We start from the raw sequence: 142,670 nt of genomic DNA, 5'->3' as shown, positions 1-142,670 counted from the left end.
TCACTGTCTGCAGTAGACAGGCTTTTGGAGAGATTCAGGTCTGACTGCCAAACCGAGACACAGCAAAACTACTGAGTGGAGATAATAGAAGTGCTGATCGTCAGTGCTGCCCGTGTAAAGCCTCCCCCTCCATCCATCCTGTAGCTCTGCCCCCCTCCTGTGGATTTCCAGCAATGCTACCTTGTTGTTTCATAGTGCAGCAGGCCATCAGCAGTTCACATTCCTCTGCTCCTCCGCTCCTCCGCTCGGCGCACTGATCCGACAGGGGAAGACCGGAAGTGACGGCTAACTAGTCTGTCACTCAAACCCATAGCATTGTAAACCTATGGGCGCCGGGAGGATGCAGATCGGCATTTGTACTTGCGCCACAAGGCGGGTTAAAACCCCGCAAATGAAGCGCCGCGTCTGCAATCTTGTGATTGCGTTGACGTGGCGTCTTCACATAGTGCACTGTGTCCAGCGCTGCACTGTATCCGGCGCTCGTACACAGTGCAATTAAGGACTTTTTTTCATTTTTTTTTTTTAAAGGGCCATTTCCCAAAAAAAAAAAATTTTTTTTTTCAATTTTTTTTTTTTTTTTTGTGACTGCCTGGAGGGGGGGCGGCGCCCGGGCGCCCCCTATGGACGGGCCGCCACTGCTCTCTACCCCTTCTTGCCTCTCTCTCACCCTTCCTACCAGTGGCGGCCCGTCCATAGGGGGCACCCGGGCGCCGCCCCCCCTCCAGGCAGTCACAAAAAAAAAAAAAAAAAATTGAAAAAAAAAATATTTTTTTTTTTGGAAATGGCCCTTTAAAAAAAAAAAAATGAAAAAAAGTCCTTAATTGCACTGTGTACGAGCGCCGGATACAGTGCAGCGCTGGACACAGTGCACTATGTGAAGACGCCACGTCAACGCAATCACAAGATTGCAGACGCGGCGCTTCATTTGCGGGGTTTTAACCCGCCTTGTGGCGCAAGTACAAATGCCGATCTGCATCCTCCCGGCGCCCATAGGTTTACAATGCTATGGGTTTGAGTGACAGACTAGTTAGCCGTCACTTCCGGTCTTCCCCTGTCGGATCAGTGCGCCGAGCGGAGGAGCGGAGGAGCAGAGGAATGTGAACTGCTGATGGCCTGCTGCACTATGAAACAACAAGGTAGCATTGCTGGAAATCCACAGGAGGGGGGCAGAGCTACAGGATGGATGGAGGGGGAGGCTTTACACGGGCAGCACTGACGATCAGCACTTCTATTATCTCCACTCAGTAGTTTTGCTGTGTCTCGGTTTGGCAGTCAGACCTGAATCTCTCCAAAAGCCTGTCTACTGCAGACAGTGACATCTAGTAACACTAACACTCCTTCCAGTGTTTTACCCCCCCCCCCCCCCCCCCAACACCCCAGGATAACATTACCTTTAGCAAAAGTTCCCCACTGCTTCACTAAAATATACTCATCAAACCCTGACAGAGTGACAGTGTATTGCATCTGAATGTGAATGCCTAGGTCCCGCTGCTATGTCTGCATGGTTGTGGTTGCTGTTCAGCTTTACCTCCTGTAGCTGTGGTTTCAATAGAAGCCTTTTTAGTAGTTGCCAAATATTCTCCGCATCGTGCTTGCATTCTGTGTATCATCTGACGACTTCTGTCCCTTTAGTATGTAGTAGTAAATCTTTATCGATATGTAATATTGAAGATTTGCTCACTGCCTTTGATTTTTTTGTGAGCTTTAAGCCAATTTCTCCTGCCTTTAAACCTAAAGAACAATTTGTATGCCAGTTCAAAATGTTTAGCCTTTTAATGTAGTCTATACCAGTGGAGGCTCTTGTGAAACACACAGCCCATATGAAGCCTCCCCCCACCCACCCATCCCTCTGTCCCTGATTCATCCCAACCACCATCTCTCTGTCCCTGATCCCTGATCCATCCCACCCACCATCCCTCTGTCCCTGATTCATCCCACCCACCAGCTCTCTGTCCCTGATCCCTGATCCATCCCACCCACCCACCATCCCTCTGTCCCTGATTCATTCCACCCACCAGCTCTCTGTCCCTGATCCCTGATCCATCCCACCCACCATCCCTCTGTCCCTGATTCATCCCACCCACCAGCTCTCTGTCCCTGATCCCTGATCCATCCCACCCACCCACCATCCCTCTGTCCCTGATTCATCCCACCCACCAGCTCTCTGTCCCTGATCCCTGATCCATCCCACCCACCATCCCTCTGTCCCTGATTCATCCCACCCACCAGCTCTCTGTCCCTGATCCATCCCACCGTCCTTCTGTCCCTGATCCGTCCCACCGTCCTTCTTCTCTCCCTGATCCATCCCACCCACCATCTCTCTGTCCCTGATCCATCCCACCGTCCTTCTGTCCCTGATCCATCACACCTACCATCTCTCTGTCCCTGGTCCATCCCACCCACCATCTCTCTGTCCCTGATCCACCCCTCTGTCCCTGATCCACCCCTCTGTCCCTGATCCACCCCTCTGTCCCTGATCCACCCCTCTGTCCCTGATCCACCCCTCTGTCCCTGATCCATCCCTCTGTCCCTGATCCATCCCTCTGTCCCTGATCCATCCCTCTGATCCCATCCCACCCACCACTGATCCAACTCCCCACCCCACCTCCATCCTTCTGTCTCTGATCATCACCATCCCTCTGATCCCACCACTAAAGGAAAACATGTAAGATATTGCATTATTGCAGTCACTAAATGTGATGACTGTATTTGTTTTATTTTATTAGGCTTTCTTGTACTTCATTGTCTGCGGTGACCTCTGCCTATTGCTGTTTCCCGAGCACCTTTTTTGTGTTTCCTGATTTTTTTTCTCTGGTGAACGAGGAGTGTGGCTGGGCTGTCAGACATATTGATGTGTCATTAGAACCTGGTGTATAATGTAGAGCCTGGTATATGATGTACAGAGCCCTGTCTATAATGTAGAGCCTGGTATATGATGTACAGAGCCCTGTCTATAATGTAGAGCCTGGTATATGAAGTATAGGGCCCTGTGTATAATGTAGAGCCTTGTATATGATGTACTACAGGGGACGGAGTTGGTGGATTCTATAATGGGTGGGGCTTATGAGAAGTGGGATGGGTCAAAAGGGTGGGCGTGGTCTAGCGCCCCCCCATCTTAAAACTTCACCAGCCGCCACTGCTTCCTACTGTTCTCTTTTACCTTCTTTCTCTGTATTCCACACTATAAGATGTTGCCTTTTATTGACCTACGTGGTATTGAGCTGTGGTGGTGCGTTAGGCTTCCTGTGGGCTGGCTGGCCCTGCGGCCACTTTGTTTGGCTGACGGGGGGAATCCCTCTGTCCGGAGGGGTCCATGCTGGGATGTCCCTCCTGGGCGGGGGGGTTGCTGTGGGCCTGTCCTACCCCCGGGGGACGCTCGGGAGAGGTTGCTGGAGGTGATTGTGCCCCCCTCTCCTGGGCGGCCCCTGGGGGTGGTCCCATGCCTCCCCGGCCTTTTGTATGACGGGAGGTGGGGGACTGGGCTCCGGCCCGTCCTCTCCTTTCCGCTCAGAGGCACCTTGGAGCGGGGCCCTAGCCCACGGAGGCCGGACTTGATGTGTATGAGCTAGAAGACACTCCAGACGTTCATCTCCACCCGTTTGCCTAATTCATGTGTCTGGTTTGAGCCGCCAACTCTTGGCCACTGGGTCAGTTTTTATGGGTGTCATTGTTTCCTACAGTTTATTTGTTCTTTGTTTGGTCCTGACACACCTGTCTAATGTATACTTAAGTGTGTTTCAATGTCAAAATATCTCAAAATAAAGATTTTACAAAAAAAAAAAAGCCTCCTTTTCCATGACTGGCACTGTAGTGCAACTTACAGTCGCAGCTGTGGGGTTGTGTCAGTTCCTCAAGGAACAGGTTAAGCAGATGCTTGGCCTCCTTCCCAGTGAGGAAGTGGAGAATTATGCAGAAATACCTCAAATTCTGTGTTTCCTGATTTATGCGATTTTGGATTCTGTCCAACAAGCATCTCGTTTGTCTCTCCTGTTGGTACACATGCGAAGGGCCCTATGGCTAAAGAATTGGGCAAGCTGAGCTATCATGCAAGAAGCATTTGATTGGGTTCCCGTTTAAAGGGGAACGTTTGTTTGTAGAAGAATTAGACAAATTAGTCCAAAAAATTTCAGGGGGTAAATCTACTCTCCTTTCAGTCAAAAGGAGCAAACGTCCATCATTTAGGCGTTCTCTCTCTCCCGGAGCATCAAGCTCTAAGCAGTGGAGACGGCCTTCTCAACCCCCCTCTACAGGAAAGGCTCAAGGCCGGGCCCAGGGGCAGAAGAAATCCTGAGGGCGAAAGCCTGCCAAGCAGAGCCCGAAAGCTTCCTTGTGAAGGAGCGCCCCCGCTCGGCCAAGTGGGGGGAAGGCTCCTGCAGTTTGCAGAAGCCTGGCGGGAAGAGATCCGGGATGAGTGGGTGGTCTCTTCGGTATCTCTGGGCTACAAGCTGGAGTTTCAGGAGATTCCACCTTCTCGCTTTCTAAGGTCAAGGATCCCCAGGGACCCAGTAAAGCAAAGACCGCTATTTCTGGCCTTAGATCACTTACTATCCCAGGGGGTGATAGTAGAAGTGGACCCAAAAGAACAGGGTTCAGGGTTTTACTCGAATCTCTTCACCGTTCCAAAGCCAAATGGAAGTGTCAGACCTATCCTGGATCTGAAGGATCTGAACCGTTTTTTACGCATCCGGTCCTTCTGAATACAGTCAATTCGCACTGTGGTCTCCTCCCTGCAAGGGGGAGAGTTTATGGCATCAATAGACATCAAGGATGCATATCTCCATGTGCCAATTTTTCCCGCACACCAAAAGAATCTAAGGTTTGCGGTAGAGCGGCGCCATTTTCAATTTGTGGCCTTGCCGTTCGGGCTAGCTACGGCCCCTCGAGTCTTCACAAAGATTCTGGACCCTCTCTTGGCAAACCTAAGAGCTCAGGGTATAGCCGTCATGGCTTATCTAGACGATTTGCTTCTCATAGAGAAAACAGTAGCGCTCCTGAACCACAGTGTTACCAGAACGCTAGAACAGCTGGAACGCCTAGGTTGGATTATAAACCTAGAAAAGTCGTCCCTACAGCCTGCTACCAGGTTGGAATACCTGGGTATGGTTATCGACACTGCTCAGGGCAAGGTGTTTCTACCAAGGCCAAAAGCCTTGGCCATTGGGGATCTGGTGCGTCTAATTCTGGGCAGAAGATCTTCCCCCATTCGGTTGTGCATGAGACTTTTTGGGAAAATGGTCGCCTCCTTCGAGGCCGTTCCATTCGCCCAGTTCCACTCAAGGCCTCTGCAAAGATTCATCCTTGCGGCTTGGAACAGGAAGCCCCAGTCCTTGGATCTTCTTATGCGTCTATCCCCAGGGACACGCAAGAGTCTCGTCTAACGAGTCTAAGAGTCTTGTTACAAACCGAGAATTTGCTGAAAGGCAAAACTTTTCTTCCTCTTCCATGGAAGATTATTATGACAAATGGCAGCCTGACAGGCTGGGGAGCAGTGTTGGAGGAGACGTGCTCGCAGTGGAAATGGTCTGCGATCGAGAAGCTATTGCCCATAAATGTCTTGGAGATCCGGGCAGTTTATATGGCTCTCATAAACTGGTCTTTCAGACCTGTTCGGGTTCAGTCCGACAATGCCACAGCAGTGGCCTATATCAATCACCAGGGCGGTACCAGAAGTCTGGTTGCGCAAAAAGAGGTGAATCGTATACTTGTCTGGGCAGAAAGGCATGTTCCATGCCTTTCTGCAGTCTTCATTCCAGGAGTGGAAAATTGGCAGACAGATTTTCTGCGCCGCCAGCAGTTGTGCCTAGGAGAATGGGCTCAGCACCCCGACGTGTTTTGGAACATATGTCGCAGGTGGGGTACTCCAGACGTAGATCTGTTTGCGTCCAGGTTCAACAGAAAACTGGACAAATTTGTGTCAAGGACAAGAGATACACTCGCTCAGGGGTCGGATGCTCTGACAGTTCCCTGGGATCAGTACAATTTGATTTATGCCTTCCCCCCGTGCCCACTTCTGTCGCGGTTCCTGGGAAGAATCTAGAGGGAAACAAAGTCGCTTCTTTTGGAAGCCCCGGCTTGGCCCAGGCGACCGTGGTACGCAGAGATCATGAAGTTGGCAGTAGGCAGGCCGTGGATCCTCCCTCTCCGGCCAGATCTGCTCTCACAGGGTCCAATTTACCATGCTGCTTTACACAGTCTGAATTTGACGGTTTGGCTGCTGAGACCCACATTCTGAGAGACCGTGGGCTTTCGGGGCCAGTCCTTTCTACTCTGGTCAATGCCAGAAAGCTGGCCTCCAGGCTTATTTACTACAAAATCTGGAGGGCATATGTTTCCTGTTGTGAACTCAGGGAATGTCATCCTAGAAAGTATGTCATTAGCAGGATCTTGGCCTTCCTCCAGTCAGGCCTAGAAATGAATTTGGCCGTAAGCACTATCAAGGTGCATATTTCGGCCTTGTCAGTGTTTTTTCAGAAACCACTTGCATCACATTCCCTGGTGCGGGCTTTCATCCAGGGGGCTATGCGGATAAGGCCGCCAGTCAAACCTCCGGTATGCCCATGGGATCTGAATTTGGTTCTCTCAGCTTTGCAGGGGCAACCTTTTGAACCTTTGCATCAGGCTTCGTTAGTTCTTTTGACTAAAAAATTGGTTTTCTTGGTAGCCATATCCACGGCTAGAAGAGTGTCAGAACTAGCAGCTCTCTCCAGTAAAGAACCATATCTAATTATTCATAAGGACCTGGTGGTAATGCGTCCCAACAGGTCCTTTCTGCCTAAGGTGGTTTCAGGATTCCATTTGAATCAAGATGTAAGCCTACCATCCTTTTTTCCGGACCCACAGTCCGCAGAAGAAGAATCTTTGCACACTTTGGATGTGGTAAGGGCAATCAGTATCTATCTTCAGGCAACTGCTCAGATAAGGAAAACTGGTTTCTTATTTATTTTGCCGAAAGGCCCTAGGAAGGGCCAGGCGGCATCAAAATCCACTCTCTCAAGGTGGATTAGACAGATTATTTCTCAGGCCTATAGTGTTAAAGGGAAGATCCCTCCTTTTCAAGTGAGAGCGCACTCAACTAGGGCTGTAAGTGCTTCTTGGGCAGTGCATCACCAGGCCTCCCTGGCTCAGATCTGTAAGGCTGCAACTTGGTCATCAGTCCACACATTCACCAGATTCTATCAGGTGGATGTCAGAGGGCAAGAGGATATCGCCTTTGGGCGCAGTGTACTGCAGGCTGCAGTTTAGGTCCTCCGGTCCTTGGCGGTCTATATATTATGATCTGTGTCTCCCTCCCCTCAATCTGAGCATTGCTTTGGGTCATCCCACTATGTAATGAAACTCCTGTGTCCCGTGATGTATGATCAAGAAAATAGGATTTTTATATACAGCTTACCTGTAAAATCCTTTTCTTGAGAGTACATCACGGGACACAGAGCTCCCACCCCTCTTGGGTTTTACGTGGTTTCCTATTGCTTTGCTACAAAACTGAGGTGCCCCCCATATGGGAGGGGTTATATAGGGGAGGAATTGTCCTTAATTTGGGGTTAACCAGTGTCCAATCACCAGAGGTGCCTATATAACCCACTATGTAATGAAGCGCCTGTGTCCCGTGATGTACTCTCAAGAAAAGGAATTTACAGGTAAGCTGTATATAAAAATCCTATTTTTTATGTTGTTGGCGTTGACCTGTTTTTTTTCGCTTGTTTCCCAAGATGACCATCTTGGCGTTTGTCAAGAGGGTGAGAGTGCCCAAAGAAAGTGCCTACGGCCAAATCACCCTGAAAGTGCCCGATCTTGTCTGATCTCGGAGGCTAAGCATTGTCGGGCCTGATTAGTAACTGAAAGGGAGACCGACTGGGAATAGCAGGTGCCGTAGGCTTCTTTTTATGTTGTTGGCGTTGACATGTTTTTTTTTTCCGCTTGTTTCCCAAGGTGACCATCTTGGCATTTGTCAAGAGGGCTGAGAGAGCCCAAAGAAATCTCCTACGGCCACATCACCCTGAAAGCGCCCGATCTTATCTGATCTCAGAGGCTAAGCAGGGTCCGGCCTGGATAGTACCTAATTACAGGTGCCGTAGGAATCTTTTTATATTGTTGGCTTTGACCTGTTTTTTTTCCGCTTGTTTCCCAAGGTGACTATTTTAGCATCTGTCAAGAGTTTTGAGTATGTCCCGAAGCGTTCGCCTAAGGCCCCATCACCCTGAAAGCGCCCGATCTCAGAGGCTAAGCAGGGTCAGGGTCAGATGGGAGACCGCCAGGGTCTATGTTGTTGGCGTTGACCTGTTTTTTTTCACTTTTTTCCCAAGATGACCATCTTGGCATTTGTTAAGAGGGGTGAGAGTGTCTGAATAGAACACCTATGGCCACATCACCCTGAAAGCGCACAATCTCATCTGATCTCAGAGGCCTAGCAGTGTACGGCCTGGTTAATACCTGTATGGGAGACCATCTGTGAATACCAGGTGCCGTAGGCTTCTTTTTATGTTGTTGGTGTTGACCTGTTTATTTTTGCTTGTTTCCCAAGGTGACCATCTTGGCGTTTAACAAGAGAGTGCCCAAAGAGATCACCTACGGCCCCATCACCCTGAAAGCACCCGATCTTGTCTGATCTCGGAGGCTAAGCAGTGTCAGGCCTGGTTAATACCAGGATGGGAGAACGTCTGGGAATAACAGGTGCCGTAGGCTTCTTTTTATGTTATTGGCCTTGACCTGGTTTTTTTTTTCACTTGTTTCCCAAGGTGACCATCTTGGCATTTGTCAAGAGGGTTGAGAGTGCCCAAAGAGATCACCTACGGCCCCATCACCCTGAAAGCGCCCAATCTTGTCTGATCTCGGAGGCTAAACAGTGTCGGGCCTGGTTAGTACCTGGATGGGAGACCGCCTGGGAATACCAGGTGCCATAGGCTTCTATTTATGTTGTTGGCTTTGACCTGTTTTTTTCACTTGTTTCTCAAGGCGACCATCTTGGCGTTTGTCAAGAGGGTTGGAGAGAACGCTTACGGCCACATCACCCTGAAAGCACCCGATCTCATCTGATTTCAGAGGCTAAGCAGTGTCAGGCCTGGTTAGTACCTGGATGGGAGACTGCCTGGAAAGACCAGATGCCATAGAAGGATCTGGCCTGGTTAGTGTCTTGATTGGGAGATCACCTGGGAATACCGGATACCGTAGGCTTCTTTTTATGTTGTTGGCTTTGACCTGTTTTTTTTAGCTTGTTTCCCAAGGTGAGCATCTTGGCCTTTGTCAAGAGGCTTCAGAGTGCCCAAAGAGAGTGCCTACGGCCAAATCACCCTGAGAGAGCCCAATCTCATCTGATCTCGTGGGCTAAGCAGCGATGGGCCTGGTTAGTACCTGGATGGGAGACAGCCTGGGAATACCAGGTGCTGTAGGCTTCTCATTATGTTGTCGGCGTTGACCTGTTTTTTTTCCATTTTTTCCCAAGGTGACCATCTTGGCATTTGTCAAGAGGGTTGAGAGTGCACAAAGAAATTGCCTACGGGCACAACACCCTGTGAAAGCGCCCAATCTCTTCTGGTCTCAGAGGCTATGCAGGGTTGGGCCTGGTTTGTACCTGGATGGGAGACCACCTGGGTTTTCCAGATGCCGCAGGCTTCTTTTTATGTTGTTGGTGTTGACCTGTTTTTTTTCGCTTGTTTCCCAAAGTGATCACCTTGGCATTTGTCAAGAGGGTTGAGAGTGCCTAAATAGATCGCTTACAGCAGCATCACCCTGAAAGCACCCTATCTCTTCTGATCTCGGAGGCTAAGAAGGGTTGGGCCTAGTTTGTACTTGAATGGGAGACGGCCTTGGAATACCAGGTGCCGTATTCTTCTTTTCATGTTAGTGGCGTTAACCTGTTTTTTTCCGCTTGTTTCCCAGGGTGACTATCTTGGCATTTTTCAAGAGGGATGAGAGTGCCCAAAGAGATTGCCTATGAGCACATCACCCTGAAAGCACCCAATCTCCTCTGATCTCAGAGGCTAGAAAGGGTCGCGCTTGGTAATACCTGGATGGGAGACCGCCTGGGAATACTAGGTGCTGTAGGCTTCTTTTTATGTTGTTGGTGTTGACTTGATTTTTTGTTTGCTTCCCAAGGTGACCATCTTGGCGTTTGTCAAGAGGGATGAACGTGCCTGAAAAAAATCTACTATGGCTGCATCACCCTGAAAGAGCCCAATCTCATTTGATCTCAGAGGCTAAGCAGGGTTGGGACCTTGTTAGTACCTGGATGGGAGACCGCCTGGGATTTCTCAATGCCATAGGCTTTTTTTTTAAGTTGTTGGCATTGACTTCATTTTTTTTTGCTTGTTTCCCAAGGTGACCATCTTGGCGTTTGTCAAGAGGGTTGAAAGTGCCTGAAGGGATTGCCTACGGGCACATCACCCTGAAAGCACCTGATCTCGTTTGATGTTGGAGGCTAAGAAGAGTCTGGCCTTGTTAGTACGTGGATGGGAGACCGCCTGGGAATACCATACCAATACCCAATACCTGGTAATACCCAATACCTGGGCTTCTTTTTATGTTGTTGGCTTTGACCTGTTTTTTTCACTTGTTTCTCAAGGCGACCATCTTGGCGTTTGTCAAGAGGGTTGAGAGTGCCCAAAGAGATCGCTTACAGCAGCATCACCCTGAAAGAGCCCTATCTCTTCTCATCTCTGAGGCTAAGAAGTGTTGGGCCTAGTTAGTACCTGTATGGGAGATGGCGTTGGAATACCAGGTGCCGTATTCTTCTTTTTATGTTGTTGACATTGACCTGTCTTTTTTTCGCAAGGTTGGGCCTTGCTAGTACCTGGATTGGAGACCACCTGGGAATACTAGGTGCTGTAGGCTTCTTTTTATGTTGTTGGCGTTGACTTGTTTTTGTTTTGTTTGTTTACCAAGGTGACCATCTTGGTGTTTGTCAAGAGGGTTGAGAGTGCCTGAAGAGCTTGCCTATGGCCACATAACCCTGAAAGCACCAGATCTCGTCTGATCTCAGAGACTAAACAGGGTCGGGCCTTGTTAATACCTGGATGGGAGACCACCTGGGAATACTAGGTGCTGTAGACTTCTTCTTATGTTGTTGGCGTTAACTTGTTTTTTTTTGTTTGTTTCCCAAAGTGACCATCTTGGCGTTAGTCAAGAGGGTTGAGAGTGCCTGAAGAAATCTCATACGGCCACATCACCCTGAAAGAGCCCAATCTCATCTGATCTCAGAGGCTAAGCAGGGTTGGGACCAGTTTAATCCCTGGATGGGAGACCGCCTGGGATTTCCAGATGCTGTAGGCTTCTTGTTATGTTGTTATGTTGTTGCCGTTGACCTATTTTTTTCCGCTGGTTCCCAAGGTGACCATCTTGGCATTTGTCAAGAGAGTTGAGAGTGCCTGAAGATATTGGCTACGGCCACATCACCCTGAATCTGTTCCATCTCATCTGATCTTGGAGGCTAAGCAGGGTCGGGCCTGGTTAATGCCTGGATGGGAGACCGCCTGGGAATACCAGGTGTCGTAGGCTTCTTTTTTTTTTTCTCCAAACAGGGGAAGACGGTCCCCCGAGTACATAATGCAACAGAGAAATACAGAGCAAAAAGCAGCTGAACAATACTTGATACAGGTATATTTCGCAAATGTGAGTCTGCCTTCCATCAATCATAATGATTCAAGGCACGGATAAAGTACAAGAATTTTTGTGTTATGCATCGGATCTCTGTCCAGAAGTCCACCAAGCTGGGGCAGGACCAAAAAATGTGGAGCAACGTGCCCTCTTCTTCTCCACACCTCCAGCATATGTTCGAGGAAGAGGGGAATTATTTATGCAGCTTTGATGGTGTCAAATACCACCTGGTGAGAAGTTTAAAATTTGTCTCCTGTATCTTCGTGCACAGCGAGGTTTTGAGAGACAAAGTGATAATGCGTTGTCTCTGTGCTGGGGAAAACGAGCAATTAAGGTCCTTTTCCCAGTTGGACAGACAGGTTAAGTGTGGGTGATCTGTTTGAGAGAGAATGTGGATCAAAGGGCCTTCGCTCCTGCATAGGGTCTCAAACTCCGTCTGAGGGTGGGCGAAAGTTTGAGTATTGGGGATGGAATGGAGAAAATGATGTTGTTGCGCCGCTCTCCAAAACGGCAGTTGGAAAAGCCCTGTCAGATCTGTTAGGGTTGAGAAAGAAGGCCATTTTCCATCAATGACGAATTTAGACGCATTGTCTAGGTTGGAATTTCTAAGTGGGTCCCCGGTTCAAAGTTCGGATGGTCACGTATAGGGAATAGGGGGGAAGTCAAAGACGTGAGTGTGTTTTGGGTAGCGATCAGGTGACTGACTTTCAATGAAGCCCCTATAGTGGGATGTGACGTCAATTCTGTGGGTAAATCCTTATAGCACCACATGGCGCTTCTTAGCGGAATTCGGGAGTGAGATTGTCCTAGTTGCACCCAGAGCTTAGAAAGCTTGTTTCCATTCCAGTCCAATACACGCCCCAGATGGGAGGCCAGGTAGTAGCATCGCAAGTCAGGGAGAACCAACCCTCCCTGTTGTTTAGACAATGTCAGCTGTGACCACTTAAGTCTGGGATTTTTGTGGGCCCAGTTAAATTAAGTGAGCAGGGATTGAGCTTGCTTAAAAAACGGGACTGGACTTTGGATCAGGAGAGCTTGGAAAAGATAGGTACATTTAGGGAGTATGTTCATTTTAATGAGATTGCATCTCCTGAACCAGGAATGGAGGCCAGAATGCCACCCGTGAAGCAAACTGCAGATCTTAGTGACAAGGGGTGGGGGGAAGTTCAACATAAACGTACGCGCGATGTCCGGTGGAATGTAAGTACCTAAGTACTTAAGGGCTGTATGGGTCCATTTAAATCGAAAATTGGACTGCAAGTCTAGTAACGTTTGCGGGGGGACTGCGACCCCCATGGCCTCTGATTTCAAGAAGTATCCCGTATATCTGGAATTCCCGAAGGAGATTTGGCAAGGAAACTCTGGGATTCTTCAACGAGAACAGCATGTCATCCACGTAGGCAGATATCTTGCACTCAATAGTACCCATTTGGAGTCCCGTTATGTCTGAGTTTTGTCGAATTGTGGAGAAAAAGGGTTCCAATGACAGTGCGAATAATAGGGGCGACAGGGGGCAACCCTGTCTGGTCCCATTCCCGATGTCATGGGGAGATGAAAGCACCCCATTCGCTTTGAGTTGAGCTGAAGGGCGTGAGTATATCTTACTTATCCATGCCAGCATCCGTTCACTCAGACCTATATGGCGAAGGACCGAGAACATGAATGTCCATTTGACCCGATCAAAAGCCTTCTCGGCATCAGTACTCACGAAAAGACAAGGGGTCCCAGATGGCTTTGCTTTATGGACCAGGGTAAGCACCTTAATGGTGTTGTCCCTATCTTCCCTGGTGGGAATAAAACCTAACTGGTTAATATGTATAAGGGACTGCAAGTGCTGTGCCAATCACGTGGCGAGGATTTTAGAGAATCGTTTTAGGACCGAATTTAGGAGGGAAATGGGTCTGTAGCTCCCACATAGGCCCGGGTCTTTGCCCTCCTTAGGTATCAACGAGATGTGGGCTCTAAGGGTATCCTCAGGAAAATCCCCATTCGAACTCAGAGTATTAAATAAATTCACCAAGCGCAGGCCGAGAATAGGGAGGAAGGTCATATAGTATTGTGCGGTATATCCGTCAGGGCCCGGAGCCTTACCCACATTCGGAGGTCCCGGGACTTCTTCCAGTGTGATCGGGTCCTCCAAGTACTCCTGTGATTCTGATGAGAGGGTTGGTAGACCAGAACCGGTTACATATCTGTCTATATTGTCCTGTCCGGACCCTGAATCGGGCAGGTTGTAGAGATCAGAGTAAAATTTTTCAAAGACTTTGGCTATTTGGGTTGGGGTAGAGGCCCTCTGGCCATTCTCATCTATCAACTGTGGTATGTAAGAGGCAGATTTCAACTCCTTTACCGACCTGGCTATGATTTTTCCGCATTTGTCCCCTGACTCCTACGTCAGTTTACGACAAAACTGGAGTGCCGCTTTCGCTTTATAATGAAGTAGGTCAGTAATCTGGGTACGGAGTGTCCCCAATTCAATCTCTAAGGTCCGTGAGGGGGCATGTTTATGTTTTGCTTCCACAGAGGCAAGTTCACAAAACAGATTAGCAAGCTGGTCCTTCCGTGTTTGTTTGATGCGTGCCCCGTGCCTGATAAGTACCCTGCAGAGTACTGATTTGTGAGCCTCCCAAATTATCCCCAGGTCGCAGTCCTGCGTTTAGTTTTCTTGAAAATAAAGGTCCAATTCCCTGGTCACATCTGCTAAAACTTCCGGTATCTGGAGGAGGCTCTCATTAAGGTGCCAGAATAGAGACCTAGGTGAGGGGTTCCTAGAGAGGGTGTAGGTAAGGGCTACAGGAGCGTGGTCGGACCAAGTAATATGGCCGATGGAGGAAGAGCTCACCAAGTGCAGTTGGTCATGTGGAATCAAGAAGAAGTCTATCCTCAAGTATGATTTGTGAGGGGAAGAGCAAAAAGAGTAGTCCCTTTATCCGGAGTGTTGCAGACACCAGACATCAACTTATTGGTCATTCAGTAAACACTTAGTAATCCGCGTTCTAGAGGAAATGAGGAGCGAGGAGCAAGAGGCAGAAGTGTCAACCGATGGCGAAAGGGGACATTAAAGTCCCCACCTAATATCAACTGGCTCTCCCGAAAGTCACATAATCTGTGCAGGGTAGTTCTGAGGAATGTGTCTTGGTGATCATTGGGAGCATACACAGTGGCAAATGTAAAAAGGAGCTCTCCAATGTAGCCCCTAAGAAAAAGATATCGGCCCCCAGGGTCCACCAGAGAATCCTGGAGAACCGAGGGGAGCCTGCTAGAGATCAGAATGGAGATTCCCTTGGTCTTTGAGGAGGGGTTAGTAGAGTGGTAGACCTTAGCGAAGGATCTTGACCGTGGAAAGGGGAGGCTAGTAGTTTTTAAAATGTGTTTCTTGTATAAAGGCCACATCAGTACAGGAAGTCTTCAGTTCTCACAGGAGGATCCACCGTTTTTCAGAGGAGTTCAGTCCCTTAACGTTTAGAGAGGTGACCTTGACTGAGTCTGCCATCGCTCCTCGGGGAGGGGAAGGGGGACGTCAGAGAAAAGCAAAGAAAGTTGAACCAATGTAGGTATTGGGTAGGTAATGGATGGCGGGAACTAAGGGGGAGAAAGGAAGGGCAAATGGAAGGAAAGGTAAGGGGAAAAAGAGGCCGGGCACCTCAACCCCAGGGGGAGAGGGAAATTAAGGGTTGTCCGCACTCAATAGTACAGGAATTGTATACTAAAACAGCACAATTATGCTATAGCGTTTACCAGATGTACACTGGGTTTAAAGCGCCGTCCTACTTGGGTTGGTGGGTAGACAGGTCGGAGAGGGAGCCCCCGGATCCCAGTCCCCCCAGTCCCGGCAGTGGTAAATGTCACGTCTGATAGCGGAATGCAAATAAAAGACAATCAGTAACATCATAGAACCAAAAAACAATAGTATAATCAAAACAGAGGTAGAGCATAGAACTGTCAGCACTGAGGGGTCTCCTCAGCTCGCCCTAAACGTAGGCATGCACGAGGGAGCCCGTCACAACAGAAAAGGCATCACAGAATGGGATCCACCACCCCCCGTCCAATACCCGAAAAGCACATGCAGCCCCCGAACAAATGTATATCTCCCTTTGGCAGATTGTCCTCTCCTTACCCCCTCTCCTCCGTCCACGCCCCGGGGGAAAAGGGGGAGGGAAGGGGGGAAAATAGGGGGGTAAGGGGAGAAAGGGGGAGTGAAAGGGGGGAGGGAAGGGGGGAGGGAAGGGAAGGAGGTAAGGGAGGGAAGGGGGGAGGGAAGGGGGGGCAGCAAGGGAGAGGGGACAAACATGCGGAAATGTCAAGTCCTTTAGCGCACTCACACCAGCAACCACCCGGACCCCATAAGTTTCAACTCCTCCCCTCCATGGTCACCACATCAAGATGAAAGAGGAGCAGCCCTGGTCGGTACATGGAGAATCCAGCAGGCAAGGGGCTGGGGCCACCATCCCTCCATCCAACGGGAGACTTCACCCGACCAGCAGTTCTGGGGCCCACCAATTAGTGTCTCTCCTGCATCGACATCGGGGGCTGTGTAGAGCATCCAGAGGGAGGCTGGGACCGCCCAAACAGTAAGGGGTAAATCCTCCAGGGGGGTCCAGAGTCAAACTGGAGGGAAGCAGTGTCTCGTACCAATAGGCTCAATAAATAAGTCATCCAGGGTGTCCCCGAAAGCTGCAGAAGGCAATGTCGGCAAAGAGTAGGTGGGGGCCAGAGGGTGGGGGACGAGGGGCGCAACTAGGGAGAGGGGACACATATGCGGGAATGTCAAGCCCTTCCAGTACAGAGCACTAGGTATCACTCAGACCCCCCCCAAAGTGCAACTCCCCCCTCTAAGGTCAAGACTCCAGAAGGGAAGATGAGCCGCCCTGGTCTGTACATGAAAGAACCTGCTGCCAAGGGGTTGGGGCCATCATCCCTTCCTCCAATGGGAGATGCCACCGGCATGACAGCCCCGTGTCCTGTCAAGTGTTGCCCCTCTGACAATGTTGTCGGGGTATATGTGGAGCATCAAGGGGGAGGCAGAGACCACCCAAACAGTGAGGGGTAAAGCCTCCAAGGGGACCGGTGCCAGACAGGAGGATAGCAGTGTCTTTTACAAGTTGGTTAATTAGACAAGTCATCCAGTGTGTTCCTGTGAGCAGCGGAAGGAAAGGTTGGTAAGGATTATGAATGGGTGGTGGCCAGGGAAGTGCTGTATGGGTCCATTTAAATCGAGAATTGGACTGCAAGTCTAGTAACATTTGCGGGGGGACTACGACCCCCATGGCCTCCGATTTCAAGAAGTATCCCGTATATCTGGAATTCCCGAAGGAGATTTGGCAAGGAAACTCTGGGATTCGTCAGCGAGAACAGCATGTCATCCACGTAGGCAGATATTTTGCACTCAATAGTACCCATTTGGAGACCCGTTATGTCTGAGTTTTGTCGAATTGTGGAGAGAAAGGGCTCCAATGACAGTGCGAATAATAGGGGCGACAGGGGGCAACCCTGTCTGGTCACATTTCCGATGTCAAGGGGAGATGAGAGAACCCCATTCGCTTTGAGTTGAGCTGAAGGGCGTGAGTATATCTTACTTATCCATGCCAGCATCCGTTCACTCAGACCTATATGGCGAAGGACCGAGAACATGAATGTCCATTTGACCCGATCAAAAGCCTTCTCGGCATCAGTACTCACGAAAAGACAAGGGGTCCCAGATGACTTTGCTTTATGGACCAGGGTAAGCACCTTAATGGTGTTGTCCCTATCTTCCCTGGTGGGAATAAAACCTAACTGGTCAATATGTATAAGGGACTGCAAGTGCTGTGCCAATCACGTGGCGAGGATTTTAGAGAATACTTTTAGGACCGAATTTAGGAGGGAAATGGGTCTGTAGCTCCCACATAGGCCTGGGTCTTTGCCCTCCTTAGGTATCAACGAGATGTGGGCTCTAAGGGTATCCTTAGGAAAATCCCCATTCGAGCTCAGAGTATTAAATAAATTCACCAAGCGCGGGCCGAGAATAGGGAGGAAGGTCTTATAGTATTGTGCGGTATATCCGTCAGGGCCCAGAGCCTTACCCACCTTCGGAGGTCCCACGGCCATCTGGACTTCTTCCAGTGTGATCGGGTCCTCCAAGTACTCCCGTGATTCCGATGAGAGGGTTGGTAGACCAGAATCGGTTACATATCTGTCTATATTGTCCTGTCCGGACCCTGAATCGGGCAGGTTGTAGAGATCAGAGTAACATTTTTCAAAGACTTTGGATATTTGGGTTGGGGTAGAGGCCCTCTGGCCATTCTCATCTATCAACTGTGGTATGTAAGAGGCAGATTTCAACTCATTTACCGACCTGGCTAAGATTTTTCCGCATTTGTCCCCTGACTCCTACGTCAGTTTACGACAAAACTGGAGTGCCGCTTTCGCTTTATAATGGAGTAGGTCAGTAATCTGGGTACGGAGTGTCCCCAATTCAATCTCTAAGGTCCGTGACAGGGCATGTTTATGTTTCGCTTCCACAGAGGCAAGTTCACAAAACAGATTAGCAAGCTGTTCCTTCCGTGTTCGTTTGATGCGTGCCCCGTGCCTGATAAATACCCTGCGGAGTACTGACTTGTGAGCGTCCCAAATTATCTCCGGGTCGCAGTCCTGCGTTTAGTTTTCTTGGAAATAAAGGTCAAATTCCCTGGTCACATCTGCTAAAACTTCCGGTATCTGGAGGAGGCTCTCATTAAGGTGCCAGAATAGAGACCTAGGGGAGGGGTTCCTAGAGAGGGTGTAGGTAAGGGCTACAGGAGCTTGGTCGGACCAAGTAATATGGCCGATGGAAGAAGAGCTCACCAAGTGCAGTTGGTCATGTGGAATCAAGAAGAAGTCTATCCTCAAGTATGATTTGTGAGGGGAAGAGCAAAAAGAGTAGTCCCTTTATCTGGAGTGTTGCAGACACCAGACATCAACTAATTGGTCATTCAGTAAACACTTAGTAATCCGCTTTCTAGAGGAAATGAGGAGCGAGGAGCAAGAGGCAGAAGTGTCAACCGATGGCGAAAGGGGACATTAAAATCCCAACCTAATATCAACTGGCCCTCCCGAAAGTCACATAATCTGTGCAGGGTAGTTCTGAGGAATGTGTCTTGGTGATCATTGGGAGCGTACACAGTGGCAAATGTAAAAAGGAGCTCTCCAATGTGGCCCCTAAGAAAAAGATATCGGCCCCCAGGGTCCACCAGAGAATCCTGGAGAACCGAGGGGAGTCTGCTAGAGATCAGAATGGAGATTCCCTTGGTCTTAGAGGAGGGGTTAGTAGAGTGGTAGACCTTAGCGAAGGATCTTGACCATAGAAAGGGGAGGCTAGTATTTTTAAAATGTGTTTCTTGTATAAAGGCCACATCAGTACAGGAAGTCTTCAGTTCTCACAGGAGGATCCACCGTTTTTCAGAGGAGTTCAGTCCCTTAACGTTTAGAGAGGTGACCTTGACGGAGTCTGCCATCGCTCCTCGGGGAGGGGAAGGGGGACGTCCGAGAAAAGCAAGGAAAGTTTAACCAAGGTAGGTATTGGGTAGGTAATGGATGGCGGGAACTAAGGGGGAGAAAGGAAGGGCAAATGGAAGGAAAGGTAAGGGGAAAAAGAGGCCGGACACCTCAACCCCAGGGGGAGAGGGAAATTAAGGGTTGTCCGCACTCAACAGTACAGGAATTGTATACTAAAACAGCACAATTATGCTATAGCGCTAACCAGATGTACACTGGGTTTAAAGCGCCGTCCTACTTGGGTTGGTGGGTAGACAGGTCGGAGAGGGAGCCCCCGGATCCCAGTCCCCCCAGTCCCGGCAGTGGTAAATGTCACGTCTGATACCGGTATGCAAATAAAAGACAATCAGTAACATCATAGAACCAAAAAACAATAGTATAATCAAAACAGAGGTAGAGCATAGAACTGTCAGCACTGAGGGGTCTCCTCAGCTCGCCCTAAACATAGGCATGCACGAGGGAGCCCGTCACAACAGAAAAGGCATCACAGAATGGGATCCACCACCCCCCGTCCCATACCCCAAAAGTACATGCAGCCCCCGAACAAATGCATTTCTCCCTTTGGCAGATTGTCCTCTCCTTACCCCCTCTCCTCCTTCCACGCCCCGAGGGAAAAGGGGGAGGGAAGGTGGGAAAAGAGGGGGGAAAGGGGGGAAAGGGGGAGGGAAAGGGGGAGGGAAGGGAAGGAGGTAAGGGAGGGAAGGGGGGAGGGAAGGGGGGGCAGCAAGGGAGAGGGGACAAACATGTGGAAATGTCAAGTCCTTTAGCGCACTCACACCAGCAACCACCCGGACCCCATAAGTTTCAACTCCTCCCCTCCATGGTCACCACATGAAGATGAAAGAGGAGCAGCCCTGGTCGGTGCATGGAGAATCCGGCAGGCAAGGGGCTGGGGCCGACATCCCTCCATCCAACGGGAGACTTCACCCGAGCAGCAGTTCTGGGGCCCGCCAATTAGTGTCTCTCCTGCATCGCCATCGGGGCTGTGTAGAGCATCCAGAGGGAGGCTGGGACTGCCCAAACAGTAAGGGGTACATCCTCCAGGGGGGGTCCAGAGTCAAACTGGAGGGAAGCAGTGTCTCGTACCAATAGGCTCAATAAATAAGTCATCCAGGGTGTCCCCGAAAGCTGCAGAAGGCAATGTCGGCAAAGAGTAGGTGGGGGCCAGAGGGTGGGGGACGAGGGGCGCAACTAGGGAGAGGGGACACATATGCGGGAATGTCAAGCCCTTCCAGTACAGAGCACTAGGTATCACTCAGACCCCCCAAAGTGCAACTCCCCCCTCTAAGGTCAAGACTCCAGAAGGGAAGATGAGCCGCCCTGGTCTGTACATGAAAGAATCTGCTGCCAAGGAGTTGGGGCCATCATCCCTTCCTCCAATGGGAGATGCCACCGGCATGACAGCCCCGTGTCCTGTCAAGTGGTGCCCCTCTGACAATGTTGTCGGGGTATATGTGGAGTATCCAGGGGGAGGCAGAGACCACCCAAACAGTGAGGGGTAAAGCCTCCAAGGGGACCGGTGCCAGACAGGAGGATAGCGGTGTCTTTTACAAGTGTAAAGGCTGACTGCAGGGTAAGCCTGTATTTGTAGGAGGAGTCAGGCTGCATAAAGCCTGCCCTCCTCTGCCTCCTTCTCGTTGGACGTCGGCTCTCGTGTGGCTGACGTCACTTCCGGCGGGTCGGAGGAGGATGTCATTCTGCTGCTCTGGCGCTCATGGACGGGGTGCTTTTGGCCCCGCCAGCTCCGTTTGTGGGCATCTGTGGGTGGGGGGGCAGCGTCTGTCTGCACGGGGAGCCTTCCTCCCGCCCGCCTCCTTCTCCGGCTGCTTCTTCTGGAGGGGAGGGGGTGGGGGTTTTCTGTCTCAGGCTCCTCCTTGTCGCCCACCCGCCTCCTTCTCCCGCTGTACCAGCCACAGGCTTCCCCCGTGTGGTGCTGGGGGGGGGGGGCGCGCTTCACCCGCCGGCGGCTGTCTGCACGGGGGAGGCTTTCTCCCGCCCGCCTCGGCGGGAGGGAGGTTTTCTCTCCCAGGCTTCCCTCTGTGATTCTGCCATGAGCGTTTGTCCACTGGGGGGCTTGCACCCGCTGATTCTCCTGGCGGGGGGAGGGGAGGTTTTTGGCCACGCTGGCTCCCCCTCCCCCCCCTCAAGTGCAGAGCGCCCGTAGTTTCTCCTGGGGGGGAGGGGGAGGTGATCGGCCACCGCCGGCTCCCCCTCCCCCCCACTCACGTGCAGAGCGCCTGCCGGTTCTCCTGGAAAGGGGGAGGTGAGCGGTCATCGCCGGCTCCCCTTCCCCCCCTCACGTGTGCAGAGTACCGGCTGGTTTCTCCTGGTGAGGGGGAGTTGTTCAGCCGCCGCCACCGGCTCCCCCTCTCCCCTCACATGTGTTCCAGCCTGGCGGGGGTTGGAAGCAAGTTTGTGCTTGTTCCGCCGGGGGGAGCATGCTTCGCCTGGAGAGGGGGGGTTTTGTCTGCGGGGTTGCCACTTCTCCTGCATGCCCCCTTCTCCCGGTGTTCCGCCGGGGGAGGGGGTTGTCTGCCGGTCGGTTGCCACAGGGGAGCCTTCTCCCGCCGCCTCCCTCTGGCTGCCGGGCCGTGGGGGGGAGGGTGACAGCTCTTATGCTCCTATCATGAATATTAGCCAATATGACAGGTAATAAATTGGTGCAGATTGTATAAAACAGGCCTTCTCCCACCCGCCTCCCTCTGGCTGCCCCGGGCCGTGGGGGAGGGGGGTGTCTGCTGCGCCCCGCCTGGGCTCCACCTGGCGGGCCTCCCCTCCCCCGCCTGAGCTCCACGGGTGGTTGCGGGGGAGCCGCTTCTCCCGTCCGCCCGCTGGGAGGGGGGAATGCTTCACCTGCAGAGGGGGGGTTTTGTCCGCAGGTGGCTGCGGGGGTGATACTTCTGCCGCCCGCCCCCTTCTCCCGGTATTCCGCCGGGGGGAGGACGCGTTAGCCTGCCGGGTGGCTGTGGGGGAACCGTTTCTCCCGCCCGCCTCCTTCTTCTCCCTGTGTTCCACCGGGGGGAGGACGCCCCCCGCCTGGGCTCCGCGTGGCAGTCCCTCCCTGCCTGAGCTCCACGTGGCGTGCCCCCCCGCCTGAGCTCCACGTGGCATGCCCCCCCGCCTGAGCTCCACGTGGCGTGCATCCCTCCCCCGCCTGAGCTCCACGTGGCGTGCACCCTCCCGCCTGAGCTCCACGTGGCGTGCACCCCCCCGTCTGAGCTCCACGTGGCGTGCACCCCCCCCCGCCTGAGCTCCACATGGTGTGCCCACCCCCCCGCCTGAGCTCCACGTGGCGTGCCCACCCCCCCTGCCTGAGCTCCATGTGGCGTGCCCCCCCGCCTGAGCTCCACGTGGCGTGCCCCCCCGCCTGAGCTCCACGTGGCGTGCCCCCCCCCCCCGCTTGAGCTCCACGTGGTGTGCCCCCCCGCCAGAGCTCCACGTGGCGTTCTGGTGCATTAATATTCTCGTACATTAATATTCTCGTGCCATTCATGTTCTCGTGCTATTCACGGTTTTCTCATGCAGATTTACGTTCTGGTGCATTTTATGGTTTTCCCATGCGATTCGGTCCCATGCGTTTCCGATCTCAGGCCATTCACGTTTTCATAGCGGTCACGTTCTCAAAGCAGTTACGTTGTCATGCATTTGCATCTTCTTGCAGTTGCGTTTTTCATGCATTTGAGTTTTCATGCATTTGCGTTTTCATGCATTTGCATCTTCGAGCAGTTGCGTTTCTCGAGCAGTTGCGTTTTCTCGAGGAGTTGCGTTTTCTCGAGCAGTTGCGTTTCTCAGGCAGTTGCGTTTTCATGCAGTTGCGTTTTCATGCAGTTGCGTTTCTCAAGCAGTTGCGTTTCTCAAGCAGTTGCGTTTCTCAGGCAGTTGCATCTTCTTGCAGTTGCGTTTCTCAGGCAGTTGCGTTTCTCAGGCAGTTGCATCTTCAGGCAGTTGCGTTTCTCAGGCAGTTGCATCTTCAGGCATTTGCGTTTCTTGCATTTGCGTTTCTTGCATTTGCGTTTTCATGCAGTTATGTTTTTGTTTCGTTTTACGTTTTCATGCAGTTATGTTCTCGTTCGTTTACATTCTTATGCAGTTATGTTCTCGTTTCGTTTTCCGTTCTCATTCGATTTGACGTTCTCATGCTTGTTGGTTTCAAGCACGTTGCTTACGGTTCTTACGCAATTTTGTTTTTCATGCGATTTGGGTCTCTCATGTGATTTACTTTTCTTATGAAGTTGTTGTTTCTCATAAAATTGATGGTTTTGCATGCAATTTTACGGTTTCTCATGCAATTGCGTTTCTCGTGCGTTTCGCAGGCAGTTGGCAGTTTTTAAACGATGTACAGTTCTTACGCATTTATGGTTCTCATGAATTTATGGTTCTCAGGCATGTTAAATTTCTCATGCAATTTACGTATCAGATGTAATTTACGTGTCTCACGCAACTTCTTGCATTTCCCATGTTTCTGACGTTTCCCCATGTTTTATAGCGTTTTCTGACGTATTCCCGTGGTACAGTTGACGGTTCATGCAACTACGGTTTCTCGTGCTTTTTTATGGTTTCTCTCGCTTTTCAGGTTTTTCTCTCGCTTTCCAGGTTTTCTCTCACTTTCCAGGTTTTCTCTAGCTTTCCAGGTTTCTCTATCGCGTTTCCAGCGTTATGCGTTTTGCGTTTTATGCGTTTTGCATTTCATGTTTTGCGTTCTCATGCAGTTATGTCCTCGTTTCATTTTACGTTCTCATGCTCTCATGTCCTCGTTTCGTTTTACGTTCTCATGCACTCATGTCCTCGTTTCATTTTGCGTTCTCATGCACTCATGTCCTTGTTTCGTTTTACGTTCTCATGCACTCATGTCCTCGTTTCGTTTTACGTTCTCATGCACTCATGTTCTCGTTTCGTTTTAACGTTCTCATACACTCATGTTCTCGTTTCGTTTTAACGTTCTCATACACTCATGTTCTCATTTCGGTTACATTGGTGTTTCATGAAGTTACGGTTCTTACGCAATTTTGTTTTTCATGCGATTTAGGTCTCTCATGTGATTTACATATGAAGTTGGTATTTCTCATACATTTGATGGTTTTCCATGCAATTTTACGGTTTCTCATACAATTGCGTTCTCGTGTGTTTTTGCTGGCAGTTGACGGTTTTTGAACGACTTACAGTTCTTACGCTTTTATGGTTCTCATGAATTTATGGTTATCAGGTTTTTACGTTTCTCATGCAATTCACGTATCGGATGTAATGTTCGTGGCTGTTATTTACGTGATGCAACTTCTTGTGTTTCCCTTGTTTCTGACGTTTCCCCATGTTTTTCTAGCATTTTCTGGCGTATTTCCATGGTTTTTGACGTATTCACATGTTTCCTTACGTGTTGTCCTGTGTTTCCTTCCGTATTTCCCATGTGCCGCACGTTTCATGTCTTATGCCTTTCATGTCATTACCCTTGTGTAATTTCATGATTCTCAGGCTTTTTTACGTTCCTCATGCTTGTTAGTGTCGGATGTATTGTACGTGTCTGATGCTATTTACGTGTTTCATGCATCTTCTCGCGTTTCCCATGTTTCGTTTGTTTCTCGTGTTTTCTTGCCTTTTCTCGTGTTTCTTACATATTCCTATATGCCGCACGTTTCATGTCTTATGCTTTTCTTTTCTCTTGTGTACCCCCCAGGGTTTCTCTCTTGTGTTTTTCATCGATTTGCGTTTCTTGTGCAACCTGCATTTCCTAGGCAGGTCGTGTTTTCTAGCAACCGCGGTTCTTAAGCCGCTCACGGTGATCAGTTCACGCTACTTATGTTTTCGTTCAGTCACGTTTCCTTATCACAGGTTTCGTTCTTGTCGCAGGTATTTTTTGTCTGATCACGATTCTCTCGCTAGTTGTGTTCCTGATCAGTTGGGTGCCATTCCTCACTATTTATTTTAATTTCCTAGCTGCGTCCGGCCAGGAGTTGCCCTGGGGTATGGAAAGTTTGGTTAGTCAGTTTTCACTGATCCACAGTTTCTACTGGCTCAGGGACTTTCGTGGATCACGGGGCCAGGGCAAGTATCTGTAGGCTCGGGTCTCAGAAGCAGGTTCCAGTTACGCACTTTCTTTTCAGTTCCAGATGTGGTAGATTGGTTTCCATTTGGTTGGCACTGCAGCCTTGATCATTGGGTTTTGTTTTAAATTCCAGGAAGGCCCATGACACTGCTTGGCATGCTTCCAGGTTAGGTTTCCAGTCCTGATGGTGAAACATCTAGTTCCTTTTTGCTTTTCTGTTTTGTTTTAGTTTCCTTTTTTTTGCCTCCTCCAGCTGGTATCAGCCTTCAGCACTTTCTGGGCGTATCCAGTTAAGTCCCAGTATTTCATGATGAATGATCTGTCAGGTGGTTTTATTTTCTGCTTTTCCGTTTGAAGCCATCCAGGTCTCCAGCGGTGGGGACTCCCTGCTGTGCTTAGCTGACTTTCCATTGTGGGTTTCGTTTATCTTGCGTTGGTCGCTGGGTTGGGCTCAAGGGGGTGCTATAGCTTGCCTTGTGGTTCCTGAAGCTAGGGGAGGGGCTACTGCCTTTCTTAGCGTTTCCTTCTCTGCGGCAAAGGCATAACTCATTTGCCGCCACTCCAGGTTAGACGTTATTCACTGGGTCATCTGGTTGTTGAGCTTTCTTCCTACTGTGTTATTTTTTGCCCCCTTTTAGGCATACTGACCACGTGACCTTTGGCACACTTCAGGTCTTTGTTTCCTTGTTGCTCTTTGTTCCTTTCCTCACCATCCACAGAGTGACTCTGAGTACAAGTGTAAAGGCTGACCGCAGGGTAAGCCTGTATTTGTAGGAGGAGTCAGGCTGCATAAAGCCTGCCCTCCTCTGCCTCCTTCTCGTTGGACGTCGGCTCTCGTGTCCCACCCACCCATTCCCTTTTTCTTTTAATTTCATTCTTTACATTTCATACTTGGGTATGCCCCCTTTTAGGCATACTGACCACGTGACCTTTGGCACACTTCAGGTCTTTGTTTCCTTGTTGCTCTTTGTTCCTTTCCTCACCATCCACAGAGTGACTCTGAGTACAAGTTGGTTAATTAGACAAGTCATCCAGTGTGTTCCTGTGAGCAGCGGAAGGAAAGGTTGGTAAGGATTATGAATGGGTGGGGGCCAGGGAAGTGCTGTATGGGTCCATTTAAATCGAGAATTGGACTGCAAGTCTAGTAACATTTGCGGGGGGACTACGACCCCCATGGCCTCCGATTTCAAGAAGTATCCCGTATATCTGGAATTCCCGAAGGAGATTTGGCAAGGAAACTCTGGGATTCGTCAGCGAGAACAGCATGTCATCCACGCAGGCAGATATCTTGCACTCAATAGTACCCATTTGGAGTCCCGTTATGTCTGAGTTTTGTCGAATTGTGGAGAGAAAGGGCTCCAATGACAGTGCGAATAATAGGGGCGACAGGGGGCAACCCTGTCTGGTCACATTCCCGATGTCAAGGGGAGATGAGAGCACCCCATTCGCTTTGAGTTGAGCTGAAGGGCGTGAGTATATCTTACTTATCCATGCCAGCATCCGTTCACTCAGACCTATATGGCGAGGGACCGAGAACATGAATGTCCATTTGACCCGATCAAAAGCCTTCTCGGCATCAGTACTCACGAAAAGACAAGGGGTCCCAGATGACTTTGCTTTATAGACCAGGGTAAGCACCTTAATGGTGTTGTCCCTATCTTCCCTGGTGGGAATAAAACCTAAGGCCGCGTACACACGCGGGGACTGTTCGCTCAACTTTGTCCGCTGAACAGTGTTTCGGCGGACAGTCCGCTCGTGTGTGGGCTTTCAGCGGACAGTTTCAGCGGACAGTCTGACGAACAAAGTTTTTTGGAAATTCCGTAAAACTGTCCGCTGAAACTTGGTTTGAGCGGACAGTCCGCCCGTGTGTAGGCTTGTTCGTCAAACTAAGTCTCGCGCATGCTCAGAAAGAATTTACACGCCAAAGGTTGCATTGCAGTGTATAGGACGTCGTTTTCTAGTCCCGTCGTACGTGCCGTTCACGTCATCGCGCACGGTTTCAGCGGACTGTTCGTTCGTCGTGTGTGGGCAAGTCCGTCCATGCTAATTTTGAGCGGACTGTCCGCTGAAACTGTTTGACGAACAAAGTTGAGTGAACAGTCCCCGCGTGTGTACGCGGCCTAACTGGTCAATATGTATAAGGGACTGCAAGTGCTGTGCCAATCACGTGGCGAGGATTTTAGAGAATAGTTTTAGGACCGAATTTAGGAGGGAAATGGGTCTGTAGCTCCCACATAGGCCCGGGTCTTTGCCCTCCTTAGGTATCAACGAGATGTGGGCTCTAAGGGTATCCGTAGGAAAATCCCCATTCGAGCTCAGAGTATTAAATAAATTCACCAAGCGCGGGCCGAGAATAGGGAGGAAGGTCTTATAGTATTGTGCTGTATATCCGTCAGGGCCCAGAGCCTTACCCACCTTCGGAGGTCCCACGGCCATCTGGACTTCTTCCAGTGTGATCGGGTCCTCCAAGTACTCCCGTGATTCCGATGAGAGGGTTGGTAGACCAGAATCGGTTACATATCTGTCTATATTGTCCTGTCCGGACCCTGAATCGGGCAGGTTGTAGAGATCAGAGTAACATTTTTCAAAGACTTTGGATATTTGGGTTGGGGTAGAGGCCCTCTGGCCATTCTCATCTATCAACTGTGGTATGTAAGAGGCAGATTTCAACTCATTTACCGACCTGGCTAAGATTTTTCCGCATTTGTCCCCTGACTCCTACGTCAGTTTACGACAAAACTGGAGTGCCGCTTTCGCTTTATAATGGAGTAGGTCAGTAATCTGGGTACGGAGTGTCCCCAATTCAATCTCTAAGGTCCGTGACGGGGCATGTTTATGTTTCGCTTCCACAGAGGCAAGTTCACAAAACAGATTAGCAAGCTGTTCATTCCGTGTTCGTTTGATGCGCGCCCCGTGCCTGATAAATACCCTGCGGAGTACTGACTGTGAGCCTCCCAAATTATCTCCGGGTCGCAGTCCTGCGTTTAGTTTTCTTGGAAATAAAGGTCAAATTCCCTGATCACATCTGCTAAAACTTCCGGTATCTGGAGGAGGCTCTCATTAAGGTGCCAGAATAGAGACCTAGGTGAGGGGTTCCTAGAGAGGGTGTAGGTAAGGGCTACAGGAGCGTGGTCGGACCAAGTAATATGGCCGATGGAAGAAGAGCTCACCAAGTGCAGTTGGTCATGTGGAATCAAGAAGAAGTCTATCCTCAAGTATGATTTGTGAGGGGAAGAGCAAAAAGAGTAGTCCCTTTATCCGGAGTGTTGCAGACACCAGACATAAACTAATTGGTCATTCAGTAAACACTTAGTAATCCGCTTTCTAGAGGAAATGAGGAGCGAGGAGCAAGAGGCAGAAGTGTCAACCGATGGCGAAAGGGGACAATAAAATCCCAACCTAATATCAACTGGCCCTCCCGAAAGTCACATAATCTGTGCAGGGTAGTTCTGAGGAATGTGTCTTGGTGATCATTGGGAGCGTACACAGTGGCAAATGTAAAAAGGAGCTCTCCAATGTGGCCCCTAAGAAAAAGATATCGGCCCCCAGGGTCCACCAGAGAATCCTGGAGAACCGAGGGGAGTCTGCTAGAGATCAGAATGGAGATTCCCTTGGTCTTAGAGGAGGGGTTAGTAGAGTGGTAGACCTTAGCGAAGGATCTTGACCATAGAAAGGGGAGGCTAGTATTTTTAAAATGTGTTTCTTGTATAAAGGCCACATCAGTACAGGAAGTCTTCAGTTCTCACAGGAGGATCCACCGTTTTTCAGAGGAGTTCAGTCCCTTAACGTTTAGAGAGGTGACCTTGACTGAGTCTGCCATCGCTCCTCGGGGAGGGGAAGGGGGACGTCCGAGAAAAGCAAAGAAAGTTTAACCAAGGTAGGTATTGGGTAGGTAATGGATGGCGGGAACTAAGGGGGAGAAAGGAAGGGCAAATGGAAGGAAAGGTATGGGGAAAAAGAGGCCGGGCACCTCAACCCCAGGGGGAGAGGGAAATTAAGGGTTGTCCGCACTCAACAGTACAGGAATTGTATACTAAAACAGCACAATTATGCTATAGCGCTTACCAGATGTACACTGGGTTTAAAGCGCCGTCCTACTTGGGTTGGTGGGTAGACAGGTCGGAGAGGGAGCCCCCGGATCCCAGTCCCCCCAGTCCCGGCAGTGGTAAATGTCACGTCTGATACCGGTATGCAAATAAAAGACAATCAGTAACATCATAGAACCAAAAAACAATAGTATAATCAAAACAGAGGTAGAGCATAGAACTGTCAGCACTGAGGGGTCTCCTCAGCTCGCCCTAAACATAGGCATGCACGAGGGAGCCCCTCACAACAGAAAAGGCATCACAGAATGGGATCCACCACCCCCCGTCCCATACCCCAAAAGTACATGCAGCCCCCGAACAAATGCATTTCTCCCTTTGGCAGATTGTCCTCTCCTTACCCCCTCTCCTCCTTCCACGCCCCGGGGGAAAAGGGGGAGGGAAGGGGGGAAAAGAGGGGGGAAAGGGGGGAAAGGGGAGGGAAAGGGGGGAGGGAAGGGGGGAGGGAAGGGAAGGAGGTAAGGGAGGGAAGGGGGGAGGGAAGGGGGGGGCAGCAAGGGAGAGGGGACAAACATGTGGAAATGTCAAGTCCTTTAGCGCACTCACACCAGCAACCACCCGGACCCCATAAGTTTCAACAACTCCCCTCCATGGTCACCACATCAAGATGAAAGAGGAGCAGCCCTGGTCGATGCATGAAGAATTCGGCAGGCAAGGGGCTGGGGCCGACATCCCTCCATCCAACAGGAGACTTCACCCGAGCAGCAGTTCTGGGGCCCGCCAATTAGTGTCTTTCCTGCATCGCCATCGGGGTCTGTGTAGAGCATCCAGAGGGAGGCTGGGACCACCCAAACAGTAAGGGGTAAATCCTCCAGGGGGGTCCAGAGTCAAACTGGAGGGAAGCAGTGTCTCGTACCAATAGGCTCAATAAATAAGTCATCCAGGGTGTCCCCGAAAGCTGCAGAAGGCAATGTCGGCAAAGAGTAGGTGGGGGCCAGAGGGTGGGAGACGAGGGGCGCAACCAGGGAGAGGGGACACATATGCGGGAATGTCAAGCCCTTCCAGTACAGCGCACTAGGTATCACTCAGACCCCTCAAAGTGCAACTCCCCCCTCAAAGGTCAAGACTCCAGAAGGGAAGATGAGCCGCCCTGGTCTGTACATGAAAGAACCTGCTGCCAAGGAGTTGGGGCCATCATCCCTTCCTCCAATGGGAGATGCCACCGGCATGACAGCCCCGTGTCCTGTCAAGTGGTGCCCCTCTGACAATGTTGTCGGGGTATATGTGGAGCATTCAGGGGGAGGCAGAGACCACCCAAACAGTGAGGGGTAAAGCCTCCAAGGGGACCGGTGCCAGACAGGGGGATAGCGGTGTCTTTTACAAGTTGGTTAATTAGACAAGTCATCCAGTGTGTTCCTGTGAGCAGCGGAAGGAAAGGTCGGTAAGAATTATGAATGGGTGGGGGCCAGGGAAGTGCTGTATGGGTCCATTTAAATCAAAAATTGGACTGCAAGTCTAGTAACGTTTGCGGGGGGACTGCGACCCCCATGGCCTCTGATTTCAAGAAGTATCCCGTATATCTGGAATTCCCGAAGGAGATTTGGCAAGGAAACTCTGGGATTCGTCAGCGAGAACAGCATGTCATCCACGTAGGCAGATATCTTGCAGTCAATAGTACCCATTTGGAGTCCCATTATGTCTGAGTTTTGTCGAATTGTGGAGAGAAAGGGTTCCAATCACAGTGCGAATAATAGGGGCGACAGGGGGCAACCCTGTCTGGTCCCATTCCCGATGTCAAGGGGAGATGAGAGCACCCCATTCGCTTTGAGTTGAGCTGAAGGGCGTGAGTATATCTTACTTATCCATGCCAGCATCCGTTCACTCAGACCTATATGGCGAAGGACCGAGAACATGAATGTCCATTTGACCCGATCAAAAGCCTTCTCGGCATCAGTACTCACGAAAAGACAAGGGGTCCCAGATGACTTTGCTTTATGGACCAGGGTAAGCACCTTAATGGTGTTGTCCCTATCTTCCCTGGTGGGAATAAAACCTAACTGGTCAATATGTATAAGGGACTGCAAGTGCTGTGCCTATCACGTGGCGAGGATTTTAGAGAATCGTTTTAGGACCGAATTTAGGAGGGAAATGGGTCTGTAGCTCCCACATAGGCCCGGGTCTTTGCCCTCCTTAGGTATCAACGAGATGTGGGCTCTAAGGGTATCCGTAGGAAAATCCTCATTCGAGCTCAGAGTATTAAATAAATTCACCAAGCGCGGGCCGAGAATAGGGAGGAAGGTCTTATAGTATTGTGCGGTATATCCGTCAGGGCCCAGAGCCTTACCCACCTTCGGAGGTCCCACGGCCATCTGGACTTCTTCCAGTGTGATCGGGTCCTCCAAGTACTCCCGTGATTCCGATGAGAGGGTTGGTAGACCAGAATCGGTTACATATCTGTCTATATTGTCCTGTCCGGACCCTGAATCGGGCAGGTTGTAGAGATCAGAGTAACATTTTTCAAAGACTTTGGCTATTTGGGTTGGGGTAAAGGCCCTCTGGCCATTCTCATCTATCAACTGTGGTATGTAAGAGGCAGATTTCAACTCATTTACCGACCTGGCTAAGATTTTTCCGCATTTGTCCCCTGACTCCTACGTCAGTTTACGACAAAACTGGAGTGCCGCTTTCGCTTTATAATGGAGTAGGTCAGTAATCTGGGTACGGAGTGTCCCCAATTCAATCTCTAAGGTCCGTGACGGGGCATGTTTTTTTGTTTCGCTTCCACAGAGGCAAGTTCACAAAACAGATTAGCAAGCTGTTCCTTCCATGTTCGTTTGATGCGTGCCCCGTGCCTGATAAGTACCCTGCGGAGTACTGACTTGTGAGCCTCCCAAATTATCCCCGGGTCGCAGTCCTGCGTTTAGTTTTCTTGGAAATAAAGGTCCAATTCCCTGGTCACATCTGCTAAAACTGCCGGTATCTGGAGGAGGCTCTCATTAAGGTGCCAGAATAGAGGCTTAGGTGAGGGGTTCTAGAGAGGGTGTAGGTAAGGGCTACAGGAGCGTGGTCGGACCAAGTAATAAGGCCGATGGAGGAAGAGCTCACCAAGTGCAGTTGGTCATGTGGAATCAAGAAGAAGCCTATCCTCAAGTATGATTTGTGAGAGGAAGAGCAAAAAGAGTAGTCCCTTTCCCCGGAGTGTTGCAGACACCAGACATCAACTAATTGGTCATTCAGTAAACACTTAGTAATCTGCTTTCTAGAGGAAATGAGGAGCGAGGAGCAAGAGGCAGAAGTGTCAACCGATTGCGAAAGGGGACATTAAAGTCCCCACCTAATATCAACTGGCCCTCCCGAAAGGCACATAATCTGTGCAGGGTAGTTCTGAGGAATGTGTCTTGGTGATTATTGGGAGCGTACACAGTGCAAATGTAAAACGGAGCTCCCCAATGTGGCCCCTAAGAAAAAGATATCGGCCCCCAGGGTCCACCAGAGAATCCTGGAGAACCGAGGGGAGCCTGCTAAAGATCAGAATAGAGATTCCCTTGGTCTTAGAGAACGGGTTAGTAGAGTGTGTAGAGCAAACTCTTCAAGTCTTCAAGTGGGAAATGCTACCGGCATGACAGCTGGATAGCGGTGTCTTTTACAAGTGTAAAGGCTGACCGCAGGGTAAGCCTGTATTTGTAGGAGGAGTCAGGCTGCATAAAGCCTGCCCTCCTCTGCATCCTTCTCGTTGGACGTCGGCTCTCGTGTGGCTGACGTCACTTCCGGCGGGTCGGAGGAGGCTGTCATTCTGCTGCTCTGGCGCTCATGGACGGGGTGCTTTTGGCCCCGCCAGCTCCGTTTGTGGGCATCTGTGGGTGGGGGGGCAGCGTCTGTCTGCACGGGGAGCCTTCCTCCCGCCCGCCTCCTTCTCCGGCTGCTTCTGCTGGAGGGGAGGGAGGGTGGGGGTTTTCTGTCTCAGGCTCCTCCTTGTCGCCCACCCGCCTCCTTCTCCCGCTGTACCAGCCACAGGCTTCCCCCGTGTGGTGCTGGGGGGGGGCGCGCTTCACCCGCCGGCGGCTGTCTGCACGGCTTTCTCCCGCCCGCCTCGGCGGGAGGGAGGTTTTCTCTCCCAGGCTTCCCTCTGTGATTCTGCCATGAGCGTTTGTCCACTGGGGGGCTTGCACCCGCCGATTCTCCTGGCGCGGGAGGGGAGGTTTTTGGCCACGCTGGCTCCCCCTCCCCCCCCTCATGTGCAGAGCGCCCGCCGTTTTTCCTGGGGGGGAGGTGATCGGCCGCCGCCGGCTCCCCCTCCCCCCCCACTCACGTGCAGAGCGCCTGCCGGTTCTCCTGGAAAGGGGGAGGTGAGCGGTCATCGCCGGCTCCCCTTCCCCCCCTCACGTTTGCAGAGTACCGGCTGGTTTCTCCTGGTGAGGGGAAGTTGTTCAGCCGCCGCCACCGGCTCCCCCTCTCCCCTCACATGTGTTCCAGCCTGGCGGGGGTTGGAAGCAAGTTTGTGCTTGTTCCGCCGGGGGGAGCATGCTTCGCCTGGAGAGGGGGGGTTTTGTCTGCGGGGTTGCCACTTCTCCTGCCTGCCCCCTTCTCCCGGTGTTCCGCCGGGGGAGGGGGTTGTCTGCCAGTCGGTTGCCACAGGGGAGCCTTCTCCCGTCGCCTCCCTCTGGCTGCCGGGCCGTGGGGGGGAGGGTGACAGCTCTTATGCTCCTATCATGAATATTAGCCAATATGACAGGTAATAAATTGGTGCAGATTGTATAAAACAGGCCTTCTCCCGCCCGCCTCCCTCTGGCTGCCCCGGACCGTGGGGGAGGGGGGTGTCTGCTGCGCCCCGCCTGGGCTCCACCTGGCGGGCCTCCCCTCCCCCGCCTGAGCTCCACGGGTGGTTGCGGGGGAGCCGCTTCTCCCGTCCGCCCGCTTCTCCCGGTGGGAGGGGGGAATGCTTCACCTGCAGAGGGGGGGTTTTGTCCGCAGGTGGCTGCGGGGGTGATACTTCTGCCGCCCGCCCCCTTCTCCCGGTATTCCGCCGGGGGGAGGACGCGTTAGCCTGCCGGGTGGCTGTGGGGGAACCGTTTCTCCCGCCCGCCTCCTTCTTCTCCCTGTGTTCCACCGGGGGAGGACGCCCCCCGCCTGGGCTCCGCGTGGCAGTCCCTCCCTGCCTGAGCTCCACGTGGCGTGTCCCCCCCGCCTGAGCTCCACGTGGCATGCCCCCCGCCTGAGCTCCACGTGGCGTGCACCCCTCTCCCGCCTGAGCTCCACGTGGCGTGCACCCCTTCCCCGCCTGAGCTCCACGTGGCGTGCACCCCCCCCGCCTGAGCTCCACGTGGCGTGCACCCCCCCATCTGAGCTCCACGTGGCGTGCACCCCCCCGCCTGAGCTCCATGTGGCGTGCCCACCCCCCCGCCTGAGCTCCACGTGGCGTGCCCACCCCCCCCCTGCCTGAGCTCCATGTGGCGTGCCCCCCCCGCCTGAGCTCCACGTGGCGTGCCCCCCGCCTGAGCTCCACGTGGCGTGCCCCCCCCGCTTGAGCTCCACGTGGTGTGCCCCCCCGCCAGAGCTCCATGTGGCGTTCTGGTGCATTAATATTCTCGTACATTAATATTCTCGTGCCATTCATGTTCTCGTGCTATTCACGGTTTTCTCATGCAGATTTACGTTCTGGTGCATTTTATGGTTTTCCCATGCGATTCGGTCCCATGCGTTTCCGATCTCAGGCCATTCACATTTTCATAGCGGTCACGTTCTCAAAGCAGTTACGTTGTCATGCATTTGCATCTTCTTGCAGTTGCGTTTTTCATGCATTTGTGTTTTCATGCATTTGCATCTTCGAGCAGTTGCGTTTCTCGAGCAGTTGCGTTTTCTCGAGGAGTTGCGTTTTCTCGAGCAGTTGCGTTTCTCAGGCAGTTGCGTTTTCATGCAGTTGCGTTTTCATGCAGTTGCGTTTCTCAAGCAGTTGCGTTTCTCAAGCAGTTGCGTTTCTCAGGCAGTTGCATCTTCAGGCAGTTGCGTTTCTCAGGCAGTTGCATCTTCAGGCATTTGCGTTTCTTGCATTTGCGTTTTCATGCAGTTATGTTTTTGTTTCATTTTACGTTTTCATGCAGTTATGTTCTCGTTCGTTTACATTCTTATGCAGTTATGTTCTCGTTTCGTTTTCCGTTCTCATTCGATTTGACGTTCTCATGCTTGTTGGTTTCAAGCACGTTGCTTACAGTTCTTACGCAATTTTGTTTTTCATGCGATTTGGGTCTCTCATGTGATTTACTTTTCTTATGAAGTTGTTGTTTCTCATACAATTGATGGTTTTGCATGCAATTTTACGGTTTCTCATGCAATTGCGTTTCTCGTGCGTTTCGCAGGCAGTTGGCAGTTTTTAAACGATGTACAGTTCTTACGCATTTATGGTTCTCATGAATTTATGGTTCTCAGGCATGTTAAATTTCTCATGCAATTTACGTATCAGATGTAATTTACGTGTCTCACGCAACTTCTTGCATTTCCCATGTTTCTGACGTTTCCCCATGTTTTATAGCGTTTTCTGACGTATTCCCGTGGTACAGTTGATGGTTCATGCAACTACGGTTTCTCGTGCTTTTTTATGGTTTCTCTCGCTTTCCAGGTTTTTCTCTCGCTTTCCAGGTTTTCTCTCACTTTCCAGGTTTTCTCTAGCTTTCCAGGTTTCTCTATCGCGTTTCCAGCGTTATGCGTTTTGCGTTTTATGCGTTTTGCATTTCATGTTTTGCGTTCTCATGCAGTTATGTCCTCGTTTCATTTTACGTTCTCATGCTCTCATGTCCTCGTTTCGTTTTACGTTCTCATGCACTCATGTCCTCGTTTCGTTTTACGTTCTCATGCACTCATGTCCTCGTTTCATTTTGCGTTCTCATGCACTCATGTCCTTGTTTCGTTTTACGTTCTCATGCACTCATGTCCTCGTTTCGTTTTACGTTCTTATGCACTCATGTTCTCGTTTCCTTTTTAACGTTCTCATACACTCATGTTCTCGTTTCGTTTTAACTTTCTCATACACTCATGTTCTCATTTCGGTTACATTGGTGTTTCATGAAGTTACGGTTCTTACGCAATTTTGTTTTTCATGCGATTTAGGTCTCTCATGTGATTTACATATGAAGTTGGTATTTCTCATACATTTGATGGTTTTCCATGCAATTTTACGGTTTCTCATACAATTGCGTTCTCGTGTGTTTTTGCTGGCAGTTGACGTTTTTTGAACGACTTAGGCAGCGTACACACGCGGGGACTGTTCGCCCAACTTTGTCCGTCAAACAGTTTCGGCAAACAGTCCGCTCAAAATTAGCATGGACGGACATGGCCACACACGACGAACGAACAGTTTGCTGAAACCGTGCGCGATGACGTGAACGGCACGTACGACGGGACGAAAAATACGACGTCCTATACACTGCATTATAACTTTCGCCATGTAAATCCTTTCTGAGCATGCGCGGAACTTAGTTTGACGAACAAGCCTACACACGAGGGGACTGTTCGCTGAAACTTTGTTTCAGCGGACAGTTTTTCGGAATTTCCGAAAAACCTTGTTCAGCGGACTGTTCGCTGAAACTGTCCGCTGAAAGCCCACACACGAGCGGACTGTTTGCCGAAACACTGTTCAGCGGACAAAGTTGGGCGAACAGTCCCCGCGTGTGTACGCGGCCTTACAGTTCTTACGCTTTTATGGTTCTCATAAATTTATGGTTATCAGGTTTTTACGTTTCTCATGCAATTCACGTATCGGATGTAATGTTCGTGGCTGTTATTTACGTGATGCAACTTCTTGTGTTTCCCTTGTTTCTGACGTTTCCCCATGTTTTTCTAGCATTTTCTGGCGTATTTCCATGGTTTTTGACGTATTCACATGTTTCCTTACGTGTTGTCCTGTGTTTCCTTCCGTATTTCCCATGTGCCGCACGTTTCATGTCTTATGCCTTTCATGTCATTACCCTTGTGTAATTTCATGATTCTCAGGCTTTTTTACGTTCCTCATGCTTGTTAGTGTCGGATGTATTGTACGTGTCTGATGCTATTTACGTGTTTCATGCATCTTCTCGCGTTTCCCATGTTTCTTTTGTTTCTCGTGTTTTCTTGCCTTTTCTCGTGTTTCTTACATATTCCTATATGCCGCACGTTTCATGTCTTATGCTTTTCTTTTCTCTTGTGTACCCCCCAGGGTTTCTCTCTTGTGTTTTTCATCGATTTGCGTTTCTTGTGCAACCTGCATTTCCTAGGCAGGTCGTGTTTTCTAGCAACCGCGGTTCTTAAGCCGCTCACGGTGATCAGTTCACGCTACTCATGTTTTCGTTCAGTCACGTTTCCTTATCACAGGTTTCGTTCTTGTCGCAGGTATTTTTTGTCTGATCACGATTCTCTCGCTAGTTGTGTTCCTGATCAGTTGGGTGCCATTCCTCACTATTTATTTTAATTTCCTAGCTGCGTCCGGCCAGGAGTTGCCCTCGGGTATGGAAAGTTAGGTTAGTCAGTTTTCACTGATCCACAGTTTCTACTGGCTCAGGGACTTTCGTGGATCACGGGGCCCAGGCAAGTATCTGTAGGCTCGGGTCTCAGAAGCAGGTTCCAGTTACGCACTTTCTTTTCAGTTCCAGATGTGGTAGATTGGTTTCCATTTGGTTGGCACTGCAGCCTTGATCATTGGGTTTTGTTTTAAATTCCAGGAAGGCCCATGACACTGCTTGGCATGTTTCCAGGTTAGGTTTCCAGTCCTGATGGTGAAACATCTAGTTCCTTTTTGCTTTTCTGTTTTGTTTTAGTTTCCTTTTTTTGCCTCCTCCAGCTGGTATCAGCCTTCAGCACTTTCTGGGCGTATCCAGTTAAGTCCCAGTATTTCATGATGAATGATCTGTCAGGTGGTTTTATTTTCTGCTTTTCCGTTTGAAGCCATCCAGGTCTCCAGCGGTGGGGACTCCCTGCTGTGCTTAGCTGACTTTCCATTGTGGGTTTCGTTTATCTTGCGTTGGTCGCTGGGTTGGGCTCAAGGGGGTGCTATAGCTGGCCTTGTGGTTCCTGAAGCTAGGGGAGGGGCTACTGCCTTTCTTAGCGTTTCCTTCTCTGCGGCAAAGGCATAACTCATTTGCCGCCACTCCAGGTTAGACGTTATTCACTGGGTCATCTGGTTGTTGAGCTTTCTTCCTACTGTGTTATTTTTTGCCCCCTTTTAGGCATACTGACCACGTGACCTTTGGCACACTTCAGGTCTTTGTTTCCTTGTTGCTCTTTGTTCCTTTCCCCACCATCCACAGAGTGACTCTGAGTACAAGTGTAAAGGCTGACCGCAGGGTAAGCCTGTATTTGTAGGAGGAGTCAGGCTGCATAAAGCCTGCCCTCCTCTGCCTCCTTCTCGTTGGACGTCGGCTCTCGTGTCCCACCCACCCATTCCCTTTTTCTTTTAATTTCATTCTTTACATTTCATACTTGGGTATGCCCCCTTTTAGGCATACTGACCACGTGACCTTTGGCACACTTCAGGTCTTTGTTTCCTTGTTGCTCTTTGTTCCTTTCCTCACCATCCACAGAGTGACTCTGAGTACAAGTTGGTTAATTAGACAAGTCATCCAGTGTGTTCCTGTGAGCAGCGGAAGGAAAGGTTGGTAAGGATTATGAATGGGTGGGGGCCAGGGAAGTGCTGTATGGGTCCATTTAAATCGAGAATTGGACTGCAAGTCTAGTAACATTTGCGGGGGGACTACGACCCCCATGGCCTCCGATTTCAAGAAGTATCCCGTATATCTGGAATTCCCGAAGGAGATTTGGCATGGAAACTCTGGGATTCGTCAGCGAGAACAGCATGTCATCCACGCAGGCAGATATCTTGCACTCAATAGTACCCATTTGGAGTCCCGTTATGTCTGAGTTTTGTCGAATTGTGGAGAGAAAGGGCTCCAATGACAGTGCGAATAATAGGGGCGACAGGGGGCAACCCTGTCTGGTCACATTCCCGATGTCAAGGGGAGATGAGAGCACCCCATTCGCTTTGAGTTGAGCTGAAGGGCGTGAGTATATCTTACTTATCCATGCCAGCATCCGTTCACTCAGACCTATATGGCGAGGGACCGAGAACATGAATGTCCATTTGACCCGATCAAAAGCCTTCTCGGCATCAGTACTCACGAAAAGACAAGGGGTCCCAGATGACTTTGCTTTATAGACCAGGGTAAGCACCTTAATGGTGTTGTCCCTATCTTCCCTGGTGGGAATAAAACCTAAGGCCGCATACACACGCCGGGACTGTTCGCTCAACTTTGTCCGCTGAATAGTGTTTCGGCGGACAGTCCGCTCGTGTGTGGGCTTTCAGCGGACAGTTTCAGCGGACAGTCTGACGAACAAAGTTTTTTGGAAATTCCGAAAAACTGTCCGCTGAAACTTGGTTTGAGCGGACAGTCCGCCCGTGTGTAGGCTTGTTCGTCAAACTAAGTCTCGCGCATGCTCAGAAAGAATTTACACGCCGAAGGTTGCATAGCAGTGTATAGGACGTCGTTTTCTAGTCCCGTCGTACGTGCCGTTCACGTCATCGCGCACGGTTTCAGCGGACTGTTCGTTCGTCGTGTGTGGGCAAGTCCGTCCATGCTAATTTTGAGCGGACTGTCCGCTGAAACTGTTTGACGAACAAAGTTGAGTGAACAGTCCCCGCGTGTGTACGCGGCCTAACTGGTCAATATGTATAAGGGACTGCAAGTGCTGTGCCAATCACGTGGCGAGGATTTTAGAGAATAGTTTTAGGACCGAATTTAGGAGGGAAATGGGTCTGTAGCTCCCACATAGGCCCGGGTCTTTGCCCTCCTTAGGTATCAACGAGATGTGGGCTCTAAGGGTATCCGTAGGAAAATCCCCATTCGAGCTCAGAGTATTAAATAAATTCACCAAGCGCGGGCCGAGAATAGGGAGGAAGGTCTTATAGTATTGTGCGGTATATCCGTCAGGGCCCAGAGCCTTACCCACCTTCGGAGGTCCCACGGCCATCTGGACTTCTTCCAGTGTGATCGGGTCCTCCAAGTACTCCCGTGATTCCGATGAGAGGGTTGGTAGACCAGAATCGGTTACATATCTGTCTATATTGTCCTGTCCGGACCCTGAATCGGGCAGGTTGTAGAGATCAGAGTAACATTTTTCAAAGACTTTGGATATTTGGGTTGGGGTAGAGGCCCTCTGGCCATTCTCATCTATCAACTGTGGTATGTAAGAGGCAGATTTCAACTCATTTACCGACCTGGCTAAGATTTTTCCGCATTTGTCCCCTGACTCCTACGTCAGTTTACGACAAAACTGGAGTGCCGCTTTCGCTTTATAATGGAGTAGGTCAGTAATCTGGGTACAGAGTGTCCCCAATTCAATCTCTAAGGTCCGTGACGGGGCATGTTTATGTTTCGCTTCCACAGAGGCAAGTTCACAAAACAGATTAGCAAGCTGTTCATTCCGTGTTCGTTTGATGCGCGCCCCGTGCCTGATAAATACCCTGCGGAGTACTGACTGTGAGCCTCCCAAATTATCTCCGGGTCGCAGTCCTGCATTTAGTTTTCTTGGAAATAAAGGTCAAATTCCCTGATCACATCTGTTAAAACTTCCGGTATCTGGAGGAGGCTCTCATTAAGGTGCCAGAATAGAGACCTAGGTGAGGGGTTCCTAGAGAGGGTGTAGGTAAGGGCTACATGAGCGTGGTCGGACCAAGTAATATGGCCGATGGAAGAAGAGCTCACCAAGTGCAGTTGGTCATGTGGAATCAAGAAGAAGTCTATCCTCAAGTATGATTTGTGAGGGGAAGAGCAAAAAGAGTAGTCCCTTTATCCGGAGTGTTGCAGACACCAGACATAAACTAATTGGTCATTCAGTAAACACTTAGTAATCCGCTTTCTAGAGGAAATGAGGAGCGAGGAGCAAGAGGCAGAAGTGTCAACCGATGGCGAAAGGGGACAATAAAATCCCAACCTAATATCAACTGGCCCTCCCGAAAGTCACATAATCTGTGCAGGGTAGTTCTGAGGAATGTGTCTTGGTGATCATTGGGAGCGTACACAGTGGCAAATGTAAAAAGGAGCTCTCCAATGTGGCCCCTAAGAAAAAGATATCGGCCCCCAGGGTCCACCAGAGAATCCTGGAGAACCGAGGGGAGTCTGCTAGAGATCAGAATGGAGATTCCCTTGGTCTTAGAGGAGGGGTTAGTAGAGTGGTAGACCTTAGCGAAGGATCTTGACCATAGAAAGGGGAGGCTAGTATTTTTAAAATGTGTTTCTTGTATAAAGGCCACATCAGTACAGGAAGTCTTCAGTTCTCACAGGAGGATCCACCGTTTTTCAGAGGAGTTCAGTCCCTTAACGTTTAGAGAGGTGACCTTGACGGAGTCTGCCATCGCTCCTCGGGGAGGGGAAGGGGGACGTCCGAGAAAAGCAAAGAAAGTTTAACCAAGGTAGGTATTGGGTAGGTAATGGATGGCGGGAACTAAGGGGGAGAAAGGAAGGGCAAATGGAAGGAAAGGTAAGGGGAAAAAGAGGCCGGGCACCTCAACCCCAGGGGGAGAGGGAAATTAAGGGTTGTCCGCACTCAACAGTACAGGAATTGTATACTAAAACAGCACAATTATGCTATAGCGCTTACCAGATGTACTGGGTTTAAAGCACTGGGTTTAAAGCGCCGTCCTACTTGGGATGGTGGGTAGACAGGTCGGAGAGGGAGCCCCCGGATCCCAGTCCCCCCAGTCCCGGCAGTGGTAAATGTCACGTCTGATACCGGTATGCAAATAAAAGACAATCAGTAACATCATAGAACCAAAAAACAATAGTATAATCAAAACAGAGGTAGAGCATAGAACTGTCAGCACTGAGGGGTCTCCTAAGCTCGCCCTAAACATAGGCATGCATGAGGGAGCCCGTCACAACAGAAAAGGCATCACAGAATGGGATCCACCACCCCCCGTCCCATACCCCAAAAGTACATGCAGCCCCCGAACAAATGCATTTCTCCCTTTGGCAGATTGTCCTCTCCTTACCCCCTCTCCTCCTTCCACGCCCCGGGGGAAAAGGGGGAGGGAAGGGGGGAAAAGAGGGGGGAAAGGGGGGAAAGGGGGAGGGAAAGGGGGGAGGGAAGGGGGGAGGGAAGGGGGGGCAGCAAGGGAGAGGGGACAAACATGTGGAAATGTCAAGTCCTTTAGCGCACTCACACCAGCAACCACCCGGACCCCATAAGTTTCAACTCCTCCCCTCCATGGTCACCACATCAAGATGAAAGAGGAGCAGCCCTGGTCGGTGCATGGAGAATCCGGCAGGCAAGGGGCTGGGGCCGACATCCCTCCATCCAACGGGAGACTTCACCCGAGCAGCAGTTCTGGGGCCCGCCAATTAGTGTCTCTCCTGCATCGCCATTCGGGGGCTGTGTAGAGCATCCAGAGGGAGGCTGGGACCACCCAAACAGTAAGGGGTAAATCCTCCAGGGGGGTCCAGAGTCAAACTGGAGGGAAGCAGTGTCTCGTACCAATAGGCTCAATAAATAAGTCATCCAGGGTGTCCCCGAAAGCTGCAGAAGGCAATGTCGGCAAAGAGTAGGTGGGGGCCAGAGGGTGGGGGACAAGGGGCGCAACCAGGGAGAGGGGACACATATGCGGGAATGTCAAGCCCTTCCAGTACAGCGCACTAGGTATCACTCAGACCCCCCAAAGTGCAACTCCCCCTTCTAAGGTCAAGACTCCAGAAGGGAAGATGAGCCGCCCTGGTCTGTACATGAAAGAACCTGCTGCCAAGGAGTTGGGGCCATCATCCCTTAATCCAATGGGAGATGCCACCGGCATGACAGCCCCGTGTCCTGTCAAGTGGTGCCCCTCTGACAATGTTGTCGGGGTATATGTGGAGCATCCAGGGGGAGGCAGAGACCACCCAAACAGTGAGGGGTAAAGCCTCCAAGGGGACCGGTGCCAGACAGGAGGATAGCGGTGTCTTTTACAAGTTGGTTAATTAGACAAGTCATCCAGTGTGTTCCTGTGAGCAACGGAAGGAAAGGTTGGTAAGGATTATGAATGGGTCGGGGCCAGGGAAGTGCTGTATGGGTCCATTTAAATCGAGAATTGGACTACAAGTCTAGTAACGTTTGCAGGGGGAATGCGACCCTCATGGCCTCCGATTTCAAGAAGTATCCCGTATATCTGGAATTCCCGAAGGAGATTTGGCAAGGAAACTCTGGGATTCGTCAGCGAGAACAGCATGTCATCCACGTAGGCAGATATCTTGCACTCAATAGTACCCATTTGGAGTCCCGTTATGTCTGAGTTTTGTCGAATTGTGGAGAGAAAGGGCTCCAACGACAGTGCGAACAATAGGGGCGACAGGGGGCAACCCTGTCTGGTCACATTCCCGATGTCAAGGGGAGATGAGAGCACCCCATTCGCTTTGAGTTGAGCTGAAGGGCGTGAGTATATCTTACTTATCCATGCCAGCATCCGTTCACTCAAACCTATATGGCGAAGGACCGAGAACATGAATGTCCATTTGACCCGATCAAAAGCCTTCTTGGCATCAGTACTCACGAAAAGACAAGGGGTCCCAGATGACTTTGCTTTATGGACCAGGGTAAGCACCTTAATGGTGTTGTCCCTATCTTCCCTGGTGGGAATAAAACCTAACTGGTCAATATGTATAAGGGACTGCAAGTGCTGTGCCAATCACGTGGCGAGGATTTTAGAGAATCGTTTTAGGACCGAATTTAGGAGGGAAATGGGTCTGTAGCTCCCACATAGGCCCGGGTTTTTGCCCTCCTTAGGTAGCAACGAGATGTGGGCTCTAAGGGTATCCTTAGGAAAATCCCCATTCGAGCTCAGAGTATTAAATAAATTCACCAAGCGCGGGCCGAGAATAGGGAGGAAGGTCTTATAGTATTATGCGGTATATCCGTCAGGGCCCAGAGCCTTACCCACCTTCGGAGGTCCCACGGCCATCTGGACTTCTTCCAGTGTGATCGGGTCCTCCAAGTACTCCCGTGATTCCGATGAGAGGGTTGGTAGACCAGAACCGGTTACATATCTGTCTATATTGTCCTGTCCGGACCCTGAATCGGGCAGGTTGTAGAGATCAGAGTAACATTTTTCAAAGTCTTTGGCTATTTGTGTTGGGGTAGAGGCCCTCTGGCCATTCTCATCTATCAACTGTGGTATGTAAGAGGCAGATTTCAACTCATTTACCGACCTGGCTAAGATTTTTCCGCATTTGTCCCCTGACTCCTACGTCAGTTTACGACAAAACTGGAGTGCCGCTTTCGCTTTATAATGGAGTAGGTCAGTAATCTGGGTACGGAGTGTCCCCAATTCAATCTCTAAGGTCCGTGACGGGGCATGTTTATGTTTCGCTTCCACAGAGGCAAGTTCACAAAACAGATTAGCAAGCTGTTCCTTCCATGTTCGTTTGATGCGCGCCCCGTGCCTGATAAATACCCTGCTGAGTACTGACTTGTGAGCCTCCCAAATTATCCCCGGGTTGCAGTCCTGCGTTTAGTTTTCTTGGAAATAAAGGTCCAATTCCCTGGTCACATCTGCTAAAACTTCCGGTATCTGGAGGAGGCTCTCATTAAGGTGCCAGAATAGAGACCTAGGTGAGGGGTTCCTAGAGAGGGTGTAGGTAAGGGCTACAGGAGCATGGTCGGACCAAGTAATATGGCCGATGGAAGAAGAGCTCACCAAGTGCAGTTGGTCATGTGGAATCAAGAAGAAGTCTATCCTCAAGTATGATTTGGAAGAGCAAAAAGAGTAGTCCCCTTCCCCGGAGTGTTGCAGACACCAAACATCAACTAATTGGTCATTCAGTAAACACTTAGTAATCAGCTTTCTAGAGGAAATGAGGAGCGAGGAGCAAGAGGCAGAAGTGTGAACCGATTGCGAAAGGGGACATTAAAGTCCCCACCTAATATCAACTGGCCCTCCCGAAAGTCACATAATCTGTGCAGGGTAGTTCTGAGGAATGTGTCTTGGTGATCATTGGGAGCGTACACAGTGGCAAATGTAAAAAGGAGCTCCCAATGTGGCCCCTAAGAAAAAGATATCGGCCCCCAGGGTCCACCAGAGAATACTGGAGAACCGAGGGGAGCCTGCTAGAGATCAGAATGGAGATTCCCTTGGTCTTAGAGAAGGGGTTAGTAGAGTGGTAGACCTTAAGGAAGGATCTTGACTGTAGAAAGGGGAGGCTAGTATTTTTAAAATGTGTTTCTTGTATAAAGGCCACATCAGTATAGGAAGTCTTCAGTTCTCACAGGAGGATTCACCGTTTTTCAGAGGAGTTCAGTCCCTTAACCTTTCCTTAGTTCCTTAGAGAGGTGACCTTGACTGAGTCTGCCATCGCTCCTCGGGGAGGGGAAGGGGGACATCAGAGAAAAGCAAAGAACCAAGGTAGGTATTGGGTAGGTAATGGATGGCGGGAACTAAGGGGGAGAAAGGAAGGGCAAATGGAAGGAAAGGTAAGGGGAAAAAGAGGCCGGGCACCTCAACCCCAGGAAGAGAGGGAAATTAAGGGTTGTCCGCACTCAACAGTACAGGAATTGTATACTAAAACAGCACAATTATGCTATAGCGCTTACCAGATGTACACTGGGTTTAAAGCGCCGTCCTACTTGGGTTGGTGGGTAGACAGGTCGGAGAGGGAGCCCCCGGATCCCAGTCCCCCCAGTCCCGGCAGTGGTAAATGTCACGTCTGATACCGGTATGCAAATAAAAGACAGTCAGTAACATCATAGAACCAAAAAACAATAGTATAATCAAAACAGAGGTAGAGCATAGAACTGTCAGCACTGAGGGGTCTCCTCAGCTCGCCCTAAACGTAGGCATGCACGAGGGAGCCCGTCACAACAGAAAAGGCATCACAGAATGGGATCCACCACAACCCGTCCCATACCCCAAAAGTACATGCAGCCACCGAACAAATGCATTTCTCCCTTTGGCAGATTGTCCTCTCCTTACCCCCTCTCCTCCGTCCACGCTCCGGGGGAAAAGGGGAAGGGAAGGGGGGAAAAGAGGAGGGGAAGGGGGTTTCTCCCTAGAAAACACCAACCCTGGCCCTGACAGAGGAGGAGGGTTAAATAGTCCCTCAGGCTCCTCCCACAAATACAGGCTGGCCTGCGGCCAGCCTTCCCACTTTTAATCGGAGTCTTCAAGTGGCAAATGCGATATTACTTAAGAACCAAGGCCTAAGGTGTGCCATGGCCTGGACGATCAGTATGCCTGAAAAGAGGGCAAAAAGACACAAGTATAGGTGGAAAAGGGAAGGTAAAGATCCCATCCATAAAATGACGTATGCCCAAATGCCAACTGTAAGTAACCGGTAAGTTACCGCTGTGAGAGTAGAACCCACCGACTCCTGACCTGGAGATGAGAGGGAACCCCCTAAGAGCCTGCAAGCTACGCAAACCCAAATGAATGTCCCGTGAAGGATAGGATGAGCTTGATGTCCAAGGTAACCCAGACATGAGAATGAACTTCTTGTGAATGAGAGGATACGTGGGGAAAAGGGAGCAAGGGCTGACCCGAAGAACCCCTGCAAGAAGATGGCTGAGCAGACTGAAAAAACCCAACACAAGACCGCCTGTCAAAAACCCAGTGAGGCTATTATAATTTGAATGAGGCTGGGGTAATAAGACTGGCTTGGGTATACGGCGAGGTACACCCTAGAAAAGAAAGAGAAAACAGAAAAGTCAAACAAGGTAATACAGATAGGCTAATGTTATTCCCCTAAGCCTAGTGTATACAGAAGAATGGCTAGTGTATACAGAGAGGCTAGTGTGTACAGATGACAAGCTATTGTTTACAGATAGGCTTGTGTATACAGAAGAGAGTCTGGGGAATTCAGTGAGGCTACAGTATGCAGAGAGGCTGGGACACCGAGACTATTGAAAGAAGGCAGGCTAGTGTATATAGGTTACGGGCACGTGTATACAGAAGACAGAGAGGCTAGTCTATATATATATATACTGGTGTACACAGAAAGATTAATGTATACAGAAAGGCTAGCGTGTGCAGAAGACAGGACTTTATTTTTTGCTTATGCAACTACTTCTAAATCATGTAAAGAGTTACAGTGCTTTTTTCCTATTTTGGTGCTGTTAAAAGGGCAGTGGTGTGTTGTCAGTGGTGATTTCAATGTGACAGTTAATGTGGAGAACTACAAATATACAAAATAGAGCAAAAGAGTGCTAAGTTTATTTTGTTAAGTCATTGACTGATAGACGTTCAGTAATTGGATGTTATTGGTTTGGCAGTACATGGTTTATTTTGATGTAAGATAGTTTTATTCTCTACCTATAGCCGAGTTTTAGACGACTTTATTAATAGCATTAGTCGCATTATTCATATTTATTATGCAGAGTGTAAGTATTGTAGTGAGGCGATATTGCTTTTGAAAGATTTGTATTATTATACATAGCATTGTTAGTAGACCAATAGGACAACTTACATGGCTTAATATTGCAGAGCGTAATTTAACAGGAAAGAAATCCAAATCGTTAGTTGCAGTACCTTCATAAAACTGAGTAATCGCTGCATTACTCTAAATTTAAAAGTGATTCCGGTAGCACTGAGAAGACTGATATTAGATGAGTGATCTACACATTTCGTTTACTATTGCAGAGAGATACCGGTTAAATGTTAATATCTTAATATGTAATGTGCTGCGTGTAAGGTAGAAATAAGATGGTTTTGTGTGAGTTGGTTTACCAGGATTTAGAGATCGTAATCTGGTTATTCTAATAATAAATATAGCAAAATAACTCAGATTAATATTGAGACAGTATATACAGGTCGGGTTTAAGTGGAAAAACACGAAATAAGAGCAACGACGAGTGTAGGTTTTTATCAATCAGGTTCATTACGTGTCTTTAATCATGTAGTGAATATACCTCAAATATAGCATAAGGAAGAGAAAGGATAATAACTGGCAAAGGATGACATGGCAAAAAGACAAACTGCATTAGAAATGTGAATGTGAATTAGACATGAAATGTCAATCCCCATTGGTTACTTACAGGTAACCATTAATAAAGTTAACACAGCTACGTACAGCAAAGTTTCAGCTAAGCAGCTAAATATCCCTTAATATTGCTGAGCTTAAGTATTGCAGTTGAAAAGAGATCGGAAGCGTTTGTTGCAGTAGCTTCAAAATGACTGAGAAATCATTTCATTACTCTAAATGCAAAAGTTATCCCTGTAGCACTGGGTTATCTCTAAATGCTAAATGCACTCTAAATGCAAAAGTTATCCCTGTAGCACTAGACGAGTTATCGTTGTAGTACAAATGTATCAGTAACCTTGAACATCACTATTAATGTTCAAGGTTACTGATACATTATGCGGATAACCAGTGGAAACGGAAAACAGTCAGTGTAAGCCGTCTTCGTGCGTAACAAAATTAATGGAACGATTTTACACGTTGGAATTTACAAGCTACGTCAATTTACTCTCATATAATGTATACCCTTTAGCTGCTTAGCTCACACTTTACTGTATGTAGCCGCGTTAACTGTATTAATGGTTACATGTAAATAACCAATGGGTATTGACATTTCATGATAGACATATATACATATGCTTGATGTGAATGTAAAATAGTCTATTAATGTAATCAAACTTTATTGCTATCCTTTGCTACTGCAACCACTTCTCAATCAAGTAAACCGTCCCACTGCTTTTCTCACATTTTGCTGCGGTTAATAAATGGGTTGCCAGTGTTATGTGTTACAAATGGTTATCAGTGTGACAGTTAATATGGAGAAGAAGTAATACACAAAATAGAGTCAGAAAGAGAATCCAATTTCATAGAGGTAGAGAGATGGTTGCATTATTCTTAATGTACCGGCTGTAAAAGTTTTTAAAAAGATGGTTTTGTGTGAAGTTGCTTTAACGTAAAATTAGCTGTACATTATAACTATGGTTACGTTTACAATAATTTAGAGATAGTAATCTCTATAATATAATAAGTATATTGAGGCAGTATATATAGGTCGAGATAAAGTGAATACACAAAAGGGTTCAAGGGATAGTTCCAAAGTAATATCCTCATTAAGGCAGAATGTCGGAATAGCAATGAGATTAGATGGTTGCAACATAACACGAAATATGAGTACGGCGAAAATACAGAAAAACAGTACATTATTTAAGAGCACAGTAGAATATAGTATAAATTATTTAAGATTAAATTGATTTAGCTTGAAAAAATCTAAGTTTAAATCGTTGAGTAAATCGTTGAGTAAATCGTAAATTTATCAGCTAAATTAACTCTGAGATTATGATTAATTTGACAGTTCATTACGCGGTCCTTTTCACTGGTATAATCATTATTGTAATATCAGTAATTGCTATCAGTAAATGTTAAAATTTTAAGACGGTTTAAATTAGGATGTGGAATTGATATGGATTTAAAAGCGGTACATTAATTTTCTGAAGCATATGGCAGAAAGACGGCTTACACTGCTTTTCTCACATTTTGCTGCGGTAAAAAGAAATATTTTGTCACTGTGTTTTAACTGTGACTTATTTGCTTATGTCATGACAGCTTCATACGGGTTGAGCAATAAAACAGTTTTATTAAGATGTAAGACTAGTTTTATTCTCTACATATATGCTTTTCAGAGAGTTGTATAATACAGACGACCAATAGGACATTTAAATGGCTTATTATTGCAGGGAGGAAGTATCGCTATTAAACGGTAAGAGATTGAAAGCTTAGCTTGATAGTCTAAATTTAAAGGATATGCCGGTACCACTGAGAAAGCTTATATTAGACTAGTTGATCTTTGCCTTACACAATCCTATTATTATTAGTAAGATCCTAGTGCAGAGAGATACTCAGTTAATGTCAGAGATACTCGGTTAATGTCAGATAAGCAATAAAACTGTTTACATTACTCTTAGTATGTGCAGCATTTCTGGTAACAAATGTATGGTTTTGTGAACATTTTGCAATACCGTACAATTAGCGGTAGACCTTATCGAAGTGAATAGATTTAACTGGTTTTGAGATAGTACTCTCTATTTCTAATAATAAATAAAGCAAAATCAGTCAGGATGGTGTGTCGTCAGTGGTGATATCAATGTGACAGATGATGTGGAGAATTACAAATATGCAAAATAGAGCAAAAGAGTGTAAAGTTTATTTTGTTAAGTCATTGACTGACAAGTCATTTGTTAAGTTATTGGCCGTTATTGTTTTGGCAGTACATAGTTTATTTTGATGTATGATAGTTTTATTGCATGATTGATGTGGATGATTAAAATCGTGTAGTGAGTATAAACTATATTTAGCATAAGAATGAAAAGGCATAACATGGCAATGAGACAAACTCCATTAGAGATGTGAGCTAGATGAAATGATGAAATGTCTCTGTATATCCAAGATTGTCTTCTGTTATCACTTAGCCTACCCTCTAAATTCACTAGCCTCTCTATATACACGAGCATGTTTTCTGTTTTCTGTGTATATTACTCTGTCTTCTTTATACCCTGGCCTGTCTTCTATATACACTACGCTCTCTGTTATACACTAGTTTCTCTGTATACACTAGCCGGTCTTCGGTATACACTAGCCTATTTTCTGAATACACTAGCCCGTCTTCTGTCTTCTGTACGCCCTAGCCTGTCTTCTGTATACATTAGTCTCTCTGTATAAACTAGCATCTCTCTATACCCCAAACTGTCCTCTGTAAACACTTGTCTCTCTTTATAGCCTGTCCAGCCTTTCTTCTGTACACACTAGCTTCTCTGTATACACTAACCAGGCTTCTATATAAAATAGCTTCACTGTATGCACTAGCCTCTCTGTATAATCTAGCCTTTATTCTGTATTCACTAGCCTTTCTTCTGTATGCTGTAGTCTTCTATATATACTAGCGTCTCTGTACACCCTTGCATCTCTGTAAACACTGTGTAAACTAGCCAGTCTTATGTATACACTCGCCGACTGTATACACCAGACTCTCTGAATACACTAAACCCTCTGTATACCACAGCCTGTCTTTTTTATACACTAGACTGTAAAAATTAGCTAGAATACACCAGCCTGTCTTCTGTACCCACTAGACACTCTGTATACACTACCCAGTCTTCTGTATACACTGTCAGCTTTGATGTATACCCAAGCCTGTCTTCTGTATACACTAGTTTGTCTATATGCACTGTCCTTTCTGTATACACTCAACCCTCTGTATACACTAACCTCTCTATATACACTAACATCTTTGTATATACTAGCCTCTCTTTAAACTAGCCTCTCTGTGTACCCCAGCCTCACTGTTTACTCTAGCATCTCTGTATACTCAAACCTATCTGCATGCACGAGTCTGTATTCACTAGCCTTTCTTCTGTATGCTGTACTCTTCTATATATACCAGCTTCTCTGTACACCCTTGCATCTCTGTAAACACTGTGGAAACTAGCCAGTCTTATGTATACACTCGCCGACTGTATACACTAGACTCTCTGAATACCTAGCCTATGTTCTGAATACACTAGCCCGTCTTCTGTCTTCTGTATGCCCTCTCTGTATAACTTAGCATCTCTCTATACCCCAAACTGTCCTCTGTAAACACTTGTCTCTCTTTATAGCCTGTCTAGCCTTTCTTCTGTACACACTAGCTTCTCTGTGTACACTAACCAGGCTTCTATACAAAATAGCTTCACTGTATGCACTAGCCTCTCTGTATAATCTAGCCTCTCTTTATACCCTAGATAGTGTTCTGCATACACTAGCCTCTCCGTAGAAGCCAGCCTTTATTCTGCATTCACTAGCCTTTCTTCTGTATGCTGTAGTCTTCTATATATACTAGCTTCTCTGTACACCCTTGCATCTCTGTAAACACTGTGTAAACTAGCCAGTCTTATTTCTACACTCGCCGACTGTATACTCCAGACTCTCTTTAAACTAGCCTCTCTGTGTACCCCAGCCTCACTGTTTACTCTAGCATCTCTGTATACTCAAGCCTATCTGCATACACAAGTCAGTATTCTGTATTCACTAGCCTTTCTTCTGTATGCTGTAGTCTTCTATATACACTAGCTTCTCTGTAAACCCTTGCATCTCTGTAAACACTGTGTGAACTAGCCAGTATTATGTATACACTCGCCGACTGTATACACTAGACTCTCTGAATACACTAAACCCTCTGTATACCACAGCCTGTCTTCTGTATACACTAGACTGTAAAAACTAGCTAGAATACACCAGCCTGACTTCTGTACCCACTAGATTCTCTGTATACACTACCCAGTCTTCTGTATACACTGTCAGCTTGGATGTATACCCAAGCCTGTCTTCTGTATACACTAGTCTCTTTATATGCACTGTCCTATCTGTATACACTCGACTCTCTCTATACACTAACCTCTCTATATACACTAACATCTTTGTATATACTAGCCTCTCTTTAAACTCGTCTCTCTGTGTACCCCAGCCTCACTGTTTACTCTAGCATCTCTGTATGCTCAAGCCTATCTGCATACATGAGTCTGTATTCTGTATACACTAGCCTCTCTTTAAACTAGCCTCTCTGTATACCCCAGATTAACTGTATACTCTAGCCTCTCTGTATACACTAGCATTTCTGTATACATCACCCTATCTGTATTCACTTGCCTCTCTGTATACCCCAGCCTGCCTCTCTATATACACTAGCTTTTCTTCTGAATTTAATAGTCCCAGTCTCTCTCTATAACCAAGCCTGTTTTCTGTATACATTAGCATGTGTCCTGTATACACTAGCCTGTCTTCTTTATTCTCTAGCCTAGCTTCTGTATACCTTAGCCTCTCTGTATAAACTTGCCTTCCTTCTATATACACTGCCATTTATGAGGTAAACAAAGAGTCTAGTGTACATAAACGACAGGCTAGAGTATAAAGAGAGGATAGGGTATACAGAAGAAAGCCTCGTGTATACAGAACACAGGCTAGTACCCTGAGCCTGGGTCAGCGAGGATGAGGAGCATTAGGAGGGCTTGGTCTTTCACATCCGACCAAGTGTTCAGCATGATGTGGCTCAACACGTCCAGCTGCCGAAAATAAGGACAAGCATGGGAGGCACACAACACACAGTGCTAGGTTCCTGCATTACAGAACCAGAACACCAGCAATAAGGGGTATCTTCAGGTGTATACTGTGCAGGAGGCACACAACACCCACTCTAACTTCTGCACTGCAGATGCATGTATTGCAGAAATTGAACACCAGTAATAAAGGGTAGCTTCAGGTGTGTACTGTGCAGGAGGCACATAACACCCACTGTAACAGTGCTAGGTTCCCAAGCAGTAAAGACACTGTCCATGCCTATCGTCCTCTTTCCCTGACCGCCGCAACACACTATACAAGGCCACCGCGCTGGCGGCCTTATATAGTGTGGGGTGTGTACTAAACCCCCTTCAGATATAATTGGCCACAGGAATCCTGCCTGTGGTCAATTGTGGCTCTCCTCTCAGAGGATGTCACATCTGTTCTTATTATATAGAACTTATTATGCTCCTCGTAAACTTTTTCAATTTGGCCGAACGGCCGGACGCAAGTTGCCCCCGGTGTGGGAACATGGGGGGAGACATGATGCACATGTTTTGGAGATGCCCGAAGTTGATCTGCTACTGGACGGAGGTGACAGGAACCATTGATCGGGTGTTTGGAACCTCCACCAGGATGGAGGCGAAGTATTGTCTCCTGGGATTAGTTGAAGGAGTTTGAAACCCGGGAAGCAGCCAGATGGCAGTTCTGAGATGCCTATTTCAGGCAAGGAAACTGATTGCCCAACCCTGCTTAGCCTCCAATGTTGGCAATGACTTGTTTTTTTTCGCTTGTTTCCCAAGATGACCATGTTGGCGTTTCTCAAGATGGTTGAGAGTGTCCAAAGAGATCGCCTATGGCCCCATCACCTTGAAAGTGCCCGATCTTGTATGATCTCGGAGGCTAAGCATTGTCGGGCCTGATTAGTAACTGGATGGAAGACCGACTGGGAAATACCAGGTGCCTTATGCTTATTTCTTGATCATACAAGGGTGTGTGGGTTATATAGCCACCTCTGGTGATTGGACACTGATTAACCCCCAATTAAGGAAAATTCCTTCCCTATATAACCCCTCCCATATGGGAGACACCTCCATTTTTTCGCCTGTATCTATGGTGGTTGGTCACGTAAAACATGTGCTATGAAGAAAGCTCTGTGCAGGTCCCTGCGAGGGCCTTAGGGCTACAACAAACCGGATCCATATCTCGGGCCGATATTTTGACTCCCAAGATGATATGATACCCAGGCCCCGTCATCTGAAGAAACGAGGTTTTGCCTGTAAGTCCTCTCCTATTGGAAGACTGGTCTCTGGGAAAACCAGACTTACTGTACTATTTACATAGTGGCACGAAAGTTTCTGGCAGAGTCTATTACAAGGTCCAGGTAGGAGGGTCTTTTGAGAAGGAACCCCAAAAAAAACCTGAAGTTGGCACAATTCTGCCCGCCGTGATGGGTGAAGGCTGGAATCTGTCTGTTTTCAGCAATTCCTGCGGTGAGGACAGGTAAGGGAAGTTAATCCTGTATAAATTATATTATGGATTTCTTCATTGAGTAGTTGTATGTCTTACCTGGTTTCCACCACTAGAGGGAGTAAGAGCGGCCTGATGCATACTTACATGCCTTTCAGATGCACACGCTCAGTGAAGCCTGATTCTTCCAGATGACTCACGTCTCCACTGCAATCTCTGCCACAATGAAGGTAATACAGGGGTCCCACGTAGTCTGGGGGTCCCAGGCAGCTCCGTTGGCAATTCCCTTCCCCCCTGGATACCGGCGGTCCTCGTGCATACGCGCACACGCGTGCATGCGCGCCGAGCTTGCTCCCATGCTAATGGAGGAGTGTGTTTCCGAGCCGTGTCGTTCGGTGTGCACAGCGCTGTACTGTGCAGGCGCCAGACGGCAGTTTTACAGCTCAGAGCATCAGGGGGCTGTAAGTGGAGACACAGGAGCTGTGGGCAGTAAGCATCCCATGGGATTGGATCCAGGCAAACCTAAGACCCCTACTCAGCATCAGGTTGTGCAGTTTAAGCATATATATTTATTGTGAGACTTTAAGCACAACAGTGATTGCACTTTGTACTAGTACCTCTGCTTTGTAGCTTAGGACTATGTCTCCTCGTAAGAGGGTCTCAGGGGGAGATAACAAGGGCACTGGTAAGTCACCGCCTAGTTCTAGGTGTTCTAAAAATGCCTGTAGGTTACCATCCCCCCCTGCAAGACTGGAGTCAGCCTCACAGGATGAGTCAGTGCCCCTGTCAGGATTTGCAGCCTCTCCTAATATTTCAGCCCCGGTATACGTCACTGAGGACTCCCTTAGAGCTACATTGGAGGGTTTTGAAGGGAGAATCATGAATTTTATTTCAGCTTCCCTGAAAGATAGCAGGAAAAGGGGTAGATCCCCTCCCTCTGCTGAGATTCCTCTTTCAGATGACACTTCTGACAATGAGGAGAGATCCCTATCTTGGGACAGGGATCTTGAGCAGTCGGATGAATCAGAGGAAGAGGAGAGAGTCCCCTCCTCGCAGGCGCTCAGAAAACAGGTGCAGTATTATACTGAATTGGTGCGTACCACATTCAGAATGCCTGCTGCTGAGATCGCTACGTCCTCTGTTTCTTCCCTGGGAGTCAGGAAAATCCCACAACCGGCCTTTTCCTTTCCAATTCATCCCTTAATGGATAAATTGTTGTATGAGGATTGGGGACATCCCGATAAACTGTTTTCTCCTCCTGAAAGGTTTTCTATGCTTTATCCTCTGGAGGAAAGTTTCACCAAGATATGGGGGGTCCCATCTGTCGATGCGGCTGTTTCTTGCGTGAATAGAAACCTGACCTGTCCTTTGGATAATGCTCAGGTATTTAAAGATCCAACTGATAAGAAGCTGGAAACATTAATAAAAGCCTCCTTTTCCATGACTGGCGCTGTAGTGCAAGCTACAGTCTCAGTTGTGGGGTTGTGTCAGTTCCTCAAGGAACAGGTTAAGCAGATGCTTGGCCTCCTTCCCAGTGAGGAAGTGGAGAATTATGCAGAAATACCTCAAATTCTGTGTTTCATGATTGATGCGATTTTGGATTCTGTCCAACAAGCATCTCGTTTGTCTCTCCTGTTGGTACACATGCGAAGGGCCCTATGGCTAAAGAATTGGGCAGCTGAGCTATCATGCAAGAAGCATTTGATTGGGTTCCCGTTTAAAGGGGAACGTTTGTTTGAAGAAGAATTAGACAAATTTGTACAAAAAATTTCAGGGGGTAAATCTACTCTCCTTCCAGTCAAAAGGAGCAAACGTCCATCATTTAGGCGTTCTCTCTCTCCCAGAGCATCAAGCTCTAAGCAGTGGCGACGGCCTTCTCAACCCCCCTCTACAGGAAAGGCTCAAGGCCGGGCCCAGGGGCAGAAGAAATCCTGGGGGCGAAAGCCTGCCAAGCAGAGCCCGAAAGCTTCCTTGTGAAGGGGCGCCCCCGCTCGGCCAAGTGGGGGAAGGCTTCTGCAGTTTGCAGAAGCCTGGCGGGAAGAGATCCGGGACGAGTGGGTGGTCTCTTCGGTATCCCTGGGCTACAAGCTGGAGTTTCAGGAGATTCCACCTTCTCGCTTTCTAAGGTCAAGGATCCCCAGGGACCCAGTAAAGCAAAGACCGCTATTTCTGGCCTTAGATCACTTACTATCCCAGGGGGTGATAGTAGAAGTGGACCCAAAAGAACAGGGTTCAGGGTTTTATTCGAATCTCTTCACCATTCCAAAGCCAAATGGAAGTGTCAGACCTATCCTGGATCTGAAGGATCTGAACCGATTTTTACTCATCCGGTCCTTCCGAATACAGTCAATTCGCACTGTTGTCGCCTCCCTGCTAGGGGGAGAGTTTATGGCATCAATAGACATCAAGGATGCATATCTCCATGTGCCAATTTTTCCCGCACACCAAAAGTATCTAAGGTTCGCGGTAGAGCAGCACCATTTTCAATTTGTGGCTTTGCCGTTAAGGCTAGCTACGGCCCCTCAAGTCTTCACAAAGATTCTGGACCCTCTCTTGGCAAACCTAAGAGCTCAGGGTATAGCCATCATGGCTTATCTAGACGATTTGCTTCTCATAGAGAAAACAGTAGCACTCCTGAACCACAGTGTTACCAGAACGCTAGAACAGCTGGAACGCCTAGGTTGGATTATAAACCTAGAAAAGTCGTCCCTACAGCCTGCTACCAGGTTGGAATACCTGGGTATGGTTATCGACACTGCTCAGGGCAAGGTGTTTCTACCAAGGACAAAAGCCTTGGCCATTGGGGATCTGGTGCGCCTAATTCTGGGCAGAAGATCTTCCCCCATTCGGTTGTGCATGAGACTGTTAGGGGAAATGGTCGCCTCCTTCGAGGCCGTTCCATTCGCCCAGTTCCACTCAAGGCCTCTGCAAAGATGCATCCTTGCGGCTTGGAACAGGAAGCCCCAATCCTTGGATCTTCCTATGCGTCTATCCCCAGGGACACGCAAGAGCCTCGTCTGGTGGTTACAAACCGAGAATTTGCTGAAAGAAAAACTTTTCTTCCTCTTCCATGGAAGATTATCATGACAGATGCCAGCCTGATAGGCTGGGGAGCAGTGTTGGAGGAGACGTGCTCGCAGGGGAAATGGTCTGCGATCGAGAAGCTATTGCCCATAAATGTCTTGGAGATCCGGGCAGTTTATATGGATCTCATAAACTGGTCTTTCAGACTACAGGGTCTCCCTGTTTGGGTTCAGTCTGACAATGCCACAGCAGTGGCCTATATCAATCACCAGGGCGGTATCAGGAGTCTGGTTGCGCAAAAAGAGGTGAATCGCATACTTGTCTGGGCAGAAAGGCATGTTCCATGACTTTCTGCAGTCTTCATTCCAGGAGTGGAAAATTGGCAGGCGGATTTTCTGCGCCACCAGCAGTTGTGCCCAGGAGAATGGGCTCTGCACCCCGACGTGTTTTGGAACATATGTCGCAGGTGGGGTACTCCAGACGTAGATCTGTTTGCGTCCAGGTTCAACAGAAAACTGGACAAATTTGTGTCAAGGACAAGAGATACACTCGCTCAGGGGTCGGATGCTCTGACAGTTCCCTAGGATCAGTACAATTTGATTTATGCCTTCCCCCCGTGCCTGCTTCTGTCAGGGTTCCTGGGAAGAGTCAAGAGGGAAACAAAGTCGGTTCTTTTGGTAGCCCCGGCTTGGCCCAGGCGACCGTGGTACGCAGAGATCATGAAGTTGGCAGTAGGCAGGCTGCGGATCCTCCCTCTCCGGCCAGATCTGCTCTCACAGGGTCCTGCTTTACACAGTCCTGCTTTACACAGTCTGAATTTGACGGTTTGGCTGCTGAGACCCACATTCTGAGAGACCGTGGGCTTTCGGGGCCAGTCCTTTCTACTCTGGTCAATGCCAGAAAGCCGGCCTCCAGGCTTATTTACTACAAAATCTGGAGGGCATATGTTTCCTGTTGTGAACTCAGGGAATGTCATCCTAGAAAGTATGTCATTAGCAGGATCTTAGCCTTCCTCCAGTCAGGCCTAGAAATGAATTTGGCCGTAAGCACTATCAAGGTGCATATTTCGGCCTTGTCAGTGTTTTTTCAGAAACCACTTGCATCGCATTCCCTGGTGCGGGCTTTCATCCAGGGGGCTATGCGGATAAGGCCGCCAGTCAAACCTCCGGTATGCCCATGGGATCTGAATTTGGTTCTCTCAGCTTTGCAGGGGCAACCTTTTGAACCTTTGCATCAGGCTTCGTTAGTTCTTTTGACTAAAAAATTGGTTTTCTTGGTAGCCATATCCACGGCTAGAAGAGTGTCAGAACTAGCAGCTCTCTCCAGTAAAGAACCGTATCTAATTATTCATAAGGACCGGGTGGTAATGCGTCCCAACAGGTCCTTTCTGCCTAAGGTGGTTTCAGGATTCCATTTGAATCAAGATGTAAGCCTACCATCCTTTTTTCCCGGACCCACAGTCCGCAGAAGAAGAATCTTTGCACACTTTGGATGTGGTAAGGGCAATCAGTATCTATCTTCAGGCAACTGCACAGATAAGGAAAACTGATTGCTTATTTATTTTGCCGGAAGGCCCTAGGAAGGGTCAGGCGGCATCAAAATCCACTCTCTCAAGGTGGATTAGACAGATTATTTCTCAGACCTATAGTGTTAAAGGGAAGATCCCTCCTTTTCAAGTGAAAGCACACTCAACTAGGGCTGTAAGTGCTTCATGGGCAGTGCATCACCAAGTCTCCCTGGCTCAGATCTGTAAGGCTGCAACTTGGTCATCAGTCCACACATTCACCAGATTCTATCAGGTGGATGTCAGAGGGCAAGAGGATATCGCCTTTGGGCGCAGTGTACTGCAGGCTGCAGTTTAGGTCCTCCGGTCCTTGGCGGTCTATATATTATGATCTGTGTCTCCCTCCCCTCAATCTGAGCATTGCTTTGGGACATCCCACTATGTAATGAAGCTCCTGTGTCCCGTGATATATGATCAAGAAAATAGGATTTTTATATACAGCTTACCTGTAAAATCCTTTTCTTGAGAGTACATCACGGGACACAGGGCTCCCACCCCTCTTGGGTTTTACGTGGTTTCCTATTGCTTTGCTACAAAACTGAGGTGCCTCCCATATGGGAGGGGTTATATAGGGGAGGAATTCTCCTTAATTGGGGGTTAACCGGTGTCCAATCACCAGAGGTGCCTATATAACCCACTATGTAATGAAGTTCCTGTGTCCCGTGATGTACTCTCATGAAAAGGATTTTACAGGTAAGCTGTATATAAAAATCCTATTTTTTATGTTGTTGGTGTTGACCTGTTTTTTTTCGCTTGTTTCCCAAGATGACCATCTTGGCGTTTGTCAAGAGGGTGGGAGTGCCCAAAGAAAGTGCCTACGGCCAAATCACCCTGAAAGTGCCCGATCTTGTCTGATCTCGGAGGCTAAGCATTGTCGGGCCTGATTAGTAACTGGATGGGAGACCGACTGGGAATACCAGGTGCCGTAGGCTTCTTTTTATGCTGTTGGCGTTGACATGTTTTTTTTTTCCGCTTGTTTCCCAAGGTGACCATCTTGGCATTTGTCAAGAGGGCTGAGAGAGCCCAAAGAAGTCTCCTACGGCCACATCACCCTGAAAGCGCCCGATCTCATCTGATCTCAGAGGCTAAGCAGGGTCCGGCCTGGATAGTACCTAATTACAGGTGCCGTAGGAATCTTTTTATATTGTTGGCTTTGACCTGTTTTTTTTCCGCATGTTTCCCAAGGTGACCATTTTAGCATCTGTCAAGAGTTTTGAGTATGTCCCGAAGCGTTCGCCTAAGGCCAGATCACCCTGAAAGCGCCCGATCTCAGAGGCTAAGCAGGGTCAGGGTCAGATGGGAGACCGCCAGGGTCTATGTTGTTGGCGTTGACCTGTTTTTTTTCTACTTTTTTCCCAAGATGACCATCTTGGCATTTGTCAAGAGGGTTGAGAGTGTCTGAATAGAACACCTATGGCCACATCACCCTGAAAGCGCACAATCTCATCTGATCTCAGAGGCCTAGCAGTGTACGGCCTGGTTAATACCTGTATGGGAGACCATCTGTGAATACCAGGTGCCGTAGGCTTCATTTTATGTTGTTGGTGTTTACCTGTTTATTTTCGCTTGTTTCCCAAGGTGACCATCTTGGCGTTTAACAAGAGGGTCGAGAGTGCCCAAAGAGATCACCTACGGCCCTATCACCCTGAAAGCACCCGATCTTGTCTGATCTTGGAGGCTAAGCAGTGTCGGGCCTGGTTAATACCAGGATAGGAGAACGTCTGGGAATAACAGGTGCCGTAGGCTTCTTTTTAGGTTATTGGCCTTGACCTGTTTTTTTTTTTTCACTTGTTTCCCAAGGTGACCATCTTGGCATTTGTCAAGAGGGTTGAGAGTGCCCGAAGAGATCACCTACGGCCCCATCACCCTGAAAGCGCCCAATCTCGTCTGATCTCGGAGGCTAAACAGTGTCAGGCCTGGTTAGTACCTGGATGGGAGACCGCCTGGGAATACCAGGTGCCATAGGCTTCTTTTTATGTTGTTGGCTTTGACCTGTTTTTTTCGCTTGTTTCTGAAGGCGACCATCTTGGCATTTGTCAAGAGGGTTGGGCGTGTCTTGAGGAGAATGCTTATGGCCACATCACCCTGAAAGCACCCGATCTTGTCTGATTTCAGAGGCTAAGCAGTGTCAGGCCTGGTTAGTACCTGGATGGGAGACTGCCTGGCTTTTTTCCCAAGGTGAGCAACTTGGCCTTTGTCAAGAGGCTTCAGAGTGCCCAAAGAGAGTGCCTACGGCCAAATCACCCTGAGAGAGCCCAATCTCATCTGATCTTGGAGGCTAAGCAGCGATGGGCCTGGTTAGTACCTGGACGGGAGACAGCCTGGGAATACCAGGTGCCGTAGGCTTCTCATTATGTTGTCGGCGTTGACCTGTTTTTTTTCCCTTTTTTCCCAAGGTGACCATCTTGCCATTTGTCAAGAGGGTTGAGAGTGCACAAAGAAATTGCCTATGGGCACAACACCCTGAAAGCACCCAATCTCATCTGGTCTCAGAGGCTAAGCAGGGTTGGGCCTGGTTTGTACCTGGATGGGAGACCGCCTGGGTTTTCAAGATGCCGCAGGCTTCTTTTTATGTTGTTGGTGTTGACCTGTTTTTTTTTCGCTTGTTTCCCAAAGTGATCATCTTGGCATTTGTCAAGAGGGTAGAGAGTGCTTAAAGAGATCGCTTACAGCAGCATCACCCTGAAAGCACCCTATCTCTTCTGATCTCGGAGGCTAAGAAGGGTTGGGCCTAGTTAGTACTTGAATGGGATACGGCCTTGGAATACCAGGTGCCGTATTCTTCTTTTCATGTTGTTGGCGTTGACCTGTTTTTTTTCGCTTGTTTCCCAGGGTGACTATCTTGGCATTTTTCAAGAGGGATGCCCAAAGAGATTGCCTATGGGCACATCACCCTGAAAGCACCCAATCTCCTCTGATCTCAGAGGCTAGAAAGGGTCGTGCCTTGTTAAAACCTGAATGGGAGACCACCTGGGAATACTAGGTGCTGTAGGCTTCTTTTTATGTTGTTGGCGTTGACTTGATTTTTTGTTTGCTTCCCAAAGTGACCATCTTGGCGTTTGTCAAGAGGGTTGAGCGTGCCTGAAAAAAATCTACCATGGCTGCATCACCCTGAAAGAGCCCAATCTCATTTGATCTCAGAGGCTAAGCAGGGTTGGGACCTGGTTAGTACCTGGATGGTAGACCGCCTGGGATTTCTCAATGCCATAGGCTTTTTTTTTAAGTTGTTGCTTGATTCCCAAGGTGACCATCTTGGCGTTTGTCAAGAGGGTTGAAAGTGCCTGAAGGGATTGCCTACGGGCACATCACCCTGAAAGTACCCGATCTCAATTGATGTTGGAGGCTAAGAAGAGTCGGGCCTTGTTAGTACGTGGATGGGAGACCGCCTGGGAATACCAGGTGTCGTAGGCTTCTTTTTATGTTGTTGGCGTTGACCTGTTTTTTTTTTAGCTTGTTTCCCAAGGTCACCATCTTGGTGTTTGTCAAGAGGGTTGAGAGTGCCTGAAGGGATTGCCTATGGCCACAGCACTCTGAAAGCACCCAATCTTGTCGGATCTTGGAGGCTAAGAAGAGTCAGGCCTGGTTAGTACCTGGATGGGAGACCACCTGGGAATACCAGTTATTGTAGGCTTCTTTTTATGTTGTTGGCATTGATTCGTTTGTTTTTTTCCGCTTGTTTCCCAAGGTGACCATCTTGGCGTTGATTCGTTTGTTTTTTTCCGCTTGTTTCCCGAGGTGACCATCTTGGCATTTGTCAAGAGGGTTGAGAGTGCCCAAAGAGATCACTTACAGCAGCATCACCCTGAAAAAGCCCTATCTCTTCTCATCTCTGAGGCTAAGAAGGGTTGGGCCTAGTTAGTACCTGGATGGGAGATGGCGTTGGAATACCAGGTGCCTTATTCTTCTTTTTATGTTGTTGACATTGACCTGTCTTTTTTCGCTTGTTTCTCAAGGTGACTATCTTGGCATTTGTCAAGAGGATTGAGAGTGCCCAAAGAGATTGCATATGGGCACATAACCCTGAAAGCGCCCGATCTCCTCTGATCTCAGAGGCTAAACAGGGTTGGGCCTTGCTAGTACCTGGATTGGAGACAACCTGGGAATACTAGGTGCTGTAGGCTTCTTTTTATGTTGTTGGCGTTGACTTGTTTTTGTTTTGTTTGTTTACCAAGGTGACCATCTTGGTGTTTGTCAAGAGGGTTGAGAGTGCCTGAAGAGCTTGCCTATGGCCACATAACCCTGAAAGCACCAGATCTCCTTTGATCTCAGAGACTAAACATGGTCGTGCCTTGTTAATACCTGGATGGGAGACCACCTGGGAATACTAGGTGCTGTAGACTTCTTTTTATGTTGTTGGCGTTGACTTGTTTTTTTTTGTTTCTTTCCCAAGGTGACCATCTTGGCGTTTGTCAAGAGAGTTGAGAGTGCCTGAAGATATTGGCTACGGCCACATCACCCTGAATCTGTTCCATCTCGTCTGATCTTGGAGGCTAAACAGGGTCGGGCCAGGTTAATGCCTGGATGGGAGACCGCCTGGGAATACCAGGTGTCGTAGGCTTCTTTTTTTTTTTTCAAATATAATTTTTTCTCCAAACAGGGGAAGACGGTCCCCCGAGTACATAATGCAACAGAGAAATACAGAGCAAAAAGCAGCTGAACAATACTTGATACAGGTATATTCGCAACTGTGAGTCTGCCTTCCATCAATCATAATGATTCAAGGCACGGATAAACTACTGTACCAAGATCCAGGGTCACACAAACCCCAGGTCCCTCCGGCATAATCCATCCAGAGGGGGGGTGGGGCCGTCATTCCCAATTTTCCACTTTTTCCAAAAGAGAGAGTGGGTGGAGGGGGTGAGAGATAGGGGAGGAAGGCAGAAAAGAGAAGGGGTGAAAGATCAGGAAAGGAGAAGAGGAGAAGAGGGGACGAGACACGATGGCAGCCACTGTCCAAGGGACCAGTCAAGGGTTGAAAGTGCCTGAAGGGATTGCCTACGGGCACATCACCCTGAAAGCACCCGATCTCACTTGATGTTGGAGGCTAAGAAGAGTCAGGCCTTGTTAGTACGCGGATGGGAGACCGCCTGGGAATACCAGATGCCGTAGGCTTCTTTTTATGTTGTTGGCGTTGACCTGTTTTTTTTAGCTTGTTTCCCAAGGTCACCATCTTGGTGTTTGTCAAGAGGGTTGAGAGTGCCTGAAGAGATTGCCTATGGCCACATCACTCTGAAAGCACCCAATCTTGTCTGATCTTGGAGGCTAAGAATAGTCAGGCCTGGTTAGTACCTGGATGGGAGACCACCTGGGAATACCAGTTATTGTAGGCTTCTTTTTATGTTGTTGGCGTTGATTTGTTTGTTTTTTTCCGCTTGTTTCCCAAGGTGACCATCTTGGCATTTGTCAAGAGGGTTGAGAGTGCCCAAAGAGATCGCTTACAGCAGCATCACCCTGAAAAAGCCCTAGCTCTTCTTATCTCTGAGGCTAAGAAGGGTTGGGCCTAGTTAGTACCTGGATGGGAGATGGCGTTGGAATACCAGGTGCCGTATTCTTCTTTTTATGTTGTTGACATTGACCTGTCTTTTTTCGCTTGTATCTCAAGGTGACTATCTTGGCATTTGTCAAGAGGGTTGAGAGTGCCCAAAGAGATTGCATATGGTCACATAACCCTGAAAGCGCCCGATCTCCTCTGATCTCAGAGGCTAAACAGGGTTGGGCCTTGCTAGTACCTGGATTGGAGACAACCTGGGAATACTAGGTGCTGTAGGCTTCTTTTTATTTTGTTGGCGTTGACTTGTTTTTGTTTTGTTTGTTTACCAAGGTGACCATCTTGGTGTTTGTCAAGAGGGTTGAGAGTGCCTGAAGAGCTTGCCTATGGCCACATAACCCTGAAAGCACCAGATCTCGTCTGATCTCAGAGACTAAACAGGGTCGGGCCTTGTTAATACCTGGATGAGAGACCACCTGGGAATACTAGGTGCTGTAGACTTCTTTTTATGTTGTTGGTGTTGACTTGTTTTTTTTTTTGTTTCTTTCCCAAGGTGACCATCTTGGCGTTTGTCATGAGAGTTAAGAGTGCCTGAAGTTATTGGCTACGGCCACATCCCCCTGAATCTGTTCCATCTCGTCTGATCTTGGAGGCTAAGCAGGGTCGGGCCTGGTTAATGCCTGGATGGGAGACCGCCTGGGAATACCAGGTGTCGTAGGCTTCTTTTTTTTTTTCAAATATAATTTTTTTCTACAAACAGGGGAAGACGGTCCCCCGAGTACATAATGCAACAGAGAAATACAGAGCAAAAAGCAGCTGAACAATACTTGATACAGGTATATTCGCAACTGTGAGTCTGCCTTCCATCAATCATAATGATTCAAGGCACGGATAAACTACTGTACCAAGATCCAGGGTCACACAAACCCCAGGTCCCTCCGGCATAATCCATCCAGAGGGGGGGTGGGGCCGTCATTCCCAATTTTCCACTTTTTCCAAAAGAGAGAGTGGGTGGAGGGGGTGAGAGATAGGGGAGGAAGGCAGAAAAGAGAAGGGGTGAAAGATCAGGAAAGGAGAAGAGGGGACGAGACACGATGGCAGCCACTGTCCAAGGGACCAGTCAAGGAAATCTCAGAGCACTAAGGTGATAGCAGGCGACATCCTTCCAGCGAGAATATAAAGGTATTCCAGATGTCCCAGGTTTGTTTAAATAATTCTTGTTTACCTTGTGATGTGAGGATCAAGTCCTCCATTTTTTTTAATGTCCTCTATTTTCCCAAGCCAGTGAGTAATGAAAGGGAGGAACATTTTTTCCAATAGAGAGGGATGCACGATTTCGCCGCATTTATCACATGCCGTAAAATTGATTTTTTGTACTTCTTAATGGGAATCTGTGAATGGTGCAAGAGAAAGAATGCAGCCTCTTCCGGGATGGAGAAGTCTGTGAATTTTTGTGTTATGTATCAGATCTCTGTCCAGAAGTCCACCAAGCTGGGGCAGGACCAAAAAATGTGGATCAACGTGCCCTCTTCTTCTCCACACCTCCAGCATATGTTCGAGGAAGAGGGGAATTATTTATGCAGCTTTGATGGTGTCAAATACCACCTGGTGAGAAGTTTAAAATTTGTCTCCTGTATCTTCGTGCACAGCGAGGTTTTGAGAGCCAAAAGAGCCAGAGTTTGTCTCTGTGCTGGGGAAAACGAGCAATTAAGGTCCTTTTCCCAGTTGGACAGACAGGTTAAGTGTGGGTGATCTGTTTGAGAGAGAATGTGGACCAAAGGGCCTTCGCTCCTGCATAGAGTCTCAAACTCCGTCTGAGGGCGGGCGAAAGTTTGAGTATTGGGGATGGAATGGAAAAAATTATGTTGTTGCGCCGCTCTCCAAAAAGGCAGTTGGAAAAACCCTGTCGGATCTGTTAGGGTTGAGAAAGAAGGCCATTTTCCATCAATGACGAATTTAGACGCATGGTCTAGGTTGGAATTTCTAAGTGGGTCCCCGGTTCAAAGTTCGGATGGCCACGTATAGGGAATAGGGGGGAAGTCAAAGACGTGAGTGTGTTTTGGGTAGCGATCAGGTGACTGACTTTAAATGAAGCCCCTATAGTGGGATGTGACGTCAATTCTGTGGGTAAATCCTTATAGCCCCACATGACGCTTCTTAGCGGAATTCGGGAGTGAGATTGTCCTAGATGCACAGGGAGCTTAGAAAGTTTGTTTCCATTCCAGTCCAATACACGCCCCAGATGGGAGGCCAGGTAGTAGCATCGCAAGTCAGGGAGAACCAACCCTCCCTGTTGTTTAGGCAATGTCCGCTGTGACCACTTAAGTCTGGGATTTTTGTGGGCCCAGTTAAATTGAGTGAGCAGGGATTGAGCTTGCTTAAAAAACGGGACTGGAATCTGGATCGGGAGAGCTTGGAAAAGATAGGTAAATTTAGGGAGTATGTTCATTTTAATGAGATTGCATCTCCTGAACCAGGAATGGAGGCCAGAATGCCACCCATGAAGCAAACTGCGGGTCTTAGTAACAAGGGGTGGGGGGAAGTTCAACATAAACGTACGCGCGTTGTCCGTTGGAATGTAAGTACCTAAGTACTTAAGGGCTGTATGGGTCCATTTAAATCGAAAATTGGACTGCAAGTCTAGTAACGTTTGCGGGGGGACCTCGACCCCCATAGCCTCTGATTTCAAGAAGTATCCCGTATATCTGGAATTCCCGAAGGAGATTTGGCAAGGAAACTCTGGGATTCGTCAACGAGAAATGCATGTCATCTATGTAGGCAGATGTCTTGCACTCAATAGTACCCATTTGGAGTCCCGTTATGTCTGAGTTTTGTCGAATTGTGGAGAGAAAGGGTTCCAATGACAGTGCGAATAATAGGGGTGACAGGAGGCAACCCTGTCTGGTCCCATTCCCGATGTCACGGGGAGATGAGAGCACCCCATTCACTTTGAGTTGAGCTGAAGGGCGTGAGTATATCTTACTTATCCATGCCAGCATCCGTTCACTCAGACCTATATGGCGAAGGACCGAGAACATGAATGTCCATTTGACCCGATCAAAAGCCTTCTCGGCATCAGTACTCACGAAAAGACAAGGGGTCCCAGATGACTTTGCTTTATGGACCAGGGTAAGCACCTTAATGGTGTTGCCCTTATCTTCCCTGGTGGGAATAAAACCTAACTGGTCAATATGTATAAGGGACTGCAAGTGCTGTGCCAATCACGTGGCGAGGATTTTAGAGAATCGTTTTAGGACCGAATTTAGGAGGGAAATGGGTCTGTAGCTCCCACATAGGCCCGGGTCTTTGCCCTCCTTAGGTATCAACGAGATGTGGGCTCTAAGGGTATCCTCAGGAAAATCCCCATTCGAGCTCAGAGTATTCAATAAATTCACCAAGCGCGGGCCGAGAATAGGGAGGAAGGTCTTATAGTATTGTGCGGTATATCCGTCAGGGCCCGGAGCCTTACCCACCTTCGGAGGTCCCACGGCCATCTGGACTTCTTCCAGTGTGATTGGGTTCTCCAAGTACTCCTGTGATTCCGATGAGAGGGTTGGTAGACCAGAACCGGTTACATATCTGTCTATATTGTCCTGTCCGGATCCTGAATCGGGCAGGTTGTAGAGATCAGAGTAGCATTTTTCAAAGACTTTGGCTATTTGGGTTGGGGTAGAGGCCCTCTGGCCATTCTCATCTATCAACTGTTGTATGTAAGAGGCAGATTTCAACTCCTTTACCCGACCTGGCTAAGATTTTTCCGCATTTGTCCCTTGACTCCTACATCAGTTTACGACAAAACTGGAGTGCCGCTTTCGCTTTATAATGGAGTAGGTCAGTAATCTGGGTACGGAGTGTCCCCAATTCAATCTCTAAGGTCCGTGACGGGGCATGTTTATGTTTCGCTTCCACAGAGGCAAGTTCACAAAACAGATTAGCAAGCTGTTCCTTCCGTGTTCGTTTGATGCGCGCCCCGTGCCTGATAAATACCCTGCGGAGTACTGACTTGTGAGCCTCCCAAATTATCCCCGGGTCGCAGTCCTGCGTTTAGTTTTCTTGGAAATAAAGGTCAAATTCCCTGGTCACATCTGCTAAAACTTCCGGTATCTGGAGGAGGCTCTCCTTAAGGTGCCAGAATAGAGACCTAGGTGAGGGGTTCCTAGAGAGGGTGTAGGTAAGGGCTACAGGAGCGTGGTCGGACCAAGTAATATGGCCGATGGAAGAAGAGCTCACCAAGTGCAGTTGGTCATGTGGAATCAAGAAGAAGTCTATCCTCAAGTATGATTTGTGAGGTCAAGAGCAAAAAGAGTAGTCCCTTTATCCGGAGTGTTGCAGACACCAGACATCAACTAATTGGTCATTCAGTAAACACTTAGTAATCCGCTTTCTAGAGGAAATGAGGAGCGAGGAGCAAGAGGCAGAAGTGTCAACCGATGGCGAAAGGGGACATTAAAGTCCCCACCTAATATCAACTGGCCCTCCCGAAAGTCACATAATCTGTGCAGGGTAGTTCTGAGGAATGTGTCTTGGTGATCATTGGGAGCGTACACAGTGGCAAATGTAAAAAGGAGCTCTCCAATGTGGCCCCCAGGGTCCACCAGAGAATCCTGGAGAACCAAGGGGAGCCTGCTAGAGATCAGAATGGAGATTCCCTTGGTCTTAGAGGAGGGGTTAGTAGAGTGGTAGACCTTAGGGAAGGATCTTGACCGTAGAAAGGGGAGGCTAGTATTTTTAAAATGTGTTTCTTGTATAAAGGCCACATCAGTACAGGAAGTCTTCAGTTCTCACAGGAGGATCCACCGTTTTTCAGAGTCCCTTAACGTTTAGAGAGTTGACCTTGACTGAGTCTGCCATCGCTCCTCGGGGAGGGGAAGGGGGACGTCAGAGAAAAGCAAAGAAAGTTGAACCAGGGTAGGTATTGGGTAGGTAATGGATGGCGGGAACTAAGGGGGAGAAAGGAAAGGTAAGGGGAAAAAGAGGTCGGGCACCTCAACCCCAGGGGGAGAGGGAAATTAAGGGTTGTCCGCACTCAACAGTACAGGAATTGTATACTAAAACAGCACAATTATGCTATAGCGTTTACCAGATGTACACTGGGTTTAAAGCGCCGTCCTACTTGGGTTGGTGGGTAGACAGGTCGGAGAGGGAGTCCCCGGATTCCAGTCCCCATAGTCCCGGCAGTGGTAAATGTCACGTCTGATACCGGTATACAAATAAAAGACAATCAGTAACATCATAGAACCAAAAAACAATAGTATAATCAAAACAGAGGTAGAGCATAGAACTGTCAGCACTGAGGGGTCTCCTCAGCTCACCCTAAATGTAGGCATGCATGTGGGAGCCCGTCACAACAGAAAAGGCATCACAGAATGGGATCCACCACCCCCCGTCCCATACCCCAAAAGTACATGCAGCCCCCGAACAAATGCATTTCTCCCTTTGGCAGATTGTCCTCTACTTACCCCCTCTCCTCCGTCCACGCCCCAGGGGAAAAGGGGGAGGGAAGGGGGGAAAAGAGGGGAGGAAGGGGGGAGAGGGTGAGGGAAAGGGGGGATTGAAGGGGGGAGGGAAGGGAAGGAGGTAAGGGAGGGAAGGGGGGAGGGAAGGGGGGGCAGCAAGGGAGAGGGGACAAACATGCGGAAAGGTCAAGTCCTTTAGCACACCCACACCAGCAACCACCCGGACCCCATAAGTTTCAACTCCTCCCCTCAATGGTCACCACATCAAGATGAAAGATGAGCAGCCCTGGTCGGTGCATGGAGAATCCGGCAGGCAAGGGGCTGGGGCCACCATCCCTCCATCCAACGGGAGACTTCACCCGAGCAGCAGTCCTGGGGCCCGCCAATTAGCATCTCTCCTGCATTGCCATCGGGGGCTGTGTAGAGCATCTAGAGCATCCAGAAGGAGGCTGGGACCGCCCAAACAGTAAGGGGTAAATCCTCCAGGGGGGTCCAGAGTCAAACTGGAGGGAAGCAGTGTCTCGTACCAATAGGCGCAATAAATAAGTCATCCAGGGTGTCCCCGAAAGCTGCAGAAGGCAATGTTGGCAAAGAGTAGGTGGGGGCCAGAGGGGGTGACGAGGGGCGCAACCAGGGGGAGGGGACACATATGCGGGAATGTCAAGCCCTTCCAGTACAGCGCACTAGGTATCACTCAGACCCCCCAAAGTGCATCTCCCCCCTCTAAGGTCAAGACTCCAGAAGGGAAGATGAGCCGCCCTGGTCTGTACATGAAAGAACCTGCTGCCAAGGGGTTGGAGCCATCATCCCTTCCTCCAATGGGAGATGCCACCAGCATGACAGCCCCGTGTCCTGTCAAGTGGTGCCCCTCCGACAATGTCGTTGGGGTATATGTGGAGCATCAGGGGGGAGGCAGGGACCACCCAAACAGTGAGGGGTAAAGCCTCCAAGGGGGACCGGTGTCAGACAGGAGGATAGCGGTGTCTTGTACAAGTTGGTTAATTAGACAAGTCATCCAGTGTGTTCCTGTGAGCAGTGGAAGGAAAGGTCGGTAAGGATTATGAATGGGTGGGGGCCAGGGAGTGCATAAAACTGCCACCAGATGACCGGGGCAGAGAGGGCAAGGGGATGAAAGTCAGATCTGGTAGGTGGGGGGGTGAGGAGTGTCACTCATATTACTCACGTTGGCCATCCCTTGAAGCTGAGCGCTCTGCATACCCAGGACGTTCTTCTGTATAATCTAGCCTATCTGTATACATTAGCCTGTCTTTTGTACACATTAGCCTCTCTGTATCAACTAGCCGGTCCTCTGTATACACTAGTCCGTCCCTAGCTTGTCTTTTATACACCTAGTCTCTCGGTATACCCCGCCTTTCTGTATACATCTTTATACACTAGCCTCTCTGTGTACCCTAGCCTCTCTGTATTATCTTGCCTCTCATTATACCCCAGCCTGTATTCTGTTTACCCAATTTTGTCTTTTAGATAAACTAGCCTGTCTACTGTATAACTAAAGCCCCGTACACACGAGAGGACTTATGTCCGACAGACTTCCGAAGGAGTTCCGTCGGAGTTCTGCTGGAATTCCGACGGAGTTCTGACAGACTTTTCGGCTGAGCGGACTTGGCCACACACAATCACACTAAACTCCGACGGATTCGAACGTGATGACGTACGACTGGATTCGAATAAGTTCATAGCCAGTAGCCAATAGCTGCCCTAGCGTCGGTTTTAGTCCGTCGGAATAGCATACACACGAGCAAATTTTTCGAAGGGACCGGGTCCGGCGGAGTTCCTTTGGAAAAATTTGAAGCATGTTCCATATTCTAAAGTCCTTCGGACTTTGGCGAGTCAAAAGTCCGTTGCAGCCCACACACGATCGAATAGTCTGACGGACTCAGTCCGTCGGACTTTGGATGTTGAAAAGTCCGCTCGTGTGTACGGGGCTTTAGCTTCTCATTATACCCCGGCCTCACTGTCAGCTTGTCTCTGTACACTAGCCTCTCTGTTTTCCCTAGTTTCTCTGTATAAAATAGCCTCTCTGTATACACTAGTCTGTCCGTATACTCTAGCAAGTCTGCATACACTAGCCTCTTTGTGTAAAACAGCCTCTCCCTCTGTATAACCTCGCCTCCATCTCTGCATATCCAGTACATTCTTCTGTATAATCTAGCCTGTCTTTTGTACACATTAGCCTCTCTGTATAAACTAGCTGGTCTTCTCTATACACTATTCCGTCTGTATACACTAGCAAGTCTGTGTAACCCAGTCTCTCTCTCCCTAGAAAACACCAACCCTGGCCCTGACAGAGGAGGAGGGTTAAATTGTCCCTCAGACTCCTCCCACAAATACGGGATGGCCTGCGGCCAGCCTTCCCACTTGTAATCGGAGTCTTCAAGTGGGAAATTACTTAAGAACCAAGGCCTGAGGTGTGCCATGGCCTGGATGGTCAGTATGCTTGAAAAGAGGGCAAAAAGACACAAGTATAGGTGGAAAAGGAAAGGTAAAGATCCCATCCATAAAATGACGTATGCCCAAACGCCAACTGTAAGTAACCGGTAAGTTACCGCTGTGAGAGTAGAACCCACCGACTCTTGACCTGAAGATGAGAAGGAACCCCTTAAGAGCCTGCAAGCTACGCAAACCCAAATGAATGTCCCGTGAAGGATAGGATGAGCCTGATGCCCAAGGTAACCCAGACATGAGAATGAACTTCTTGTGAATGAGAGGATACGTGGGGAAAAGGGAGCAAGGGCTGACCCGAAGAACCCCTGCAAGAAGATGGCTGAGCAGGCTGAAAAAACCCAACACAAGACCGCCTGGGGTATACAGTGAGGCTATTATAATTGGAATGAGGCTGGGGTAATAAGATTGGCTTGGGTATACGGCGAGGTACACCCTAGAAAAGAAACAGAAATCAGAAAAGTCAAACAAGGTAATACAGATAGGCTAATGTTATTCCCCTGAGCCTAGTGTATACAGAAGAATGGCTAGTGTATACAGAGAGGCTAGTGTGTACAGATGACAAGCTATTGTTTACAGATAGGCTTGTGTATACAGAAGAGAGTCTGGGGAATTCAGTGAGGCTAGTGTATGCAGAGAGGCTGGGACACCGAGACTATTGTAAAAAGAAGGCAGGCTAGTGTATATAGGTTACGGGCACGTGTATACAGAAGACAGAGAGGCTAGTCTATATAGAGGGACTGGTGTACACAGAAAGATTAATGTATACAGAAAGGCTAGCGTGTACAGAAGACAGGACTTTATTTTTTGCTAATGCAACTACTTCTAAATCATGTAAAGAGTTACAGTGCTTTTTTCATATTTTGGTGCTGTTAAAAGGTCAGTGGTGTGTTGTCAGTGGTGATATCAATGTGACAGTTAATGTGGAGAACTACATATATACAAAATAGAGCAAAGGAGTGCTAAGTTTATTTTGTTAAGTCATTGACTGATAGACGTTAAGTAATTGGCTGTTATTGGTTTGGCAGTACATGGTTTATTCTGATGTAAGATAGTTTTATTCTCTACCTATAGCCGAGTTTTAGACGACTTTATTATTAGCATTACTCTGTCTTCTTTATACCCTGGCCTGTCTTCTATATACACTCTGTTATACACTAGTTTCTCTGTATACACTAGCCGGTCTTCTGCATACAATAGCCTGTCTTTGGTATACACTAGCCCATTTTCTGAATAAACTAGCCCGTCTTCTGTATGCCCTAGCCTGTCTTCTGTATACATTAGTCTCTCTGTATAAACTAGAATCTCTCTATACCCCAAACTGTCCTCTGTAAACACTTGTTTCTCTTCATAGCCTGTCTAGCCTTTCTTCTGTACACACTAGCTTCTCTGTATACACTAACCAGGCTTCTATATAAAATAGCTTCACTGTATGCACTAGCCTCTCTGTATAATCTAGCCTCTCTTTATACCCTAGATAGTGTTCTGCATATGTGATCTGAAGATTTATGCAAAGATTTTGGCCAATCGTCTTTTACCCTTCTTGCCCACATTAATTTCATTAGACCAAGTAGGCTTCATTCCAGGTAGAGAAGCAAAAGATAATACAACGAAAGCTATTAATCTACATCATTGGTTGTCTTCCTCACAACAACGTGGTTTTTTCTTATCTTTAGATGCGGAGAAGGCGTTCGATAGAGTGGCCTGGGATTATATGTGTGAAGCTCTCAAAATATTTGGTCTCCCCGAACGCATGTTGCAATTTATTCATGCATTATACTCCTCCCCGACTGCGAGAGTGAGAGTTAATGGCCACCTATCGAACGCCTTTCCAATTTCCAATGGCACTCGTCAAGGATGTCCCCTATCCCCTTTAATTTTTGTACTCACTCTTGAACCTTTACTTCATTGTCTCAATTCTAATCCTGACATCCATGGAATTACTATCGCCCACAACACTTATAAACTAGCAGCTTTTGCTGATGACATTCTGTTATTTCTTACTAATCCTCATATTTCTATTCCATCCTTGCTTAAAGACTTTGCCACATTTAAACTTCTATCTAATCTTCAAATAAATTTCAATAAATCCGAAGCTCTGAATATATCTCTAGAAGCTGATGATATTTCCCGATGTAAATCAAATTTTCCTTTTAAATGGAATACTGATTCAATCACTTACCTTGGTATACAATTACCCTCTCATTTGTCTAAACTCTACTCTAAAAATTACGTTCCCATCCTTCGAAATATACAAAAATACTTACATTCTTGGTCCACTGGTATATTTTCCTGGTTTGGTAAAGCTTCTATAATAAAAATGAACATCCTTCCAAGACTTCTTTATCTTTTTCAAACTATACCCATTAAGCTACCACGCGCCTTTTTTGCCTCACTCCGAAGTGCTTGCTCTTTATTTCTGTGGGGTAAACTCAGACCAAGAATTAGTTTTGATAGACTGACCATGCCTAAATTGAAAGGGTGTATTGGTCTTCCAAATTTTTCTAAATATTATTGGGCCTGTCACCTATCAAGAATAGTTGACTAGAAAATTCACTCTTCTATTAAAGATTGGATATCCATTGAACATTCATTTACTAATATTCCTCTTCACCAACTACCTTGGATTTCTCCCGCTCATATACCACACACTTGCAGACTACATCCTCTCATTCACAATACTATACAAATATTCATTCAAGCTTGTAAAAAACATAATATTTCTTCTTCTCCGGGTCCCTTCACACCCATTTGTGATAATCCTGACTTCCCGCCAGGTATTTTTTTTTTCCATTCAAACAGGTAATATTTATTGAACATTAGTGCAAGAGTACAGTCATAAAGGTACATATCAAACAGTAAAGAGGTGTTACATCATAGCCATAACAGTAAAGGAAATACAGTTCTCCAAACCAGTAGTCACCATACATCACAGACAAAGAACAAAGGATCCCTATAGTGACATGTTATTCATCGTAACAGAACATCAAATTCCCTCATCACACGTGGCAACCTCCTGCGACCATTTATCCCAGATTCTATGGTATTTAGCTGGACAACCCCTGTTTTTATACAAATTTTTTTTATATGGGAGAGTAAAATTAACTTCCCGCTTCCAGTCCTCAATTCGGGGTGGAAGGGGCCTCATCCACTGTCTAGCTATCACCTTTCGGACAGAAAACAAAGTTTCCTGTAAGAAAGTGCTAGTAATTTTATCCAATACGTCAGGAAATATCCCTAGTAGACAGGGTTTGGGATCGAGGGCCAAAGGGGAACCCATGACATCATGTAGAAATGACACCACCTGCTGCCAGAGTTCCTGCAGTTTGGGGCAAGCCCATATAAGATGGAAAAACGTCCCAGTCTCAAGGGAACACATTGAGCAGAGCGTTGATTGATTCGCATTATATTTAGCAGTTCTGAGTGGGGTGAGGTATGCTTTATGTACTATGTAGATCTGAGATAGCCTGTCCTGGAGCCTAGGGGACACCAATTTGCACGTTTCCAGAGCCTCCTCCCATTCCTCGTCTGTCAGAGCACCCACATCGCCCTCCCAGCGGGACTTGAGAGCATACGCTAGTCTCGCCGAGACGGGGGCCGTAAGCATACCATAGAAGCACGAGATTAGCTTTTTGGGATCATTATCCTTCACTATGGCGACAACAGGATTGGGAGCAGGCCGAGGCAATGACTGCGAAAATTGTGCTTTAAGTGCATGCCGAACCTGTAGGTACTGAAATAACATAGTGTTTGGAACATTAAATTCCTCCTGCAGTGCCCAAAACGTTTTAACAACACCCTGGTGAATTAGGTGGTGTAGGTAGTATATTCCCCTCGATACCCATAGCTGTATACCCTGGAGCTTTTGAAGTTCCGGTAAATGTTTGTTATGCCAAAGTGGGGTATAGTCATTCGGCGATGCCACATTCAGTTTAGCGGATGCCAGATCCCAAATCTTTCTGTAATGAAAGAGCATGGAATGTTTACCGGGCTCCATGGCAGAGTTCCCCGCTCCCGTCAAGATAGCCGCAATCGGGTCATCTGCAATTTGTGCCCAAGTGGGGCATAGAAGAGTTAGAAAACATTGTTTATCAGTCTTGTCTATGTGAAAAAGTTGAGACAGTTGTGAGGCAACATAGTAAAGATTCAGATCTGCAAGGGCCATGCCCCCCATATCAGTCGGGCTTTTCAAAGCCTGCCAAGCAAGCTTGTGTCTAGCAGTTCCCCACACAAAGGGCCTAAGGAGACTTTCAAGGGATTTAAAGTATTTTAATGGCAAATATACCGGGGCATGCCACAATACATACAATAGTTTAGGTAATAGGACCATTTTAATCAGATTAACTCGTCCCCAAACCCCTAGGGGGAGACGGGACCAGGCCTGAATCTTGGTACGTACCAGGGCAAACAATGGTTCTACATTCAACACAATGTAATCAGCTGGGTTCCTAGAGACATAGACCCCCAAATATTTAATAGTGCCAACTTGCTGAAGAGGCAGACTGGCCTGGGACTCTGACTGTGGAAAACTGTCAATAGGTAAAATTTGGGATTTTTCCCAGTTTATGCAAAGACCGGAAAAGCTACCGAACCATTCTATCATGCGGAGGGCCTTTGCAAGGGAAGGGCCAGAGTCCGCTAGATATAGCAGCGTATCATCAGCGTATAGACTGATTTTCTCGATAAGTCGACCCATCGCCAGTCCCCTGATCTCAGGGTCTGCCCGAATCGCCACCGCTAAAGGTTCAGCCGCCAAGGCATATAGTAGCGGGGACAGTGGGCACCCCTGTCTGGTACCCCTACCGAGGCCAAACGCCCGGGAAGGCCATCCATTTGCCACCACCTTAGCCGTTGGGTGATGGTACAACAGTCTCACCCACCGAATAAAGTTCGGGCCGAAGCCGTACCCTGCTAGACACTTCCATAGGTACTCCCATTCTACTGAGTCAAATGCTTTAGCCGTGTCAAGTGACACTACCACGCGCTCACCCATCTCCTCATGGGTTGCCTGAAGGTTCATATATAGCCTACGCAGATTGAACGACGTATTCCGCCCCGGCATAAACCCCGCCTGGTCAGCCTGAATCAGACTGAGAATCACTACGTTCAATCTGGTAGCAAGTATTTTGGCCAGAATCTTAACATCTACCTGTAATAGGGATATTGGGCGGTAGGATTCCGGGAAACCCGGATCTTTTCCAGGTTTGGGAATCAAAACTATCGTTGCCTCCCTCATAGACGGAGGCAATGTTAGCGTGTCAAAAAGATTCCTATAAAGGTCGAGAAGCCTAGGCACCAGCATATCTTGGTAACGGGAATAAAATTCAATGGGAAGACCATCTGACCCTGGTGACTTGGATTTTGCAAATCCCGCAGTAGCTTCTACTATTTCATCGGTGGTCAGGGGGGCCTCCAGAGCCTGCACGTGCTCCTCCGAAACCTGAGGGAGGGAAACCTGAGCCAAAAAACGGTCCATCGGGGTGGTGTCATTTGAAACTGTAGTGGTGTATAAGTCCGCAAAAAAGTCCCGAAACCTCTCTGTTACCGCAGAAGGGTCCGTGATGATCTCATCACCCTGGCCCCGCAAAGAAATAACAACTGGGGGTCTGTCTTCCCTGTGGACCAAATATGCCAGCAACTTACCAGCCCTTTCTCCGGATTCAAAATATTTTTGTTTGGAAAAAAAAAGTTTCTGTCGGGCCTTGTCATGGTGCAGCTGAGAAACCACTCTCGACTGTAATCTAAGGGCATCTGCATTCGCCGTAGACGGGTCATCGACGTAGGTGCGTTCCCTGGAGCTTAGTTCTGCTTCAGCCTCAACAATAACAGTGGCCGAGTCAGCCTTGAGTTTATTAATGCGGGCAGTTAGTACCGATCGGGCGTGTAATTTAAACGTGTCCCACACTGCCGGAACTGATGCCGTGTGGTCATTATTCTCAAAAAACGTTTTCCATTCCGTCTCAATAGTATCATCATCGGGCAGTAATGTCAGCCAGAACGGATTCAGTCGCCACGCCCGCGGGGGTCTACCTAGGGGTACGTCAAGCACTACAGAGTAGGGGCTATGGTCTGAAAGTAGTCTGGGGCAAAACAATCCGGGAAAGAGAGCCGTGGCGTGGGTGAGAAGCATGAATACTCCTTCTTTTGAGGAAATTTGTATCTCCAAGTGTCTACAAGGTGAACAGTAGTTATAAGCCTGGACAGCCTAGTGGACCCAGCTTGCCCCATCATCAGTTCAGGGGGCTTGAGCCTATCAAGAGAGGGGTTAAGCGTAGTGTTGAAATCCCCCAGCCAGACAACAGGAACCGCCTGGTGCCTGGACATAAAAGACAGTCCTTCAACCACCAACGTCATGTTAAATGGGGGGGGGATGTAAAAAGCCATAATAAGGTAGGGTTCCCCATAGAGTTTAGCATGTAAAAAAACAAACCTGCCCTGTGGGTCAGTAAGAATTTCGCAAAGTTCAAATTGGACAGACTTAGCTACAAGTACCGAAACCCCCCGCGAATGAGTGTAGGTGGAGTGAAATGCCCACCCAATCCAAGGGCGTTTGAGGGCCATCTGCAGTCCACCCTCTACATGCGTCTCAACCAGAACCATCACCTCCGCCCCCGCCAGGTATTTTAAACTCTTTTTTCAAGTCTAATTGGCCCCATAAAATAGTTAGGGCCATGCAATTTTTTCATGATGGTTCCTTTTTAAATTTATCAGATTTACATTTACAGACTTCAAGTTGTTCTTTCCCTTTCTGGCTATACTTTCAAATAAGACATTTTTTAAATAACCCTCTCAAACGTATAGCTTTTACAAAATCACTAACCTCCTTTGAAGTACTATGCTCTCAAACTGAACCTCAAAAACACGTTATTTCTAAAATGTATTCTTTTTTTTTCTCTGATATTGACTCCAAATCCAATGTTGCCAGTCAACGATGGGAGCAAGATCTCTCTCTCGATCTTTAAAGTAAAGAATGGAGTAAGATTTATTCCTATATACATAAAGGTTCCATTAATGTTTCTACTCAGGAAAATGGTTTTAAAATTTTCTCTAGGTGGTACAAAACTCCACTTTCCCTACATAAGTTTTCTCCTTCCATACCTTCTCATTGTTGGAGATGTATGGATTTAGAAGGCTCTTTACTTCATATCTTTTGGTCTTGCCCCTTATTCAACCTTTCTGGAAAGAAGTCTACCGTATTACTTCTCTAGTTTCCTCATTCCCGATTGATTTCTCGCCAGCACAGATGCTTTTACATCACTCTCATATCCCTAGAAAAATGTATCATAAATCTCTTATTCTACACTTAATTAACGCAGCAAAAATGTGTATTCCAGCTCTATGGAACATTACTACTCCCCCATCCATTCTGGATTGGTTTAATCGTATATAAAAAATTAAATGCATGGAAGAATTGATTCATCAAGCGAATGATACTACTGATATCTTTAGGAAGATTTGGGATTCTTGGAATTGCTTTTGTAAATCCTCTGACTATGTGCAATTATCCTTACGATAATTTAGCGAATCTTTATTGTCATATACTGCATTTTGATATTTAAAGTTCCTATTTAATTTATTTATTTTTCTTAAATGCATGTCCATTTTATTTATGCTTATTTTAAGTTTGTATTGTTATTTTATTGTTCCATTATATATATATTTTTTTTATTTACTCTTGTATACCACAATAAATATTTATTGCAAAAAAAAAAAAGTAATTTGTTAAGTTATTGGCCGTTATTGTTTTGGCAGTACATAGTTTATTTTGATGTATGATAGTTTTATTGCACGCTTGATGTGGATGATTAAAATCGTGTAGTGAGTATAATCTATATTTAGCATAAGAATGAAAAGGCATAACATGGCAATGAGACAAACTCCATTAGAGATGTGAGCTAGATGAAATGATGAAATGTCTCTGTATATCCAAGATTGTCTTCTGTTATCACTTAGCCTACCCTCTAAATTCACTAGCCTCTCTATATACACCAGCATGTTTTCTGTTTTCTGTATACATTACTCTGTCTTCTTTATACCCTGGCCTGTCTTCTATATATACTACCCTCTCTGTTATACACTAGTTTCTCTGTATACACTAGCCGGTCTTCTGCATACAATAGCCTGTCTTCTGTATGCCCTAGCCTGTCTTCTGTATACATTAGTCTCTCTGTATAAACTAGCATCTCTCTATACCCCAAACTGTCCTCTGTAAACACTTGTCTCTCTTTATAGCCTGTCTAGCCTTTCTTCTGTACACACTAGCTTCTCTGTATACACTAATCAGGCTTCTATATAAAATAGCTTCACTGTATGCACTAGCCTCTCTGTATAATCTAGCCTCTCTTTATACCCTAGATAGTGTTCTGCATACACTAGCCTCACCGTAGAAGCCAGCCTTTATTCTGTATTCACTAGCCTTTCTTCTGTATGCTGTAGTCTTCTATATATACTAGCTTCTCTGTACACCCTTGCATCTCTGTAAACCCTGTGTAAACTAGCCAGTCTTATGTATACACTCGCCGACTGTATACACCAGACTCTCTGAATACACTAAACCCTCTGTATACCACAGCCTGTCTTCTGTATACACTAGACTGTAAAAATTAGCTAGAATACACCAGCCTGTCTTCTGTACCCACTAGATTCCCTGTATACACTACCCAGTCTTCTGTATACACTTGTCAGCTTGTATGTATACCCAAGCCTGTCTTCTGTATACACTAGTCTCTCTATATGCACTGTCCTATCTGTATACACTCGACTCTCTCTATACACTAACATCTTTGTATATACTAGCCTCTCTTTAAACTAGCCTCTCTGTGTACCCCAGCTTCACTGTTTACTCTAGCATCTCTGTATACTCAAGCCTATCTGCATACACGAGTCTGTATTCTGTATACACTAGCCTCTCTTTAAACTAGCCTCTCTGTATACCCCAGAATAACTGTATACTCTAGCCTCTCTGTATACACTAGCATTTCTGTATACATCACCCTATCTGTATTCACTAGCCTCTCTAAATACACTAGCTTTTCTTCTGAATATAATAGTCTCAGTCTCTCTCTATAACCAAGTCTGTTTTCTGTATACATTAGCATGTGTCCTGTATACACTAGCCTGTCTTCTTTATTCTCTAGCCTACCTTCTGTATACCTTAGCCTCTCTGTATAAACTAGCCTTCCTTCTATATACACTGCCATTTATGAGGTAAACAAAGATTCTAGTGTACATAAACGACAGGCTAGAGTATAAAGAGAGGATAGGGTATACAGAAGAAAGCCTAGTGTATACAGAACACAGGCTAGTACCCTGAGCCTGGGTGAGAGAGGATGAGGAGCATTAGGAGGGCTTGGTCTTTCACATCCGACCAAGTGTTCAGCATGATGTGGCTCAACACGTCCAGCTGCCGAAAATAAGGACAAGCATGGGAGGCACACAACACCCACTGTAACAGTGCTAGGTTCCTGCATTACAGAACCAGAACACCAGCAATAAGGGGTATCTTCAGGTGTATACTGTGCAGGAGGCACACAACACCCACTCTAACTTCTGCACTGCAGATGCCTGTATTGCAGAAATTGAACACCAGTAATAAAGGGTAGCTTCAGGTGTGTACTGTGCAGGAGGCACATAACACCCACTGTAACAGTGCTAGGTTCACAAGCAGTAAAGACACTGTCCATGCCTATCGTCCTCTTTCCCTGACCGCCGCAACACACTATACAAGGCCACCGCGCTGGCGGCCTTATATAGTGTGGGGTGTGTACTAAACCCCCTTGAGATATAATTGGCCACAGGAATACTGCCTGTGGTCAATTGTGGCTCTCCTCTCAGAGGATGTCCCATCTGTTCTTATTATATAGAACTTATTATGCTCCTCGTAAACTTTTTCAATTTGGCCGAACGGCCGGACGCAAGTTGCCCCTGGTGCGGGAACATGGGGGGAGACATGATGCACATGTTTTGGAGATGCCCGAAGTTGATCTGCAACTGGACGGATGTGACAGGAACCATTGATCGGGTGTTTGGAACCTCCACCAGGATGGAGGCGAAGTATTGTCTCCTGGGATTAGTTGAAGGAGTTGGAAACCCGGGAAGCAGCCAGATGGCAGTTCTGAGATGCCTATTTCAGGCAAGGAAACTGATTGCCCAACCCTGCTTAGCCTCCAATGTTGGCAATGACTTGTTTTTTTTCGCTTGTTTCCCAAGATGACCATGTTGGCGTTTGTCAAGATGGTTGAGAGTGCCCAAAGAGATCGCCTATGGCCCCATCACCTTGAAAGTGCCCGATCTTGTCTGATCTCGAAGGCTAAGCATTGTCGGGCCTGATTAGTAACTGGATGGAAGACCGACTGGGAAATACCAGGTGCCTTATGCTTATTTCTTGATCATACATCACGGGACACAGGATCATTACATAGTGGGTTATATAGGCACCTCTGGTGATTGGACACTGATTAACCCCAATTAAGGAAAATTACTTCCCTATATAACCCCTCCCATATGGGAGGCACCTCCATTTTTTCGCCTGTATCTATGGTGGTTGGTCACGTAAAACATGTGCTATGAAGAAAGCTCTGTGCAGGTCCCTGCGGGGGCCTAAGGGCTACAACAAACCGGATCCATATCTCGGGCCGATATTTTGACTCCCAAGATGATATGATACCCAGGCCCCGTCATCTGAAGAAACAAGGTTTTGCCTGTAAGTCCTCTCCTTATTGGAAGACTGGTCTCTGAGAAAACCAGACTTACTGTACTATTTACATAGTGGCACGAAAGTTTCTGGCAGAGTCTATTACAAGGTCCAGGTAGGAGGTTCTTCTGAGAAGGAACCCCAAAAAAAACCTGAAGGTTGTCACAATTCTGCCCGCCGTGATGGGTGAAGGCTGGAATCTGTCTGTTTTCATCAATTCCTGCGGCGAGGACAGGTAAGGGAAGTTAATCCTGTATAAATTATATTATGGATTTCTTCATTGAGTAGTTGTATGTCTTACCTGGTTTCCACCACTAGAGGGAGTAAGAGCAGCCTGATGCATACTTACATGCCTTTCAGATACACACGCTCAGTGAAGCCTGGTTCTCCCAGATGACTCACGTCTCCACTGCAATCTCTGCCACAATGAAGGTAATACAGGGGTCCCACGTAGTCTGGGGGTCCCAGGCAGCTCCGATGGCAATTCCCTTCCCCCCTGGATACCGGCGGTCCTCGTGCACACGCGTACACGCGTGCATGAGCGCCGAGCTCGCTCCCATGCTAATGGAGAAGGGGGGAGTGTGTTTGCGAGCCGTGTCGTTCGGTGTGCACGGCGCTGTACTGTGCAGGTGCCAGACGGCAGTTTTACAGCTCAGAGCGTCAGGGGGCTGTAAGTGGAGACATAGGAGCTGTAGACAGTAAGCATCCCACGGGATTGGATCCAGGCAAACCTAAGACACCTACTCAGCATCAGGTTGTGCAGTTTAAGCATATATATTTATTGTGAGACTTTAAGCACAATAGTGATTGCACTTTGCACTAGTACCTCTGCTTTGTAGCTTAGGACTATGTCTCCTTGTAAGAGGGTCTCAGGGGGAGATAACAAGGGCACTGGTAAGTCACCGCCTAAATCTAGGTGTTCTAAAAATGCCTGTAGGTTACCACCCCCCCCCTGCAAGACTGGAGTCAGCCTCACAGGATGAGTCAGTGCCCCTGTCAGGATTTGCAGCCTCTCCTAATATTTCAGCCCCGGTATACGTCACTGAGGACTCCCTTAGGGCTACATTGGAGGGTTTTGAAGGGAGAATCATGAATTTTATTTCAGCTTCCCTGAAAGATAGCAGGAAAAGGGGTAGATCCCCTCCCTCTGCTGAGATTCCTCTTTCAGAGGAAACTTCTGACAATGAGGAGAGATCCCTATCTTGGGACAGGGATCTTGAGCAGTCGGATGAATCAGAGGAAGAGGAAAGAGTCCCCTCCTCCCAGGCGCTCAGAAAACAGGTATTATACTGAATTGGTGCGTACCACATTCCGAATGCCTGCTGCTGAGATCGCTACGTCCTCTGTTTCTTCCCTGGGAGTCAGGAAAATCCCACAACCGGCCTTTTCCTTTCCAATTCATCCCTTAATGGATAAATTGTTGTATGAGGATTGGGGACATCCCGATAAACTGTTTTCTCCTCCTAAAAGGTTTTCTATGCTTTATCCTCTGGAGGAAAGTTTCACCATGAAATGGGGGGTCCCATCTGTCGATACGGCTGTTTCTTGCGTGAATAGAAACCTGACCTGTCCTTTGGATAATGCTCAGGTATTTAAAGATCCAACTGATAAGAAGCTGGAAACATTAATAAAAGTCTCCTTTTCCATGACTGGCGCTGTAGTGCAAGCTACAGTCACAGCTGTGGGGTTGTGTCAGTTCCTCAAGGATCAGGTTAAGCAGATGCTTGGCCTCCTTCCCAGTGAGGAAGTGGAGAATTATGCAGAAATACCTCAAATTCTGTGTTTCATGATTGATGCGATTTTGGATTCTGTCCAACAAGCATCTCGTTTGTCTCTCCTGTTGGTACACATGCGAAGGGCCCTATGGCTAAAGAATTGGGCAGCTGAGCTATCATGCAAGAAGCATTTGATTGGTTCCCGTTTAAAGGGGAACGTTTGTTTGGAGAAGAATTAGACAAATTCATCCAAAAAATTTCGGGGGGTAAATCTACTCTCCTTCCAGTCAAAAGGAGCAAACGTCCATCATTTAGGCGTTCTCTCTCTCCCGGAGCATCAAGCTCTAAGCAGTGGCGACGGCCTTCTCAACCCCCCTCTACAGGAAAGGCTCAAGGCCGGGCCCAGGGGCAGAAGAAATCCTGGGGGCGAAAGCCTGCCAAGAAGAGCCCGAAAGCTTCCTTGTGAAGGGGCGCCCCCGCTCGGCCAAGTGGGGGGAAGGCTCCTGCAGTTTTCAGAAGCCTGGCGGGAAGAGATCCAGGACGAGTGGGTGGTCTCTTCGGTATCCCTGGGCTACAAGCTGGAGTTTCAGGAGATTCCACCTTCTCGCTTTCTAAGGTCAAGGATCCCCAGGGACCCAGTAAAGCAAAGACCGCTATTTCTGGCCTTAGATCACTTACTATCCCAGGGGGTGATAGTAGAAGTGGACCCAAAAGAACAGGGTTCAGGGTTTTACTGGAATCTCTTCACCGTTCCAAAGCCAAATGGAAGTGTCAGACCTATCCTGGATCTGAAGGATCTGAACCGATTTTTACGCATCCGGTCCTTCCGAATATAGTCAATTCGCACTGTGGTCTCCTCCCTGCAAGGGGGAGAGTTTATGGCATCAATAGACATCAAGGATGCATATTTCCATGTGCCAATTTTTCCCGCACACCAAAAGTATCTAAGGTTCGCAGTAGAGCAGCACCATTTTCAATTTGTGGCTTTGCCGTTCGGGCCAGCTACGGCCCCTCGAGTCTTCACAAAGATTCTGGATCCTCTCTTGGAAAACCTAAGAGCTCAGGGTATAGCCATCATGGCTTATCTAGACGATTTGCTTCTCATAGAGAAAACAGTAGCGCTCCTGAACCACAGTGTTTCCAGAACGCTAGAACACCTGGAACGCCTAGGTTGGATTATAAACCTAGAAAAGTCGTCCCTACAGCCTGCTACCAGGTTGGAATACCTGGGTATGGTTATCGACACTGCTCAGGGCAAGGTGTTTCTACCAAGGCCAAAAGCCTTGGCCATTGGGGATCTGGTGCGCCTAATTCTGGGCAGAAGATCTTCCCCCATTTGGTTGTACATGAGACTGTTAGGGGAAATGGTCGCCTCCTTCGAGGCCGTTCCATTCGCCCAGTTCCACTCAAGGCCTCTGCAAAGATGCATCCTTGCGGCTTGGAACAGGAAGCCCCAATCCTTGGATCTTCCTATGCGTCTATCCCCAGGGACACGCAAGAGCCTCGTCTGGTGGTTACAAACCGAGAATTTGCTGAAAGGCAAAACTTTTCTTCCTCTTCTGTGGAAGATTATTATGACAGATGCCAGCCTGACAGGCTGGGGAGCAGTGTTGGAGGAGACGTGCTTGCAGGGGAAATGGTCTGCGATAGAGAAGCTATTGCCCATAAATGTCTTGGAGATCCGGGCAGTTTATATGGATCTCATAAACTGGTCTTTCAGACTACAGGGTCTCCCTGTTTGGGTTCAGTCCGACAATGCCACAGCAGTGGCCTATATCAATCACCAGGGCGGTACCAGGAGTCTGGTTGCGCAAAAAGAGGTGAATCGCATACTTGTCTGGGCAGAAAGGCATGTTCCATGCCTTTCTGCAGTCTTCATTCCAGGAGTGGAAAATTGGCAGGCGGATTTTCTGCGCCACCAGCAGTTGTGCCCAGGAGAATGGGCTCTGCACCCCGACGTGTTTTGGAACATATGTCGCAGGTGGGGTACTCCAGACCTAGATCTGTTTGCGTCCAGGTTCAACAGAAAACTGGACAAATTTGTGTCAAAGACAAGAGATGGTACGACCGTGGTACGCAGAGATCATGAAGTTGGCAGTAGGCAGGCCGTGGATCCTCCTTCTCCGGCCAGATCTGCTCTCACAGGGTCCTGCTTTATACAGTCTGAATTTGACGGTTTGGCTACTGAGACCCACATTCTGAGAGACCGTGGGCTTTCAGGGCCAGTCCTTTCTACTCTGGTCAATGCCAGAAAGCCGGCCTCCAGGCTTATTTACTACAGAATCTGGAGGGCATATGTTTCCTGTTGTGAACTCAGGGAATGTCATCCTGGAAAGTATGTCATTAGCAGAATCTTGGCCTTCCTCCAGTCAGGCCTAGAAATGAATTTGGCCGTAAGCACTATCAAGGTGCATATTTCGGCCTTGTCAGTGTTTTTTCAGAAACCACTTGCATCGCATTCCCTGGTACGGGCTTTCATCCAGGGGGCTATGCGGATAAGGCCGCCAGTCAAACCTCCGGTATGCCCATGGGATCTGAATTTGATTCTCTCAGCTTTGCAGGGGCAACTTTTTGAACCTTTGCATCAGGCTTCGTTAGTTCTTTTGACTAAAAAATTGGTTTTCTTGGTAGCCATATCCACGGCTAGAAGAGTGTTAGAACTAGCAGCTCTCTCCAGTAAAGAACCGTATCTAATTATTCATAAGGACCTGGTGGTAATGCGTCCCAACAGGTCCTTTCTGCCTACGGTGGTTTAAGGATTCCATTTGAATCAAGATGTAACCCTACCATCCTTTTATCTGGACCCACAGTCCGCAGAAGAAGAATCTTTGCACACTTTGGATGTGGTAAGGGCAATCAGTATCTATCTTCAGGCAACTGCACAGATAAGGAAAACTGATTGCTTATTTATTTTGCCGGAAGGCCCTAGGAAGGGTCAGGCGGCATCAAAATCCACTCTCTCAAGGTGGATTAGACAGATTATTTCTCAGGCCTATAGTGTTAAAGGGAAGATCCCTCCTTTTCAAGTGAAAGCGCACTCAACTAGGGCTGTAAGTGCTTCTTGGGCAGTGCATCACCAGGCCTCCCTGGCTCAGATCTGTAAGGCTGCAACTTGGTCATCAGTCCACACATTCACCAGATTCTATCAGGTGGATGTCAGAGGGCAAGAGGATATCGCCTTTGGGTGCAGTGTACTGCAGACTGCAGTTTAGGTCCTCCGGTCCTTGGCGGTCTATATATTATGATCTGTGTCTCCCTCCCCTCAATCTGAGCATTGCTTTGGGACATCCCACTATGTAATGAAGCTCCTGTGTCCCGTGATGTATGATCAAGAAAATAGGATTTTTATATACAGCTTACCTGTAAAATCCTTTTCTTGAGAGTACATCACGGGACACAGGGCTCCCACCCCTCTTGGGTTTTACGTGGTTTCCTATTGCTTTGCTACAAAACTAAGGTGCCTCCCATATGGGAGGGGTTATATAGGGGAGGAATTATCCTTAATTGGGGGTTAACCAGTGTCCAATCACCAGAGGTGCCTATATAACCCACTATGCAATGAAGCTCCTGTGTCCCGTGATGTACTGAAAGTGCCGATCTTGTCTGATCTCGGAGGCTAAGCATTGTCGGGCCTGATTAGTAACTGGATGGGAGACCGACTGGGAATGCCATGCTGTTGGCGTTGACATGTTTTTTTTTTTCCGCTTGTTTCCCAAGGTGACCATCTTGGCATTTGTCAAGAGGGCTGAGAGAGCCCAAAGAAAACTCCTACGGCCACATCACCCTGAAAGTGCCCGATCTCATCTTATCTCAGAGGCTAAGCAGGGTCTGGCCTGGATAGTACCTAATTACAGGTGCCGTAGGAATCTTTTTATATTGTTGGCTTTGACCTGTTTTTTTTTGCTTGTTTCCCAAGGTGACTATTTTAGCATCTGTCAAGAGTTTTGAGTATGTCCCGAAGCGTTCGCCTAAGGCCACATCACCCTGAAAGTGCCCGATCTCAGAAGCTAAGCAGGGTCTATGTTGTTGGCGTTGACCTGTTTTTTTTTTTCACTTTTTTCCCAAGATGACCATCTTGGCATTTGTCAAGAGGGTTGAGAGTGTCTGAATAGAACACCTGTGGCCACATCACCCTGAAAGCGCACAATCTCATCTGATCTCAGAGGCCTAGCAGTGAATACCAGGTGCCGTAGGCTTCTTTTTATGTTGTTGGTGTTGACCTGTTTATTTTTGCTTGTTTCCCAAGGTGACCATCTTGGCGTTTAACAAGAGGGTCGAGAGTGCCCAAAGAGATCACCTACGGCCCCATCACCCTGAAAGCACCCGATCTTGTCTGATCTCGGAGGCTAAGCAGTGTCTGGCCTGGTTAATACCAGGATAGGAGAACGTCTGTGAATAACAGGTGCCGTAGGCTTCTTTTTATGTTATTGGCCTTGACCTGTTTTTTTTTTTTTCACTTGTTTCCCAAGTTGACCATCTTGGCATTTGTCAAGAGGGTTGAGAGTGTCCGAAGAGATCACCTACGGCCCCATCACACTGAAAGTGCCCAATCTCGTCTGATCTCGGAGGCTAAACAGTGTCAGGCCTGGTTAGTACCTGGATGGGAGACCGCCTGGGAATACCAGGTGCCATAGGCTTCTTTTTATGTTGTTGGCTTTGACCTGTTTTTTTCGCTTGTTTCTGAAGGCGACCATCTTGGCGTTTGTCAAGAGGGTTGGGCGTGTCTTGAAGAGAATGCTTATGGCCACATCACCGTGAAAGCACCCGATCTCGTCTGATTTCAGAGGCTAAGCAGTGTCAGGCCTGGTTAGTACCTGGATGGGAGACTGCCTGGGAAGACCAGGTGCCATAGAAGGATCTGGCCTGGTTAGTGTCTTGATTGGGAGATCGCCTGGGAATACCGGATGCCGTAGGCTTCTTTTTATGTTGTTGGCTTTGACCTGTTTTTTTTAGCTTTTTTCCCAAGGTGAGCATCTTGGCCTTTGTCAAGAGGCTTCAGAGTGCCCAAAGAGAGTGCCTACGGCCAAATCACCCTGAGAGAGCCCAATCTCATCTGATCTTGGAGTCTAAGCAGCGATGGGCCTGGTTAGTACCTGGACGGGAGACAGCCTGGGAATACCAGGTGCCGTAGGCTTCTCATTATGTTGTCGGCGTTGACCTGTTTTTTTTCCCTTTTTTCCCAAGGTGACCATCTTGCCATTTGTCAAGAGGGTTGAGAGTGCACAAAGAAATTTCCTACGGGCACAACACCCTTAAAGCACCCAATCTTGTCTGGTCCCAGAGGCTAAGCAGGGTTGGGCCTGGTTTGTACCTGGATGGGAGACCGCCTGGGTTTTCCAGATGCCGCAGGCTTCTTTTTATGTTGTTGGTGTTGACCTGTTTTTTTCCGCTTGTTTCCCAAAGTGATCATCTTGGCATTTGTCAAGAAGGTAGAGAGTGCTTAAAGAGATCGCTTACAGCAGCATCACCCTGAAAGCACCCTATCTCTTCTGATCTCGGAGGCTAAGAAGGGTTGGGCCTTGTTAGTACTTGAATGGGAGACGGCCTTGGAATACCAGGTGCCGTATTCTTCTTTTCATGTTGTTGGCGTTGACTTGGTTTTTTTCGCTTGTTTCCCAGGGTGACTATCTTGGCATTTTTCAAGAGGGATGAGAGTGCCAAAAGAGATTGCCTATGGGCACATCACCCTGAAAGCACCCAATCTCCTCTGATCTCAGAGGCTAGAAAGGGTCGTGCCTTGTTAATACCTGGATGGGAGACCGCCTGGGAATACTAGGTGCTGTAGGTTTCTTTTTATGTTGTTGGCGTTGATTTGATTTTTTGTTTGCGTCCCAAGGTGACCATCTTGGCGTTTGTCAAGAGGGTTGAGCGTGCCTGAAAAAAATCTGCTATGGCTGCATCATCCTGAAAGAACCCAATCTCATTTGATCTCAGAGGCTAAGCAGGGTTGGGACCTGGTTAGTACCTGGATGGGAGACCGCCTGGGATTTCTCAATGCCATAGGCTTTTTTTTTAAGTTGTTGCTTGATTCCCAAGGGGACCATCTTGGCATTTGTCAAGAGGGTTGAAAGTGCCTGAAGGGATTGCCTACGGGCACATCACCCTGAAAGCACCCGATCTCATTTGATGTTGGAGGCTAAGAAGAGTCGGGCCTTGTTAGTACGTGGATGGGAAACCGCCTGGGAATACCAGGTGTCGTAGGTTTCTTTTTATGTTGTTGGCGTTGATTCGTTTGTTTTTTTCCGCTTGTTTCCCAAGGTGACCATCTTGGCATTTGTCAAGAGAGTTGAGAGTGCCCAAAGAGATCGCTTACAGCAGCATCACCCTGAAAAAGCCCTATCTCTTCTCATCTCTGAGGCTAAGAAGGGTTGGGCCTAGTTAGTACCTGGATGGGAGATGGCGTTGGAATACCAGGTGCCGTATTCTTCTTTTTATGTTGTTGACATTGACCTGTCTTTTTTCGCTTGTATCTCAAGGTGACTATCTTGGCATTTGTCAAGAGGGTTGAGAGTGCCCAAAGAGATTGCATATGGTCACATAACCCTGAAAGCGCCCGATCTCCTCTGATCTCAGAGGCTAAACAGGTTTGGGCCTTGCTAGTACCTGGATTGGAGACAACCTGGGAATACTAGGTGCTGTAGGCTTCTTTTTATGTTGTTGGCGTTGACTTGTTTTTGTTTTGTTTGTTTACCAAGGTGACCATCTTGGTGTTTGTCAAGAGGGTTGAGAGTGCCTGAAGAGCTTGCCTATGGCCACATAACCCTGAAAGCACCAGATCTCGTCTGATCTCAGAGACTAAACAGGGTCGGGCCTTGTTAATACCTGGATGGGAGACCACCTGGGAATACTAGGTGCTGTAGACTTCTTTTTATGTTGTTGGCGTTGACTTGCTTTTTTTTTGTTTCTTTCCCAAGGTGACCATCTTGGCGTTTGTCAAGAGAGTTGAGAGTGCCTGAAGATATTGGCTACGGCCACATCACCCTGAATCTGTTCCATCTCGTCTGATCTTGGAGGCTAAGCAGGGTCGGGCCTGGTTAATGCCTGGATGGGAGACCGCATGGGAATACCAGGTGTCGTAGGCTTCTTTTTTTTTTTCAAATATAATTTTTTCTCCAAACAGGGGAAGACGGTCCCCCGAGTACATAATGCAACAGAGAAATACAGAGCAAAAAGCAGCTGAACAATACTTGATACAGGTATATTCGCAACTGTGAGTCTGCCTTCCATCAATCATAATGATTCAAGGCACGGATAAAGTACTGTACCAAGATCCAGGGTCACACAAACCAGAGGTCCCTCCGGCATAATCCATCCAGAGGGGGGGGGGTGGGGCCGTCTTTCCCAATTTTCCACTTTTTCCAGAAGAGAGAGTGGGTGGAGGGGGTGAGAGAAAGGGGAGGAAGGCAGAAAAGAGAAGGGGTGAAAGATCAGGAAAGGAGAAGAGGGGATGAGACACAATGGCAGCCACTGTCCAAGGGGCCAGTCAAGGAAAGCTCAGAGCACTAAGGTGATAGCAGGCGACATCCTTCCAGCCAGAATATAAAGGTATTCCAGATGTCCCAGGTTTGTTTAAAAAATTCTTGTTTACCTTATGATGTGAGGATCAAGTCCTCAATTTTTTTTAATGTCCTCTATTTTCCTAAGCCATTAATGAAAGGGGGGGAACATTTTTTCCAATAGAGAGGGATGCAGGATTTCGCCGCATTTATCACATGCCGTAAAATTGATTTTTTGTACTTCTTAATGGGAATCTGTGAATGGTGCAAGAGAAAGAATGCAGCCTCTTCCGGGATGGAGAAGTCTGTGAATTTTTGTGTTATGCATCGGATCTCTGTCCAGAAGTCCACCAAGCTAGGGCAGGACCAAAAAATGTGGAGCAACGTGCCCTCTTCTTCTCCACACCTCCAGCATATGTTCGAGGAAGAGGGGAATTATTTATGCAGCTTTGATGGTGTCAAATACCACCTGGTGAGAAGTTTAAAATTTGTCTCCTGTATCTTCGTGCACAGCGAGGTTTTGAGAGCCAAAGTGATAATGCGGGTTCTCTGTGCTGGGGAAAACGAGCAATTAAGGTCCTTTTCCCAGTTGGACAGACAGGTTAAGTGTGGGTGATCTGTTTGAGAGAGAATGTGGACCAAAGGGCCTTCGCTCCTGCATAGAGTCTCAAACTCCGTCTGAGGGCGGGCGAAAGTTTGAGTATTGGGGATGGAATGAAAAAAATGATGTTATTGCGCCGCTCTCCAAAAAGGCAGTTGGAAAAGCCCTGTCGAATCTGTTAGGGTTGAGAAAGAAGGCCATTTTCCATCAATGACGAATTTAGACGCATGGTCTAGGTTGGAATTTCTAAGTGGGTCCCCGGTTCAAAGTTCGGATGGCCACGTATAGGGAATAGGGGGGAAGTCAAAGACGTGAGTGTGTTTTGGGTAGCGATCAGGTGACTGACTTTCAATGAAGCCCCTATAGTGGGATGTGACGTCAATTCTGTGGGTAAATCCTTATAGCACCAAATGGCGCTTCTTAGCGGAATTCGGGAGTGAGATTGTCCTAGTTGCACCCAGAGCTTCGAAAGTTTGTTTCCATTCCAGTCCAATACACGCCCCAGATGGGAGGCCAGGTAGTAGCATCGCAAGTCAGGGAGAACCAACCCTCCCTGTTGTTTAGACAATTTCAGCTGTGACCACTTAAGTCTGGGATTTTTGTGGGCCCAGTTAAATTGAGTGAGCAGGGATTGAGCTTGCTTAAAAAAACGGGACTGGAATCTGGATCGGGAGAGCTTGGAAAAGATAGGTAAATTTAGGGAGTATGTTCATTTTAGCATCTTTAGCATTTTTGCATCTCCTGAACCAGGAATGGAAGCCAGAATGCCACCCGTGAAGCAAACTGCGGATCTTAGTGACAAGGGGTGGGGGGAAGTTCAACATAAACGTACGCGCGTTGTCCGGTGGAATGTAAGTACCTAAGTACTTAAGGGCTGTATGGGTCCATTTAAATTGAAAATTGGACTGCAATTCTAGTAACGTTTGCGGGGGGACTGCGACCCCCATGGCCTCTGATTTCAAGAAGTATCCCGTATATCTGGAATTCCCGAAGGAGATTTTGCAAGGAAACTCTGGGATTCGTCAACGAGAACAGCATGTCATCTACGTAGGCAGATGTCTTGCACTCAATAGTACCCATTTGGAGTCCCGTTATGTCTGAGTTTTGTCGAATTGTGGAGAGAAAGGGTTCCAATGACAGTGCGAATAATAGGGGCGACAGGGGGCAACCCTGTCTGGTCCCATTCTGGATGTCAAGGGGAGATGAGAGCACCCCATTCACTTTGAGTTGAGCTGAAGGGCGTGAGTATATCTTACTTATCCATGCCAGCATCCATTCACTCAGACCTATATGGCGAAGGACCGAGAATATGAATGTCCATTTGACCTGATCAAAAGCCTTCTCGGCATCAGTACTCATGAAAAGACAAGGGGTCCCAGATGACTTTGCTTTATGGACCAGGGTAAGCACCTTAATGGTGTTGCCCCTATCTTCCCTGGTGGGAATAAAACCTAACTTGTCAATATGTATAAGGGACTGCAAGTGCTGTGCCAATCACGTGGCGAGGATTTTAGAGAATCGTTTTAGGACCGAATTTAGGAGGGAAATGGGTCTGTAGCTCCCACATAGGCCCGGGTCTTTGCCCTCCTTAGGTACAAACGAGATGTGGGCTCTAAGGGTATCCTCAGGAAAATCCCCATTCGAGCTCAGAGTATTCAATAAATTCACCAAGCGCAGGCCGAGAATAGGGAGGAAGGTCTGATAGTATTGTGCGGTATATCCGTCAGGGCCCGGAGCCTTACCCACCTTCGGAGGTCCCACAGCCATCTGGACTTCTTCCAGTGTGATCGGGTTCTCCAAGTACTCCCGTGATTCCGATGAGAGGGTTGGTAGACCACAACCGGTTACATATCTGTCTATATTGTCCTGTCCGGACCCCGAATCGGGCAGGTTGTAGAGAGCAGAGTAGCATTTTTCAAAGACTTTGGTTATTTGGGTTGGGGTAGAGGCCCTCTGGCCATTCTCATCTATCAACTGTTGTATGTAAGAGGCAGATTTCAACTCCTTTACCGACCTGGCAAAGATTTTTCCGCATTTGTCCCCTGACTCCTACGTCAGTTTACGACAAAACTGGAGTGCTGCTTTTGCTTTATAATGGAATAGGTCAGTAATCTGGGTACGGAGTGTCCCCAATTCAATCTCTAAGGTCCGTGAGGGGGCATGTTTATATTTCACTTCCACAGAGGCAAGTTCACAAAACAGATTAGCAATTTGTTCCTTCCGTGTTCGTTTGATGCGTGCCCCGTGCCTGATAAGTACCCTGCGGAGTACTGATTTGTGAGCCTCCCAAATTATCCCCGGGTCGCAGTCCTGCGTTTAGTTTTCTTGGAAATAAAGGTCCAATTCCCTGGTCACATCTGCTAAAACTTCCGGTATCTGGAGGAGGCTCTCATTAAGGTGCCAGAATAGAGACCTAGGTGAGGGGTTCCTAGAGAGGGTGTAGGTAAGGGCTACAGGAGCGTGGTCAGACCAAGTAATATGGCCGATGGAGGAAGAGCTCACCAAGTGCAGTTGGTCATGTGGAATCAAGAAGAAGTCTATCCTGAAGTATGATTTGTGAGGGGAAGAGCAAAAAGAGTAGTCCCTTTATCCGGAGTGTTGCAGACACCTGACATCAACTAATTGGTCATTCAGTAAGCACTTAGTAATCCGCTTTCTAGAGGAAATGAGGAGCGAGGAGCAAGAGGCAGAAGTGTCAACCGATGGCGAAAGGGGACATTAAAGTCCCCACCTAATATCAACTGGCCATCCCGAAAGTCACATAATCTGTGCAGGGTAGTTCTGAGGAATGTGTCTTGGTGATCATTGGGAGCGTACACAGTGGCAAATGTAAAAAGGAGCTCTCCAATGTGGCCCCTAAGAAAAAGATATCGCCCCCAGGGTCCACCAGAGAATCCTGGAGAACCGAGGGGAGCCTGCTAGAGATCAGAATGGAGATTCCCTTGGTCTTAGAGGAGGGGTTAGTAGAGTGGTAGACCTTAGGGAAGGATCTTGACCATAGAAAGGGGAGGCTAGTATTTTTAAAATGTGTTTCTTGTATAAAGGTCACATCAGTACAGGAAGTCTTCAGTTCTCACAGGAGGATCACCCGTTTTTCAGAGGAGTTCAGTCCCTTAACGTTTAGAGAGGTGACCTTGACTGAGTCTGCCATCGCTCCTCGGGGAGGGGAAGGGGGACGTCAGAGAAAAGCAAAGAAAGTTGAACCAAGGTAGGTATTGGGTAGGTAATGGATGGCGGGAACTAAGGGGGACTATTGGTAACTGTCCCCATTGGTAACCTTTAATAAAGTTAACACGGCTACGTACAGCAAAGTTTGAGCTAAGCAGCTAAATATTCCTTTATATTGCAGAGCTTAAGTATTGCAGTTGAAAAGAGATCGGAAGCGTTTTTTGCAGTAGCTTCAAAATGACTGAGCATCATTTCATTACTCTAAATGCAAAAGTTATCCCGGTAGCACTGATATTAGATGAGTTATCGTTGTAGTACAAATTCAGTTTCCTATAGCAGAGAGATACCAGCTAAATGTAAGAAGAGCAATTGAACTGTTCACATCGGTAGCATTGCATTACTCTTAATATGTGAAGCGTGTAAAGAAGCAAAAGATGGTTTTGTATTATCCTAAAAGTAGCAGTATACGTAATAAAGGTGAGTAGGTTACCTGGATTTAGACATAGCAAACCCTATAATCTAATTTAGCAAAATTAGAAAGGATAATATTGAGACAGTATATACAGGTCGAGTTTACGTGGAAATACACAAAATATCTAGCTTACCTTTATATTGTCCAATAGAGCCTTGCAAAGTAATACTAAGGCAGAATATAAGACTAGCAATTAGATGAGATGATTGCTGTAATCATAAAATATCAGCAACTTGTCTTTAAGGATGAGAAAGTATAATAACCGGAAAAGTATGAAATTTTAAAGAGACAAATTGCATTAGAGATGTGAGATAGACATGAAATGTCAATCCCCCATTGGTTACTTACATGTAACGCGGCTACATACAGCAAAGTGTGAGGTAAGCAGCTAAAGGGTATACATTATTTAAGAGTAAATTGACGTAGCTTGTAAATTCCAACGTGTAAATCGTTCCATTAATTTTGTTACGCACGAAGACGAATTACACTGACTTTTTTCCGTTTCTACTGGTTATCCGCATAATGTATCAGTAACCCTGAACATTAATAGTGATAGACAGTTTACAATAGGATGTATGCTTGATGCGAATGTAAAATAGTTGCATTATGTGTTATTAATGTAATCAAACTTTATTGCTATCCTTTGCTACTGCAACCACTTCTCAATCAAGTAAACCGTCCCACTGCTGTTCTCGCATTTTGCTGCTGTTAAAAGGTTTAAAAAAGATGGTTTTGTGTGAATTTTGCTTTAACGTAAAATTAGCTGTAGACATTATAACTATGGTTACGTTTACAATGATTTAGAGATAGTAATCTCTATAATATAATAATAATAAGTATATTGAGGCAGTATATATAGGTCGAGATAAAGTGAATACACAAAAGGGATCAAGGGATAATTGCAAAGTAATATCCTCATTAGGGCAGAATGTCGGAATAGCAACGAGATTAGATGGTTGCAACATAACACGAAATATGAGCACGGCTAAAATACAGAAAAACAGTACATTATTTAAGAGTACAGTAGAATATAGTATAAATTATTTAAGATTAAATTGACTTAGCTTGAAAAAATCTAAGTTTAAATCGTTGAGTAAATCGTAAATTTATCAGCTAAGTTAATTCTGAGATTATGATTAATTTGACAATTCCATTATGCGGTCCATTTTACTGGTATAATCATAATGTAATATCAGTAATTGCTATCAGTAAATGTTAAAATTTTAAACGGTTTACATTAGGATGTGGAATTGATATGGATTTAAAAGTGGTACATTAATTTTCTGAAGCATATGGCAGAAAGACGGCTTACACTGCTTTTCTCACATTTTGCTGCGGTAAAAAGAAATTTTTTGTCACTGTGTTTTAACTGTGACTTATTTGCTTATGTCATGACAGCTTGATACTGGTTGAGCAATAAAACTGTTTTATTAAGATGTAAGACTAGTTTTATTCTCTACATATATGCTTGTCAGAGAGTTGTATAAAATAGGCGACCAGTAAGACGAAGTATCGCTGTTCAACGGTAAGAGATTGAAAGCTTAGCTTGATTGTATAAATTTAAAGGATATCCCGATCTTTGCCTTACACAATCCTATTATTATTATTAAGATCCTAGTGCCGAGAGATACTCAGTTAATGTCAGAGATACTCGGTTAATGTCAGAAAAGCAATAAAATTGTTTACATCGTTAGCGATCGTCATACTCATAATATGTGCAGCATGTCTGGTAGCAAATGGATGGTTTTGTGAACATTTTGCATTACCGTACAATTAGCGGTAGACTTAATCGAAGTGACTAGATTTAACTGGTTTTGAGATAGTACTCTCTATTTCTATTAATAAATAAAGCAAAATAAGTCAGGATGGTGTGTCGTCAGTGGTGATATCAAAGTGACAGTTGATGTGGAGAATTACAAATATGCAAAATAGAGCAAAAGAGTGCAAAGTTTATTTTGTTAAGTCATTGACTGATAAGTCATGTTTTAAGTTATTGGGCGTTATTGTTTTGGCAGTACATAGTTTATTTTGATGTATGATAGTTTTATTGCATGCTTGATGTGGATGATTAAAATCGTGTAGTGAGTATAATCTATATTTAGCATAAGAATGAAAAGGCATAACATGGCAATGAGACAAACTCCATTAGAGATGCGAGCTAGATGAAATGATGAAATTTGTCTGTACATCCAAGATTGTCTTCTGTTATCACTTAACCTACCCTCTAAATTCACTAGCCTCTCTATATACACCAGCATGTTTTCTGTTTTCTGTATACATTACTCTGTCTTCTTTATATCCTGGCCTGTCTTCTATATACACTCTGTTATACACTAGTTTCTCTGTATACACTAGCCGGTCTTCTGCATACAATAGCCTGTCTTCTGTATACACTAGCTTCTCTGTATACACTAAAATAGCTTCACTGTATGCACTAGCCTCTCTGTATAATCTAGCCTCTCTTTATACCCTAGATAGTGTTCTGCATACACTAGCCTCTCCGTAGAAGCCAGCCTTTGTTCTGTATTCACTAGCCTTTCTTCTGTATGCTGTAGTCTTCTATATATACTAGTTTCTCTGTACACCCTTGCATCTCTGTAAACACTGTGTAAACTAGCCAGTCTTGTGTATACACTCGCCGACTGTATACACCAGGCTCTCTGAATACACTAAACCCTCTGTATACCACAGCCTGTCTTCTGTATACACTAGACTGTAAAAATTAGCTAGAATACACCAGCCTGTCTTTTGTCCCCACTAGACTCTCTATATACACTACCCAGTCTTCTGTATACACTGTCAGCTTTGATGTATACCCAAGCCTGTCTTCTGTATACACTAGTTTCTCTATATGCACTGTCCTTTCTGTATACACTTGACTCTCTCTATACACTAACCTCTCTATATACACTAACATCTTTATATATACTAGCCTCTCTTTAAACTAGCCTCTCTGTGTACCCCAGCCTCACTGTTTACTCTAGCATCTCTGTATACTCAAGCCTATCTGCATACACGAGTCTGTATTCTGTATACACTAGCCTCTCTTTAAACTAGCCTCTCTGTATACCCCAGAATAACTTTATACTCTAGCCTCTCTGTATACACTAGCATTTCTGTATACATCACCCTATCTGTATTCACTAGCCTTCCTTCTATATACACTGCCATTTATGAGGTAAACAAAGAGTCTAGTGTACATAAACGACAGGCTAGAGTATAAAGAGAGGATAGGGTATACAGAAGAAAGCCTAGTGTATACAGAACACAGGCTAGTACCCTGAGCCTGGGTGAGAGAGGATGAGGAGCATTAGGAGGGCTTGGTCTTTCACATCCGACAAAGTGTTCGGCATGATGTGGCTCAACACATCCAGCTGCCGAAAATAAGGACAAGCGTGGGAGGCACACAACACCCACTGTAACAGTGCTAGGTTCCTGCATTACAGAAACAGAACACCAGCAATAAGGGGTATCTTCAGGTGTATACTGTGCAGGAGGCACATAACACCCACTGTAACAGTGCTAGGTTCCCGAGCAGTAAAGACACTGTCCATCCCTATCGTCCTCTTTCCCTGACCGCCACAACACACTATACAAGGCCGCCGTGCTGGCGGCCTTATATAGTGTGGGGTGTGTACTAAACCCCCTTGAGATATAATTGGCCACAGGAATACTGCCTGTGGTCAATTGTGGCTCTCCTCTCAGAGGATGTCACATCTGTTCTTATTATATAGAACTTATTATGCTCCTCGTAAACTTTTTCAATTTGGCCGAACGGCCGGACGCAAGTTGCCCCCGGTGCGGGAACATGGGGGGAGACATGATGCACATGTTTTGGAGATGCCTGAAGTTGATTTGCTACTGGACGGAGGTGACAGGAACCATTGATCGGGTGTTTGGAACCTCCACCAGGATGGTGGCGAAGTATTGTCTCCTGGGATTAGTTGAAGGAGTTGGAAACCCGGGAAGCAGCCAGATGGCAGTTCTGAGATGCCTATTTCAGGCAAGCAAACTGATTGCCCAACCCTGCTTAGCCTCCAATGTTGGCAATGACTTGGATTTTTTCGCTTGTTTCCCAAGATGACCATGTTGGCGTTTGTCAAGATGGTTGAGAGTGCCCGAAGAGATCGCCTATGGCCCCATCACCTTGAAAGTGCCCGATCTTGTCTAAGCATTGTCGGGCCTGATTAGTAACTGGATGGAAGACCGACTGGGAATACCAGGTGCCGTATGCTTATTTCTTGATCATACATCACGGGACACAGGATCATTACATAGTGGGTTATATAGGCACCTGTCATGGTCGTCCCCAAAATCCAGCGGCCCATGGAAGACCTATTCACAGAATCCCTTCGTTGAGCGCTAATAGGTTTCCCTGGGCGTGCGTTGGCGCGAACGGACGCACGCGGGTGCGAGCAGGTACAAACGGGCGCACGCGGGTGCGCGAGGTTGCGAACGTGCGCACGCGGGTGCGCGGGGTCACGAACGGCTGCACGGTTTCACGTGGGCGCGCGGGCACGCCGTGCGACCGTTCTTGGCGCCCAGAGGGCTTCTTAAGGAATCCGTTCTAGTGCCCCGGTGCTGTCCAGTCTACAGCGTTCCTGTGACTTACCTCTGCTAACCTGATTGTTCCTGCTCTGATCCACCCAGCCTGTTCCTGATTACTCCTGCTTGCTGCCAGCCTTGACCCTCGGACTGTCTGACCACGCTTCTGCCTTCTCCTTTGTACTTCTGCTGCCTGCCCGTTGACGACCCGGCCTGTGTTTGACCCTGCTGTTTTGCCAGTTGATCCAGTCTGCCATCTGTGACCGCTGCTGCCTGTTGCCTGCCTGCCAGCCGCTCCAGTCTGCCATCTGTGACCGCTGCTGTCTGTTGCCTGCCTGCCAGCCGCTCCAGTCTGCCATCTGTGACCGCTGCTGCCTGCCAGCCGCTCCAGTCTGCCATCTGTGACCGCTGCTGTCTGTTGCCTGCCTGCCAGCCACTCCAGTCTGCCATCTGTGACCGCTGCTGCCTGCCAGCCGCTCCAGTACGATCGCCTGTACCCGCTGCCAGCCGCTGACTGCTCACCAGCTGTTCCAGAACCACCTGCCTGCACCTGCCTCTGTCTGACGCCAGCTCCAGGGCCAAACCTACCATCACCTGCTTGGCACTTGTGCCCTCTGACCTCTAGAGTCTCTGTTCCCACTCTCAGGGAATCTCGAGCCAGAGGCTTACGAGAGGCCGCTCCCTGCACTCCGGCCTCCTTCCACTAGGTGCGTGACAGTACTGGACAGCCATGTCCGAGCCCACGCAGGGAGCCTCTCCTATGGACGAACTTTGCCGCCACCTCGCAGGACTCACTCAAGCGGTGAAGAATTTACAGGAGGGCTATAGTCAGCTGGAGGAACGGGTCCTGGCCCTGTCTACTTTCTCTCCAGCTGCTTCCGGGACTTCTGCTACCCCTTCTGTGGTGATGCTGCCCCCTGAACCTAGGGTGCCTACACCCGAGAGATTCTCTGGAGATCGTGGAAAATTCCGGACTTTTCGCAATTCCTGTGAACTTTTCTTCGCTCTCCAGCCCAGGACCTTTTCCCTTGAGGCCACCAAGGTGGGATATGTCATTTCTCTACTAACTGGCGAACCTCAGTCCTGGGCCCACCGCTTACTAGAAAAGAAGGATCCTTCCCTTGAAACCCTGGACATCTTCTTTCAGGCCATGTCGCGGTTATATGAAGACCCACAATTAACCGCCACCGCTGAAGCGGCCCTGCACTCACTACAGCAAGGCCGCCGACCTGTAGAGGACTATGTGTCGGAATTCCGACGCTGGAGTTCCGACACAGATTGGAACAATGCGGCATTACGCTATCAGTTCCGTATGGGCCTATCAGAACCCTTGAAGGACGAGCTTGCCCGAGTGGGCATTCCAGAGACTTTAGAAGCCTTGGTGGAGCTCGCTATCCAGATTGACAGGCGGCTAAGGGAACGCCGTCTGGAGCGGTCCTCAACAACTCCTCGTCCAGTGTGGATGCTTCCTCGGGTCCCCAGCTCTCCTCATCCTGCCTCTCCCGCTGCCACCACGACGAATCAGGATCTCCCCGAACCCATGCAGCTGGGCCTACTTAGGCCTTCCTTGACGCCAGAAGAACGCCAACGCCGTCGGGTGGGAAACCTCTGCTTATACTGTGGAGAGTCTGGACATTTTGTGCGCAATTGCCCTGCCAAGCTCCGTAAGTGCCTCTCCGTGTCTCCTGCCCTTACGTCTGACTTTCCTAGCACTACCTCCCATCTGACTGTTTTCATTTCCTTGCAGCTACCAGGAGGGAACGTCCAGACCAACGCCATTATTGATTCGGGAGCTTGCAGTGGCTTTATGGACTTATCTTTCGCCTCAAGACATAACATTCCTCTTCGGCCCAGGGCAAAGGGACTCTCTATACATCTGGCCGATGGTTCTACTCTCAAATCCGGTCCTGTAACCCGGAAGACTCAGCCCTTATTGACTTCCATTGCCGGGATCCACCAAGAGTTGCTCTGTCTGGATGTCATTACTTCCCCCCTCTTCCCTATCATTCTCGGCATGCCCTGGCTAAGGGCACATAACCCCCTGATTGACTGGTCCACTGGGGAATTAAAATTCCTCTCACCTTACTGTCTCCAGCACTGCTTGTCGGGAACCGACCAGGCCTCCTCCTCGTTGCTCTGCCTGGAAGTTGACGCAGAAACCCGTCGAGCTGTACCTCCTGCCTACCATGACTTCCTGGATGTGTTTAGTAAAAAGGGTGCAGAGACCTTACCCCCTCACAGGCCATATGATTGTCCTATAGAATTACTTCCAGGGGCAGAAATTCCCTTTGGGAGAATTTTCCCACTATCAGAGACTGAGTTGGTGGCTTTGAAGACTTACTTGGATGATAATCTAAGGAAGGGATTTATACATCCCTCTACTTCACAGGCGGGAGCGGGAATCTTTTTCGTGGAGAAGAAGGACCAAACTTTGCGCCCCTGCGTTGACTACCGGGCCCTTAACAAGATAACTATTAAGAATCGTTATCCTCTACCACTTGTGCCGGAACTCTTCCAAAGACTGGGGTCTGCAGCAGTATTTTCGAAGCTGGATCTTCGGGGGGCCTACAATCTGGTCCGCATCCGTGATGGCGACGAGTGGAAGACTGCCTTCCGTACTTGCTTCGGGCATTTTGAGTACCTGGTCATGCCCTTTGGTTTATGTAACGCCCCCGCCACATTCCAGCACTTCATCAACGACATCTTCAGAGACTACCTAGACCTGTTCGTCATTACCTATCTAGACGACATCCTGATCTTCTCCTCCTCCCTGGCAGAACACCGGGAACACGTCAGGAAAGTACTATCCCGACTCCGACTTCACGGGCTATATGCCAAACCGGAGAAATGTACTTTCGAACAACAAAGCATTCAATTTCTGGGGCTGGTAATTTCCGTAGATGGCATCGAGATGGACCCTCAGAAGATCTCCGCCATCCGTGATTGGCCCGCTCCCACTGACAGAAAAGGGGTCCAGCGATTCATCGGATTTGCGAATTTTTATAGGAAATTTATTAAAGGATTTTCTACTATTATAGCCCCCATCACGAGACTGACTAGGCAGGGCCTGAAGTTCCAATGGTCCCCAGAGGCTCAGGAAGCTTTCTCCATTCTGAAGAACTTGTTCGTGTCGGCCTCTATTCTCAAGCATCCTGACCCGACCCGGCCTTATATTCTAGAGGTCGATGCCTCTGAGATTGCGGTTGGGGCGGTTCTATCTCAGAGACATGGGCTTAGGTCCCGTCTGCACCCAGTCGCATTCTTTTCCCGCAAGCTATCCGAAGCAGAGGCGAATTACGACGTCGGAGACCGGGAGCTATTAGCCATCAAAGTGGCCCTCGAAGAATGGCGCTATCTACTGGAGGGGGCCACACACCCAATCCTTATTTACACAGATCATAAAAATCTGGAATATTTGAAGTCCGCCAAGAGGTTGAGGCCACGTCAGGCCAGATGGGCTCTTTTCTTCTCCCGGTTTTCATTTCTTATAACCTATCGCCCGGGGTCAAAGAATACCAAACCGGACGCCCTGTCCCGAATGTTCAACGAGCCCGAGACTTCTCCCCATCCAGATACCATTCTGACCTCAGGGAACTTTCTTCTCCTTCAAGCAGATCTGCTGTCTCTGATCAAGCAGGCTTCCGCTGGTGCTGCTCCACCACCTAACGTCACGCTTCTGGCCAAAGACGAACTTCTTTGGTATGAAGACAAAATTTTTGTTCCCCAGGAGACCCGGGTGCCAGTCCTCAGTTCATGCCATGATCACCCGCTGGCCGGCCATTTCGGAGCCCTTAAGACCACCGAACTGGTTCAGCGAACCTTTTGGTGGCCCCAGTTGAAGTCTGACTGTAAAAAGTACGTGGAGGCATGTGTCACCTGCATCCGGAACAAAGGCAACAAGTCCAGGGCCTGGGGTCTGATGAAACCATTACCTGTCCCAGAGAGGCCTTGGCGGATGATATCGATGGACTTTATCGTAGAGCTACCACCATCAGAAGGCTACTCCACAATCTTTGTGGTAGTGGACAGGCTAACCAAGATGGCCCACTTCTTGCCAATGAAGGGCACCCCCTCCGCTGCGGAAACAGCCGAGGTATTTATTAAAGAAATTGTGAGGCTACATGGCGTTCCTGCAAATATTACTTCTGATCGGGGAGTGCAATTTACGTCCAAGTTCTGGAGAGCACTTTGTAGGGCCCTGAAGATCGATCTTTGTCTTTCATCTGCTTACCACCCACAGACCAATGGGCAAACGGAACGGACAAACCAGACGCTGGAGCAGTATCTGCGCTGCTTCTCGTCATTTTCTCAGGACGACTGGGCTCCTTTGCTCCAGTTAGCAGAATTCGCTTACAACAACTCCATCCACTCTGCCACAAGTCAGTCCCCGTTCTTCGCTAACTACGGCTTCCATCCCTCATTTCTGTCCAATGACCTGCCAGAAAGCCCGGTACCAGCGGTTCAGGAGAGTATTGACTTTTTCAGCTCCAATAACAGACTGCTGCAGGAGACCATGACAAGAACCCAGAGATATAATAAAGAGGTTTTTGACAGGAAGAGAAGGGGGGAGCTTGAACTCAAAGTCGGGGACCAAGTTTGGCTCTCCATGTTGAACCTAAAGATGGCCTGTCCTACTAAGAAGTTGGGGCCAAGGTTTGTGGGTCCCTTCCCAATCGTGAAGAAGATAAATGACGTGGCATTTGAGCTGAAACTGCCAGAATCGTTCCGGATTCACCCCGTATTTCATGTAGCTTTGCTCAAACCAGCCGTCCCAGATCCCTTTGACAGCCGGAGGGTTGTTCCACCTGAACCTGTGATCATCGACGGTGAAGTCGAGTACGAGGTGGAATCTATCCTGGACTGTAGGCGTAGACGTAATCAAGTTCAATTCTTGGTGAAGTGGAAGGGGTACGGACCCGAAGAAAATTCTTGGGAACCTGAATCTAACATTCACGCCAGAAGACTGATTCTCGCCTTTGAGAGGGTCCATCCGGGTAAAATGGCTCAGTTGGGCATCCGGAGGCTGCCCCTGGGGGGGGGCAATGTCATGGTCGTCCCCGAAATCCAGCGGCCCATGGAAGACCTATTCACAGAATCCCTTCGTTGAGCGCTAATAGGTTTCCCTGGGCGTGCGTTGGCGCGAACGGACGCACGCGGGTGCGAGCAGGTACGAACGGGCGCACGCCGGTGTGCGAGGTTGCGAACGTGCGCACCCGGGTGAGCGGGGTCACGAACGGCTGCACGGTTTCACGTGGGCGCACGCGGGCACGCCGTGCGACCGTTCTTGGCGCCCAGAGGGCTTCTTAAGGAATCCGTTCTAGTGCCCCGGTGCTGTCCAGTCTACAGTGTTCCTGTGACTTACCTCTGCTAACCTGATTGTTCCTGCTCTGATCCACCCGGCCTGTTCCTGATTACTCCTGCTTGCTGCCAGCCTTGACCCTCGGACTGTCTGACCACGCTTCTGCCTTCTCCTTTGTACTTCTGCTGCCTGCCCGTTGACGACCCGGCCTGTGTTTGACCCTGCTGTTTTGCCAGTTGATCCAGTCTGCCATCTGTGACCGCTGCTGCCTGTTGCCTGCCTGCCAGCCGCTCCAGTCTGCCATCTGTGACCGCTGCTGTCTGTTGCCTGCCTGCCAGCCGCTCCAGTCTGCCATCTGTGACCGCTGCTGCCTGCTGCCTGCCTGCCAGCCACTCCAGTACGATCGCCTGTACCCGCTGCCAGCCGCTGACTGCTCACCAGCTGTTCCAGAACCACCTGCCTGCACCTGCCTCTGTCTGACGCCAGCTCCAGGGCCAAACCTACCATCACCTGCTTGGCACTTGTGCCCTCTGACCTCTAGAGTCCCTGTTCCCACTCTCAGGGAATCTCGAGCCAGAGGCTTACGAGAGGCCGCTCCCTGCACTCCGGGCTCCTTCCACCAGGTGCGTGACAGCACCTCTGGTGATTGGACACTGGTTAACCCCCAATTAAGGAAAATTCCTTCCCTATATAACCCCTCCCATATGGGAGGCACCTCAGTTTTTTTCGCCAGTGTCTATGGTGGTTGGTCACGTAAAACATGTGCTATGAAGAAAGCTCTGTGCAGGTCCCTGCGGGGGCCTAAGGGCTACAACAAACCGGATCCATATCTCGGGCCGATATTTTGACAGTGTGTTTGCGAGCCGTGTCGTTCGGTGTGCACGGCGCTGTACTGCGCAGGCGCCAGGCGGCAGTTTTACAGCCCAGAGTGTCAGGGGGCTGTAAGTGGAGACACAGGAGCTGTGGGCAGTAAGCATCCCATGGGATTGGATCCAGGCAAACCTAAGACACCTACTCAGCATCAGGTTGGGCAGTTTAAGCATATATATTTATTGTGAGACTTTAAGCACAACAGTGATTGCACTTTGTACTAGTACCTCTGCTTTGTAGCTGAAGACTATGTCTCCTCGTAAGAGGGTCTCAGGGGGAGATAACAAGGGCACTGGTAAGTCACCGCCTAGGTCTAGGGGTTCTAAAAATGCCTGTAGGTTACCATACCCCCCTGCAAGACTGGAGTCAGCCTCACAGGATGAGTCAGTGCCCCTGTCAGGATTTGCAGCCTCTCCTAATATTTCGGCCCCGGTATACGTCACTGAGGACTCCCTTAGGGCTACATTGGAGGGTTTTGAAGGGAGAATCATGAATTTTATTTCAGCTTCCCTGAAAGATAGCAGTAAAGGGGTAGATCCCCTCCCTCTGCTGAGATTTCTCTTTCAGGTGACACTTCTGACAACGAGGAGAGATCCCTATCTTGGGACAGGGATCTTGAGCAGTCGGATGAATCAGAGGAAGAGGAGAGAGTCCCCTCCTCCCAGGCGCTCAGAAAACAGGTGCAGTATTATACTGAATTGGTGCGTACCACATTCAGAATGCCTGCTGCTGAGATCGCTACGTCCTCTGTTTCTTCCCTGGGAGTCAGGAAAATCCCACAACCTGCCTTTTCCTTTACAATTCATCCCTTAATGGATAAATTGTTGTATGAGGATTGGGGACATCCCGATAAACAGTTTGCTCCTCCTAAAAGGTTTTCTATGCTTTATCCTCTGGAGGAAAGTTTCACCAAGAAATGGGGGTCCCATCTGTCGATGCGGCTGTTTCTTGCGTGAATAGAAACCTGACCTGTCCTTTGGATAATGCTCAGGTATTTAAAGATCCAACTGATAAGAAGCTGGAAACATTATTAAAAGCCTCCTTTTCCATGACTGGCGCTGTAGTGCAACCTACAGTCGCAGCTGTGGGGTTGTGTCAGTTCCTCAAGGAACAGGTCAAGCAGATGCTTGGCCTCCTTCCCAGTGAGGAAGTGGAGAATTATGCAGAAATACCTCAAATTCTGTGTTTCATGATTGATGCAATTTTGGATTCTGTCAAACAAGCATCTCGTTTGTCTCTCCTGTTGGTACACATGCGAAGGGCCCTATGGCTAAAGAATTGGGCAGCTGAGCTATCATGCAAGAAGCATTTGATTGGGTTCCCGTTTAACCACTTAACGACCGCCGCATGCCATTGTACGTCATCACAATGGCATGTACAGGCACAAGCACGCTTGCATTCCAGTGGGTGGGGGGTCCGATCGGACCCCCTCCCGCTGGATGCGGCGGTCCAGTTCACTTCAGGAGCGATCCGGGATGAGGGGATGGCTGTTGCTTTCTGGCCATCCCCTCTCGATCGCTCCTGGCGAATGAGAAGCTTCCTCCCACTGTGTATTGTATATACAGGCAGGGAGGAAGTGATGTCATTCTCCTCGGGGCGGTCTTATTGACCGGACTACGAGGAGAGGACACAGTAAGTCTGCACCAAACACTACACTGACACTAACTAACACACAGGCACACAAACCCCCCCCGATCACCCCCCCCTTTGCCAGTGTCACTAAGCGATCATTTTTCTGATCGCTGCATTAGTGTCGCTAGGTAGCTAGTTATTTTTTTAGGTTCACCGCCAGGTTTTTATAGCGCTAGGTACCCCGATATACTACCCAATAAGGGTTTTAACCCCCTGATTACCCCTAGTTAACCCTTTCACCCCCTTTTGCCAGTGTCACTAAGCGATCATTTTTCTGATCGCTGCATTAGTGTCGCTAGGGTCGCTAGGTAGCTAGTTATTTTTTTAGGTTCACCACCAGGTTTTTATAGCACTAGGTACCCCGATATACTACCCAATAATGGTTTTAACCCCCTGATTGCCCCTAGTTAACCCTTTCACCCCCTTTTGCCAGTGTCACTAAGCGATCATTTTTCTGATCGCTGCATTAGTGTCACTAGTTTCGCTAGGTAGCTAGTTATTTTTTTAGGTTCACCGCCAGGTTTTTATAGCGCTAGGTACCCCCATATACTAACCAATAATGGTTTTAACCCCCTGATTGCCCCTAGTTAACCCTTTCACCAGCGATCACCGTATAAGTGTCACTGGCGACGCTGGTTAGCCAGTTAGTTATTTAGGTTCCCTGTCAGGTTTTTATATAGCGCCAGGGACCCCCATATACTACCTAATAAAAATTTGAACCCCCTGATTGCCCCTAGTTAACCCTTTCACCAGTGATCACTGTATAAGTGTTACAGGTGACTCTGGTTAGTTAGTTTGCTTTTTATAGCATCAGGGCACCCACCATTTATTACCCAATAAAGGTTTAACCCCCTGATCACCCGGTGGGTGATATCAATTAGGTTTTAGGGTCAGGATCTGCGTCGCCCCAGGCAGTGCTAGGTTAGTGCCAGTACCGCTAACACCCACGCGCAAAGCATACACCTCCCGTAGTGGTATAGAATCTGAACAGATCAATATCTGATCTGATCAGATCTATACTAGCGTCCCCAGCAGTTTAGGGTTCCAAAAAAACACATTGTTAGCGGGATCAGCACAGATACCTGCTAGAACCTGCGTTTTGCCCCTCCGCCCAGCCCTCCCAAGTGCAGTATCGATCGATCACTGTCACTTACAAAACACTAAACACATAACTACAGCGATCGCAGAGTCAGGCCTGATCCCTGCGATCGCTAACAGTTTTTTTTGGTAGCGTTTTATATTTAAATCCGGAAGGCAGTGCTTGGTTTTCTGGGTCCAGTACGTGGTCAGGCTCCCAAAAAGTCCCCACATGTGGTATCCCCATACTCAGGAGAAGCAGCAGAATTAATTTTGGGGTGTAATTTGACTTATGCCCATAGCATGTGTGAGCAATATATCATTTAGTGACAACTTTGTGCAAAAAAAAAAAATTAAAATTCCTGCAACTTGTGGCAAAATTTAAAATATTTCATGGACTCAACATGCCTCTCAGTAAATAGCTTGGGGTGTCTACTTTCCAAAATGGGGTCATTTGGGGGGGGTTTGTGTTATTTTGGCATTTTATGTCCTTCGAAACTGTGATAGGTAGTGAGGAGTGAAATCAAAAATTTGCACCCTTAGAAACCCTGAAGGCAGTGATTGGTTTTCGGGGTGCAGTACGTGGCTAGACTCCCAAAAAGTCCCACATATGTGGTATCCCCATACTCAGGAGAAGCAGCAGAATATATTTCGGGGTGCGACTCCACATATAACTATGGCATGTGTGAGCAATATATCATTTAGTGACAACTTTTTGTAAGCTTTTTTTTTTTTTTGTGTCATTATTCAATCACTTGGGACAAAAAAAAATATTCAATGGGCTCAACATGCCCCTCATAAATTTCCTTGGGGTGTCTACTTTCCAAAATGGGGTCATTTGGGGGGGTTTTGTGTTATTTTGGCATTTTATGGCCTTCGAAACTCTGATAGGTAGTGAGGAGTGAAATCAAAAATTTGCACCCTTAGAAATCCTGAAGGCAGTGATTGGTTTTCGGGGTGCCGTACACGGCTAGACTCCCAAAAAGTCCCACATATGTGGTATCCCCATACTCAGGAGAAGCAGCAGAATATATTTTGGGGTGCAATTCCACATATAACTATGGCATGTGTGAGCAATATATCATTTAGTGACAACTTTTTGTAAACTTTTTTTTTTTTTGTGTCATTATTCAATCACTTGGGACAAAAAAAAATATTCAATGGGCTCAACATGCCTCTCAGAAATTTCCTTGGGGTGTCTACTTTACAAAATGGGGTCATTTGGGGGGGGGTTTGTACTGCCCTGCCATTTTAGCACCTCAAGAAATGAGATAGGCAGTCATAAATTAAAAGCAGTGTAAATTCCAGAAAATGTATAGTTTGTAGACGCTATAACTTTTGCGCAAACCAAAAAATTTACGCTTATTGACATTTTTTTTACTAAAGACATGTGGCTGAATACATTTTGCCCTAAATGTATGACTAAAATTTAGTTTATTCGATTTTTCTTATAACAAAAAGTAGAAAATATATTTTTTTCTCAAAATTTTCGGTCTTTTTCCATTTATATCGCAAAAAATTTAAATCGCAGAGGCAATCAAATACCACCAAAACAAAGCTCTATTTGTGGGAAGAAAAGGACGCAAATTCCGTTTGGGTACAACATTGCATGACCGCGCAATTACCAGTTAAAGCAGTGCAGTGCGAAATTGTAAAAAGACCTCTGGTCCTTAGGCTGTTAATTGGTCCGGGGCTGAAGTGGTTAAAGGGGAACGTTTGTTTGGAGAAGAATTAGACAAATTCGACCAAAAAATTTCAGGGGGTAAATCTACTCTCCTTCCAGTCAAAAGGAGCAAACGTCCATCATTTAGGCGTTCTCTCTCTCCCAGAGCATCAAGCTCTAAGCAGTGGCGACAGCCTTCTCAACCCCCCTCTACAGGAAAGGCTCAAGGCCGGGTCCAGGGGCAGAAGATCCCAGGGGGTGATAGTAGAAGTGGACCCAAAAGAACAGGGTTCAGGGTTTTTTTTTTTTATTTATATCAGGAAATGGGTCCACACAGACCAACAGAGTACAAACTTTCCACATAGTTTACTGATAGCGAGGCAATATCTGAAGTACAACATCAATAACCTGCTGGCATTATCGCCAAGAAGAATAAACAGCAGTATGTGGATTCGGGATTTCACGTCATCCTGTGGTCTCACTTCCCAGTTTCTTTTTAAACTAACTAGGTATCCCTATCGATACCACTGCCAGTGTACGGGGGGGGGGGGGATAGGTGAAACATTGGGGAGGGAAGGACAGAGGGGCGAAGAGAAGACAGGGGGGTAAATCGAGTATGGGGTATAAAGGGGGGAGGGAATGTAAGAAGGGGGGGAGCAAGGTGTGCTACCCAATCATGGAGTGCGCATATGACCATACTGAATTACAGATGTGGGGCCCATCCCTATGGCCCCCAGGCTCAGCGGATCTTGGGTGTTGCATACAGTATCACCCTTCTGTGTCCACCCGTCTCAGGGCCTGGCCCTCAGCCGAGTATATGAACGCAGTCCAACCTTGCCAGGTTTTAGTGAAAGTCTCCTCTCTATTTTGCGCTGTGAGGATAAGATCCTCCATTTTCCTAATGTCCTCCACTTTACGCAGCCAGAGGTCAATGGTCGGCGGGAGGGGCGATTTCCAATGGAGTGGTATGCAGGCCTTAGCCGCATCAAGTAGGGATTTCTGGTATTTCCTGTCGGGTACGTCGGAGGCATGCAAGAGATAAAGAGCTGGGTTGTCTGTGAGAGGCAGGGCCGTGAATTGTTGAATTGTCTCCCGCACCACTTTCCAAAAGTGTGTGCGTTTCGGACATGACCAAAAGATATGCAGCAGAGTCCCTTTCTCTGCGAGGCATCGCCAACACAGGTCTGATGTATTCGGGTAGAGCTGATGGAGTAATGAAGGGGTCCTATACCAACGTGAGATAATTTTGTAATTTGTTTCTTGGATCTTGGCACAGATCGAAGATTTGTGGGCAAATCTGAGTATACGCTGTCTCTTGGTGCTGTTGAATTGGCAATCTAACTCTTTCTCCCATTTAAGTAGGCCCGGAGGAATAAAGTCTGCTGAGGGAGAGTTTAGAAGATTATAAGTCAGTGAAAGTGTGTGTGACAGGACACCTGCGTCAGTGCAGAGCACCTCCAGGGCCGTTAGCGTCTGAGCGTCTCCCCGGGGGGGTGGGATCGTAGAGAGGAAATGTGTGAGTTGGAGCGTCCTCAGGAAGTCTAGTCGGAAAGGGGCCGCAGGGTCTAGTAACTCCGCCGTCGTTTTCCAGCGCCCCCCTGCACTAAAGTGGGATGCTTGATGTATTCCCGCCTCCCCCAAGTTCCGAAGACTCCCATCGTAAAGACCTGGAGTAAATAATGGGTTACCTATGATGGGGTACAGGGGCGAGTTTGGGGAGGAAAGGGGCGTTTGCGAAACTATCCCGAGCGCAGACCTTCGCCGAGTTACCAATCAGTGGGTGACGTTTGATCACACCCGGAAAATCTGAGTAGCACCATGGCATCCTCCGGAGTGGAATCACACTTTGTGCCTGTTCCAGCTGGGCCCACAGCTTGGTGTCCTGATGGCGGCACCAGTCTATGAGCCTCCCCAGATGAACCGCCTGATAGTAGGCTCGTATATTTGGTAGGGCTAGACCGCCACGTAATTTGGGGAGCACCAAGAGTTTGTGAGTGAGTCTAGGTCTTTTTTTCGCCCATACGAATTCTGTGAATGCAGATCGAACCCTTTTAAAGAAGGCGGAAGGTATATGTATAGGTAGGGCCTGCATCAGGTAGAGAATTTTCGGGAGGATGGACATCTTTAAGATGTTACAACATCCCATCCAGGAGTGCATACCCAACTGCCATTTGGACAAAAGTGATTTTATTTCCAACAGTAGCGGAGGGATGCGGTGTTTCACACGCAGATACCTATGGATCCCATATGCTGTGTTCTGGGGATACTGGAGGGGGTGGTGGCGTTAGAGCCCATCAGGGTGGCAGTCTCCAGGGCACTATTCCAGGCTAGGAAACTTATTTTGCTGGGTTGGAAATCTGTAGAACCCCCGGTGGTGGCGGCATGGATATCCCATATGGGCAGGACCTTTATCATGGAGAAATACATTTATCAACATAGGGGATGCCCGGGAAGGTTTGAGCGCTTGTGGTCATGTTGGCTGGATACCCCTGGGCTAAGTCCAAACGAGCTAATATTGTCCAGAATATTGTAGGTTGTGTGGTGCAGGACAGATATGTGAGCCCTAGCTTGGAAATGTCTACCCTACTGGGGAACTCTGTGCGAACACGGGGTGGAGGGAGGAGGAACTGGAATGATGTATTGCCTGTATATACATTGACAACTATGTATCAAATGGATGTACATGTGCGCTGGAAATTGCTGTATACCTGTAACTTTAATAAACACCTTTTTGATAAAAAAAAAAAAAAAAACAGTAGCGGAGGGAAGTTATACTCATACAGTTTCGAGAGTGTATGTGGGATATACGTACCGAGGTACTTCAGAGCCGTGTTCGTCCACTTCAGGGTAAAGCTAGCTTGGAGGTGGGTAAGCTGCACCGCCGGTATCCCCACGCCCATTGCCTCAGACTTGGCAAAATTAATTTTTAAATTTGAGAGCGTCCCGTACTTTTCGAATTCCCCCATCAAATTTGGAAGGGATACCACTGGGTTGGAGATTGAGAACAACAGGTCGTCCGCGTAGGCCGATACTTTGTGTTGGGTGTGTTTAACCACGATGCCCGCTATGTTCGGATTTGATCTAATGTGGCAGAGGAACGGTTCGAGGGAGAGCGTGAATAAGAGAGGTGAAAGCGGGCATCCCTGTCGCGTCCCGTTCATGATCCGGAAAGGTTCGGACAGCACCCCATTGGCCCTAACCCTGGCCGATGGTGTGGTATATATGGCCTGGATCCACCCTAACATGGTGTTGCCCAGTCCTATGTGGCGTAGTGTGGCAGACATAAAATCCCAGCTAACCCTGTCAAAGGCTTTCTCAGCGTCCGTGCTGAGAAAGACACTTGGCCTGTTCTCCATGTTAGCAGTATACAGCAGGTTCAAGACTTTAGTGGTGTTGTCTCTAGCCTCTCTGGTGGGTACGAAGCCTACCTGGTCAAGGTGTATCAGATCTGGGATGTATGATTGTAGCCTCATGGCTATGATCTTAGTGAATAGTTTAAGATCCGTAGGGTTCAGGGTTTTACTCTAATCTCTTCACCGTTCCAAAGCCAAATTTAAGTGTCAGACCTATCCTGGATCTGAAAGATCTGAACTGTTTTTTACGCATCCGGTCCTTCCGAATGCAGTCAATTCGCACTGTGGTCTCCTCCCTGCAAGGGGGAGAGTTTATGGCATCAATAGACATCAAGGATGCATATCTCCATGTGGCAATATTTCCCGCACACCAAAAGTATCTAAGGTTTGCGGTAGAGCGGCACCATTTTCAATTTGTGGCCTTGCCGTTTGGGCTCGCTACGGCCCCTCGAGTCTTCACAAAGATTCTGGACCCTCTCTTGGCGAACCTAAGAGCTCAGGGTATAGCCGTCATGGCTTATCTAGACGATTTGCTTCTCATAGAGAAAACAGTAGCGCTCCTGAACCACAGTGTTACCAGAACGCTAGAACACCTGGAACGCCTAGGTTGGATTATAAACCTAGAAAAGTCGTCCCTACAGCCTGCTACCAGGTTGGAATACCTGGGTATGGTTATCGACACCGCTCAGGGCAAGGTGTTTCTACCAAGGTCAAAAGCCTTGGCCATTGTGGATCTGGTGCGCCTAATTCTGGGCAGAAGATCCACGGCCTGCCTATTGCCAACTTCATGATCTCTGCGTACCAAGGTCGCCTAACCCTCTTGACTCTTCCCAGGAACTTCCCAGACCAACCAGGCCTGATTAGTAACTGGATGGGAGACCGACTGGGAATACCAGGTGCCGTAGGCTTCTTTTTATGTTGTTGGCGTTGACATGTTTTTTTTTCCGCTTGTTTCCCAAGGTGACCATCTTTTCATTTGTCAAGAGGGCTGAGAGAGCCCAAAGAAATCTCCTACGGCCACATCACCCTGAAAGCGCCCGATCTCATCTGATCTCAGAGGCTAAGCAGGGTCCGGCCTGGATAGTACCTAATTACAGGTGCCGTAGGAATCTTTTTATATTGTTGGCTTTGACCTGTTTTTTTTTCGCTTGTTTCCCAAGGTGACCATTTTAGCATCTGTCAAGAGTTTTGAGTATGTCCTGAAGCGTTTGCCTAAGGCCACATCACCCTGAAAGCGCCCGATTTCAGAGGCTAAGCAGGGTCAGGGTCAGATGGGAGACCGCCAGGGTCTATGTTGTTGGCATTGACCTGTTTTTTTTTCACTTGTTTCCCAAGATGACCATCTTGGCATTTGTCAAGAGGGTTGAGAGTGTCTGAATAGAACACCTATGGCCACATCACCCTGAAAGCGCACAATCTCATCTGATCTCAGAGGCCTAGCAGTGTACGGCCTGGTTAATACCTGTATGGGAGACCATCTGTGAATACCAGGTGCCGTAGGCTTCTTTTTATGTTGTTGGTGTTGACCTGTTTATTTTCGCTTGTTTCCCAAGGTGACCATCTTGGCGTTTAACAAGAGGGTCGAGAGTGCCCAAAGAGATCACCTACGGCCCCATCACCCTGAAAGCACCCGATCTTGTCTGATCTCGGAGGCTAAGCAGTTTCGGGCCTGGTTAATACCAGGATGGGAGAACGTCTGGGAATAACAGGATGGGTGAACGTCTGGGAATAACAGGTGCCGTAGGCTTCTTTTTATGTTATTGGCCTTGACCTGTTTTTTTTTTCACTTGTTTCCCAAGGTGACCATCTTGGCATTTGTCAAGAGGGTTGAGAGTGCCTGAAGAGATCACCTACGGCCCCATCACCCTGAAAGCGCCCAATCTCGTCTGATCTCGGAGGCTAAACAGTGTCGGGCCTGGTTAGTACCTGGATGGTAATACCAGGTGCCATAGGCTTCTTTTTATGTTGTTGACTTTGACCTGTTTTTTTTCGCTTGTTTCTCAAGGCGACCATCTTGGCGTTTGTCAAGAGGGTTGGGCGTCTCTTGAAGAGAACGCTTACGGCCACATCACCTTGAAAGTACCCAATCTCATCTGATTTCAGAGGCTAAGCAGTGTCAGGCCTGGTTAGTACCTGGATGGGAGACTGCCTGGGAAGACCAGGTGCCATAGAAGGATCTGGCCTGGTTAGTGTCTTGATTGGGAGATCGCCTGGGAATACCGGATGCCGTAGGCTTCTTTTTATGTTTTTGGCTTTGACCTGTTTATTTTAGCTTGTTTCCCAAGGTGACCTTCTTGGCCTTTGTCAAGAGGCTTCAGAGTGCCCAAAGAGAGTGCCTACGGCCAAATCACCCTGAGAAAGCCCAATCTCATCTGATCTCAGAGGCTAAGCAGCGATGGGCCTGGTTAGTACCTGGATGGGAGACAGCCTGGGAATACCAGATGCCGTAGGCTTCTCATTATGTTGTCGGATTTCACCTGTTTTTTTTCCCCTTTTTCCCAAGGTGACCATCTTGGCATTTGTCAAGAGGGTTGAGAATGCACAAAGAAATTGCCTACGGGCACAACACCCTGAAAGCGCCCAATCTCGTCTGCTCTCAGAGGCTAAGCAGGGTTGGGCCTGGTTTGTACCTGGATGGGAGACCGCCTGGGTTTTCCAGATGCCACAGGCTTCTTTTTATGTTGTTGGTGTTGACCTGTTTTTTTTCGCTTGTTTCCCAAAGTGATCATCTTGGCATTTGTCAAGAGGGTTGAGAGTGCCTAAAGAGATCGCTTACAGCAGCATCACCCTGAAAGCACCCTATCTCTTCTGATCTCGGAGGCTAAGAAGGGTTGGGCCTAGTTAGTACTTGAATGGGAGACGGCCTTGGAATACCAGGTGCCGTATTCTTCTTTTCATGTTGTTGGCGTTGACCTGTTTTTTTTTCGCTTGCTTCCCAGAGTGACTATCTTGCCATTTTTCAAGAAGGATGAGAGTGCCCAAAGAGCTTGCCTATGGGCACATCACTCTGAAAGCACCCAATCTCCTCTGATCTCAGAGTCTAGAAAGGGTCGCGCCTTGTTAATACCTGGATGGGAGACCGCCTGGGAATACTAGGTGCTGTAGGCTTCTTTTTATGTTGTTGGCGTTGACTTGATTTTTTGTTTGCTTCCCAAGGTGACCATCTTGGCGTTTGTCAAGAGGGTTGAGCGTGCCTGAAAAAATCTACTATGGCCGCATCACCCTGAAAGAGCCCAATCTCATTTGATCTCAGAGGCTAAGCAGGGTTGGGACCTGGTAAATACCTGGATGGGAGACCGCCTGGGATTTCTCAATGCCATAGGCTTTTTTTTTAAGTTGTTGGCATTGGCTTATTTTTTTTTTTGCTTGTTTCCCAAGGTGACCATCTTGGCATTTGTCAAGAGGGTTGAAAGTGCCTGAAGGGTTTGCCTACGGGCACATCACCCTGAAAGCACCCGATCTCGTTTGATGTTGGAGGCTAAGAAGAGTCGGGCCTTGTTAGTACGTGGATGGGAGACCGCCTGGGAATACCAGGTGTCGTAGGCTTCTTTTTATGTTGTTGGCGTTGACCTGTTTTTTTTTAGCTTGTTTCCCAAGGTGACCATCTTGGTGTTTGTCAAGAGGGTTGAGAGTGCCTGAAGAGATTGCCTGAAGAGATTGCCTGAAGAGATTGCCTATGGCCACATCACTCTGAAAGCACCCAATCTTGTCTGATCTTGGAGGCTAAGAAGAGTAAGGCCTGGTTAGTACCTGGATGGGAGACCACCTGGGAATACCAGTTATTGTAGGCTTCTTTTTATGTTGTTGGCGTTGATGGGAGGCCACCTGGGAATACCAGGTGCTGTAGACTTCTTCTTATGTTGTTGGCATTGACTTGTTTTTTTTTGTTTGTTTCCCAAAGTGACCATCTTGGCGTTAGTCAAGAGGGTTGAGAGTGCCTGAAGAAATCTCCTACGGCCACATCACCCTGAAAGAGCCCAATCTCATCTGATCTCAGAGGCCTAAGCAGGGTTGGGACCAGTTTAATCCCTGGATGGGAGACCGCCTGGGATTTCCAGATGCCGTAGGCTTCTTTTTATGTTGTTGCAGTTGACCTATTTTTTTCCGCTTGTTCCCAAGGTGACGATCTTGGCGTTTGTCAAGAGAGTTGAGAGTGCCTGAAGATATTGGCTATGGCCACATCACCCTGAATCTGTTCCATCTCGTCTGATCTTGGAAGCTAAGCAGGGTCGGGCCTGGTTAATGCCTGGATGGGAGACCGCCTGGGAATTCCAGGTGTCGTAGGCTTCTTTTTTTTTTTCAAATATAATTTTTTCTCCAAACAGGGGAAGACGGTCCACCGAGTACATAATGCAACAAAGAATTACAGAGCAAAAAGCAGCTGAACAATACTTGATACAGGTATATTCGCAATTGTGAGTCTGCCTTCCATCAATCATAATGATTCAAGGCACGGATAAAGTACTGTACCAAGATCCAGGGTCACACAAACCCCAGGTCCCTCCGGCATAATCTATCCAGAGGGGGGTGTGGGGCCGTCATTCCCAATTTTCCACTTTTTCCAAAAGAGAGAGGGAGTGGAGGGGGTGAGAGATAGGGGAGGAAGGCAGAAAAGAGAAGGGGTGAAAGATCAGGAAAGGAGAAGAGGGGACGAGACACGATGGCAGCCACTGTCCAAGGGGCCAGTCAAGGAAAGCTCAGAGCACTAAGGCGATAGCAGGCGACATCCTTCCAGCGAGAATATAAAGGTATTCCAGATGTCCCAGGTTTGTTTAAAAAAATGTTGTTTACCTTGTGATGTGAGGATCAAGTCCTCCATTTTTTTTAATGTCCTCTATTTTCCTAAGCCAGTGAGTAATGAAAGGGTGGGAACATTTTTTCCAATAGAGAGGGATGCAGGATTTCGCCGCATTTATCACATGCCGTAAAATAGATTTTTTGTACTTCTTAATGGGAATCTGTGAATGTTGCAAGAGAAAGAATGCAGCCTCTTTCGGGATGGAGAAGTCGGTGAATTTTTGTGTTATGCATCGGATCTCTGTCCAGAAGTCCACGAAGCTGGGGCAGGACCAAAAAATGTGGAGCAACGTGCCCTCTTCTTCTCCACACCTCCAGCATATGTTCGAGGAAGAGGGGAAACATTTATGCAGCTTTGATGGTGTCAAATATCAACTGGTGAGAAGTTTAAAATTTGTCTCCTGTATCTTCGTGCACAGCGAGGTTTTGAGAGGCAAAGTGATAATGCGTTGTCTCTGTGCTGGGGAAAACGAGCAATTAAGGTCCTTTTCCCAGTTGGACAGACAGGTTAAGTGTGGGTGATCTGTTGAAAGAGAATGTGGACCAAAGGGCCTTCGCTCCTGCATAGAGTCTCAAACTCCGTCTGAGGGCAGGCGAAAGTTTGAGGATTGGGGATGGAATGGAGAAAATGAAGTTGTTGCGCCGCTCTCCAAAAAGGCAGTTGGAAAAGCCCTGTCGGATCTGTTAGGGTTGAGAAAGAAGGCCATTTTCCATCAATGACGAATTTAGACGCATGGTCTAGGTTGGAATTTCTAATTGGGTCCCCGGTTCAAAGTTCGGATGGTCACGTATAGGGAATAGGGGGGAAGTCAAAGACGTGAGTGTGTTTTGGGTAGCGATCAGGTGACTGACTTTCAATGAAGCCCCTATAGTGGGATGTGATGTCAATTCTGTGGGTAAACCCTTATAGCACCACATGGCGCTTCTTAGCGGAATTCGGGAGTGAGATTGTCCTACTTGCACCCAGAGCTTAGAAAGTTTGTGTCCATTCTAGTCCAATACACGCCCCAGATGGGAGGCCAGGTAGTAGCATCGCAAGTCAGGGAGAACCAACGCTCCCTGTTGTTTAAACAATGTCAGCTGTGACCACTTAAGTCTGGGATTTTTGTGGGCCCAGTTAAATTGAGTGAGCAGGGGTTGAGCTTGCTTAAAAAACGGGACTGGGAAGGGGGCGTGTCTGGGCGTGGACGATGGCGGACGTCTCTCTGGAGGGCTCCGAGTGCACCGGTGCCTATCCGCCGCCATCGGGCTCCTACACAGCGGCTGGCTGCATAAAAACCTGCCTGCACGATAGCCCGGGCTCCCCAGCGGTGCCCAGAGTGATTATTGTGCGAGGATTCGGCTGATGATACCTGGGAGAGGCCGCACCGGTACTCCCGCGGCCGCCGCCATCTTGCTACTCCCAGGCCTCCCGGGGACAACGACACTCATCTGGAGGTAGGGGACCTTTTCTTCACCCCAACCCTGTCAGGGGACTGTCCAGGCATCACAGGAGGGCCTCTCCGGGTCCCGGGGACGCCGCGGCCCGGTCCGGCCTAGTGCTGCCTAGTGGAGCCTGCGGATCCCCGCTGTTTCCTGGGGAGATCCCAGCCCTGGGGCCTTACTGCCTGGCCGTCTCCTCGGGCCTACTAGCGTGCCCTGGTGGGCCTGTGGCCGCCTAGCGACCTACCCGACTGCCACCCAACAACAGCCCGGGACCGGGTGCGGCAGAGAGGGGGCGCTCCCAGAGGAATTCCTGTGGACCATAGCATGACAGCTCCCCTCCCCGGGGGCTGTGGCTTGAAGATGGCTGGGTGAAGACAAGCCCTGGGGGGACCCCATGCTTGACCCGGACCATATGGGCCACAACGCAACTTCATCTGATGTGACCTCGGCATGACCACCCCCAAAAGTTACAGGACAAGATCAGCAACCTGCGACCTTCACAGCCCGGTATTCAACGTTTCTTCAGGGGAAACCCACGCACTTCACCAGGTGACACCGCAGATACGCCTCGGGTACCCCGATTGGAAACAGTCCCCACTGGGACGCAGAACCTCCCAGGTACACCCGCATCAGACTATCTTTCAGGGACTCCGGCGGTGTTCAGATCGGAGATGGCAGGCTCTTCCTCAAACCAGGAAAACCTTGATGACGACCTCCGCAGTATGCTGCGTGCTCTGCCTACGAGGGCGGACATTGAGGCCCTCCCTACGAGGGCAGACATCGAAACCCTGATCCTGCGGATAGAGGAGGCACATAACAGGGATATCCAAGAGGTGAGGACTGAGCTGCATGCCATAGAAGACAGAGTCTCCTCAGGGGAAACCCAGCTCACTTCATTGGCGTCTAGGGTGCAAGCACTGGAACACGCACAGAATACCCAGGCGGTGGTGGCGCAGGAGATGCAACTCCATCTGGAGGAAATGGAGGACCGTAGTCGCCGCAATAACTTGCGACTGCGGGGTATCCCAGAGGCTACGGGTCAAGAAGATCTGGCAGAGACTGTCACTGCTATCTTTCACAGGCTCCTGGGTGACCCGCCTCCCTCCCTGGAAATTGACCGTGTTCACCGGACGCTGGGCCCCAGATCCACCGATCCGGCATGACCTCGTGATGTTCTGTGCCGTTTACACAGAAACGTACAGAAGGAAGCGCTTCTAAAGAGGGCATGGGACCACGGGGCCATTGACTTTGACGGTGCACAGGTTCAGATACTCCCGGATCTCTCCAGGGCCACGCTAAAACGCCGCGCCATGCTGAAACCGGCTCTGGAAGCTGCTAGACGCCAGGGTTGCACGTACAGATGGGGCTACCCCCTAACAGTCATCTTCCGCACGGATAGCGGCACCTTTACATTACGCACACCGGCGGACCTCCCCGCCCTCTTTGCTTTCCTGGGCACAGATCCTGTCCAGGTGCCAAACTGGCTGGTGAGGATCATGCGCCCGGCAGGCCTTTTGGGCCCAACGTCGGGCAGCGCCGCCCCACCGGCTCGCTCCCAGAGGTCCAGAGGTCGATCCCGCACTACGTCCGCTTCAGTGACCAGGTCACGTGAGTCATAACAGCTCCCTTCAGCACCTACTATGTTGTTCTACACTGGCTGATTTTTTCACCCCTCATCCACGATATTTTCCTGTGCTCTACATCCCCCCCAATCAGGATTATCCCCGGCCGTGTGGCTGTCCTGGACCCTGGCGGCATGCTGGGGACCTGAGGAGACGTGCTGTGCCATCCCTGGACGCTTCCATATGTGTGTCACCATCCGGGGAGAGGGCGGGGTCACTTTTGCAATGCCCTGGGGAGACGCTTTCGGTCCCTAGGTGGACCTGGGCGGCCCCCACCCTCAGGGCCTTCCGCGACCCATCCACATGGACCCCAAGACTATGGTGCTCCTGCGGAGGCTCGGAGTGGGGTGACATATCAGAACTTTTGGGGATCCGGGTAGATTACTGTGGCGGGCCCTGCACAGCAGTTGGGGGGGGCTGGGTGGTGGCTCTGGACTTTGTGTTGTGGGGTGGGGGCTGTTGGGGTGGGGCCTGTTTTTCCTCCCTCCTCCGTCCCCTCTTTCCCAGCCTTCCTCTCTTCCCGTCCTCTCTTCCCGCCCCCCCTCTATCTATCTCCCTCTCTCCGGGACCTGTGGGTGCTCCCCGGGTGGCGGGGGGGGATGTGTCGCAGTGCCACATATGGGGCAATGTATGGGGGATGTTTGTTTGTAGCTGTTATATGTTTTTTTGCTTTAGTTAGCGTAATGTGTTTCCAGCCAGTGTAGTTACCTTGTAGACACCTGTGCAACTTTATAATGTGTTTAATTGTATGACATGTTTTGTGCTCATGAATCCTGGATGACCCCTATTCTTCTGCGCATATTGTCCTGCCTATACAGACGTCACTTTATTGCCCACATCTACATATACACATAGGGCCCGTGGCTTTGGGGTGGCTCCGGGAGCTCCCCGTCGGCCCGCACTGATCGTTCCCCCAATTAGGTTGACGCTTTTCATCCAGGCACTCCAGATGGGCGTTGAAGCGGCAATTGGCTGCACTTTAGTGATCCAGCTCCGCTGGACAGTATCGGCTGGGAGTCCTTCCCTCTCAGTCGAAACCCATTTTCTGGAAAGTCTATCCCCCACTTCTTTAACCTTTCATTTTCACACCCCGATACTGCACTCTTCCTCCCTTCAGCTTTTCCCCTCCCTCTCTTCCCCCTTCCCATACCATCCATCCTGTCACGATCATGGACGTGCTTAAAATTGTTACCCTTAATGCAAAGGGACTCAATGTCCCAGAGAAGAGACGCATGCTGCTAAACGATATGAAACGGCAAAACGCTGATATTGTCTTGATACAGGAGACGCACTTTAGGGAGAACAGGTTCCCTATCCTAACAAACAGATTTTACCCGATAGTCTATCATTCCACATACTCTGAGGCCAAATCTAGAGGGTCTCCATTCAAATATCTGCCAAGTTCCCACGGACTCTGATAGCTCTAATGACAGACCCTGAGGGACGGTTTTTATTTCTCAAAGGCCTGATAGGTAGTGTGAAGGTTACCATCGCTAATCTCTATGCCCCTAATAGCAGACAGGACCGGTTTGTGAAAAAACAGTTAAACTTGCTTCAAGGCTTTACGGAAGGACAACTGATCGTAGGCGGGGACCTAAATATCCCATTAATACCCGCAGAGGACACCTCTACTGGGCTGTCCTCCGCCCCCAGTAGCACACGGAAAGCTGTACAGACTGCCCTACATGCCTCACAACTAGTGGATGTTTGGCGCCTCTTGCATTCCGGCGAACGGGACTACACTTTTTTCTCTAGGCCGCACCTCGGTTATTCACGTCTCGATTATTTTTTGATGCCACATAACCAACTTCAGGTGGTCAAAGGCTCCACTATCGGGTCTATCACGTGGTCAGATCATGCCCCTGTAACATTACACTACGCTTTAACCGAATTTTATAGGGGGCAAAGGAAGCCGTGGAGGCTAAATGAAGGCCTCCTCCAGGACGCAGAGGTTCTAACAGACGTAACGACAGAATTATCACATTACTTTCACTCTAACAACACGGGGGACTGCGACGCGGGCCTAGTTTGGGAGGCGCATAAGGCGCTGATTAGAGGGGTATTGATAAAACACAGCGCACGGATCAAACGACAACGAACCGCTCAATTATGCGAGCTATTCCATAAACTTCAGATCCTAGAAGCAAACCACAAACAGACGCCGACTACTCCCTTAGGTAGTGCCCTGGACACGATATGAACTCAAATAACCGACATTCTCCACTTTAAAGCTAAGGCCGCGTACACACGCGCGGACTGTTCGCCCAACTTTGTCCGTCAAACAGTTTCGGCAAACAGTCCGCTCAAAATTAGCATGGACGGACATGGCCACACACGACGGACGAACAGTTTGCTGAAACCGTGCGCGATGACGTGAACGGCACGTACGACGGGACGAAAAATACGACGTCCTATACACTGCATTATAACTTTCGGCGTGTAAATCCTTTCTGAGCATGCGCGGAACTTAGTTTGACGAACAAGCCTACACACGAGCGGACTGTTCGCTGAAACAAGGTTTCAGCGGACAGTTTTTCGGAAATTCCGTAAAACCTTGTTCGTCAAACTGTCCGCTGAAACTGTCCGCTGAAAGCCCACACACGAGCGGACTGTCAGCCCAAACACTGTTCAGCGGACAAAGTTGGGCGAACAGTCCGCCCGTGTGTACGCGGCCTTAGGCAGCGCTCCAGATTTCCCGTAAAAGAATCTACGAATCGGGCAATAAATGTAGCAGACTGTTGGCGCAATCCCTGAAAGCCCAACGGACAGCTTCTTATATACCTCACGTCTTCTCTTCCTCCGGGAGTCGAGAAACGTTGCCCCACCAAATTACCAACACTTTTAAGTCCTTTTACGAGACTCTATACAACCTAAACGTGACCCAGCCTACCCAAGAACATATAGCCGACTACATAACCTCTTCCAACATGCCCACCCTGACGATGGAAATCCGGGACACTCTAGAAGCACCTATAACATTGTCCGAACTCCAACTGGCAATAAGTAATACCAAGCGAGGGAAGGCCCCGGGACCTGATGGCTTAACAATACAATATTACAAGACTTTACTCCCATCCCTCGGGCATCATCTACTTCATCTTTTTAATGACCTTCCGAAGGGAAGTAAACTCCATGAGGCCATGTTGCAGGCCCATATAGCAGTGATCCCCAATCCCAATCCGCAAGGACCCGTCCCAGTGTGGGAGCTATCGTCCGATTTCCTTACTGAATACAGATCTTAAGCTGTTTACCAAAATTATAGCTTTAAGGCTGCAGCCATATCTCCCCGACCTGATACACCTAGACCAGGTAGGATTTGTCCCCACCAGGGAGGCTAGGGATAATACCACCAAAGTCCTGAACCTGCTGCATGCTGCCATCTTGGGAGACAAGCCATGTGTCTTTCTCAGCACAGATGCTGAGAAGGCCTTTGACAGGGTGAACTGGGCTTTCATGTCGGCCACACTACGCCATATAGGACTGGGTAATAACATGCTGCAATGGATTTCCGCCCTATATACGACACCGTCGGCCAGGGTTAGGGCTAATGGGGTAATTTCCGAACCCTTTCAGATTACCAACGGTACGCGACAGGGATGCCCACTTTCACCCCTCCTTTTCGCGCTGTCACTAGAGCCATTCCTATGCCGCATCAGATCAAATCAGAACATAACGGGGATACCGATTAAGCATACTCAATACAAAGTGTCAGCCTACGCTGACGACTTGCTATTCTCACTCTCAAACCCGGTGATATCCCTTCCCAATTTGATGCATGAGTTTACGACCTATGGGGCACTCTCCAACCTAAAGATTAATTTTGCAAAGTCTGAGGCAATGGGTTGGGGATCCCGGCAGCACAGCTCACGCACCTTCAAACCAGCTTCCACTTGAAGTGGACAAATAAGGCCCTGAAGTACCTAGGAACGTACATTCCCCATACACTCTCGAAACTGTATGAACTTAATTTCCCACCACTACTGTTGGAAATAAAAACCCTTTTGACCCAATGGCAATCAGGCATGCACTCCTGAATAGGCCGCTGCAACATCATAAAGATGTCTATCCTCCCAAAAATTCTCTACCTGATGCAGGCACTACCTATACACATCCCGACCGTCTTCTTTAAGAGGGTGCAATCTGTATTTACAGACTTTGTCTGGGCAAAAAAAAGGCCTAGACTCGACAATAAACTTCTTGTTCTCCCCAAGTCTCATGGTGGGCTAGCTCTACCGAACATCCGAGCTTACTATAGAGCTGTGCATTTGGAGAGACTCATAGATTGGTGCCGACATCAGGGAATTAAGCTGTGGGCCAAGCTGGAACAGTCCCAAAGCCCAATCCCGCTACGGGGGGCGCCATGGTGTTACCCAGCACTACCAACAGAGATAAAACGTCACCCACTGATAGGCAACACGGCGAGAGTTTGCGCCCGGATAATATCGCAAACGTCCCTCTCCTCCCCGAATTCGCCCCTTTACCCTATAATAGGCAACCCCCTGTTTACGCCGGGTCTCTACGACGGTTGTCTCCGGAGTCTAGGTGAGGGGGGCCTACACCAAGCCTCACGCGGACCTCATGGACCTTACGGGCCCATTTGGCCTGGATTTTCTGAGGACTCTCCAATTAACGCATTTTCTTTTCACGATCCCACCTCCCAATGCAGACGCCCAGACGCTTACAGCCCTGGAGGTGCTATGCACTGCCACGGGTACCATACCTCACACACTTTCGTTGACATATACCCTTTTAAATGCCCCCTCAGTAGACTTTACACCCCTGGGATTACTTAATTGGGAAAAAGAACTAGTTTGCCAATTCAATGCCTCCATGAGGCACCGTATTCTCAGATTTACACACAAATCCTCAATATGTGCCAAGATCCAGGAAACCAATTACAAAATTCTTTCACGTTGGTATAGGACTCTCTCGTTACTCCACCGGTACACCCAAATACACCGGACCTGTGTTGGCGTTGCCACACAGATAAAGGGACAATGTTGCATATCTTTTGGTCATGCCCGAAACTGGCGCACTTCTGGAAAGTGTTGCGTGAGACCATACAACAATTCATAGACCAGCCCGTCACAAACGACCCAGCATTTTTTCTCTTACACGCCTCCAACATCCCTGAGAGGAAATATCAGAAATCAGTGATTCGCCACCTGCTTGACGCAGCTAAGGCCTGCATACCACTCCAATGGAAATCGGCTGTTCCGCCGACCATTGACCTCTGGCTTCGCAAGGTGGAGGACATCAGAAAAATGGAGGACCTTATCCTCACAGCACAACATAGAGAAGAGGCCTTCACTAAAACCTGGCAGGGCTGGACTGTGTTTATATATTCAGCTGCGGGCCAGGCCCTGAGAGGGTCTGACACATAATACTGCAGAACAAAACTATAGTAGGCTGAGCTAAGGGGTCGTAGCAATAGCTCCTGTATATGCGCATCTGCTCAGATTTCTGCACGTTCCATGATCATGTGTCCCATTGCTCCCCACCTTTTTTCCTTCCCTTCACCCCCCACCCCTCTCCCGCTACCTCCCACATACTTACTGCTCTCCCGCTCCTCTCCCTTCCACCTGCCCCCCTGCTTTCCTCCTTTTTTCTTTTTCTCTCTCCTTCTTCTCGCTCTACTCCCCCCCCCCATTCCTGGGGGTTATATCCGAGTGGTTGCTCATTTAAAAAAGACCGTGGGAGGTGTGCCCACGAGACAGTGATAGGCCGCTGACTTCCACAACAATGGTATTAACTGTTTTTGATATTAATATTAATGTTAGCAGAGACTTGTTGTTCTATCACCTGTTTTGCCTTCTCCTCTGTTAGACATGTGGAATGTTTGTATCTTGTTGGTCTATGTGGACCCATCTCCTGTTATAAATAAACAATTAAAAAATAAAAATAAAACGGGACTGGAATCTGGATCGGGAGAGCTTGGAAAAGATAGGTAAATTTAGGGAGTATGTTCATTTTAATGAGATTGCATCTCCTGAACCAGGAATGGAGGCCAGAATGCCACCCGTGAAGCAAACTGCGGATCTTAGTGACAAGGGGTGGGGGGAAGTTCAACATAAACGTACGCGCGATGTCCGGTGGAATGTAAGTACCTAAGTACTTAAGGGCTGTATGGGTCCATTTAAATCGAAAATTGGACTGCAAGTCTAGTAACGCTTGCGGGGGGACTGCAACCCCATGGCCTCTGATTTCAAGAAGTATCCCGTATATCTGGAATTCCCGAAGGAGATTTGGCAAGGAAACTCTGGGATTCGTCAACGAGAACAGCATGTCATCCACGTAGGCAGATATCTTGCACTCAATAGTACCCATTTGGAGTCCCGTTATGTCTGAGTTTTGTCGAATTGTGGAGAGAAAGGGTTCCAATGACAGTGCGAATAATAGGGGCGACAGGGGGCAACCCTGTCTGGTCCCATTCCCGATGTCAAGGGGAGATGAGAGCACCCCTTTCGCTTTGAGTTGAGCTGAAGGGCGTGAGTATATCTTACTTATCCATGCCAGCATCCGTTCACTCAGACCAATATAACGAAGGAACGAGAACATGAATGTCCATTTGACCCGATCAAAAGCCTTCTCGGCATCAGTACTCACGAAAAGACAAGGGGTCCCAGATGACTTTGCTTTATGGACCAGGGTAAGCACCTTAATGGTGTTGTCCCTATCTTCCCTGGTGGGAATAAAACCTAACTGGTCAATATTTATAAGGGACTGCAAGTGATGTGCCAATCACGTGGCGAGGATTTTAGAGAATCGTTTTAGGACCGAATTTAGGAGGGAAATAGGTCTGTAGCTCCCACATAGGCCCGGGTCTTTGCCCTCCTTAGGTATCAACGAGATGTGGGCTCTAAGGGTATCCTCAGGAAAATCCCCATTCGAGCTCAGAGTATTCAATAATTTCACCAAGCGCGGGCCGAGAATAGGGAGGAAGGTCTTATAGTATTGTGCGGTATATCCATCAGGGCCCGGAGCCTTACCCACCTTCGGAGGTCCCACGGCCATCTGGACTTCTTCCAGTGTGATCGGGTCCTCCAAGTACTCCCGTGATTCCGATGAGAGGGTTAGTAGACCAGAACCGGTTACATATCTGTCTATATTGTCCTGTCTGGACCCTGAATCGGGCAGGTTGTAGAGATCAGAGTAACATTTTTCAAAGACTTTGGCCATTCTCAGCTATCAACTGTGGTATGTAAGAGGCAGATTTCAACTCCTTTACCGACCTGGCTAAGATTTTTCCGCATTTGTCCCCTGACTCCTACGTCAGTTTACGACAAAACTGGAGTGCCGCTTTCGCTTTATAATGGAGTAGGTCAGTAATCTGGGTACGGAGTGTCCCCAATTCAATCTCTAAGGTCCATGAGGGGGCAAGTTTATGTTTTGCTTCCACAGAGGCAAGTTCACAAAACAGATTAGCAAGCTGTTCCTTCCGTGTTCGTTTGATGCTTGCCCCGTGCCTGATAAGTACCCTGCGGAGTACTGACTTGTGAGCCTCCCAAATTATCCCCGGGTCGCAGTCCTGCGTTTAGTTTTCTTGGAAATAAAGGTCCAATTCTCTGGTCACATCTGCTAAAACTTCCGGTATCTGGAGGAGGCTCTCATTAAGGTGCCAGAATAGAGACCTAGGTGAGGGGTTCCTAGAGAGGGTGTAGGTAAGGGCTAAAGGAGCGTGGTCGGACCAAGTAATATGGCCAATGGAGGAAGAGCTCACCAAGTGCAGTTGGTCATGTGGAATCAAGAAGAAGTCTATCCTCAAGTATGATTTGTGAGGGGAAGAGCAAAAAGAGTAGTCCCTTTCCCCGGAGTGTTGCAGACACCAGACATCAACTAATTGGTCATTCAGTAAACACTTAGTAATCCGCTTTCTAGAGGAAATGAGGAGCGAGGAGCAAGAGGCAGAAGTGTCAACCGATGGCGAAAGGGGACATTAAAGTCCCCACCTAATATCAACTGGCCCTCCCGAAAGTCACATAATATGTGTAGGGTAGTTCTGAGGAATGTGTCTTGGTGATCATTGGGAGCGTACACAGTGGCAAATGTAAAAAGGAGCTCTCCAATGTGGCCCCTAAGAAAAAGATTTCGGCCCCCAGGGTCCACCAGAGAATCCTGGAGAACCAAGGGGAGCCTGCTAGAGATCAGAATGGAGATTCCCTTGGTCTTAGAGGAGGGGTTAGTAGAGTGGTAGACCTTAGCGAAGGATCTTGACCGTAGAAAGGGGGGGCTAGTATTTTTAAAATGTGTTTCTTGTATAAAGGCTACATCAGTACAGGAAGTCTTCAGTTCTCACAGGAGGATCCACCCTTGACTGAGTCTGCCATCGCTCCTCGGGGAGGAGAAGGGGGACGTCAGAGAAAAGCAAAGAAAGTTGAACCAAGGTAGGTATTGGGTAGGTAATGGATGGCAGGAACTAAGGGGGAGAAAGGAAGGGCAAATGGAAGGAAAGGTAAGGGGAAAAAGAGGCCGGGCACCTCAATCCCAGGGGGAGAGGGAAATTAAGGGTTGTCCGCACTCAACAGTACAGGAATTGTATACTAAAACAGCACAATTATGCTATAGCGTTTGCCAGATGTACACTTGGTTTAAAGCACCGTCCTACTTGGGTTGGTGGGTAGACAGGTCGGAGAGGGAGCCCCCGGATCCCAGTCCCCCCAGTCCCGGCAGTGGTAAATGTCACGTCTGATACCGGTATGCAAATAAAAGACAATCAGTAACATCATAGAACCAAAAAACAATAGTATAATCAAAACAGAGGTAGAGCATATAACTGTCAGCACTGAGGGGTCTCCTCAGCTCGCCCTAAACGTAGGCATGCATGTGGGAGCCCGTCACAACAGAAAAGGCATCACAGAATGGGATCTACCACCCCCTGTCCCATACCCCAAAAGTAGATGCAGCCCCCGAACAAATGCATTTCTCCCTTTGGCAGATTGTCCTCTCTTTACCCCCTCTCCTCTGTCCACGCTCCGGGGGAAAAGGGGGAGGGAAGGGAAGAAAAGAGGGGGGGGAAGGGGGGAAATAGGGAGGCAAGGGAAGGAGGTAAGGGAGGGAAGGGGGAGGGAAGGGGGGGCAGCAAGGAAGAGGGGACAAACATGCGGAAATGTCAAGTCCTTTAGCGCACTCACACCAGCAACCACCCGGACCCCATAAGTTTCAACTCCTCCCTCCATGGTCACGACATCAAGATGAAAGAGGAGCAGCCCTGGTCAGTGCATCCCTCCATCCAACGGGAGACTTCACCCAAGCAGCAGTTCTGGGGCCCGCCAATTAGTGTCTCTCCTGCATCGCCATCGGGGGCTGTGTGGAGCATCCAGAGGGAGGCTGGGACCGCCCAAACAGTAAGGGGTAAATCCTCCAGGGGGGTCCAGAGTCAAACTGGAGGGAAGCAGTGGCTCAATAAATAAGTCATCCAGGGTGTCCCCGAAAGCTGCAGAAGGCAATGTCGGCAAAGAGTAGGTGGGGGCCAGAGGGGGGGGGACGAGGGGCGCAACCAGGGAGAGGGGACACAGATGTGGGAATGTCAAGCCTTTCCAGTACAAAGCACTAGGTATCACTCAGACCCCCCAAAGTGAAACTCCACCCTCTAAGGTCAAGACTCCAGAAGGGAAGATGAGTCGCCCTGGTCTGTACATGAAAGAAACTGCTGCCAAGAGGTTGGGGCCATCATCCCTTCCTCCAATGGGAAATTCCACCGGCATGACAGCCCCGTGTCCTGTTAATTAGACAAGTCATCCAGTGTGTTCCTGTGAGCAGAGGAAGGAAAAGTCGGTAAGGATTATGAATGGGTGGGGCCAGGGAAGTGCATAAAACTGCCACCAGATGACTGGGGCAGAGAGGGCAAGGGGATGAAAGTCAGATCTGTCAGAAAGTCACGTTGGCCATCCCTTGAAGCTGAGCGCTCTGCATACCCAGGACGTTCTTCTGTATAATCTAGCCTATCTGTATACATTAGCCTGTCTTTTGTACACATTAGCCTCTCTGTATCAACTAGCCGATCCTCTGTATACACTAGTCCGTCCGTAGCTTGTCTTTTATACACCTAGTCTCTAGGTATACCCCGCCTTTCTGTTTACATCTTTATACACTAGCCTCTCTATATAATCTTGCCTCTCATTATACCCCAGCCTGTATTCTGTTTACCCAATTTTGTCTTTTATATAAACTAGCCTGTCTATTGTATAACCTAGCTTCTCATTATACCCCAGCCTCTCTCTCTCCCTAGAAAACACCAACCCTGGCCCTGACAGAGGAGGAGGGTTAAATAGTCCCTCAGACTCCTCCCACTTGTAATCGGAGTCTTCAAGTGGGAAATGCGATATTACCTAAGAACCAAGGCCTGAGGATTGTCATGGCCTGGATGGTCAGTATGCCTGAAAAGAGGGCAAAAAAACACAAGAATAGGTGGAAAAGGGAAGGTAAAGATCCCATCCATAAAATGACATATGCCCAAACGCCAACTGTAAGTAACCTTTAAGTTACCGCTGTGAGAGTAGAACCCACCGACTCCTGACCTGGAGATGAGAAGGAACCCCCTAAGAGCCTGCAAGCTACGCAAACCCAAATGAATGTCCCGTGAAGGATAGGATGAGCCTGATGCCCAAGGTAACCCAGACATGGGAATGAACTGCTTGTGAATGAGAGGATACGTGGGGAAAAGGGAGCAAGGGCTGACCCAAAGAACCCCTGCAAGAAGATGGCTGAGCAGACTTAAAAAACCCAACACAAGACCGCCTGGGGTATACAGTGAGGCTATTATAATTGGAATGAGGCTGGGGTAATAAGATTGGCTTGGGTATACGGCGAGGTACACCCTAGAAAAGAAACAGAAATCAGAAAAGTCAAACAAGGTAATACAGATAGGCTAATGTTATTCCCCTGAGCCTAGTGTATACAGAAGAATGGCTAGTGTATACAGAGAGGCTAGTGTGTACGGATGACAAGCTATTGTTTACAGATAGGCTTGTGTATACAGAAGAGAGTCTGGGGAATTCAGTGAGGCAAGTGTATGCAGAGAGGCTGGGACACCGAGACTATTGTAAAAAGAAGGCAGGCTAGTGTATATAGGTTACGGGCACGTGTATACAGAAGACAGAGAGGCTAGTCTATATAGAGGGACTGGTGTACACAGAAGACAGGAATTTTTTTGTTTTGCTAATGCAACTACTTCTAAATCATATAAAGAGTTACAATGTTTTTTCATATTTTGGTGCTGTTAAAAGGTCAGTGGTGTGTTGTCAGTGGTGATACCAATGTGACATTTAATGTGGAGAACTACAAATATACAAAATAGAGGAAAAGAGTGCTAAGTTTATTTTGTTAAGACGTTAAGTAATTGGCCGTTATTTGTTTGGCAGTACATGGTTTATTTTGATGTAAGATAGTTTTATTCTCTACCTATAGCCGAGTTTTAGACTACTTTATTATTAGCTTTAGTCGCATTAATCATATTTATTATGCAGAGTTTAAGTATTGTAGTGAGACGATATTGATTTTAAACGATTTGTCTTATTATACATAGCATTGTTAGTAGACCAATAGGACAATTTACATGGCTTAATATTGCAGAGCGTAATTTAACAGGAAAGAAATCCAAAGCGTTAGTTGCAGTAGCTTCATAAAACTGAGAAATCGTTGCATTACTCTAAATGTAAAAGTTGTCCCGGTAGCACTGAGAAGACTGATATTAGATGAGTGATCTGCCCATTTCGTTTAGTATTGCAGAGAGATACCGGTTAAAATGTTAATATCTTAATATGTAACGTGCTGCGTGTAAGGTAGAAATAAGATGGTTTTGTGTGAGTTGGCTTACCAGGATTTAGAGATCGTAATCTGTTATTCTAATAATAAATATAGCAAAATAACTCAGACGACGTGTGTAGGTTTTTATCAATCAGGTTCATTACGTGTCTTTAATCATGTAGTGAATATACCCCAAATATAGCATAAGGATGACAAAGGATATTAACTGGCATAGGATGACATGGCAAAAAGACCAACTGCATTAGAAATGTGAATGTGAATTAGAGATGAAATGTCAATCCCCATTGATAAAGTTAACACGTCTACGTACAGCAAAGTTTGAGCTAAGCAGCTAAATATCCCTTAATATTGCAGAGCTTAAGTATTGCAGTTGAAAAGGGATCAGTAGCTTCAAAATGACAGAAATCATTTCATTACTCTAAATGCAAAAGTTATCCCGGTAGCACTGAGTGGACTGATATTAGATGAGTTATCGTTGTAGTACAAATTCAGTTTCCTATAGCAGAGCGATACCAGCTAAATGTAAGAAGAGCAATTAAACTTTTCACATCGGTAGCATTGCATTACTCTTAATATGTGCAGCGTGTAAAGAAGCAAAATATGGTTTTGTATTATCCTAAAATTAGCAGTATACGTAGTAAACGTGAGTACGTTACCTGGGTTTAGACATGGAAACTCTATAATCTAATTTAGCAAAATTAGAAAGGATAATATTGAGACAGTATATACAGGTCGAGTTTAAGTGGAAATACACAAAATATCTTGCTTACCTTTACATTGTTCAATAGAGCGTTGCAAAGTAATACCAAGGCAGAAAGTCGGAATAGCAATTAGATGAGATGATTGCTGTAATCATGAAATATCAGCAACGTGTCATTAAGGATGAGAAAGTATAATAACTGGAAAAGTATGACATTTCAAAGAGACAAATTGCATTAGAGATGTGAGACAGACATGAAATGTCAATCCCCATTGGTTTCTTATATGTAACCATTAATACAGTTAACGCGGCTACATACAGCAAAGTGTGAGCTAAGCAGCTAAAGGGTATACATTATTTAAGAGTAAATTGACGTAGCTTGTAAATTCCAACGTGTAAATCGTTCCATTAATTTTGTTACGCACGAAGACGGCTTACACTGACTGTTTTCCGTTTCCATAATGTGCAGTGTGTAAAAGGTTTTAAAAAGATGGTTGGTGTGAATTTTGCTTTAACGTAAAATTAGCTGTAGACATTATAACTATGGTTACGTTTACAATGATTTAGAGATAGTAATCTCTATAATATAATAATAAGTATATCGAGGCAGTATATATAGGTCGAGATAAAGTGAATACACAAAAGGGATCAAGGGATAGTTGCAAAGTAATATCCTCATTAAGGCAGAATGTCCGAATAGCAATGAGATTAGATGGTTGCAACATAACACGAAATATGAGCACGGCTAAAATACAGAAAAACAGTACATTATTTAAGAGTACAGTAGAATATAGTATAAATTATTTAAGATTAAATTGATTTAGCTTGAAAAAATCTAAGTTTAAATCGTTGAGTAAATCGTTGAGTAAATCGTTGAGTAAATCGTTGAGTAAATCGTTGAGTAAATCGTAAATTTATCAGCTAAGTTAACTCTGAGATTATGATTAATTTGACAGTTCCATTACGCGGTCCATTTCCACTAGTGTAATCATAATGTAATATCAGTATTTGCTGTCAGTAAATGTTAAAATTTCATTAGGATGTGGAATTGATATATGGATTTAAAAGCGGTACATTAATTTTCTGAAGCATATAGCAGAAAGACGATTAACACTGCTTTTCTCACATTTTGCTGCGGTAAAAAGAAATGTTTTGTCACTGTGTTTTAACTGTGACTTATTTGCTTATGTCATGAAAGCTTGATACTGGTTGAGCAATAAAACAGTTTTATTAAGATGTAAGACTAGTTTTATTGACTACATATATGCTTTAAATGGCTTAATATTGCAGGGAGGAAGTATCGCTGTTCAACGGTATGAGATTGAAAGCTTAGCTTGATAGTCTAAATTTAAAGGATATGCCGGTACCACTGAGATATTAGACTAGTTGATCTTTGCCTTACACAATCCTTTTATTATTATTATTATTATTAAGATCCTAGTGCAGAGAGATACTCAGTTAATGTCAGAGCTACTCGGTTAATGTCAGAAAAGCAATAAAACTGTTTACATCGTTAGCGAGCGATAGTTACATTACTCTTAGTATGGTAGCAAATTGATGGTTTTGTGAACATTTTGCTTTACCGTACAATTAGCGGTAGACCTCATCGACATCAATAGATTTAACTGGTTTTGAGATAGTACTCTCTATTTCAAATAATAAATAAAGCAAAATAAGTCAGGATGGTGTGTCGTCAGTGGTGATATCAATGTGACAGTTGATGTGGAGAATTACAAATATGCAAAATACATTGTATTGTATTGCATTGTATTGTATTGTACAAGTTGGTTAATTAGACAAGTCATCCAGTGTGTTCCTGTGAGCAGAGGAAGGAAAAGTCGGTAAGGATTATGAATGGGCGGGGCCAGGGAAGTGCATAAAACTGCCACCAGAAGACTGGGGCAGAGAGGGCAAGGGGGTGAAAGTCAGATCTGTCAGAAAGTCACGTTGGCCATCCCTTGAAGCTGAGCGCTCTGCATACCCAGGACGTTCTTCTGTATAATCTAGCCTATCTGTATACATTAGCCTCTCTGTGTACCCTAGCCTCTCTATATAATCTTGCCTCCCATTATACCCCAGCCTGTATTCTGTTTACCCAATTTTGTCTTTTATATGAACTAGCCTGTCTACTGTATAAGCTAGCTTCTCATTATACCCCGGCCCCTCTCTCTCCCTAGAAAACACCAACTCTGGCCCTGACAGAGGAGGAGGGTTAAATAGTCCCTCAGACTTCTCCCACAAATACAGGCTTGTAATCGGAGTCTTCAAGTGGGAAATGCTATATTACTTAAGAACCAAGGCCTGAGGTGTGTCATGGCCTGGATGGTCAGTATGCCTGAAAAGAGGGCAAAAAAACACAAGTATAGGTGGAAAAGGGAAGGTAAAGATCCCATCTATAAAATTACGTATGCCAAACGCCTACTGTAAGTAACCTTTAAGTTACCGCTGTGAGAGTAGAACCCACTGAATCCTGACCTGGAGATGAGAAGGAACCCCCTAATAGCCTGCAAGCTACGCAAACCCAAATGAATATCCCGTGAAGGATAGGATGAGCCTGATGCCCAAGGTAACCCAGACATGAGAATGAACTTCTTGTGAATGAGAGGATACGTGGGGAAAAGGGAGCAAGGGCTGACCCAAAGAACCCCTGCAAGAAGATGGCTGAGCAGACTTAAAAAACCCAACACAAGACCGCCTGGGGTATAGAGTGAGGCTATTATAATTGGAATGAGGCTGGGGTAATAAGATTGGCTTGGGTATACGGCGAGGTACACCCTAGAAAAGAAACAGAAATCAGAAAAGTCAAACAAGATAATACAGATAGGCTAATGTTATTCCCCTGAGCCTAGTGTACACAGAAGAATGGCTAGTGTATACAGAGAGGCTAGTGTGTACGGATGAGAAGCTACAGATAGGCTTGTGTATACAGAAGAGAGTCTGGGGAATTCAGTGAGGCAAGTGTATGCAGAGAGGCTGGGACATCGAGACTATTGTAAAAAGAAGGCAGGCTAGTGTATATAGGTTACGGGCACGTGTATACAGAAGACAGAGAGGCTAGTCTATATAGAGGGACTGGTGTACACAGAAAGATTAATGTATACAGAAAGGCTAGCGTGTACAGAAGACAGGATTTTTTATTTTTTTTGGCTAATGCAACTACTTCTAAATCATATAAAGAGTTACAGTGCATTTTTTCATATTTTGGTGCTGTTAAGATGGTGGTTTTGTCAGTGGTGATACCAATGTGACAGTTAATGTGGAGAACTACAAATATACAAAATAGAGCAAAAGAGTGCTAAATTTATTTTGTTAAGTAATTGACTGATAGACGTTAAGTAATTGGCCGTTATTGGTTTGGCAGTACATGGTTTATTTTGATGTTTTATTCTCTACCTATAGCCGAGTTTTAGACGACTTTATTATTAGCTTTAGTCTCATTAATCATATTAATTATGCAGAGTTTAAGTATTGTAGTGAGACGATATTGATTTTGAAAGATTTGTCTTATTATACATAGCATTGTTAGTAGACCAATAGGACAATTTACATGGCTTAATATTGCAGAGCGTAATTTAACAGGAAAGAAATCCAAAGCGTTAGTTGCAGTAGCTTCATAAAACTGAGAAATCGTTGCATTACTCTAAATGTAAAAGTTGTTCCGGTAACACTGAGAAGACTGATATTAGATGAGTGATCTACCCATTTCTTTTAGTATTGCAAAGAGATACCGGTTAAATGTTAATATCTTAATATGTAATTTGCTGCGTGTAAGGTAGAAATAAGATGGTTTTGTGTGAGTTGGTTTACCAGGATTTAGAGATCGTAATCTGTTATTCTAATAATAAATATAGCAAAATAACTCAGACGACGTGTGTAGGTTTTTATCAATCAGGTTCATTACGTGTCTTTAATCATGTAGTGAATACCCATATTACTGGCAGAGGATGACATGGCAAAAAGACAAACTGCATTAGAAATGTGAATGTGAATTAGAGATGAAATGTCAATCCCCATTGATAAAGTTAACACGTCTACGTACAGCAAAGTTTGAGCTAAGCAGCTAAATATCCCTTAATATTGCAGAGCTTAAGTATTGCAGTTGAAAAGGGATCAGTAGCTTCAAAATGACAGAAATCATTTCATTACTCTAAATGCAAAAGTTATCCCGGTAGCACTAAGTGGACTGATATTAGATGAGTTATCGTTGTATTATAAATTCAGTTTCCTATAGCAGAGAGATACCAGCTAAACGTGAGAAGAGCAATTGCTGTTCACATCGGTAGCATTGCATTACTCTTAATATGTGCAGCGTGTAAAGAAGCAAAATATGGTTTTGTATTTTCCTAAAATTAGCAAAGATAGCAAAATTAGAAAGGATAATATTGAGACAGTATATACAGGTCGAGTTTAAGTGGAAATACACAAAATATCTTGCTTACCTTTACATTGTTCAATAGAGCGTTGCAAAGTAATACCAAGGCAGAATGTCGGAATAGCAATTAGATGAGATGATTGCTGTAATCATGAAATATCAGCAACGTGTCATTAAGGATGAGAAAGTATAATAACTGGAAAAGTATGACATTTTAAAGAGACAAATTGCATTAGAGATGTGAGACAGACATGAAATGTCAATCCCCATTGGTTTCTTATATGTAACCATTAATAGAGTTAACGCGGCTTGATGTGAATGTAAAATAGTTGCATTATGTGTCATTAATGTAATCAAACTTAATTGCTATCCTTTGCTACTGCAACCACTTCTCAATCAAGTAAACCGTCCCACTGCTTTTCTCACATTTTGCTGCTGTTAAAAAATGTGCTGCCAGTGTTATGTGTTACAAATGGTTATCAGTGTTACAGTTAATGTGGAGAAGAAGAAATACACAAAATAGAGTCAGAAAGAGAATCCTATTGCATAGAGGTAGAGAGATGGTTTCATTACGCTTAATGTGCAGTGTGTTTGTGTGAATTTTGCTTTAACGTAAAATTAGCTGTAGACATTATAACTATGGTTACGTTTACAATGTTTTAGAGATAGTAATCTCTATAATATAATAATAATAAGTATATTGAGGCAGTCAATATAGGTCGAGATAAAGTGAATACACAAAAGGGATCAAGGGATAGTTGCAAAGTAATATCCTCATTAAGGCAGAATGTCGGAATAGCAATGAGATTAGATGGTTGAAACATAACACGAAATATGAGCACGGCTAAAATACAGAAAAACAGTACATTATTTAAGAGTACAGTAGAATATAGTATAAATTATTTAAGATTAAATTGACTTAGCTTGAAAAAATCTAAGTTTAAATCGTTGAGTAAATCGTAAATTTATCAGCTAAGTTAATTCTGAGATTATGATTAATTTGACAATTCCATTACGCGGTCCATTTTACTGGTATAATCATAATGTAATATCAGTAAGTGCTATCAGTAAATGTGAAAATTTTAAGACGGTTTACAATAGGATGTGGAATTGATATGGATTTAAAAGCGGTACATTAATTTTCTGAAGCATATGGCAGAAAGACGGCTTACACTGCTTTTCTCACATTTTGCTGCGGTAAAAATAAATGTTTTGTCACTGTGTTTTAACTGTGACTTATTTGCTTATGTCATGACAGCTTGATACTGGTTGAGCAATAAAACAGTTTTATTAAGATGTAAGACTAGTTTTATTCTCTACATATATGCTTTCCAGAGAGTTGTATAATATAGGCGACCAAAAGGACATTTAAATGGCTTAATATTGCAGGGAGGATGTATCGCTGTTCAACGGTAAGAGATTGAAAAATTAGCTTGATAGTCTAATTTTAAATGATATGCCGGTACCACTGAGAAAGCTTATATTCGACTAGTTGATCTTTGCCTTACACAATCCTATTATTATTATTAAGATTCTAATGCAGAGAGATACTCAGTTAATGTCAAAGATACTCGGTTAATGTCAGAAAAGCAATAAACCTGTTTACATCGTTAGCGAGCGATAGTTACATTACTAATAATATGTGCAGCATGTCTGGTAGCAAATGGATGGTTTTGTGAACATTTTGCATTACCGTACAATTAGTTGTAGACCTCATTGAAGTGAATAGATTTAACTGGTTTTGAGATAGTACTCTCTATTTCTAATATTAAATAAAGCAAAATAAGTCAGGATGGTGTGTCGTCAGTGGTGATATCAATGTGACAGTTGATGTGGAGAATTACAAATATGCCAAATAGAGAAAAAGAGTGCAAAGTTTATTTTGTTAAGTAATTTTTAAGTTATTGGCCGTTATTGTTTTGGCAGTACATGGTTTATTTTGATGTATGATAGTTTTATTGCATGCTTGATGTGGATGATTAAAATCGTGTAGTGAGTATAATCTATATTTAGCATAAGAATGAAAAGGCATAACTCCATTAGAGATGTGAGCTAGATGAAATGATTAAATGTCTCTGTATATCAAGGATTGTCTTCTGTTATCACTTAGCCTACCCTCTAAATTCACTAGCCTCTCTATATACACCAGCATGTTTTCTGTTTTCTGTATACATTACTCTTCTTTATACCCTGGCCTGTCTTCTATATACATTCTGTTATACACTAGTTTCTCTGTATACACTAGCCGGTCTTCTGCATACAATAGGCTAGTATACACTAGCCAATTTTCTGAATACACTAGCCCGTTTTCTGTCTTCTGTATGCCCTAAACTGTCTTCTGTATACATTTGTCTCTCTGTATAAACTAGCATCTCTATACACCCTAAACTGTCCTCTGTAAACACTTGTCTCTCTTTATAGCCTGTCTAGCCTTTCTTCTGTACACACTAGCTTCTCTGTGTACACTAACCAGGCTTCTATATAAAATAGCTTCACTGTATGCACTAGCCTCTCTGTATAATCTAGCCTCTCTTTATACCCTAGATAGTGTTCTGCATACACTAGCCTCTCCGTAGAAGCCAGACTTTATTCTGTATTCACTAGCCTTTCTTCTGTATGCTGTAGTCTTCTATGTATACTAGCTTCTCTGTACACCCTTGCATCTCTGTAAACCCTGTGTAAACTAGCCAGTCTTATGTATACACTCGCCGACTGTATACACCAGACTCTCTGAATACACT

At 47.5% G+C, this 142,670-nt stretch overlaps 28 pseudogenes; all 28 read left to right on the top strand.

Annotated features, from left to right (window-relative positions):
• The first annotated feature begins 7,757 nt into the window (after window positions 1-7,757).
• LOC143998669 (5S ribosomal RNA) lies at window positions 7,758-7,876 on the top strand (annotated as a pseudogene).
• A 687-nt stretch (window positions 7,877-8,563) lies between these two features.
• Window positions 8,564-8,682, top strand: LOC143998800 (5S ribosomal RNA; annotated as a pseudogene).
• Window positions 8,683-8,784: 102 nt separating this feature from the next.
• On the top strand, window positions 8,785-8,903 carry LOC144000102 (5S ribosomal RNA; annotated as a pseudogene).
• Window positions 8,904-9,270: 367 nt separating this feature from the next.
• LOC143998906 (5S ribosomal RNA) lies at window positions 9,271-9,389 on the top strand (annotated as a pseudogene).
• Window positions 9,390-10,927: 1,538 nt separating this feature from the next.
• On the top strand, window positions 10,928-11,046 carry LOC143998613 (5S ribosomal RNA; annotated as a pseudogene).
• Window positions 11,047-11,371: 325 nt separating this feature from the next.
• Window positions 11,372-11,490, top strand: LOC143999064 (5S ribosomal RNA; annotated as a pseudogene).
• Window positions 11,491-60,069: 48,579 nt separating this feature from the next.
• Window positions 60,070-60,188, top strand: LOC143999987 (5S ribosomal RNA; annotated as a pseudogene).
• Window positions 60,189-60,883: 695 nt separating this feature from the next.
• LOC143998892 (5S ribosomal RNA) lies at window positions 60,884-61,002 on the top strand (annotated as a pseudogene).
• Window positions 61,003-61,105: 103 nt separating this feature from the next.
• On the top strand, window positions 61,106-61,224 carry LOC144000123 (5S ribosomal RNA; annotated as a pseudogene).
• Window positions 61,225-61,483: 259 nt separating this feature from the next.
• Window positions 61,484-61,602, top strand: LOC143999990 (5S ribosomal RNA; annotated as a pseudogene).
• A 1,166-nt stretch (window positions 61,603-62,768) lies between these two features.
• LOC143998884 (5S ribosomal RNA) lies at window positions 62,769-62,887 on the top strand (annotated as a pseudogene).
• A 371-nt stretch (window positions 62,888-63,258) lies between these two features.
• LOC143998945 (5S ribosomal RNA) lies at window positions 63,259-63,377 on the top strand (annotated as a pseudogene).
• Window positions 63,378-63,695: 318 nt separating this feature from the next.
• Window positions 63,696-63,814, top strand: LOC143999365 (5S ribosomal RNA; annotated as a pseudogene).
• A 653-nt stretch (window positions 63,815-64,467) lies between these two features.
• LOC143998825 (5S ribosomal RNA) lies at window positions 64,468-64,586 on the top strand (annotated as a pseudogene).
• A 321-nt stretch (window positions 64,587-64,907) lies between these two features.
• Window positions 64,908-65,026, top strand: LOC143998589 (5S ribosomal RNA; annotated as a pseudogene).
• Window positions 65,027-65,126: 100 nt separating this feature from the next.
• LOC143999302 (5S ribosomal RNA) lies at window positions 65,127-65,245 on the top strand (annotated as a pseudogene).
• Window positions 65,246-65,346: 101 nt separating this feature from the next.
• Window positions 65,347-65,465, top strand: LOC143999405 (5S ribosomal RNA; annotated as a pseudogene).
• Window positions 65,466-89,589: 24,124 nt separating this feature from the next.
• Window positions 89,590-89,708, top strand: LOC144000076 (5S ribosomal RNA; annotated as a pseudogene).
• Window positions 89,709-89,807: 99 nt separating this feature from the next.
• Window positions 89,808-89,926, top strand: LOC143999295 (5S ribosomal RNA; annotated as a pseudogene).
• A 160-nt stretch (window positions 89,927-90,086) lies between these two features.
• LOC143999912 (5S ribosomal RNA) lies at window positions 90,087-90,205 on the top strand (annotated as a pseudogene).
• A 951-nt stretch (window positions 90,206-91,156) lies between these two features.
• On the top strand, window positions 91,157-91,275 carry LOC143999376 (5S ribosomal RNA; annotated as a pseudogene).
• A 321-nt stretch (window positions 91,276-91,596) lies between these two features.
• LOC143999175 (5S ribosomal RNA) lies at window positions 91,597-91,715 on the top strand (annotated as a pseudogene).
• Window positions 91,716-91,815: 100 nt separating this feature from the next.
• Window positions 91,816-91,934, top strand: LOC143998612 (5S ribosomal RNA; annotated as a pseudogene).
• Window positions 91,935-92,034: 100 nt separating this feature from the next.
• Window positions 92,035-92,153, top strand: LOC143999257 (5S ribosomal RNA; annotated as a pseudogene).
• Window positions 92,154-117,581: 25,428 nt separating this feature from the next.
• LOC143999170 (5S ribosomal RNA) lies at window positions 117,582-117,700 on the top strand (annotated as a pseudogene).
• A 974-nt stretch (window positions 117,701-118,674) lies between these two features.
• LOC143998932 (5S ribosomal RNA) lies at window positions 118,675-118,793 on the top strand (annotated as a pseudogene).
• Window positions 118,794-118,919: 126 nt separating this feature from the next.
• On the top strand, window positions 118,920-119,038 carry LOC144000133 (5S ribosomal RNA; annotated as a pseudogene).
• Window positions 119,039-119,415: 377 nt separating this feature from the next.
• LOC143998905 (5S ribosomal RNA) lies at window positions 119,416-119,534 on the top strand (annotated as a pseudogene).
• Window positions 119,535-142,670: the final 23,136 nt, after the last annotated feature.

This window comes from Lithobates pipiens, unplaced genomic scaffold (assembly GCF_037356315.1).
Source record: "Lithobates pipiens isolate NorthernLeopardFrog02 unplaced genomic scaffold, aLitPip1_a1.2 Scaffold_19, whole genome shotgun sequence".
NCBI classification, from domain to species: Eukaryota; Metazoa; Chordata; class Amphibia; order Anura; family Ranidae; genus Lithobates; species Lithobates pipiens.
The sequence above is the reverse complement of the archived record's forward strand: the minus strand, read 5'-3'. Positions and strand labels throughout refer to the sequence as shown.